General features: G+C 40.1%; 2 protein-coding genes across 3 annotated transcripts; one reads left to right on the top strand and one right to left on the bottom strand.

The window, feature by feature from the left end:
• Positions 1-74,032: 74,032 nt before the first annotated feature.
• RWDD4 (RWD domain containing 4) lies at positions 74,033-90,972 on the bottom strand. Of its 2 annotated transcripts, XM_046648429.1 has the most exons (9): positions 90,767-90,972; positions 87,998-88,078; positions 83,399-83,508; positions 83,163-83,310; positions 81,423-81,540; positions 78,661-78,710; positions 78,523-78,525; positions 75,782-75,853; positions 74,033-75,509 (listed from the first exon to the last, which is right to left on the bottom strand). In XM_046648429.1, exons 1-8 carry the CDS (start codon positions 90,788-90,790, stop codon positions 75,821-75,823), a joined length of 567 nt encoding a protein of 188 aa, XP_046504385.1. In that variant the 5' UTR covers positions 90,791-90,972; the 3' UTR covers positions 74,033-75,509; positions 75,782-75,820. The 2 variants fall into 2 exon arrangements, with proteins under 2 accessions (XP_046504385.1, XP_046504384.1); XM_046648428.1 differs by having other exon boundaries at positions 74,033-75,853; positions 90,767-90,971.
• A 248-nt stretch (positions 90,973-91,220) lies between these two features.
• Positions 91,221-138,641, top strand: TRAPPC11 (trafficking protein particle complex subunit 11). The gene is made up of 30 exons (XM_046648430.1): positions 91,221-91,372; positions 93,786-94,010; positions 96,241-96,410; positions 97,073-97,143; positions 97,959-98,073; positions 102,206-102,305; positions 102,662-102,735; positions 104,510-104,606; positions 106,250-106,383; positions 107,031-107,178; positions 109,073-109,166; positions 109,897-109,976; positions 110,079-110,157; positions 110,236-110,290; positions 110,634-110,779; positions 111,207-111,268; positions 111,384-111,516; positions 112,093-112,223; positions 115,555-115,710; positions 117,192-117,379; positions 117,499-117,647; positions 117,828-117,949; positions 118,479-118,598; positions 122,412-122,477; positions 122,587-122,743; positions 126,949-127,060; positions 130,310-130,401; positions 131,427-131,560; positions 133,013-133,180; positions 136,391-138,641. Exons 2-30 carry the CDS (start codon positions 93,807-93,809, stop codon positions 136,433-136,435), a joined length of 3,402 nt encoding a protein of 1,133 aa, XP_046504386.1. The 5' UTR covers positions 91,221-91,372; positions 93,786-93,806; the 3' UTR covers positions 136,436-138,641.
• Positions 138,642-144,179: the final 5,538 nt, after the last annotated feature.

Below are 144,179 nucleotides of genomic sequence, written 5' to 3'. Positions count from 1 at the left end.
GTGACACCCATCTCAGAGGACGGGGCGACAGGACGGAGAATTTCACAGAAGGCTCATGATCTCTGTTTCTCTGCTTAGGCTCTGCTACAAATAGGCTGCAACCACTAGAGACTGAATATACCTCTGGGCAAAGCAGGTGATCAGTACCAGGATGGAGCTAATGAGTCTAGAGCATTCTACTTACAGTACCATTCTTTCACCATGTTGTCCTTCTCAAATGTTTCCTTCGGAGACAATTTTTATAGTTTTTGTAGAACATATAATGGAGCAGAGAGGTGAGGGAAATTCGAACAAGGGGCCTGACTTAAGCAGGGAGGAGAGAGTCCGGCTCCCAATTCCTTTGGACCCACCACTTGGTTTAGTCCTGTCTCAACCGTCATGTTGCTGCTGTGATGTTAGCTCTCTCAGCCTGATTCCAGTTAAAAAACGGTTGGCCATCCTAAGTGCAGCTCTAGGCAAGTGACATTTACAACTTGTGGTTTCTTCCCTGAACCTTGTTTTCTTCCTGGAGATTTTTTTGGTGTGTCCACTGGAGTTGTTGCTGGATAGTGCTGCCAGGTGGAACCTTGCTAGAAGATAGTAGTGTAGGCGAGGCAAAACTTGACCCCTCCTCTCTTGGAGTCTCCAGCTGGACCTGAGAATTAAATCACCTTGAGACAGATTAACAAGAGTAGAGCGCACAAATTTTCACACGTACGTGGGAGCCCCCAGAGGAAAATGAAGCCCCAAAGAAATAGTTAGAGCCAAATAGTTGTGTGCTAAGTTGGACAAAGAGCAGTAAATTGTGAAAATGTGGCAAGACAAAAGGACTTGAGCTGGGGCAGTTAACCGTGGAGAAATGACTAGGAAGATAAGGGTTAGTTTAACAAGGTTTGTTTGTGTGAATTCCGCTCAGCCTTGACTCCTGTCTCTCGTGATAAGAATGTTCTTTTCCTCCCACGTAGGGAGGACATCTTTCACACGGGAGCTTCATCTCTTGCTTTCAGGAAGAAAAGGAAGGTCAGGGCACCCTTCTTGCATCTGCTGTTTTTCAAGCGCCTTTAACTCAAAATAATCTTCATGCCAAAGTGGCATATTTTGGGGTGGCACAGTACATCGATTCAGTTAAATAAACCCTCTCCATGTGAGTCTTCTATGTGTTTGCAACATGTTAGTACTGAGAGGGAGTAGGAAGGGGCTGCAGAGAAAAATGTCCTTTCAGAGCTTATAACCTGATAGAGCAGATGGACACACACACATCTGTAGAGAAGTAATCAGGTCCACCCGCATCTTCCCATCACCAAAATCACCAAGCTATCTGTGCCTTCAGCTACACTCTCTGTCTCTGTCAGCTCTTATCTTAAGCCGAGCTCTCCACTTGTGTCCTGGTCCGTCTCTTGCCTTGTTAACGACTTGCTTCTTCAAGTATCCTTCTGTTAGCCCTGCCTCATTGCCTTTTGTCTCTGCCATACCGTCTTTCTCAGTCTACAGACCAGTCTGATAGCACACAGCTTTAAAAATAGCTGTACCCCTCACCCACAATGATTCAGTCCTCTCTTCTCAAAACCCCTTCCGGCTATTGTCCCACTTCTCTGCTGCTCTTCTAGCCCTGTGCCTTGGCAGAGTTGTGTGTTGTCTAGTCTCCATTTCCTCTCCTCTCGTTCCTCATCTCTCTGTAGACCAGCTTCCATCCTCAGCACCCCATAGAACTGCTTTTGTCAGTGTTTCCAGTGGTCTTCAGGTTGCCACATTCAATGGGCGCTCTTTGTATTTACCTCACTTGGTCTCTCCGCAGGATTCAATTCAGTTCACCCCCTCTTCTTAAAACAACTGTTTCTCATATTTCTTGATACCAGGATCTTCTGGTTTTTCTTCTACCTTAGGGGATGCTGCCTCTCATTCTTTTCATTTGTTCTTTCTTCTCTGTTTGACCTTTAGATGTCCCGGGGCCCCTTCTTGCACCTGTCTATGCACTCTTCTGTGTGACATCATCCAATTCCAGTGCTTTCAACACCTCTGCATCTCAATGACTCCCAAATCTCTATCTTCAACCCTAACATCTCCATGGAATTCCAGATTTGTATTGATTTGTATTTGTCTAATTGACTCATCCTTTTGATAGTTTTATTAATTCTACTAACAATTAGTGGACATAATAATATTGTGTCCACCAACATTTATTGATCATCTGTATACGTCAGCTACTATTCTAGGTGTGGAGACGATTAGCAACACAAATAAGTAAATTAGGTGGTGTCTCAGAAGCTGGTGAGTCCTTGGAGAAAAATAAAGCTGGGGAGACAGATAGTGAATGTTGAGATGGAGGAGAGGGTATTGCAATTTTAAATGGGATAGTTATGGAATGTCTTACTGAGAGGTGATATTTGAGCAAAGACTTGAAGCAGGGAGGGAGGGAGTCATGTGGATATCTTGGGGAAATAACAATTGAGGTGGAAGGTGCAGGAAGGGTAAAGTAACTGGGGCAGGAGTGTGCCTTTGTGTATTCAAGAAATATTAGGGAGGTCAGTCCAGCTGAAGCAAAGTGAGCAAGGGGAGAGGAGCAGGAGAGAAGGTCAGAGAAGAAATGGAGGAGGTGGAGTGGGAACAGATCCCTTAGAGCCTGCTGGGCGTCAGTAAGGACTGTGGCTTTTATACTGACTGAAATGAAAATCTATCGGCAGTTTTAAGCAGAAGAGTCACAAAATTTGATTTACTTTTTAAAAGATCTCTTTGTCTGCTTCTTTGAGAATAGACTCTAAGGGTCAAAGGGAGAAGAGTTGGGATGCTATTTTAGCAATTTGAATGATGACGGTATCTTGGCCCAAAGTGGTAGCAGTGAAGACGGGGAAAAGTTTCAGATTAGGCATGTATTTTGAAGGTAGAGCCAATAGAATTTGCTGACAGATTGGATATGGGATGTGAAAGAAATAGAAGAGTGAAGGATGATACCAATATCTTTGGCCTAAGCAATTGGAAGGATGAAGTTGCTGTCAATTAGGATAGTGTATATATGTCTGTCTCCTCTGCTTCAAATCTTGCGATGGCATCTCGTTGTCAGCGTCAGTACAATGAAGTCTAACCTCATTATCATGTGTGGTCCCTGTTGCCTTGGACTTCACTTTGTAAGTCTCTTCTGTCACCCTCCAGGATTCAGCCCCTGTGGCTAGATTATGCAAGGAGAACAAAAGGGAGTCTATTTTAACAGTCCCAGCAAAGAAAGAGGGCTTGACCTGGAGCAATAGGGTTGAGGCTGGGTGTAGGGAGTGCGTGTGCAGGTGCACAAATGTTAGAGAAATTTCAGAAAGAGGCGCAAGAGGGTTTGCCCTTGATTTCTGCCTCTAATTTAATTCTTTATGAATCTTGACTTTAGATTACAGATAAGGGAGAATTATATGAAAAGGAAAGGTTGTGAACTTTCATCTCTCAGAAATAAAGAACTGGCTTTCTGTTGATTATTCTAAATCTAGGCACTTGGTCATTGAAAGCCGCCAATTCCGAACAGCCATGTTGGGAGATGTTCATTCTGTGTTCATTTGTTCGTGGACACAGAAACTTGAGGAGGAAAATACAGATGTTAGAGACAAAATGTGGAGAGAATGAAGCAGGCAGGCAGCAATCTATTTCCTCCACGAACTTTCAAATCCTCTAGGTTGTCACTGTTTAGGCTTCATGAGAAATTACCTGGGTAGCAACTATCTATTATTCGGTCAGAGCGGCCGTATAGGAGTTTCCGATCACACAGAAAAAGTGACAAAAACGCATTTTAAATGCTTTAAAAAGATTGCAGTTAGGGTTTGTCTAAAAGGATACAGGAGAAACTAGTATCAGTGCCTCTAGGAAAGGGAGCCAAGGCCTGGAGGTCAGGAGTACGAGCAAGATGTATTTTCATTGCACATCCTTTAATGTATTTTGAATCTTGTATTGTGTTTATATATACCTACTCATACAGAACTAATTTTTGTAAAGTGATAACATTAAAGGGCCAGAAGAAGAAAATCTTATTTACGTTTACTGCAATTTCACATGCAAATTTTAAATATTTTTTCCTGAATGGGGAAATCCTTTAGATTGCTGTATCTGTGCGTGGTCCTGGATGTGGAGTCGGGAGCCCCAGGACTGAGCTCAGCAGTGGATGCCCTTGGAGTTGTCCAGACTTGGGCAGATGCTGGAGCTACTGTGAGTTCCGCTTCTCTCATCTGTCCAATGTGGGATCACACGGGATGACCTCTGTAACCCCTTGCGGCTTGGACATTCCTTGAATGTCTGTCTCTTCATTTCCCAAAATGAAAAAGTATCTTTTGACCTTTCCATCAGCTTTGCCCGTGAAACGGCATCTCAAAGACAGTCCAAGTGCTTGACTTCAGAGCTCCGCTCATTAAGCGCACGAGCATTTCCCACCCATGAAGTTGGTGGATTTGTTGAGCGGCCACAGCTCACGCCTGCAGCCCGCCAGTGATCCACAGGCCTGCACTTGCCAGTCCACATGGATCGAATCTGAATCTGAGTACTACTTCTACTCCCGGGAGCCAACACATATGGAAAATATTAATGCTCCCTTCACATAGAAAATTTTTTTCTTTTTGGAAAAAAAAGATTTTTAAAGACAATTCTAGCTACTGTGCTACAAGAAGAAAAAAAAATCATGTTTCTACATGCCCACAGAGTCATCATATTATCAGATGTAAAGAAAAAAGTGCTTGTTTCAGGGAAGAATAAAAATCAAGTCAGACTTTTTCCTTCGACAGCTACAGTTCTTGGCCCTAACAAACGGAGCCTTCTAGCTCTTTGAAACAAACCCAAGCACATCCATGTCAGCAGCGTCGGCATGTTGTTTCATCTCTGCAGACAGAGCCTGCTGGACTAAACTCAATCTTGGGTTCTTCTCTCCGACCCTGATACAATCTTCCAGTACATTAATTGCAAGCCTTGAATCTGGGCCTGGGTTACCATGAGAACCTGCCTTTGTTGGTCTCAAAAATTTGTGTTAACGTTTTTGCCTCAATATGGCCTTTCATAAGTTCTTAAATGCTGTTGCTGATAGTATGTGGAATGGACAGGAGGGAGAGTTCTTGATAAGGGAAGATCTTTCCAGTGGCCTTTTAAGGCATTTAAATATAGAATTTTTATGTCTGTAAAATCACAGCTAGTTTTTCTGTTTCTTGTTGCCTGAAGTCTAATAGTCTAACAAATGTAGTTAACATATTTTCTTTAACGGTACTTTTAGTTTGTTTTATTATTTTTTTTTTTTTTGCTGAGGAAGATTCGCCTGAGGTAACATCCATTGCCAATCTTTCTCTTTTCGTACGTGAACCACTGCCACAGCATGGCCGCCAACAGATGAGTGGTGTACGTCCACGCCAGAGGAACCGAACCCAGGCCGCCGAAGCCAAGCATGCCAAACTTAACCACTAGGCCAATGGGGCTGGCCCTGTAGTTAACATATTTGGGTAACTGGCCCCTGGGATCTCTTGTGCTGCATGAGGTCAGTTTGTCCTGAGTTAGACATCCTGGGTGGAAGGTTTGGTGTGAAAGGAAAGCATAAGTGAGTATACCCAACCTACTATTGATTGAGTTAATTAGGATAAACCTTTGGAGAGCCCAGTTGAGAAGATTCCCAACAGGCTGGATTTGTTGCAAACAACTTCAGGAATTGGAATTCAATCTTCTTCATTCCCCCCTCCCCTTGGCGCCACTGGGAGAACCATGCTGGCCCCTAGGGTAGGGTGGGTATGGAGAGAGTAGTTCAGAGCTGTGCTGGCTCCTCTCAAAGGCACAGACTAGGCTTACTGGCTGATGAGAGATTGGGGGCAGAGAGAATGGGGCATCTGGGAAAGGAAATTCAAAGTGAAAAATATATTCATATGAGAACACAAACACTCAGTCTACAGCTGGTGCCTTCTTAGTGCCCTTAACAGTGAGACCTCCTTGCGGGCAGTGAGGCTTCTATTGGGACCCTAACTGTTCTGCAATTCCTCTCCTTGGAATCAAAAGAAAGAAAGAAAGAAAAAAATTCCAGTTCTTTCCATCCCTGGGGACTCCATGCTCTGCAGAAGGGACTCCAGAAATCTAGATTTCAGGTGAGATTTATTTTCAGCATTTTTTTTTTTTTTTGCAGGGAAAGAGTTGCCCTGAGCTACTATCTGTTGCCAATCTTCCTCTTTTTCTTTTCTCCCTGAAGCCCCAGTGCATGGTTGTATATCCTAGTTATAAGTCCTTCTAGTTCTTCTCTGTGAGCCACTGACACAGCACGGCTACTGACAGACGGGTGGTGTGGTTCCATGACCAGGAAATGAACCCAGGCCACCGAAGCCATGAGAGTGCAGAACTTTAACCACTAGGCCCTCAGGGCTGGCCCTCTACTTCTTTTTATATACCATCCTAAGAGTGGCTCCTCTCACTTTCAGAGCAGATGAACAGGTCAGTTTTTCCATAGTTCTGATTCTTCAACCATGATAGGGAGCAAAGCCTTGTTTTCAGCATCAAAAGTCATTTTGCTTCTGTGCTAAATTCACTGACGGTGGGCACAGCATGCATTATGAATTATGCACTAATTATATGGCTGACTTCATTATCCTCCTTCTGAAAATATGCAGTCTGTCTCAAACAATTAGCACTTAATTATGTTTCTATATTGTTTCTTAATTGTTCCATATGTTGGCTTTTGACTCCTCAACCAGACTACACACTTCCGGATGGCAGGATCAGAACTTAAATGTCTTTGAACTCCTAACATGGCAATATGTGTCTGTCCTAATTAACACTGTCACTGACAGAGCTGGTGTTTTAAGAAAGAGACGGTAGCCAATCAAAAAGTGGGCAGAGGATATGGACAGACATTTTTCCAAAGAAGATATACAGATGGCCAATAGGCACACGAAAAGATGCTCAACATCACTAATCATCATGGAAATGCAAATCAAAACTACACTTAGATATTATTTTATGCCCATTAGAATAGCTATAATCACCAAGACAAAAAACAACAAATGCTGGAGAGGATGTGGAGAAAAGGGAACCCTCATCCACTGCTGGATGCAAACTGGTGTAGTCACCATGAAAACAGTATAGAGATTTCTCAAAAAATTAAAAATAGAAATACTATATGACCCAGCTATCCCACAACTGGGTATTTATCCAAAGAACTGGAAATCAACAATACGAAGAGACTTATGCACCCCTATGTTCATCGCAGCACTATTCACAATAGTCAAGATGTGGAAGCAAACCAAGTGCCCATCAACTGATGCATGGATAAAGAAAATGTGGTATATATATACAATGGAATACTACTTGGCCATAAAAAAGATGAAGTCGTTCCATTTGCAACCACATGGATGGACCTGGAAGGCATTATGTTAAGTGAAATAAGCCAGATAGAGAAAGACAAACACCATATGATTTCACTCATATGTGGAATATAAACAAACCTAGGGATAAAGAGAACAAATTAGTGGTCAGTGAGGGAAGGGGGATGGAGGGCGGGCACAAGGGGTGAAGGGGTACGCTTATATGGTGTATGACAAACAATAATGTACAACTAAAAGTTCACAATGTTATAAGCTATTAAGACCACAATAGAAAAAAAAAAGAAAGAGATGGTAGCACAAGTATCAACTACTTTAATTCTTTGGGAAAAGGTTGGACATAGCTGAAACTAGGTTTAAAAGAAAAAAGAAGTTTGAAAGACATTTAATGAAATTATAGATCATTCAATTCCCCAGAGAGCAGGGATAGATGTGAAATGACTATTTTTAGTGAGTTAACAACCGACTTTCTTGAGTTCCCGTTATGTCTAGGTCCTGGGTTAAGTGATGAAGAAACAAAGACCAATGGCAGTCTTCACTCTTCAGAAGTTTACAGTCTGGGAAAGAGGAGGAGTGACAGAATTGGAAACAATTACTATAAAATATGAAAGAAGCTATCAGAATTCCATACAAAGTGCTTTGGAATCAGAGAAGGGAGCTGCTTACTGTCCAGGGCAGTCAGGGAAATTAAACATTCAAATAACCTCCAAAAGCACTTGATGGGTTTTGAAGGGAGACTAGGAGTTTGCAAGGTGGAAAATGTGAACACATTCTGGGCAGAGAGAACAAGTGGAATAAGCTCAGAGAGCTGTGCAAGTCTGTGTTTTCTGGGAAACCTAGAGTTGTTCTGAAGGCAAACATCTGGATAAGGTCTTTTGAGGGAGATGGAAGAAATAAGACAAGTCGAGACCTGTGTGTGAGAGTCTCAGGGTTAATCTTGTGGGCGATGGGAATCACTGGAAGTTTTTGAGCAGGGAACTGATGTCAGTAGGTTTGGGTTTGGGGAAATCACTGGCTGTGGACAGGAGGGCAGACTGGAATGGGGGAAACTGGTGGCAGAAAGACCACCTCGAAGGTGATCATGGTAGTTCGATGAGACATTACAAAGGCAGGAAACTAGGCAGTGGAATTGGAGAGGAAGAGAAATGGACTCATTTGAGAGCCATTCAGAAAGCAGAGTGAGAGGAGAGCTGAATGACTAACTGGATGTCAGGAGGTGAGAAGAGGAATGACAGGATCCAGAATCATTTTGAGTTTCTACTTCAAGAGAATGGAGAACAAAGGAAAAGCAGCAGGAGTGGTGTGATTGGGAAAAGAGGTTTCCATTTTGGACTGTAATGAAACGACCTCTTCTCTGACTGTTTGTGATGACTTTAGACACACTATTCCTGTTGAGGCTACAGAAAGCCTCCCCTTTGTGGGGAGGGAGGTGAGGTTTCCCAGAGGAGATCAGGACACGGGGCCCAGTGTCAGCCATCTTGGAAGGAAGACACTTCTCAGCCAAGAAGCTGTAACTCAAATGTGGACCTAAGCTTCTCTTGATTCTAGATTCCAAGAAGCCCTCACCACATAGCTGCAGATTAGGTTGTAAGCAGATTGCAACCTACAAGATCCAGAGAAGGACATAGTTTTTAAACCAAAGAATTTAGTTATCTGTTATCATGTGCTTTTTCCATTTTTCTTATCCTTGAGCAAAGTCTTATAAAAAAATAATCTAGTCATATTGTAGCTGTGCTGCAATGGCTTCAAGAACATAAAAGGAACAGTATTATAGCCCTTCCCTCTTTCGAGCCAGGGAAGAACAGCAACCATATTCAGGGAGAGGACGCTAAGGTGATGATGAAGTTGGGATGAGTGGGGCCTGCAAGGTACAGTGGCCTCTCCCTTGTAGACGTTTTCCTCCACTGCCAATTGAAAAATGAGGCTTTATTTTGCTAAGGTGGACAGATATTTTCCTCAAGGGAGATGTTGTTGTTTGAGATGCCTAGGATGCATCATTCAGAATGTCTACTGGGAAATACCATCTCCTCCCCACTCCTCCCCATACTCATTCATTTATCCTGCCCCAGCTCCACATACAGACAAACTGTCAAATGGGTCTCCAGCCATTTGGGTAAGGGTGTTTGTAGCCTGTTGAGAGAACCCTTATCTAACAATCATACCCAAAAAAGACACCTTCACCCTGATATTGTCTATCTTTTCTTTTCTTTTTTTTTTTAAAGATTGACCCTCAGCTAACATCTGTTGCCAATCTTTTTTTTTTTTCCTTTCTTCTCCCCGAAGCCCCCCAGTACATAGTTGTATATTCCAGCTGTAGGTCCTTCTAGTTCTGCTATTCAGGATGCCACCTCATCATGGCTTCATGAGCCGTGCTAGGTCTGTGCCCAGGATCTGAACCAGCAAAACCCTGGGTCACAGAAGTAGAGTGGGTGAACTTAACCACTCAGCCACAGGGCCAGCCCCTATCTTTCTTAAAATATTATTATTATTTTTTAAAGATTGGCACTTAAGCTAATCTGTTGCCAATCTTTCTTTTTCTTCTTTTTCTTCTCCCCAACGCCCCCCAGTACATAGTTGTATATTCGAGTTTTAGGTCCTTCTAGTTCTGCTCTGTGGGATGCCACCTCAGGACAGCCTGATGAGCAGTGCTAGGTCCCTGCCCACGATCTGAACCAGCAAAACCCTGGGCCACCCAAGCTGAGTGCTTGAACCTAACCACTACGCAACCAGGCCAGCCCCCATCCTAACCGCTTTTAAGGGTACAATTCAGTGTCATTAAGCACATTCACACTGTTGTGCAACCATCACACCATCCACCTCCAGAACTTTTTCATCTTCCCAAACTGAGACTCTGTACCCATTAAACACTGATTTCCTATCTCCCTCCCGGAAGCCCAGCAGCCACCATTCTACTTCCATCACTACGAATGCCTCTCCTCTGGGTTCCTGATAGCAGTGGAATCACACAATATGTGTCCTTTCATAACTGACTTATTTCACTGAGCACAATGTCTTCGAGGTCTATCCGTGCTGTCTCATGTGTCAGACTTTCCTTCCTTTTAAAGACTGAATAACATTCCTTTGTATGCACATACCACATTTTGCTTATCTAAATATCTGTTGGGGGACATTTGGGTTGCTTCCACCTTTTGGCTATTGTGAACAACGCTGCTGTGAACACGGGTACTCCTGTCTATCCATTTTGCCGTGCTTAATTTTTTCTACATAGCATTTGTCGCCACCTGACATATTTATTATTTATTACCTTTCCTTCCCAACGATAATGCAAAATTTTGAGGTCAGGAACTTTGTTTTGTTCACAGCTATATCCACAAAACTCGGAGCAGAGTCTGGCATATGGTTGGTGCTCCATAAATATTTGCTCAGTGAATAGATAAGGGGACTAACAGTCTTGACTCAGCCGGAGTTCCTACACTGAGTTCTATTCTGTTCTGTGGCTGACCTCACTGCTGGGTGGAGGGGGACTTTTAGTTATCTCTAAAATGGGTATCTGTCTTGTGTTAGGCAATATTTGTGAGCCTCCCTACGTGATAGGGAGCAGGCCCAGGGTCATTGTATTTTCTGGCAGAACTCTGGGCAGCCCACTGGAAGGAAAAGCAAATTCCCTGAGTCCAGCTTCTGAGGATTTTCTCTCCGTTTACTTCTGCTGAAGAGTGACGGCTTCGTTTCTTCTGTTACGTTATTTTAAATTAAAAAATAAGTTCCAAGCCAGCCCTGATGGTCTAGTGGTTAAAGTTCCGTGCTGTCATGGCTTCGGTGGCCCTGGTTTGTTTTCCATGTGTGGAACCACACCACCCGTCTGTCAGTTGCCACACTGTGGTGGCAGCTCACATAGAAGAACCAGAAGGACTTACAACTAGAAATACAACCATGCATTGGGGCTTGGGGAGGAAAAAAAAAAGAAGAAAAAAGAGGAAGATTGACAACAGATGTTAGCTCAGAGCAGATCTTTCCCAGCAAAAAATGAAAAATAAATAAATTTCCCCCAAACTCTCATTCAACGACAAAGATATTTTCTCAAAGTATTATGTTAAAGAATGATTAAATGAAATTGTAATGACACAAACTTGAGTTACATCAGCTACCATACTTAAGCAATATTTTGTGTATAAAGTTTCAGTAAAAAGTTCATGTAAATTTCACTCAAAATGATGAGTCATTTTATTCAATTTGAAGGTTATTTTTATGAGTTTATTATAATGAGTCATTTTCAGAAGGCTTTAAATTGGACTCAAAAGAAGTCTGGTTTGTTCAATTTGTTTATTTTTAGTGTTTCATATTTGTCTCCCAGACTCAGTAGGTTTATCAGAACCAGCGACTCCAGGACTGGACATTCTCGTCAAAACGTACCAGCAGGGAGCATTGACAAGGAGGAATTCCCTCGTAGACACTTTCGCCCTTCTTAATGTTCTCGATTGGATTGAGTAAGCGCTAAAATCCCTTCCCCATTTTCCCATAGACGCGCTTCCACTAAGCACTTTATGTTTGTGCTGTGGGTGGGTACATCATAAAGGCTGATGTTTTCCTCACGTATTTCCTTTCACAGGGCTGTAAATTGGTAATTTCTGAAAATCATTAAAGAGGACCGTCTGTGTATTATTATATATTTAAAGATTGCAGTATAGTGTTAGTGACTTGGTGGTGGATAGATTGGAAAAAAAAGATGCTGCTGCTATGCACCCTGCCCAACCCAGTCCTTTATCCTCTACCCCAAAGTCTCGTCAAGGTGGCCGTCTCCACATGACTTGCTCTTTTGTGTCCCAACAAGTGCTCTTCTCCTTGACCTGCAGTAGCTCTTGTGGTCTCCCTACGTCTTAGCCATGCCTTTGTAAACAGCCTCTTTATTAAATTCTCATCAACTCATCGTAATTTTAATGCATCCTCCTTTCTCTTGTTGGGTCTCTGTTTCATCCATGAGGATTAAGGAACCAAAAGGATGTGCCTTCCATAAATCAGACAAGATTCAACTGAAAAGTACCAAATATGCAGACTTTCTCTAAAATATTAGGCAATAAAATAACTAAAAGGTGGAAAGGGTGAGAAAGAAAAAGAGTGGACTGGGGGAAGAGAGAGAAAGAGAGAGGGGAAGGAAAATGAATATTATGAGTCTTGGCTTTTCCAGAGTTTGAGGGATTCTGAACTCTGTGAACTCTTAAACCAAGTGACAGAGGTGAAGGCTGTAGAATACAGAAGAAAGTAGGATGACAGCTGCCATTTAGTGAATGCCTACTGTATGCTAGGTGCCCCTCTGTCTTAGTCTTCTTGGGCTGCCATAACGAAATGCCACAGGCTTGAACAACAGAAATTTACTCTCACATTTCTGGAGGCTGGGAAGTTCAAGATTGACACACTAGCAAGGTAGGTTTCATTCTGAGGCCTCATCTCTTGGCTTGTAGGCAGCCACCATCTTGCCGTGTGCTCACATGGCCTTTCCACAGTGCATGCACTACGCGGAAAGGGAGCAACGAAGCAAGTTCTCTGGTGTCTCTTCCTAGAAGGGCACTAATCCTATTGGATCAGGGCCCCACCCTTATGATCTCATTTAACCTTACTTAATTCCTGAGAAGCTCCATCTCCAAGCACAGCCACACGAGGAGTTAGGGCCTCAACATATGAATTTGGGGGGCACACAAACATTCCGCTTACAACACCTTCTTAGCTTATGTGCTACTACTGCACCCGGAGTGCCATCCCAGGGAACAGGAAAGAAGTTAAGGAGGAAGGTAGGGAAGGAGGACAACCATTACGAAGGTGAGTTACCAAGCTGGCCACTACTTGCTGTCAAACTTGATCCCAGGGACCATTTCCGAGATGTTGAACGATCACTTTCAGAGACACATTCGGGCAGGAAGGGGGAAGAATTTATATGAATTTGTGCCTGTGGGAAGTTGGTAGGACACTATCCAGAGCTGATGGCTACAGTGACAGCTGGGCCTGAGACTCCAGAGACTGGAAGGCCTAGAGATCTGAGGGGCAAGGAGGAGACTTTTGATGCTTTCCACATTAAGTGCTTTCTGTACGTTATCTCCAATCCTCATAGTAACTCTCTGAGTAGACACAGTACTGTGTCCCCCTTTGAGAGATAACTCTAGGTCAGACGAGACCCAGGGACTTGAACAACACCAAGCTCCTCTGTGCCAAGTCTCTTAATTCTCTCAGAATTTCCTCTTGACTTTGGAACCATGATCACCAGCTGCTGTGGCCCCACCCCTTTACAGCGCTGCCACCAGAAACCAGAAAGGAAAAGATTTCTCTTTCTTCCAGTTTGAAAACATCCTAGGGAAGGGCTCTGGCTCTGCTTTCAGTCATATGACTACTCCACGGACCAATCACTGTAGCTGGGGCGAGAGGTCAGCACTGTGATTGGCTACTCTTGGGCCATAAGCTGTGCCCTGTGGTGGGGATCAGGGTGTATCATGAGAGGAAGGCAGCAGACCAAGACACTCAGTGCTTACTACAAGAGCCTCCATTGTTCAATAGCAGTTAGAGAGTGAGGGTCAGAGGTGGGTCTTTTCATTAAGCCTCACTCCTAGAAACAAGGAGCATCCACACACCAAGAAGGAGAACATGAGATCCCCTGTTTACATGAGCATCCAAGGTCACCTCTGTCTCATCCAGGAGGACATTATAGGGAGAATATTTGGCGCTATTTCCCCTTCATCCCTACACATAAGCGATTGCCAAGGTTTGTCAATTCTGCCTCTTAAATGTCTCTTAAACACTCTCTTTTCTTTCTGCTTGCATTGCCACAGCATATTCTGGGTGCTCATCCATTGTTACTTGGTCATTTGCAGTCACCTCTCTTGTCTTGCCCATACTGTGCTGTTACGAGAGTTGCTGTAAAACAAATCTGCTTAAACTATTCTGCTTAGAGGCCTCTGATGACCCACTCTTTCTTCTGTATTCAGTATCAATTCTGTGAAATTTCCCCCAGAAAGAAGAATGGGACAACTTGGCTTTTCTTCCTGAATGCTTGGCTTTTCTTCCTGAATGCTTCCCCTAGCACTTTGTTGTACAAATACTCTTTTATTTATAAGCGCTCTTAGGGTATTTATCATATTTGATTGTGTGTGTTATGTCCCTATTATTTTCTTCCAACAGACTGAAGCCTATTCAAATGGGTAGAGTGAGTTTCTTATTTATTATTACATTCACAGTACTTGTCGTGTAATAAGTATTCAATAACTGTTTGCTGAATAAATACTTACTGTTTAGTCTTTTGCCTTATTCCCTAGTTTCTGAAAAGGGTGAAGAAAGAAATGGGGGAAGAACAACAGAGAGAGGAATGGAGAGTAGAGAAAAAAAATCCAAAGTCACATTTAAGGCCCAGCTCTTGTATCAAATCAATTTTGGAGTGAGATGAGGGTATAAATAAGTCAGTCAACAAAATAATCACATTTCGTATACATAACATATGTTCCCAACACCAGAAGACAATGTGGCCTCTGTTTGTGGTATGTCTCTTGGTTCTAAAACACAACCTCATTGAAATTGAGGCTGTGGATAATACTGATGCTGGAAAAGGTGCTTGAGGGTCACCCCAAGAATACGATGATCAGATGTAGTATATTAAGTCGTGTGGCAATAGTCCTTCAAATTCCCGACAAAGCTCAGTGGAAAACCCCTGACAGATTCTGTGGTAGATGGTTTGATGGTTTGTAAATGTTCACTCCTCCTTTCTACAAAAGAGGATTAGACATCCCTCTTCATTGCCTGGGACTTCGTGGTATCTCCCCATAAACAGGGTTGGTGTGTACTCCCACATCCTGTTGTCAGGTTGGGCCAGTGGAATGTGAGCAGATGGACTTATGCCTTGCCAGCAGAAGCCTTTAATGTGATCGCTTGCTTCAGCATGGACTCTTGCTTCTGCCCTCTGCCGTAGGACGGCACATCCCAGAACAGGATTGCTCCTTCAGCTGAGGTCCCAGATTGAGAAGACATGGAGAGCACACTTGCCACCAACCCACGGCCTGGGAGCAGAACCACAGCCTGGACCTGACTGTACAGACCCACATGCAACAGGAACAAGACATAAAAATGTTTTTCATTGTAAGAAACAGCTTTTTGGAGTCTTTTGTTACTGCAGCAAAGCTGACGACATACAGAAATCAATCAAAATTCTTAAATTGAAACAATCATACTCTTCAATATGAGCCATTAAGCCAAATACTTGTAGAAACAACAGGGAATATATTGAAGAGGGAAAAAAATTCTCTTTGATTTGTGGTAGGAATAGAATCTTCAATTAGACCAAAAAAAAAAAAAAAAACCCAAATACACCCCATGTAGTAGGTTATATTATTATTCCTAATTATTTGCTGCCCTTCCTGAAAAGGATTATACTTCCACACACCACTGACATCAGGCATGGCTATGGGACGTGCTTTGAGCAGTGAAACGTGAATGGAACTGACATACAGCCCTTCTAAACAGAAACTTTGGTGAGGACAACTTGAACTGAAAAGTTTTTCAGGAAGTGGAGACACAGCGAGAGATCTAAACTGTTAATCTGGACTCCCCCTTGTTGAACTTTTGAAGGAGAGGTGTCACCCGTAGGAGGTCTTCTGGCTGGCCATCCAGTGGCCTCACAGGTAGCATTTCCTTCATGATATTCTTGTCTTAGTTGCGCACACCCAGAAACTTCATCTCATTAGCGTGACAGATTGCCTAGCTACGTGGAGAAAATGGCTAACTAACACAATCCACAAAGGCCCCCTGTAAAAATAAAATCATCAGTGTCTTAATATATGAAGTATAACATCCTTTCCAGCACCCCAAATCTTCCTTTCCAGTACAAAGAGCCTGAACTCTTTAACAAGGTATCTGGGAAACCAAAGATGAAATCTCTGGGTAAATGTGGAAAGATGAGGGGAACAGCATTCCAGCATTGGAAAGTCAGAGCACCAAGTGTTTTTATTTTTTAAATTTTATTTATTTTTTTTGAGGAAGATTAGCCCTGACCTAACTGCTGCCAATCCTCCTCTTTTTGCTGAGGAAGATTGGCCCTGAGCTAACATCCGTGCCCATCTTCCTCTACTTTATATGTGGGACACCTACCACAGCATGACGTGCCAAGTGGTGCCATGTCTGCACCCGGGATCCGAACCGGTGAACCCCAGGCTGCCGAAGCGGGAAGGTGCGCACTTAACCGCTATGCCACCGGGCTGGCCCCCAAGCATTTTTAAAGGAAACCACTTGACCACATGTATCTGTCAGGGTCATCAATCTTTCTGCTCTGTAGAGCTAAACTCACTCCCATTCTGCTTCTCAGACTCCACCCTTTTTAGTGTGCCCCATTGTTGAACATTTCTCCCTTCCCAGTGACACTTTTCTTTAGGTGTGTTTATAGCATTAATTGGTTTTCAAGATGCTCCTGGCAGATCTTTTGATTCTCAGTTCAGAGACAGAGTGGAGAAAGGATGGATGTCAGAGCCAGACAGACCTGGGGCCAAATCTTGGCTCTAACACTTACTAGCTGTGTTTCTTAGCCATTATGCATCTATATCTTTAACTATAAAAAATAGGGATAGTAATATCTACATCTCAGGGTTATTGTGAAGATAAAAAGAAATAGGATTCTAACCTGGCTGGTACACAACAAATGTAAGATTCCCTCATTTTCTATTTCTATTAAAACATAATGCAAAATAATCTTTTTTTTTTTTAAAGATTGGCACCTGGGCTAACAACTGTTGCCAATCATTTTCTTTTTTTCTGCTTTATCTCCCCAAACCCCCCCTGCACATGGTTGTGTCTCTGAGTTGCATGTCCTTCTAGTTGTGGGATGTGGGACGCTGCCTCAACGTGGCCTGACGAGCGGTGCCATGTCCGTGCCCAGGATCCGAACCCTGGGCCGCTGCAGCGGAGTGTGCAAACTTAACCACTGGGCCACGGAGCTGGCCCCCGCAAAATAATCTTACAATGAGAATAACAACAATAATAATACTTATTAAGCCCTAGTATGTCACTAGTACTATGCTAGAAACTTTGGTCTTTTGTTAACTATCCTCTGTTGAACTCAAAATTAGCATTTAATTCTCTCTCTTTTCTTCTCTTCTCTGTTGTTCTATTTAAGCCCGAGTTTTCTACAGAAGCTAGAGATGTTCTGCAGCTCAGAAAGCTCTTGATGCCGATGAAAACCTTCATACCCTGTTCCTATCTCGTAGTTACAAAACCTCTTCTCTCCACGCCTGGATTCTTTCTGAAGCACCCTTCCCATTATCTCGCTGCTCTGATCAAGAGTTTATGACGGCTCTTCAGTGTACATCAGATGAGAGATCAACTCTCAACTCCCCAGCCCCGCAGACAGCCCTCCAACCAATGTTTCGTTAGGAGAGTCCAGCTTCTCTTTCTAACCTTCGCCTGAGGTCTCCATCCGGCCCTCTCTGGGCATGAACACACCCACGTCTTGCTACTGATTTCTTTCCTGTAAACTCTGTTTATGCATTTCCTCTGTCTGGAACAAGAATTCTTACCTTATTTCCCTTCACCTAAATCCTACGCTTCCTTTAAGGTCAAATTTGAAGTCCACGAAACCTTCCAAGACTAACCAAACCTCAAACATATAGGATTAATATTTATTTTGCTTTGAAAAAAGTTTTTTTCTGGGTAGAGAGGTTACATCGCCTCATCCACTACAAATTATAATCATTCAAGGGAAAGGAAATTATAGTCTATTACTTTAATGTTTCTCTCCATCTCTGAGCCTAATCAGACCTAGAGGAAACAGTAGGTACTTAATAAGTACAGAAATAAATCACTTATAATGTTATAATAATCAGTAAGCCATGGAACTGTCCACCACGAAAACATCTTGAACACCAGAAGATTTCAACTCAGATCTGTGAGGAAACTTTTGCTTAATTTATATATGGTGTATGTAGTGTTAACTCTGTTTTAAAATTCATGGTTTTGTTTTTTGGGGAGGAAGATTGGCCGTAAGCTAATGTGTGTGCCAATCTTCCTCTATTTTGTATGTGGGACGCTGCTACAGCATGGCTTGACGAGTGGTGCGTAGGTCTGTGCCTGGGCTCTGGGTCCGTGAACCCTGGGCCACCAAAGCAGAGCATGCGAACTTAACCACCACACCACCGGGTCGACCCCTAAAATTCATGCTTTTTTTAAAGCTAGCCTACTCAAGAAGATTCCAGGAATTTGCAGTCAAAATTACATAAAGAATGATTAAAGTGTGGATAGTTTAATAAGAATCATGTAGAGAAAGATGCAGATAATTGTACGGTTTAGTCTCTAGATTGTTGAAGGGTTTCTTTCCTGAATATAATCTTTCTGCCTTTTGGAATCTAACATAATTGCATACATGAATATGCACCTTGCACAAGATAAGAGAATGACATCCAATCAAGATGTTTTTCAGTAACCACTACCATTGTTCTTCATATCTTAAAAAAGCATGCATCAGTGTAAAGAAATTATATATTTTATTTATTTTTTTGAGGAGCTTTCTGATCGGAACCAGTGAACCCCAGGCCGCCGAGAAGCGGAACGTGAGCAGTTAACTGCTGCGCCACCGTGCCAGCCCCTATATAGTTTATTTTTCAATGTAATTATAAAGCACAGTATCCCATAGCACACCTTCTTCTGTGTGCTGACTTGTGTAAATAGATGAAACACTAGTTAATGAACTTCCATAAGAGAGTCAGGAAAACAAGTTAGCTGTGGACTGGAATCTTCCTGGAGCTCATTGTGGGACAAAACCAAGAGGCATGAATAAAATATTCGTTGTTCACACACTTCTGTGAGTTTACAGTATAGAAGTTACAGAAATACAAGCATGTGATCTGAATACTTCTTAGCTCAGGGATCCCTGGACCAGGGTCTAAGGACAACTTTAATTGAGCCCAAGATTTAGCTCTGAGCTTCACAGCAGCCAATGAAGGGTAATGATTTATATGTCTTTTGTCATTTGACATTTAAAAAGCCATCAGTTCTTTAGGAGATGAACTTCTTTCCACTATCAAACTGTGAGAGAAGCTGGTGCTGGGACACTGAACAGCTAAGGCAGGGTTTTTGATGGAGATTCAAAAACATCTGGCCTTTCTTGTCAAGAGACAAGAGCACAATGTGCCAAGAAAATTCTGTAAAACCTTTTGACAAGGAGCTCAAGGAATTTCTTCTATAGAACCTTCTGAGATAGCCATATTAAGAAGAAGTCATTAAGGAGACTGAACTGGGTTATTTGGTTTTGTTTTTTTAGAGCTGAAAATAGGGTGAGTTTCAGGAAGTCAAGTTCGCAAAGCCATTATCTACCTTATCACTTTTTCTAGTTCTTTTTCTTTTGTTCTATTTTGGTTTATTTGTGGATTAAAAAGTAAATCACTTACGTAACATTCTGTTACTATAAATAAGTTAAAATTTTTCGAACACCAGATGCTTCCGTGGTGTTTGCTGCCGGCTGTGGGTTGGGTGTCTATTCCCAGGCTGCTATTCGGTCACAGGGGTGCTCGTAAGGGAGCCCCCTCTCACGTTAACACAAGACACGGGCTTCAGCTGAGGAGAATGCTGGAAGACCATCTTCAGTCTGGGCTGAATTGTTTCTGCAACTGTCTTCTCTTTTCTTCTGGACCCTCACTGTCCCAGTGGAATCTCCCAATCTTATCGTCTCTGTTGCCTCCCAATCTGGGCCACAGGAATGTGCCATTCCACTTTTGAACTCTATCCCAAGCTTGGGCCAAACAATCTTTCTTTGGGTTCCCTGAATATTCATTCATTTGACAATAGTTAATTCAGCATCTTAGCTGTGCTGGACCCTCTTGTAGGTCCTGAGCAGCAGAGATGAATAAGGCAGACTCCTCGGTTCTTTCCCTAATGGAGTTGTCATTTGAGTGGGAAAAGGTACAATAAACACATAAATAGAAAAGATAGTTATTGTTAGTCATAAGTACCATTAAGAGACTGGTTAGTGTTTACAAGAAGAACTTGCAGACATTAAGAGAGAATAAGAAGAAATAATTCTAGAAAACACAAATGACAAGGTATTTACATAGGAAATTTGACAAAGCACAGATTTTTAATCTTAAAATGACCATGCTCCAGCTTCAAAGAGTTGGCACTTTGCCACCAGCCTGTCTTTCTATTATGCTGTCTCTGCCATCTTGGGGTTTAATCCTCAAAAGCTCTTCTAATGCTTGTCTTGTCTCCTAGACTCAACATTTTTCCCTTTTCAAATGTCATTGCCAAAAAGCCTTCAATTTCAAACAAGTCAGTGACCCAGAAAATTACCGAAAGCATTCTCCAGAGGCACCAATCATTGGTATAGTCTCAGAATGTTCAAGTCGAAAATGCTACTTGAGTCATGTCACTACCAAGGACTTGGAAATGAGGGAACCATCAAATGAGGGAGAAATCAAAATTTCCAAGGGATCAGACCAGAGATATGCAAATCTCTTTGATGACAGGCTGGTTAAGAATTCTAATAATACAATGGAAGATGTTTCCTTATCTAAATAATGTGTCACTGTAATATGGAGTTTGTTAGCAGAGAGGGCCAAGAAACAGCAGTCAGAAAAGCTGGCATTGGCAGTGTCATCCATGGACAGGCTGTAGCATCTTCACCTGGCAGGTGTACCCACTAATTAAAAAAAGGAAGGAATCAGGCAATTAAAGCCATGTGTTATTACACATTTGAATCATAACTTCCCTTTCTCTAAATTTATACTCATCAAAAAATATTCTGTGACTTGATTTCCCAAATCCACAGAGAAAACAAGATCTGCATGAACTCTGAGCCCACTTAGTTATATTTCTTATTGAGATGAATAAATTGGAATTTTGATTAATATAATTAAATTCTTCGTCAGTCTTTTCCTGAAGTCTGGTCAAATCTGGAACATTGACCAAATCTAGTTTCTAAGTTCCAAAAAGCCATGGGCTGCACTGGGAATTCATTTGATCATTCATTCATTCAATTGAATATTTTTGGAAGCTTCTTACAGCCCAACCACTGTGCTCAGGAATTTAGCGTTGAGCAAAATAGGTGTAATGCTGACAGTCAGAGAGCTTTTAAGCCAATAGGTACAATAAGATATGACCAGGGTTTCTCGGCATCTGTGTTTAGAAAAAAGAAAAATTTGGAGTCTAGAAGAAATGATTAGGTTCAGGAAGGCTTTCTGCAGTCAACAGTATCTACACGGAGACTGGAATTAGGAGACTGTGCAGTGAATGCGCAGGAAGAAGACAGTGGAGGAAATGAAGGGAAGGAGGAGAGGCAGGGTGCAATGAGAGCAACGGCGAGAAGTTGAGTCCGGCTGGCATTCTTAAATGGTGAGGGGAGGCCAAACAGAGGGGGGAAGAAGGGCTTGGTGATGCCGGTTTAAGGAGTCTGAGCTTTATACTTAGGGTAATAGGGAGCCACTGCATAATTTAGTGATGAACTAGCATGACCAGATTTGCCTTTTGGACAATCTCTGGCCATGCAGCATCTGAACTAGGGAAGAGTGAGGGATGGGAGTGGACAAAACCAGGACAGGGAGGCCAATCTGAAGGCAATTGTTGAATTTGTGCGAGAAACAATGGTGGTCCAAGGTAGAAACAGTCGGATTGAGGGAGAGGCATGTATATGGATTTGAAAGATATTTCAGAGGTAGAACTGAAAGGGCTTGCGGATGGATAAATATGGGCAGATGGGAGAGTTGAGTACCATTTCCAGGTTGCTGGCTTGGGCAGCTGAGTGGATGGTAATGGAACTTCCTGATCTGGATGCTGGTCTTTTATTTAGACTTTTCTCGAACATACACAAAAGGAAAAAGATGTGCACATATGAAGAGAAGGATCATTTCTCAGTAGAGAACATGGAGGAAAGAGCAAAGCTCAAGATGGAAGCGACCAGCCCATTTTAGGACTGATCTAACCTTCCACAGTGAAGCAACTGATAAACTGTTTAGAATGGAAATATCTGGAAAAAGATTATTTGCTGCCTCTCTCCCCAGAACTCAGGACACAGAAACTTCCTAAAAGTGAGAGACTAAATGATCAAATAAATGCTGGTTAAGATATTTTCTTTAATTTTTGCCTTTGTGCCTCTTCATATTCATATTCCTCCCAGAATGCTTGTCTTCAACATTCACCGTCTTCCCTCCTTGTGTATTTCATTCCTTTCTTACCATATCAGCCTTTGGTTGGTCTCACTATGTCCTTTACTGTATGTCTCATACAGTCCTTTTCAAGGTGACATAGCCAGTTTGCTTTTGGACACTCAAATTCTTGGGTTTATTTGATTTTCTGAGTTTGGTTTTGCATACTATCTCCCTAATTGCATCTTAATGACTCCCAGATTCCTCATGAATGATTCAATTCTGCACACTTTAGCTCATCCATCCCCCAGCCCATTTTGCAAGACCATCGTTTGTACGCTATGGTTTTATCTGTGTATCCTCATCAACATTTCAAATAGTAATTCTGAGATTAATATTTTTGGAGGTTTCAATGATTAACTTTTCAGCCACTTTGGTATTTTTTTAAATTATAAAGAAAAAAGAATTAGATTCAGTTATTTTAAATCTTTCTCATGGATTTGAATTTGATATTCAAGAGTTATGAAAGAAAAATAGAGACAATAAAATATGTGTAGAAGAAAACAATTGGTATGATGCCCTTATTAAAGGTAATTATCAAGAAAGAGATTAACATTACTAACAAGCTTTTGGGGGCCTTTCCTTTAGGGATGGGAAAAGGGGCTTTATAACTTAATGATCACCAATCTCAAATGGACTCTCAGCACTGCCTGGATGTCCTAATATGTTTCTCTGGTTTACTCACTCGCTCTCTCTACTCAGTGTCGGTTTTGAAACTTTCTCACTTTCCTCAAATCTCTAATCCTTTCACCTCTCTTCTTCACCTCAGCTTCTTTGAGTAAATTGAAGTCATCAGCCAAGAACTCTCTCAACTTGCTATAAATTAATTACCTGGTACCCGTGTCTCGCCTCTTGTGCTTTCTGTTACATTAGGAGGTGTTCTTCTTTCCTGACTGCGGACCTCCACTCCTACCAATTTTGCAAGAATCCCTTAGCTCTTCTGTGGCTTCAATCTCTCCCTTTCAGCTCGATTCTTAGCATGACACACTCTCTCATCTTAAAACAAAGCAAAAGCAAGCAAAAAACTATGGTTTGATTTGCACTCCCTCCAATAACCACCACACTTCTCTTTTCTCCTTTGCAACCACGCTTTTTTCTAATGAGGAAGATTAGCTCTGAGCTAACATCTGTGCCAGTCTTCCCCTATCTTGTATGTGGGATGCCTCCACAGCATGGCTGATGAGTAGAGCAGGTCCACGCCCAGGATCCAAACCCACAAACCTGGGCCGCCAAAGCAGAGCGCACAGAAGTTTAACTACCCAGCGGCGGGGCCAGCCCCATATAACCACATTTCTTGATAGATGTGTATAGAATTACATTTTCTATCTCCCCACCTCTCATTGCTCAACCCATTCCTATCACATCCATGTAGCTTATGTCAAGGTCTCTGGTGCCCTTGACATCATTCCAGGCTCATTTTACCTGATCGCTGAACAGCATTTGACACAATAGCAATTTATTTTCCTTCTTGAGACTTGCATCCTTTGGTCATTAAATCAGGATTCCTTAGTGCTTTGCCACAAGTTCTGTTCTCATTCCATACTCACCTTGGTAAATCTCAGCTCTGCCAATAGCTTCAATCACTGTCTATACGCTAATGATTCCCAAATTGACATCTCCAAGCTTCTCTTCTCAATTCCAGATCTTGTCTACTTGACTTCTCCATTTGAATGTCTCAAAAGTTTCTCAAGCTCAACATGTCCAAGACTGAATTTGTTGTCTTCCTGCTCAAAGCTGGTCCTTTTCTATCATTCCCCAGCTCAGTGACTGGAACCACCATGCAGATACACAAGCAGGAACCTAAGTGTCATTCCCACCTATCACTTGTCTTCATCTTCCAAATTTAATAAACCCAATTCCACTGATTTAACCTCCTAAACAGATCTTGAGTTTTCCTCCACTGTCACGTGCTAGTCTAAGCAATCTCTAAGGAATTTCAATGAAACCAGGTAGCATGCAGACTTTTTGAGTTCACCCTTTCTCAAAACTATCGTTTTATCCTCAGATTTAGCTAGTACCAGTGGCCGTGGGTTTCCACAGGATCTGATAAACAACAAAGTAATTTCCTGATGACTTTATATTATGAGCAAAACGAAAATTTATAAAACTGCAGTATCTGAGTTCTTGCATTATTCATTGATTACATTTTACTTAAATCGTATTCTTAATAAGGCTGGCATTTGAAAAAATTCAGTGTGTAATTGACTACAATTAATTATTTAGTGGCAAGAGATAAGGATTGTAAAAGATTCAAATAGGCTGAAAATCATACACGGAGCAGATTTTTAAAAAGGGAATGTAACTACAAATAAAACTCGACTGCAAAATCCTATTTTACAGATCTTCAATTTAAAGCTAAGAGAAAAGTAAATACTAAATGAAAACCCCATACAAAGCAGGTTCAAATGAGGAAATACATATTTTCAAAGGGGTCTCCTCAGGCAATGCAGTCACAACACACAATTAGTCTTTTCATATCTCAAAGTACTCTCTTGGAGAGAGGTCATCAAATGGGTAGGAGTAGTTGTAGCATGAAAAAACTCTTTCTTCCAGCAGTACAGCCTGGGTGGCCAAAATCTCTTCACTATCACAACGAATGGCCAACCGTGCGTAACCATAACAACAGCCTCTATAATGGTTAGCAATGTGCTTCTTAGAAAAGGATGTAGTTCAAGGTCAAACTCTACACTTGTGAAGAGGCCTTATCCTGTTCCTCTGCGCAAACTTGTCTTTGAACAGCAGCCAAAATTTGAGGCTCCCTCAACCTTGAGAGTGTCAGCCCAATGGCTCCGCCAGCTTCCCTCCACGGTTCTTGCCAGGACTTCCTGTTTCTGTCCTTTCTTGGCTCCTCCATTTCCTGGAAAGCACTCTGTTGGGGCCAGAGTTGGGATGGCGATCACAGAACCCTGTCACCCAGCCCCTGCATCACTGAGCCTGCTGGATCCTGTGAACGAGGCCTTGACTGGAGCCCTTCTACTCAGAGCTGGGATCAAGCCCACCAGGAGCTGAGGAGGAACGAGATGCTGGGGATCCTTCCAAGTTAGCTTCTATATCCGTGGTCCCTAAACGTGTGTGGTCACACATCCCTATCAGTAAAAATTTTTGAGCATGTACCCCAATATATATTCATTCATAAATTATACATACAACTATATGCTGAAACCTATATATTAAATTTTAATAAAGCTTAACATTTTTCTTTTTCAGAAAAAGTAGATCTAATATTTTCTTCCCTGTCTTCAGTTGACTGTTTTGCATACCTCATAGGTTGCTTACACTGGACTTTGAAGATCATTGCTCTTCACTTTTGCCTGAGTCAACATGCTAAAATACAAATCTATCCAGCTTAAAACCCTTCAACAGCACCACACGGCTTTCAGGATAAAGTCCAAATTCCTTGACACAGGTTTTAAAGTCAGTCTGGCTCGGATTCACCACTTACTGTCCCGTAATTTAGAATCACAGTACTTGCATTCTCTCTACACCATACATTTTTTTCCTTCCAGGACTTTGCACAGACTTTTCCCTCTCTATAGAAATCATTTCTCTCCACACAGTCATCCCTGCTAACTGTTATTTACAGAAAATTCCCTGGGATCTCTTCCTCCACCTCCCGCTTTGTCAGGATTTTGAACCCATGCATGCTTCCCCAACACAATAGAGTTTTTTCTTTACACAACATACATCATAACCAATTGCAATTATTTATTTACTAGTGAGCTTGCTAAAAGTTGGGATGGGTTTTTCATTAAAAGGCTTGGGTTTAACATGGTTAAAAAGGTGAAAAATCTACTGGTTTGAGATGATGCTTCACACCAGCTCAGGGCGGGTATGAAGAGGGCCCAGCCTCCTTCTTTACCAAACAGGTACTAGCTCTGGTCCCGGGAACTGAGGGCCAGGAAGGGTGTTCCTCCTGCGCTCTCTCTGCCATCTTCCTCCTCCAGTGTGTCTGCACCACTGTGGTCTGGTAACAGTGTTTTCCAGATTTCATGATTCTTGGGAAGAAATTAATTTTATGGTAGACCCAGGGCATACATACATATTTGCACATATACATACACACACACATACATAGACACTTATGTATGCACACATATTACTTAAGTATCACATACCACTTTCTTAAGGAGGCCTAACAACCTCTGTCCCATTCTTGAACCCTCTTATGCTGCTTTATTCTTTCCTTTTTCCATCAAACCTTCAGATACACTAAATAGTTGATTTTACTGTGTTTATTTTTATGGTCTGAATTCCTCCCTAGATTAGACTGTAAGCTCCTAGAGAGCAGGATCTTTGTTCACTTATTTATCACAAGTGTCCAAAAGGGGACCGGGCACATTGTCAGCCCTCAATAAATATTTGTTGAGCAAATGAATGAATGAATGAATTGAAATAAATGTTTCATGAAACTAATCTTTACTATGTGAAATACATGCATATATTTTCTCATCTCATCTGTTAAAAAAGCAAACTGACCAAGATCCACTAATGGGTCAAAACCTGAAGTTTCAAAAGCACTGGCCTAGGCTGCTCTCCTAAGGGCCTGTATCAGGGCACCCTGATATGGCCGGAGGGAAAATACCTTATGGGCCAGGAACCTTCTAAGACGATGCTGGCAGAACTTACCAACAGGGGGTGGGTGTGAGGGAGGTCAGCAGCAGCCCCTGCAGAAAACTGTATCCAAGGAGTGTTGGGGTGGTTTAAAATATATCCTTCAATTCTTTGACAGTTCTCCCTTCAAAGGGTGGAGACTAATTTCCCTCTCTTTAAGTGTGGGCCAGGCTTGAGAACTCACTTCTAATGAATAGAGTGTGGTGAAACTAACCATGTGTGGCTTCCAAGACTAGATGTGGTTTTCTCCTTGCTCTCTCTTTTAGACCACTTATTATGGGGGAAGCCAGCTGCCATGTCTTGAGGACAACTCAACCAGACCAATGGAGAGGCCCACAACAGCTATGTGAGTGAGCCATCGTGGAAGCAAATCCTCCAGCCCCAGTCAAGCCTTCAGATGACAGGAGCCCTGGCTGACATCTTGACTGCAACCTCAGGAGAGACCTTGAGCCACAGCCATGCAACCAAACCACTCCCAAATTCCTGACTGCAGAAACTATGAGATGATAGAAGTTTGTTGTTTTAAGCCACTAGGTTTTGTAGGAACTTGTCACACAGAAATCAATAATTAATACAAGTCTAAGCAATTCAAAAAAGCATTCACTCTTATAACACACTTTTTTATCTGGAAAATGAAACAAAATTGTTTTCAGAATACAAACTAAAATGTAAAGCTTGTTAAAATACTCTTTGCTGGCAAAGATTTCAAAAGACCTGATTCAGATTATAGCTGCAGAGAGCTAGAGCCGCTTCTTGTTGTAAAACATTTTTACAGATTTCCAGTTGTTTAAGAGGAATCCATGGCCAACAATCAAGGGAGACTTCTTGCCCTGACAGAAATGCAATTAATTGGCTTTTTTCTTTTTAAAAAGTAAGTGGAAAATTTAGAATACCAAGAAACAGGGATCAATGAAAAGGGTTTTCTCACTATGGTTTCCCCCCTACACTTTCAGACGCAGAAGTTTGGGTTGGGCTCATCATATTCCTCAGTTCATGGCACTTTCATTGTGCTCCATGAAATGTCCACTCTGATTTAACTTGTTTAGTTAACTTCTCGTATCCCCACTCCACTCCCACTTAGTTATCATAGGCGATCATTCTAAAGTGTTTGCTGTGAATCCTTTCACATGAGTAATATTGTTATGGGTGCATTTCTAAAAGTGGCATTATGGTCTAGACTTTCTTCCGTTTCTCACCTTTTTCATTTATTGCTTTCTATTTAGATCTTTCAGTTTTGCTGTGTGCACCTACTCCATCCTACCATTGCTTCCTCATATCTACTTAGCCATTTGCCCAGAGATGGTCACATACATGGTCTCCAGCTCCCTTAAATGCAAGTCCCACTGTAATGAGTATCCTCAGATATATCTCTTCTAGATCTGTGGGAGAATTCTGTAACCAGGACCAGGACTGCTTGATTGTGGGGCATGTGCAAGCTTAATTGGACTAAATGCTGTAGTTTCCTCCAGAATGTCTGTACCATCTACGCTTGTACCAGGAAGTAGTGTGGGAGGATCCCTGCATTCTCCTGTGTCCAGCTATCTAGCTGTCTTCCCATCTGTGGGCATGAATTGATATCTCGTTATTTTATTTATGATTCTAATGAATTTGAGTATTTATCTGCTTGTGAGCTACATAGGTTTTCTCTTTTGTGCATTGTATATTCAAATCCATTACACATTTACCGTTGGGTTTTTTTGTCTTCTTGTTGATTTGCAAGAGTTTCTAAAATAGTCAAGGTATTAATCTAGACTAATATTGCAAATATTTTCTTCTAATTTCTGACCGTTCTGTTAGTTATATTTATGGTGTTCTTTTCTGAATAGAAATCTTTAATTTTGATGTCACCAAATCCATCTATAGCCTTATGGTTTATGCTCTTAGGGATTTGTTTAAGAACTTCTTCCCCATCTCTAGGTCACAAAGATATTCTCCTACCTGTCTTTTGTCACCTGTATAGCTTTTATGCTTTAAATCTAGGGCTTCAATCTACATGGAGTCTACCTTAGTATATGCTCTAAGGTTAGAATCCAATTTCATTTTTCTTCATAGATTCCTTTTCCCTACTATGCAATATACAGCCACACACACTTCTCAGCCCTCTGCTCGTTTCTTTCTTTTTGTCTTAAAAGTCTGGATGCTGAAGGTTCCTTTTGTCTCAGGAGTAGAATAAACAAAGAGAAGTTCATCCGCGGTCAGGCTTAGAGATTATGAACTGGTCTCTGTCTTCCTAAGTGAGCTCCTGACCCTTTTAAAAAATAACTGAGACTAACAACAGTGATGACATCCAATTTGAACTTTTCCTCTCTCATTTGGGACACTGGGAGGAGGGTCCTCTCTATTTTCTAACAGAAGGAGCATGTAAGGCAAGCTGACTTGGGATTACAAAGTAGTAAGCGGGCATGTTTTCTTGTGACTAGTGAAAAAGTTTTGCAGAACCTCTCATACTTTGTACTCCTTCCTTTGTTAGAAGTTACATTAATCAACTTTGGGGAATGAGACAGCCCAGGCCTTGCAACATCATGTTCTTGGAACTTTAGCAACACTTTATCAAGCCCATATTTTCCCTGATGAAGAAAAGAGTCACATATGGCAAATAACCGAGAAGCCCCTAAAAGGGCTTTTCCGTGGATCCCACGGCATGAACTACCTTCACTTTTTCCCATGGAATGGGACTAGATGGGTGCAATACTCTTAAGGTATGGCAGATCCTTGTATTTGGCATTCCCCATGGGAAAATGAAAGAAAGAGGCTAGTGCCTTTTTGTCTTTGCAATATCATGGGACTAGTAAAATAATGTCTTTGGAAAAGTAAAAGGCAACAGGAAAAGAGCAAGACCAAATATGAGATGGATTGACTCCATAAAGGAAGCCACAGGCATGAGTCTACAGGAGCTGAGTAGGGGACAGGACATTGTGGACATCACTCATTCATAGCATCACCAGGAGCTGGAGCCAACTTGACAGCCCATAACAACAATAAACACAGGTAAATGGATGACACTCAATCCATTAATGACAATAGTGCCAAGCAAGCCACTATTCACAAATGTGAAGCAGATGTTTGTATTGAGGTTTTAAAATAATACTGGATAAGATTGTTCCAGTTCAGTTGAATCTTGATAAAAGTGATCTTCACACTAAATTATCTCCCAATTTGCCACAGTCCATTGGGTCCAAGGATGACACTTCTGGTCCTCATGAATTTTACTTAAATATTATATTTTGATATGGGTTAATTTTCTTCAGCCAAAAGGAAAATAAAAAGCTAGTGTTATTACTTAGAGTTTTTGTTGCTTGGTAGGTAGTGGCCCTGAAAGGGCACTGATGGCAACTTGATTAGGTTTAATTTAATTGGCACGCACACTTTCTTGACCGCAACTTGGAATTGCCTGGTCTTTTTGTACTAGCAGGCAATGGTCTGACATGGTACCCCACTGTTCATGCAAGAGAGGTAGATGCCTCTTCCTGAATCTCAGTGAAAACGATTATAGGCATATGAGTGCAGCCTGTAAGACACACTTGTTGGAAACTAGTGGTGTACACACAGGTGCAGACATGGTGGGTGGGGGCGGTAAAAGGAGGAAGTGGTTATAAGTTTAATATAACTAAAAGAGCAAGGATGAACCGACCCCTGTGAGGGTATGTCTGGGTATTGTAACTTTCCAGGCAGAGCTTGATTCTCAGCCAGCGTTTGGGCTCTGTAAATGTTATTAAACCATAAAACTTGCGGAATAATTTTGGTCTGGTTCTCTCTTAAAAATTCTCTAGCTATTACTAAGTCTTTTTCTCCTTAGGACTTACAAATTATATATTTACCATGACCCACATTTGTATGAACAATGCCTGTATGAACAAGTTTCGTCATTTCTGAAGTTATTTATATCCAACGCACAGTCCTCAGATCTAAGAGGAGAAGGTTTTCCTTATGTTTAATGCCGACTAGAGTCCCCACCTCATTGCACTACCTGTAAGACAGAAGTGAACAGGGAAGATTTTAATATTTAATATTTGTTCCTGCCAATAAAAATCCTTAATTTGTGCTCATGCATTGCTGAAGGTTCTCTACTTTATATCTATACAATTTCACCATCAATCATTTAAACTGTGCTGTCCAACATGGTAGCCCATAGACTTATGTGGCTATTGAGCAGTTGTCATGTGGATAGTCCAAATTGAGATGTGCTGAAAGTATAAAATACACACCAGATTTTGAAGACATAGTATTAAAAAAAAGGATGTAAGGGGCTGGCCCCGTGGCCGAGTGGTTGAGTTCGCACGCTCCGCTGCAGGCAGGCCAGTGTTTCGTTGGTTCGAGTCCTGGGCGCGGACATGGCACTCCTCATCGAACCACGCTGGGGCGGCGTCCCACATGCCACAGCTAGATGGACCCACAACAAAGAGTATACAACTATGTACTGGGGGGCTTTGGGGAGAAAAAGGGAAAAAAATTAAAATCTTTAAAAAAAAGAATATAAAATATCTCATTAATAGTTTTTTATATTGATTACACGTAGAAGTAATATTTTGGGTATATTGGATTAAATAAAATATATTATTAGAATGAATTTTACCTATTTCGTTTTACTTTTTCAAATGTGGCTACTAGAAAATTTAAGATTACATTTGCGGCTCCCATATTTCTATGAGATAGCACTGATCTAGAAGCTGGTTTAGGGTCTCTTGGCACCAATTCCTTGCCCAGAGACTTCGGTTAGATCCCTTGATCTCAGCCACGTGGGAGTGAACTCTTTCATGTGGCTTAACCACCTCCCCCAAACATTGGCCAAGTGAGCAACTGGGTGTTAGTAAGGATTAGAGCCAATGACTGGCTTCTCATTACAGCCTCCCCTGGCCTGGGAAGCCAGAAACATGAGGTTATTGGACATGCTGTAAGATATCTACCTTTCTACCAGGCGAGTGGAATTCAATTCCAGGGGCTGTGCATGGAGGAGGCCAAGGCTATTTGTTTTACTCAACTGAAATCATAACTCTAGCTTTGAGCAGAAAATGCCATTATCAGAAGTAACAGGATTAGGGGATCAATAGTGAAAAAAACCAACTAAAAACCTTTTAATTTAATAATTCTAGGTTTAAAATTCCCCATTTGGCTACATGATCGGTATTTCCCGAGTTCTCAGTCATGCCACCTCTTTCGCAGCTTGATCACTGGGAGTTCTCTATACTCTGATTTCCATTTAGTTGGAGGGAATTTTGCTTTACTTTAATCTTCTGGTGGTTTATAGAGTCATGAGTTCCAATTATATTTAAATAAGTGGGTTAGCATCGAATTATCTCCCCAAAGCAATACAAAAGAATAACGTATAGGGAAATTTATGTTTCTTTTTCCCCTCGATTCATTTTTTTCTCTAATAAAACATGTACTTTTAAATTCCAATCTAAATCTCTTCCCTAGGAGAAAAGTTTATTTTATTTTATTATTTAAGTTTTTATTATGGAATCTTTCAAGCGTACACAACAGAGAAGAGAATAGTAGAATGAGTCCCCATCTATACATCACGCAGTTTCAACAATTGCCAAAATATTCCCAATCTTGTGTCATCTATTTCCCCAACATATCTCTTTTCTCCTGAGCATTTTGAAGCGAATCTCAGCCATGTCTCCTGTAAATACCTCAGTGTGCGTGTCTATGTGATTGATTGTTGATAAAGACTTTTTGAAAAACATAACCGCTCTGACATTTATCACTTAAGAAGATTAATTACCATTCCTTAAATAATCGAATATCCATAGCATATTTGAAATGCCCCTTTTATCTTAAAAATTCCTTTTTATGGGTTGTTTGTTTGAATCAGGATCCAACCAAGTATCACAAATTACATTTGGTTGCTGTGTCTCTTCAATCTCCCTTACTCTGTAACAAACTCTTTTCTACATGCTGTGGTGTGTAAGAGGAAAGGAGCCATGTGTCTATAGACTCTCTCACAACCTGTTCTGGCTGTTTCTTTGGGGTATCATTTAATTTGTTCTGCAAACTCCTGTATTTCCTGTAAATTGATAGTTAGACCTAGAGGTCTAAGTGATAGGCTCAGGTTCAATTTTCGGTGAAGAATCCTTCATAGGAGGTGCTGTGTACTTCTTTTGGCATCACATTATGTGGTTATTGTCCCACTTTTGGAAAGGCCAAGATTAGTCAGTATGTGCCAGATACGTCAGACTGATCCCTCGATTAGGTAGTTTCTTACCAACATTTCATCGAACGGTTTGGGACTCCATCAAAGAAGGACCTTTTTCTACTCAGATGATGAGGACAAGCAGGGCCAGTGTTTTTAGCACAGAGCTGCTTGAAGCAGCATAGAGGTACCTACAGGAATATTCTCGGTTCATTCGCCCATTTGCCTGCCTCTGGGGGTGTATACTTGTCAGAGAAGTCCACTTTCCTGTGAGACGATCAACAACATGATTCCAATGTAAGTCCTCACCAGAGGTTTCATAGAATCTATGCGGGAAACTAGGATTTTAATACCGGAAATTAAAGGCAATAGGGTGGTGTGTGTGTATACGTTTGTCTATGTGTGTGTGTGTATGCGTGTGTGCAGGTAAGATTGAAAAAGACTATCTTTTAGCCTGAAATAGTTCTACTGTTTTGAGGTAAATATCCTTTATTTGATGAAACGATCTTTACTGTAGTTCATAATTGGCCACATACAAAGTCGGCAACTTTATTTTCCTGATCTGTGAAATCAGAAAGTCTCAGATAACAGGTTAAGGTGATCCTCAACCGAGGAGGCATATGAGAACCTCAGGGTGTCATGAGCTCCTATTATTTTTCCAAGGGGGGCATAGGGGAAAAAAATGTGAGAAACACTAATCTAAAAGACAAAGGAATCAGCGCAGAGAGCATAAACTTTATTAGATGACATAGGTGACCCTAATTGGCAGTCTTTTCTTTTTCCCTGTAAAGGTCTACTTACTTTCAATAGCCCATTAAAAATAAATGGTCACAATCAGATACCACCTCATTCCCACTAGAATGGCTAAAATGAACATGAAATGATAAGAACTGTTGGACAAATTAGAACTATCATACACTGCTGGTAGGAATGTGGACAAATTGGAACCCTCATACACCAGTGGTAGGAAAGTAAAATGGTACAGCCACTTTGGCAAACAGTCTGGCAGGTCCTCAAAGGGTAAACAGAGTTGCCATATGACCCAGCAATTCCATTACTAGGTATCTACCCAAAAGAACTGAAAACATATGTTTACATAAAAATTTGTACACAAATGTTCATAGCAGGATTATAATAACAGCCAAAAAATTTTAACAACCCAAAGGCCATCAGTTGGTGAATGGATAAATAAAATGTGGTATATCCGTACAATGGAATATTATTTGGTAATAAAAAGAAATGAAGTAGTGATTCATGCTACAACAAGGATGAACTTTGAAAACATTATGCTCAGTGAAAGAAACCAGTCACAAAGGAGCAGATATTATATGATTCAATTTATATGAAACGTCCAGAATAGTCAAATCCATAAAGACGCAAGTAGATTGGTGGTTGCCTAGAGCTGGGGTGAGGGCCGCTAGGAGGCAGGGGTTGGGGAATGACTGGTAATATACATGGAGGTTTTTTGGGGGTGATGAAATGTTCTAAAATTATTTAGTGATAGTTGCACAACTCTGCGCATATATTGAAAACCACTAAGTTATACACATAAATGGGAGAATTATATGGTATGTGAAATATATCTTAATAAAGCTATTATAAAAAAATAAAAACGAGCCTTTTGAATAAGTATTGCTTTGAAGACATGAAATGTTCCACTCATCTACTGTATAGAATCTCAGGGATTAGAGAATTTAAAAGTTAGCAATGATTTTCTAGTCATTCGGTCTTTTTATCTCTTTATTGTCCTCACATTCTTTTTCCATTTTCTATGGAAATGGAAACATTTTAATTTAAATTAACAAGACTGCCCATTTATTAACTAACAATGAAAGTTAAATTTACTAATGTAACTGGTATGAATAAATCCACTAAAAAGATCAAATTAGATTAGAAGGTCATTTAATGAATAAAGGTTTGGAATAAATGGTGTTACATACACCCATTTCCTGAATTAAGAATAGGGAACATAAAATCTCCTAGGGCATAGAGAGAATAGTGAGTTATATTTTAAAGTTTATGACCAGTCTTAGAAAAAAACAGAGGAGAATGAGAACTGTGGACATGAGGAGACAGGGAGACAGAGAAAGAACAAGGGTTGTTGGAATCTTGGAGATCCCAGTGTTAATTGGACCCTAAAATGGTGGAAGGAACATGAGCCTGTGAAAAACAGCTCTCTTAAATTTCTCATCAGAGATAGTATATCGAGAAAGCAGACTGGGCTACTTAAACAACGCTATCTAGTGATGGATAGCATAAGACCATAAGCGTTTTAAACTACAGAAAGTGAGAATTTGAAATGCAGAATATGAAACACCAAGATTTATGTCACGAATTCAAAATGCAGAGGGAGCGCGTGAACAAAAATAGACTTAAAGTGGTTATTCAAAATACCAGACGATTCAGATGGAAAAATAAACACACAGAAGGTTCCAGGCAGGCCCTTCCTGATTTAGGCAGAGCTGGTGCTCATATGACCCTTTTTTTTTTTGAGTTTGTAATAGTTTACATCATTGTGAAACTTCAGTTGTACACTATTACTCATCCATCACCATACATATGTGCCCCTTCACCCCCTGTGCCCACCACCCGGCCCCCTTCCTCTGGTAACCACTGAACTGTTCTCTTTGTCCCTGTGTTTGTTTATCTTCCACATATGAGTGAAATCAACTCATATGACTCTTGACTGTCATGAGGGGAAGCTGGGCAACGGGATGAGGTACAGACACTCTATAGAGAGAACAGAAGGCCCCCTAAAAGGAGCCAGAAACCAAAAAAAAGATCAGAGCATGTTGGCTCTTAACCAATCTTGAATGGCTCATTGTCAGAGCAGCGGAAAATCCCCTTTCCTCCCTTCCTCCCTTTTCCAGCCATTCTTATGGCTGGACGAATAAAATTGACACAAGATCAGATCAACAGGAGAAAACCCCAGTTTCATACGTCCGTATCGGAGACCATAAAGAAATGATGCTCAGAGAGTCAACCAAGCAGGCAGCATATATATCTTTTACACAAAGAAACAATCAACTTTTGAGGAATGACAGGACAAAGAAAGAAACAGATTTGAGGAACATAAATAGTAAGGAATTTCAGCTGAGTTTAGGCTTGAGGTAGTAAATTAGCAAGGTGTGTTTATGCAGGCTGCTGGGCCTTGAGTTCCTCAGCTGTGGTGATAAGGATCAGAGAGAGTACCTGTCACAGCGAGGATTTTCCCCCCACTTTCAGGGGGAACACACAGAAGGGTCAGAATGCCATTTTTGCTTCTCAAGTAACTTTAATTCAAAATAATCAATATGCTATTGTGGTATATTTGGGGGGTGGCTTGCCCTGGGCCCCAGCACCATAGAAGGCCCACGCCCTATTGACCTAGAATTAGGCAAATTTACCTAGAAAATGGAGATTCCTCAGAGATGGTTGGAACTCCAGCTACTTCAAGAAGCAATCTCAAGCGTTGCAATTTCCATTGGAGAAACACAAAGGAAAAAAAAAAAAGAGTGATAAAGACATTCACTAGGCAACGTTCTTAATTTGTGACCTTTTGAGATCATGCTCAAAAGATTTTAAAGCCAAGTTGTGCTTTCATAAGTAAAGGCATACGGTGCCTTTCACTTGTCCCTAAGGCTTAAATGAAATTAAATTTAAGGTCAAAAATTCGCATCGCTTTTTTGTGGACTCCATGAATTAATTTGTTCAAATCTCTTCCACTGTGTTTTTTTCTCAGTTTTATTGAGAAATAATTGCCACACATCCCTGTGTAAGTTTAAGGCATACAGCTCAAAGATTTGATTTACATGTATTGTGAAATGATTACCACAATATGTTCAGCTAACCTCCATCCTCTCATGTAGGTACAATAAAAAGAAAAGAAAGAAAAAAAGGAAAAAGGTCTTTTCTTGTGATGAGAACTCTTAGGAGTTGGCTGGAGGCATGATTTGGAGACCTCTGCCATGTCTCCTGCAGGCTGGTTGGTGACCATTTTGTGCTGCCTCAGAAAGGCCTCTGACGAGTCACAGGGGACTCCATTTAAATTTAACACGCTGCAATTAATTCTCCCAAAAGACTGTGCCTGACAGTTTAAAGAGTGTTATGTAAGAAGATGGAGCTCAATTTGGTGGTGTATCAATTTACAGTCGAGTTAGCATATTTTCACATGAACTGTAAATCTTGCGGATTCCCCGGCTTTCAGCCTGATTTACAAGCTTCAGTTTCTAGGCACACGCCACACTGCGCGAGTCTCCCCTCCCCACAGTGTCGTAACAGCTCTCCGTGGATCCTCAGTTCAGAGCTGGCCAAGACGCCAGGGAAGAACGGTAGTAAAGCCACAGAGCAGGAGGAGCTGGAGAACCAGGCTATTTATAACTTTGCCCTTTCTGATTGTCACGTTCGGTCCTACGAACATGGCCTGCCCCTCAAGTTATTGATCTAAATGACCCAGTTGCACAGTGCAACTCTTCTAATTTTTAGAGTTAACTTATAATTTGTAATAAGCCGTTAATACTTTAAAACCCAAATAAAAGATTTTATAGCTTTATTAAGATATGATTCGTATATCACGCAATCCAGCCTTGTAAAGTCTACAGTTGAACTTTTTTCTCATACATTCACCGTGTTGTGCAACCATCACCACAATCTGACTTTAGAACATTTTCTTCCCTTCTGAAAGGAACCTTGTAGCCATTAGATGTCACTCTCCATTCCCTCCACCCTCTCTAACTCAAGCCCTAAGCAACTGTGAATCTACTTTCTGGCTGTAAGGAGTCGCCTATTCTGGACATTTCATAGAAATGGAATCATACAATATGTGACATTTCACTGAGCATAATATTTTCAAGGTTCATTCATATCATAACATGTATCAGTATTTCATTTATTTTTGTTACCAAATAACTTTCCATTGTGTGGAATGACACATTTTATTTATCCATTCAGCTGATGGACACCCAACACAAAGAATTTATATAAGAAAATATAATGGCTCATATTTAATCATGGAATTCATCTTGGTTATTGTTATACATGCTCTGCAACAATTTCTAAATCCTACTTGAAGTGTAATTTACCTGGAAGTCTGGCTATGAATGATGATATAGAAAATTAATTCTAGAATGTGCAGTGTTCATTGAGGCATTTCTGGATCAGTAGGGCCTTTCCTCTAACATTTGCACACCACACTTCCAACCGTCTCTGATCCTACTTTGCACCTGGGATAAGCATGTTCTAAAGAGCACTGATGCGGGTTTGACAAGCCTGTCAGTGATGCTTCAGCTAGGTCTAGGCAATTTTTACCTGGTGATGCTTCAACAAGGATGTCCTAAATAGCCAGGAACTTCCAGACTATCCAAAACGAAATCCATTCTCTAGGTTCAGGTCTTTCAAATGGCTGCCCTGCTCTGACTCTGGTGAGGGGGGATTTGCATGGAGTCTCAGGCTGCAGAGAGATGCAGGGTCTGAATGGGGCTGTTCCAGATGTGATGACTCATGTCTATAAAGGTCACTCATTTGCAAACATGACCTCAATCAGTTTTTGCAGAGATGTGTAGCTTACCTGCCAATAATCATTTTCATAAATGAGGCTATTTCATTGCCTGAAGATTGGTACTTATAACGTTGGCTGTATCAGCAACAGGAGCAGCTGAATGGCCACGATTATAATCCCCAGGTGAATCGCATTAACTTCTGTATGAAGGAAATGGCACCCTCAAAGCAGTTAGAGGCTGCTTGGATAAATCTGAAGGATTTATGAATAAAATACTGTAGCCTAGGATATAGGGGCAAGGGCAGGGGGCTGAGCAGGAGCTCTCAGACACAGGCAACGAATGCCCTAGAAACTCAAGCCCTACGTTTTCATGCTTGCTCCGCTAATGACATGGTGACACCACTATGTCATGTCTGTTTACTCCACTGGAAATGCAGATGGTATAATAATTGTCAGAATGGTGAACTGAAATAATGTATATAAAAGTGCCTGATGGCCAGCAGGCATTGTATAAACCATTAACTGAATCTGAGAAGAGCAAGATGATTCCAATTTGGCTTATGCCAAATACCAATATAGCAATCTCTGTTTTACAAAATAATTTCTAAGTCCCGATTATTGCCACAGTTTTCACCTGAACAATTTCTGTACCACACAATCATTTAGAGACCCATGAATTTCACTACAAGTTGATACATACAGAACAGTTAGTTCACTTCAATATGGCGCCAAGGATGCATAGTAAACAAAACAGACACAATTCCTGTTTTCAAGAAGCTTATAGTCTCATAAGAGGTCAAGGTACCTACCCTACCATGCATGACTTCTGAGCAAATATTACTTGCAAGTCCCTTGTCTATATAAACAATTTGATATTTAAAAGGTATTACAAAATTCATGGACCTATGTGAGGTATAGTGATTTACTAATGAAGATTTAGAATAATGGTTAAAGAAGAGATATTAATGTATTTGTTTATTGTCCAGTCAGTGTACATAAAAATTCTTCTTTGTGTCTAGGCACCATCTCTTTTGTTCATGTCTAGGAATCATCTCCTTGTGTTCTTTGTTGTCAAATGCCCCGTTCCTGACTACTTTCACATCTCCCAACGTGAGAAAAAGGGAGCAGCACTGTTAGTACTCACAATGCCGCCCATGGCTCTTCAGAATCTGTATGTATTGAAACAACATAGACATTCTGGTCCAGGCAGTTCCCCTCACCGTTATTCAATGCTGGTCACGCCATTACTCACAATGCTGCATCACCTGCTGGGCTGACTGTGAACACTGGCTTCCGATGACTCTCTCAAAGGTTCTTCCTGTGCTTCATTGATGCTGACCACAAATGCAAGTCTTACCCAGAATATGCAGGAAAATGTGAACAATGATTTGTTTTCTGGTCAGGAGGCTTTTCTGTTTGGAATTTTGTAGCTTAAACTAGAACAACTCATTATCCAAACATGTCTTCTCATGCACTCTTTAGACTGTAATTCCTGCATTGTCATAATGTGATCTCTCTGGAAGTTGTCTGTACCCCTACCTTCCAGACCACTGCCACCAGTAGGGAGGATAGAGGAGCCATGGGTAGGAAGAGAAGAGTGGTCCAATTCTTGCAAGGAATGTCAGCCCTTTATATGGTAAAACAGGCAGCATATTGATCAGAAGCACAAGAAGACGCTGATCAGAAGGATCCATTGGATTGGAAGGCCCATTGGCATCGTGGAGTAAGAGCCTTGAAAGCCCATGGGGGAGATAGGCACCACCACTTCTGCAGGACTGCATGGCATGTGTCAGGCAGGAGCCTGTGGAAGAGGTGGGGTGATGCTCTGGATGACAGTGCAGGGAAGGTACACAGGGTGAAGGATGCCTGCCACCACCCCCAGAGGCCCTCAGGTGCTAATGATGGGAGACGGCACCACACTGGGAAATGGGCAAGTGAAAGGCAAGCCTGGCTCCCTGAGTTTGTGACTTGGTTTCACGTAAATGGAATCATATGATATGTGGTCTTTTGTGACTGGCTTCTTTCACTTAGCATGTGGGGTTTAATGCTCTGCATTGCCATCGTGAAATTCTTAATAATTTTATCTTTGAATTTGTGTTTTATAAGTGAATCCTATGGGACAATGGAATATGCACGTGAGCAGCGGAGATATGCCAGGGGCCCAGCCACTGAGCAACTGGCCTGCTGGCCAGACACACACATGTATGCCTTTGGGACAGTCTGACATTCTTGGAGTGCTAAGGTTGCCAGGCCAGGACCTGAGCTCGGATTGGTGGTGATGACAATTGCAGCAGCAGCAGCCACCGCAGAAAAGAGTGGTTCCCTATGGGGGCAGTGCCAGGGCCTGGGCCAGCTTGACCCTCTATCTCCAGAGTCTATCCTTGCAGTGTCTGCACAAATATTAACTCTCTGGCCTGAGCTCCAGGATAGGAACTGCGGGTGCTCAGGCAGTGAAGTTTATCAGTAAATTATTGCAAAAGAAAAACGTGCACACGGGCGTTGCAATAAAGCATATCAGGAAGTTATTATAATTCCAAAAGTGTTTTGGATTTCCAGTTTTTAAAATGCTGGAACATTGCAAAGCAAAGCAAATACCCACAGGCTTGGAAATTAAATTTAAAGGTCATTGCATTCAATGGAAAAGAACACCGCTTTCATAAGAAGCTTCAAATAAACCAGTTATTGATGAGGAAGAAAGATTTAGAATTAAATTTTCCTTGCAATTGGAGATACGATTATAGAATGAATAAACAAGTGTTTTAAGTTATAGGAAAATCATGAAGCCAATTTCAAAAACCTCCACAAGTCAGAGGACATGTCAGAGAAAACTTTAAAATGGCAATGTATAAATATAAGATTTAATTCAGATTTATACAAAATTGATTTGCACGAAGAATTAAATAAATTTTAAAAAAATTATTCTGTGAGAATCATCATCTCTAGATGTACTAACCTTTATATTTCAAAATAATTTATCAGAAATTTATTCCAGGGGCCGGCCCCGTGGCTGAGTGGTTAAGTTCCTGCACTCTGCTTTGGTGGCCCAGGGTTTCACTGGTTCGGATCCTGGGCACGGACATGGCACCACTCATCAGGCCATGCTGAGGTGACGTCCTACACACCACAACTAGAAGGACCCACAACTAAAATATACAACTACGTACTGGGGGGATTTGGGAGAAAAAGTGGAAAGAAAAAAGAAGATTGGCGACAGTTGTTAGCTCAGTGCCAATCTTTAAACAAACAAACAAAAATTTATTCCAGTATTGTCACAGACCGTAAACACTCTTAACAACTCCAGAAGCAGTTTCCTTCTTCTCAAAATTAAAAGTTATTAAAAATTATTTGTGATCTTGCATTTGCCAAGAGTGGCTGATGTTGCTTTCAGTTATGCCAATTGAAAATGAAATTGCTAAAAGTATAATTTTTGATGATCTAATAAATGAGTTTACAGAAAAGCAAGCCAGAAAACTTTTATGTTGTCAATATCACATTTTGAAAGTATCATTATTTATCATATTATCTAAAATTATGACAGACAATGGAATAGTATTCCATGCTACAAAGAAATGAGCTATTAAGCCATGAGAAGATAGGAGGAAATTTAAATGCATATTTACTAAGTGAAAGAAGCCAATCTGAAAAGGCTACATAATACTGTGAACCTAAAACTGCTCTAAAAATAAAGTCTATTTAAAAGAAGGAAAATGGGCAAAAGATCTGGACACCTCATCCAAGAAGATATACAGATGGCAAATAAGCATATAAAAAGATGCTCCACATCATATGTCATTAGGAAATTGCAAATTAAAGCAGCAATGAGATACCACTACACACCTGTCAGAATGGTTAAAATCTAAGAACAGTGACAACACCAGATGTTAGCAAGTACGTGGAGCATCAGGAATGCTCATTCATTGCTGGTGGGAATGCAAAACGGTCCAGCTACTTTGGAAGACAGTTTGGCAGTTTCTTACAAAGCTAAATATACTTATACGATACAGCAAATACATTCCTTGGTATTTACTCAAAGGACTTGGAAACTTATATTCACATACAAATCTGCACATGATGTTTATGCAGCTTTATTCATAATTGCCTAATCTTGGAGGCAACCAAGATGGCCTTCAGCAGGTGAGTAGCTAAATAAACTGTGGTACATCCAGACGAAGGAATATTATTCAGTGTGAAAAAGAGACAAGCTATTGAGCCATGAAAAGGCATGAAGGAACCTTAAATACATATAACTAAGTGAAGGAAGGCAATCTGAAATGGCTGCATACTGTATGTTTCCAAATGCATGACGTTCTGGAAAAGGCAAACCATGAATGCTTAGCATAAAACAGTAGAAGAATCAGTGATGGCCAGGGGTTGTGGGGCGGGAAGGAGGAGTAGGAGGAGCAGAGAGGATTTTTAGGGCAATGAAACCATTCTGTATGACACCATAATGGTGGATACATGTCATTATGCATTCGACAAAACCCATAGAATGTACAGCACCAAGAGTGAACCCTAAGGTAACTGTGGGCTTTGGGTGGTAATGATGTGTCAATGTGGGTTCATCAGTTGTAACAAATGCGCACTCTGGCGCTGGATGTTGATGTTGGGGAGAATATGCATGTTGTCGGGGCAGAGTGTATATGGGAACTCTTTACTTTCTGCTCAATTTTGCTGTGAACCTAAAACTTCTCTTAAAAAAAAATCTATTTTTTTAAAAGCTGGCTAAAAAAACCAAAACAAAAACAAAAACGAACTATGAGACACACAAAAAAGCAAGAAAAAGCAATTTGTTAAGAGATAAAATTATCAAAAGAACCAAATCCAGATATGGCCCAGATGTTGAAACTATCAAATAGTCTTTAAAATAACTATGATTAATACGTTAACGGAACTACTGGATAATGTGGAAAGCATGGATTAATAGATGCGAAATTTTAGCAGAGAGATAGAAACTATGAAAGAGAGTAAAATGAAAATTCTAGAAATAAAAAACTATTTTAGAGATGAAGAATTCCTATAATGAGCTTGTCAGCAGATTGGGAAGAGCTGAGGAAATGATCAATAAATGTGAAGACAGGTTCACAGAGATTATCCAAACTGAAACATAAAGAGAAAAATAAGTGTTTTTCAAGAAGCCTAGAGCAACCAAGAGTATCAAACAACATAATATATGTGAAACTGGAGTCCCAGAAGGAAAGAGAGAGAATAAACAGATAAATATTTATTTATTTATATAATATTTGAAAATTATTTGAAGAGGTAATTGGTGAGAACAAATATTTGAATTGTATTCAATATAAAGTTGAACCAAAAACATATTTGAAGAGATAATTGTTGTCAATTTTCCAAAATCAATCAAAGATAAATCACAGATTCAAGAAACTCAGAGAACTCCAAGTTGAGGGCAAAAATCACTTACGCATTTCATGATAAAATTGCTAAAAACCAAAGATTAAGACAAAATCTCCATGGTGGCCAGAGTAAAGAGAAACATTACATTCTTGTTTTCATTTGCACTTCCCTGATGAACATCTTTGAATATGCTTACTTGCCGTCTGCATGTCTTCTTTGGGGAGGCGTCTGTTAAAGTCTTCAGCCAGTTTTAATTGGTGTTTGCATTCTTATTGTTGAGTTTTAAGAGAACTTTGCATATTTTGAGTAACAGTCATTCACCAAATGGCCTTTTGCAAATATTTTCTCTCAGAGTTTGGCTTGTCTTCTCATTCTCTTGATACTGTCTTTCACAGAGCAAAAGTTTTCAATTTAATCAAGGCCAACTTACTGTTTTCTTTATGGATTGTGCCTTTGGTGTTGTCTCTAAAAAGTGACAGCCATACCCAAGGTCATCTAGGCTTTCGCTTATGTCATCATCTAGAAGTTTTATGGTTTCACATTTTACATTTAGATCCATGATCCATTTTGAATGAATCTTTGTGAATGGCATACGGTCTGCGTCTAGATTCATTTTTTGGCATGGGGATGTCCAGTTGTTCCAGCACCATTTGTTGAAAAGACTATATTCTGACAATTTTCACTAGTTTTCTCATTGCTCTTATAGAAGAAATCATTTTCAGAGGTCTTACTTTGTTATTTTTCTGACGCCGACTCCCAATAAGGAAGCAGTGGGTTGCACATCATCATATTTGCCCCTACTTCACGTTCATGTCAATAATTTTAACATTTTGTATTAGGACAGCTCTGTTTTTTCTGAAGGTTCTGATGAGATCAGTAGCCATGTGTCACCGGCAAACTCAACACATTTGCCACACACATTCGTGAGCAAGCTCTTCAGGTTTCTTTTTGAATCAAAGTTCTCAGTGTTGTAAAGCATCTTGGGACCGCTGTCCTTAAGGGACTAAAACAAATAAATAAAAAACGAAATGACATCTCAGTAGCTTTAATTAATTTTGTTTCATTAGTTCTGCACTTTTCATGCTCTTGCCACATAATTATTTGTAAATTATATTCATAGCTGTTTCTTAATTTGTAGTAATTTTATCACTCAGAGGATAATTGTTAATTATTTTTCCCTGTGGTTAGCAGGGAAGAAAAACAAGGCTTTTAAAAACTGTAAAATTAAATTGGAAACGAATTTCAATCAGTCTCATTCGCCTTTGCTCTGACATTCCAGATGGTGTCCATGGTTTGTATTCATCGTTATGCAAAATGACAGATGTCAGGAAGCAAATATTTTCAGCATATTAATAAGAGCAGTGCACTAGCCCTTCTGTACTAGCAGGTACGGTGCTGAGCAAGAATGCTGAGAACTCTCAGACACAGCAGACAAAAGGCTCATGCAGTGTCTTCAATTGGTTTCATGTCTGGATCAGTAAATGGAAAATCAAAAAACTGAGGCTCTACTCTCTACTCCACCACTTCCTGTGTGACTTTGATTATGTTCCTTCTGGAATGACATAGGGGTATGAAGTGATAAGTAGATTAGTTAGATTAATACGCTGATAATAACAGATCCTGCGTTCAGCATCATAATCAGTGAATTAGGTGGTGCACATGATTTTTAAAATATCTGAAGCTTATTTCTTTAAGCTCTGAAACATCATTTTTGTCAATTTTGAAGGAAATCTCTCTAAAGCTTATAACGTAGGTAATTGCTTTCAAGTGAACGACATGGGACATCATTTCAATTTCATCTTTATATCTCAGCCCATCAGCAGAAAGCTGAGTAGGTGATTTTACTGTGAGACCGAGCATAGAGGCCAAAGAGCATGGGCTGTGAGCCAGGCCCCCAGGGTCTGCAGGCCACGGCTGAGATTTTGAGAACTGATTAAGGACCCTGAGCCATGGCCTTAGGAACCCCAATCCATCTCAAGTAAGATAACAAAAAAGAAATCCACCTCCAGATGTGGCATAGTGAAAATGAAGGACACCAAAGACTCTGGGAAGAATTTAGAGAAAAAAAGGCAGATTCTCTTAAAAGAAGTGGCTTAATTACAGTTGGCTTCTCAACAGCAACCACAGATGCCAGGAGATGGGGCACCGGCATCTTCATTTTGCTGAAAGAAAATAGTCGCCAATATAGAATTCTTACACCTAGTGAAAATACTTTTAAAGAAATGAGAGCAAATAAAATAATCTTCAGACAAACGAAACTGAGAGAGTTCACCACCAACATATCCACACGAGGGGAACTTTGAAAGGATATATTTTAAGCAGAAGCAAAGCAAAGGCAGATGGAAGGGCTGAGATGTAAGAACGAACGCAGAGCAAAGAATACGGTAAAAATGAAGGTTTATCAGTCACAATCAGGAACATAGCAGTGCAGCATACATAACAGAGAACCCCAAATACTCAGTGGCTTGAAACAATAAAGGTTCACTTCTCACACATCCCACATGTCCATTGTGTGTTGGCTGGGGCCTCTGGTAACACTACCTCCTTTCAGGGATGAAGACTGATGGAGCCTCCTCCATCTGGAATGTCTGCTCTGCCTTTTGGAATGGTGCTGGTTGCCAAGGCAGAGAGAAAAGGAAATGGCAAAATGCAGAGTGTCCCTTAATGGCTTCCACTCTGAAGTGACACGGGTTACTAACACTCACATTTCATTGGCCAAAGAAAGTCACATGGTCATGTCTAACCCCAGAGGGTGGGGAAGAGCAATTTTACCATGTGCTGGGAAGGAGGAACATGAGAAATTCTGCCACTGTGGAGGAGTCTGAATGAACACTAACTACTTGAAACCATAACTTGAGAAGTTAAGAAAACAACAGCATAGAATTAAAACACACAATAACAATAATATAAATAGACAGCGGACAAATAAAATTTAAAGCATTAAATTGTATTGTCTGGGAGAGAGTAAGAGTTTGATAAACTTTAGCCTTTGATAATTTAGATATATATCCTGTAATTTCTTGGATAATTGCTAAAAGAATAAACTGTATAACCTCCAAACAAGTAGAGAATGAAAAAAAGAGGGATGGACATGATAAATAATGAAAGGAGAGAAAAATATTTTACTAGCCAGGATTTTTCAGAGAAACAGAACAACTAGGATGTGGCTATAGATAGAAACAGATTTATTATAAGGAACCGGCTCATGAGATTATGGAGACTGGAGAGCCCAAATATGTAATGGGGGCCAGCAGCCTGGAGACTCAGGAGAGCCAATGTGCAGATGAAGTCTGAAAGCAGTCTGCTGGATGATTCTCCCTTACCTGGGAGGGGGTTGGTGTTTTTGTTCTATCTAGGTCTTCCACTGTGTGGATGAGCCCCACCCACATTATGAGGGGCAATCTGCTTTACTCTACCAAATATAATGTTAATCTTATCCAGAAATACCCAGAATGTTTAACCAAATATTGGGGCACGCCCTAGCCCAAGTTGGTTGACATATTAAATTACCCATTGTAAAAATATATGAAATAGATGGGACAAATAGAAAGGTAGATTTAAAGCCAAATATATCAGTAATTACATTACACGTAAATGAACTATACGTTGTAGTGAAAAGTGATGGCTATGGTCCGGAACTCTCTTCCCAACTTGGACACTTCTAAGAAGGCCTGTACCTGTTGGAGGTGACTTAGCATGTTACAGAGGCCTCTGGGCCCAACTTCTCTCCCACATAAGTGAGATTTAGTATGTGGATTTGCAGGTCTAAAAGTCAGAGTGCTGCTCCCTCAGGTCTCTGGAATGTGTTGCTGCATGAGCTATGCTTTCTCAATGCATAACAGCAATGCTTCAGCTCTAGCACCTTATTTTAACTACAATGACTCTCCTACTCCCTGTTCAAACCCTGTTCCTAGTGGAATGAAAAACCGATATGACTGGTTTTCAAATATTTTGTGCCTTGGAAGCATTGATGACAATAGCAGGAATCTCATTCATTAATTTTTATTCATTAATTTTAGCTCCCTCTGCTGTTTCAGCAACACAGATCATTTTAAAAAACCAAAACCAAAAAGCAACACACACACACACACACACCCCTCCTAAGAACTCTTAAAGACAGGCAAAACCCAGAAACTGATTGGGGATTGCTATGGTCTGACCATGCCTGACCCCCAAATACATATGTTTCAATCCTAACTCCCAAGATGATGGTATTCAGAGATGGGGCCTTTGGGAGGTGATTAGGTTATGAGGGCAGAGACCTCATGATGGGGTTAGTGCGCTTATCAAGGAGGCCTCAGAGAGACCCCTCGCCCCTCACATTTGAAGACACAGAGAGAGGGCCCTCACCAGACACCAGATCTGCCAGCACCATGATCTTGGACTTGCAGCCTTCAGAACTGTGAGAAGTAAATTTCTGTTGTTTAGAAGCCACTCAGTCTACGGTATTTTTGTTACAGCAGCCCAAATGGACAAAGACAGGGATGGTAAGGAATATTCCTTAGATTGAGATTTTAAAAAGAAGCACTCTTCGTATGAAAAACAAAGGAAGTTATGGAATATAACTTTTACAAATAGCTACTTTTTTCTTTTATTACTTCTTCCTTTTCATCATAACTAAAAATTATGTTAGTGTCAATAAATATTACCCATCTGATCACAATAATTTATGGCTAAGAGTACTCATTTAATCTTCCACAAATATTTCTGGAATGCCCATTATGCACATGGTGCTGGATGCTAAGGATACAGTGACGAGGAAGACAGTTGTTTTTATAATGCTCTTTTATCTTAGAAATCTGCCAGGCTTTCTCCCTAACGCCTCTCATTGTCATATCCATTCCCTGGATAATAGATGAAATCATTAATGCAGACTAATGCAATTTACTATGGATTTATTTTTAGAAATAAGACTCTCTAAAAGTGTTGGCTCCATCTGATCTTCAAACCATCATTACAGGCAGTAGTGTGCTGCTTAAGAGCACAGACTTGGGCAAGTGGCAAACTTTCTGTGCCTCTGTTTCCTTACATGTATCATTGGGATGACGATAATAATAACACGACCTCATATAAGACTGTTGGAAATAATAAATAAGTTAATGCATGTAAAGAACTTAGAATAGTGCCTGACATATAGAAAACATGAAATAAATGTGAGCTATTATTTTTATTTGTTTGTGAATTAACTAAGCAACTACTATGGCTTTCCTATCCTTATAAACAAGCACACAAATGAAGATTTTCTACTTTGCTAATAGCTTGTTGTTTCCATACCCCTTTTTCATTCTTTTCGACAGCAAATTTTCTGAAAGACATAATTGCTATCTCTGCATCCTCACTGTTGGTCACACCTGAATCCTCTGCACTGTGGATCCTGTCTCTGGTCCTCTTCAGGATCTGTATTTCTAAAAGTCACTAATGTCCCCAAAGTCCAGTAAGAAGTTTCCATAGATTGTCTCCTTCTTGAAGTCTTGGAGGCATTTGACCTCTGACATGTATTGCTTGTGGGGATTCCTTGACACTGTGGTGCAGAGTTCTCCAATCTCTTTGACCCCTTTTCTGTCTCCTGTGCCCTGGCTTTTATCCCAAGAACAAAGATTCTTCAAAGTTCTGCACTCAACTAACTTTTCTTCTTCCTTCTCTATGGTTTCCTTGGGAAACATCATCCATTTTCACAGGGTCAACCATTACCTCTGGGGGAGGGGGCATGGTGTAGAAGCTGAGAGCACCAACAGCCCATTCTCCAGACACCAACTGGGTGTCCAACGATTCAATTCAATTCTGACACTAACTACCCGGAGTTAGTATCAGATTCCACAGATGTGAGGATTGAGTCCCACAGGATTGCTCCCCCATCAGATGCCAGTCCCAAGTCCTACCCACCCCTACTTCTGACCTACCATCTATAAATCAGGGGTTCCAACAACCCCTCTTCAGGTTCAATAATTTGCTAGAACAGTTCACAGAACTCAGAGAAACACTTTGCTTAGGTTTACTGGCTTCCTATGAAGGATACACTCAGAAACAGCCAGGTGGAAGAGACGCCCAGGGCAAGGTGAGGGGATGGGGGGTCCAGAGCTTGCGTGCTCTCTCTGGTGTGCCCCAGCACCTGGGTAAGTTCACCAACGGGGAAGCTCACCAAATCTTGTTGCTCAAGAGTTTTGATAGAGCTTAACCTCCAACCATTCCCACTTCCCAAGCGGGTGGGTGGGGCTGAAAGTTCCAACGTTCAGATAACTTGGTCTTTCCGGTGACCAGCCCATCTTCAGGTTACTAAAGCTCTGCCCTAAATCACCTAATTAGCATAAACTTAGTTGCAATGGAAAGGGGCTCATTATGGCTAACAAAAGACATTCCTATCAGTTAAGAAATTCCAACAGTGTTAGGAGCTGTGTGCCAGGAACAAGGGACAAAGACCAAATATATTTCTTACTCTACCACAGCTCGAGCCAGACTGCCTGGGTTTGAACTCGGGCACCACAATTTACGAGCTGTGTGACTTGAGTGTGTTGTCATCTCCATGTACCCCAGTTTTCTCATCTGTTAAGTGTTCATAATAACAATAGAACCCACCGAACAGATTTGTTGTGAGATTTAAATGACTTAAGAAAAGCACTTAGAACAGTGCCTGGTGCACAGTAAGCAATTTAAAAGTGTTTAATCCTTATTCATTCCCAGGTTCACCCCAAATTCTAACTTGTTTCTTGCCTACAGGTTAAATTCCAAAGGGCATTCGAGGCTATCTATACTGTATTATTCACAGCAAGTAGTTTAGTCAGTGTTAGGGAGAGGTGAGTTTGGTTAGTTGCTAGTGCTATCTAGTGGATTCTGACTCCTAGTGACCCTGTGGACAACAGAGTGCAACCCTGCCTGGCCTTCTTGCGCCATCCTCTCCCCTTCTGGCACTATGTCCGACAGTGTGGTACTGCTATTCATAGGATTTCCACAGCCAATTTCTGGAAGTGGGTGTCAGGTCCTTCTTCCTAGTCTGTCTAGTCCAGAAGCTCCGCTGAAACCTGTCCACCATGAGTGACCCTGCTGATATTTGAAGTATCAGCGGCACAGCTTTCAGCATCACAGCAACACGCAGCTGCCACAGTATGACAACCAACAGATGGGATGTGTGGTTCCCTGACCGGGAAACGGACCCGGGCTGCTTCTGGGGCAATGAGAGCGCTGAGTCTTAACAGCTAGACCTCCAGGTCTGGCTGTGAATTTGGTTAGAGGTGTCCTTTATTCTAAATGAGAACCTTGGGGAGTGTTGGCTCCGTGTGTATGAGTGTGTGTGTATTTATGCAAGTGCATGAATGACATTTGGAGAACTCCACCCTCTGGAATGCAAATATTTCAAAAGAGTTCATCTAGGCTTTCAGTTATAACTATCAGTATGGTAATATATACAAGATGAACAGATAAGTTCCAAACCAAGAGTGAAGAAAAAGAAATCTCCCCAAATCAGAAATTGATGAGTGATTTTTGCCAAGATATTTAAATAAATCATGTCTCTAGTTGTTGGCAGAATGTCAGTATTTCCATTATAAAATGTTGATTCAAAGCCAGATGATACAGGATAGAGTTCACCGTGGTGCATTAAAGCCTTTGAGTTCAAGGGTGCCTGTACCCGGATTCCTTCCAGAGTGTTACACGATTCTTGTTGAAACAGGGATAAACTCTGTTGATTCATTAAACCGATCATGAGATGACAGCACGCAATAAATCCAAAGACAAACTTGTACAGGAAAGTCAGGTTGCAAAAACTAATCCGTCTTGCACACCCACTTGTCTTTCCCTTGTAGCTATTTTTGGGTGCACAAAACAGTTCAATTTATGAGGACTCATAGCATCTTTTTAAGGATCTGCTTGGAATTCACTCCTTCCTGCCAACAAAGTCATATACATCCTCTAAGGCACAGCTCAAGTCACATCTATCAAGAAGCTTCTTCAATAACCTTATTTAGCCCTAGCCCACTATTGCTACTGGCTATTATCATAATCACCTAATGAGATTTTGAAGGAAAAAAAGGCCCAGGCCATATTTGTTGGGATTCTCACTAGGTAAGTCTACAGTGGGGCCCAGTAACCTACAATTTTATAAGTTTCCTAGGGGATTATGATTATCAAATGGAATTAGTGGCCACTGGTCTATCTCAATGACCTGTTACATGACAGAAGCGCAGTAGATGAGGTATGGGAATGTTGAGCCTGCTCGAGACTCTCTTTCTCTGAGAACTTTTCCCTGGTCGACAAGGGGTGGGTCCCGACTAGCATAGTTTTGGTGCCCGGCTTTCTCCTAGGCCATGGTGATTTGACAAAGGGAAGGCATCTGGTATAGGTGGGCCAGATTTTTTTCTCTCACTTTACAGATCTTCCTCAACTTACAATGGGTTTAGGTCCTGATAAACCCATCGCAAGGTGAAAATATCATTGAAGTTGAGAAAGCATTTAATACACCTAACTTATCGAACAAGATAGCTCAGCCTCGCCGACCTTAAACATGCTCAGAACACTTCCATTAACCTACAGTTGGGCAGAGTCATCTAACACAAAGCCTATTTTATAATCAAGTGTTGACTGTCTCATGTAATTGAGTGACTACTGTACTGAAAGTGACAGACAGAATGGTTGTCTGGGGACAGAACGGTTGCGAGTGGATGGGTTGTTCACCCTTGTGATCAAGGGGCTGACCACGAGCTGCAGCTTGTGGCCGCTGCCCAGCCTCACGAGAGAGAATCGTACTGCATATCACCAGCCCAGGAAAAGATCACAAGTCAAAGTTTGAAGCATGGTTTCTACTGAATGAGTATTGTTTTTGCACCACTGTAAAGTCAACAAACTGTAAGTTGAACCATCGTAAGCTGGGGATGGTCTGTATTTAAATTGAGAGACGCTGAGACTGAAAATGCTGGAGCTATAAGACATAGAGGAGGAGATATGGCTCCCACCCTGGTTCCCACTTTTCCTGAGGCCCGTTGTGTTCTGCTTTTCCTTGAATTCTGCAAAACATTCTGTATTCGTTTCCCAGGGCTGCCAAAATAAGCTACCACCAACTGGTAGGCTTAAAACAATAGAAATCTATTCTCTCGCAGTTCTGGAGGCCGGAAGTTTAACACCAAGGTGTCAGCAGGGTTGGTTCCTTCTGGAGGCTCTGAGGGAGAAAACATCCCATGCATCTCTAGCTTCTGGTGGCTGCTGGCAATCCTTGGCTTTCCTTGGCTGGTAGACGCATCATCCCAACTTCTGCCTCCATCTTTACATTGCCCGCTTCCCTGTGTCTCTGTGTCCTCTCCTCTTCTCATTGGACACCACTCATTGGGTTTAGGACCCACTCTAAATCCAGGAAGATTTCATCTCAAGATTCTTAACTAATTACACCTGCAAAGACCCTATTTCCAAATCAGATCACATTCTGAGGCTCTGGGTGGACATCAGTTTGGGGCAGATGCTATTCAACCCACTACACACTCATCTACTTAAGTAAGTAAGAAGTCAAAGACAGTATGCTCACAGTCCCAAAGAGAGACAGGACCTTTCTCCCTCAGCATGTCTATCAGTCTCATAAAGAACTCAGGAGTCAGCTTAGGTCATGTGACCACCCCTGGACCAATCACTGTGTCAAGAGAGGTGGGCATTCTGATTGGCCTGCCTAAGAGACACACTCGCCCCCACTGGGGAAGGGGGTCACGGGATTGACAGCCTCACTAGAGTCACCTGTGATGGAGGAGGCAAAGTCCCAATGGGAAGGAATGCTGGGTAGATCATACGTCTGCTATCTAATTCCAGCCCCTCCATATCACTGAAACTCATTCTGGCTCCAGATTCAAAGGAAAAATAAAAACTTTCATCAACATTTTTATGGTTCATAAAATTTGTAGTAAATCGGCCCCCCAATACTCTCTCCTTCCAGAGGCTTAGCAAGCTTTAGTTACGAGCTTCCTACTGCCTACTCATAAAAGAGAAAATGATTAGGGAAAGGACATAAGCCTTAGTCTCCCAGTCTTTATTCCTAAAAACAACTGACTCTGTCCAAAGAAATGACAGTTATTCATATTGACACGGCACTTGGCACATTCATATCTATTGTCAAAATTGATAAGCACAATAACTCTGGGAGGTAGGCGTGTACTATGATTTCCATCTTAATGATTTGGAAAATTGATGGGCAGAGCATTGAAGTGGTTTGCCTGAAGTCACATGATCAGCTGGTGGCAGAACCAGCATTAGCATCAGATGCCCCTGACTCCTGATGCAGGGCTCTCTGTACTTATTACAATGGCCCGAGTCTGGTACCCGTTGAAAGCTGGGACAGCACTCCAGCGAACACTGCACCTTCCGCTCAACCAGCCTTTCCATGACATGTAAACACTTTTCTGCTGGGAGGTGCTCTCACAAACTTTTGACCTCACAAATACATTTTTTCTTCCCTGGAATGGAAATGTAAAGCTCGGAGGTTTGCGGAGAAATCAATCTTTGCTCTCTCCTGGGAAAGAGGAAAAATAGTTGGGGAGCTTCAATATTTTCTTCTCCTCTAACGAAAGCCCCTCTCTCCTTTGGAACGTTGAGGACTGAGGCGCGAGGGTGATGGGCTTCAATTGTGTCAGGAGGGATTTGTCAGGACTCAGGATGACATCTGTGTGTAGACCGACTCCCTGAGCATATTCGTGTTATATGGCATGAGGTAATGATGTTAACGTTTTCACATCATGATTAGTTCCCAGTGCTTACCCTGACGTATATTTTCCTAGGACCTGGGCAATAACAACAGAAACCAAATGGCATTTCTTCACTTCCTCTGGAACTGCAGGAAACCCAGCCCTCCCCATCATCCCAGACCTCCTGACCAGTTGAGGAAGAACCCAGGAGGAAGGGTGGGTGTGATGGTTAATTTTATGTGTCAGCTTGGTTAGGCCATGGTGTCCAGATATTTGATGCAAAACTGGTCTAGCTGTTGCTGTGAAGGTATTTTCTAGATGACATTAAAATTTAACTCGGTAGATTTTGAGTAAAGCACATAACCTTTCATAATGTGGGTGGGCCTCATCCAATCAGTTGAAGGTTTAAGAGAAAACAGACTGAGGTCCCCTGAAGAAGAAAGAATTCTGCCAGCAGACTGTCTTTGGACTTGAGCTGCAACATCAGCTCTTCGTTGGGCCTCCAGGCTGCTGGCCTGCCCTGCAGATTTTGGATTTGCCAGCCTCCACAACTCAGTGAGGCAATTCCTTAAAATAAATCTCTCTCCGTGTATCTATCTGCAGACCTCCCATTGGTTCTGCTTCTCTGGAGAACCTGACTGATACAGCAAAGGGTGGGGTGCCCTCCTATTCCTAGAGCACGTGCCCGCACACTCTCTTCTGGCTGCAGTGTGACACCTGCCTTTTCCCCCGTCCTGCTCTCACGGCTGCTTTTGCTCCCTGCCACCCCAGATGCATGGGGTCTGCTGTGTCTTCTCCACTGCAGTGCAGGCTGGTCCTGCTGGATATACGGGCCATTCTTACATGTCTCTCTGTCCCCTGCTCTGATATGCTCTGCCCCTTGGCCATCGCCGCTGGTCCTAAACACCACTGAGCAGAGCTGACTTGCCCTTAGTGCTGGAGGGCCTTGAGCATCACAGCTCCCTCAGTTTCACTCTTTCCTCCTCCAGGGCCTTAACACATTCCTAAGGGGAAAACGTGTTCCCCATTTTGCATTGTTTCTAATGACCTTCAGAGGTATCATAAAGGCCTCCTTTTTGAAAAAATTAGTATATTTATGTGTTTAAATAAATCCTCTTTCTAAGAGACAGATATAAAGACCCCATAGTGTGAATTCTCCTTATCATCCAGTGATTTCCTGAACTCTCGTACAGACTTTCTGTCATGTGCCATAGCTTCAATTTTTGATATTCTAATCCTGATGTCAAATTCACCATCGTTTGGAAATTTAAGCATGACATCCTCTATCAGCATCCCAGGATGTTCACATTTAATTAAAAATAACTGAGGAAGACATTGCTTTCATAATGTATTAGTCTATTCTTAACCACTTAGGCATAGAGTAGCTCTAGCCTTTAGGAATAAATGACTTTTATCTTCCCTCTTTTCTGAAAAATCCAGAAATTTTCATGAGCTCCTCTTGGTATTTGAACTCTTTTCCTTTTGGGGGTAACGCTCCATTCTTTTACTGTGTTACTTAACACTTGCCCTTGACAATGACCCAAGAGACCAGCGGGCATCGCAGAGTGAATTTTTTCCTTTGCAGGTGTCACGGTCAGTGTTTATCCTTACCTCCCCTCCCTATCTCTTAAAATCCAATTAAGATGATACACAATGTATTTCCTAAAAGAATAAACCCATAACAGAGCTGGAAAAGAAGAAGGGATGTTATTTGTAAATCATATTTTTGGCAGTGGGAGGAATTTCTGGAAAATTGAAAGCAAGCAGCATCAGATTTATGAAGAAACCGAGGCGGACAGATACACCACTCAACACAGGCAGGCGAGAGGGTTGTCAGCGAGGAAGCCATTCTCCCAAAGGGAGCTCCAGAGAAACTCAAAGCTTAGGATCTATGTAGCAAACAGACTTTAGTTGAAAGTCTGCAGAATAGAAAGACTATCTGTAGATTGCCCTGCCTCTCTGCCACTTAGCAAAAAACCTCCTGCATACTAATAAGAAAAGGATAAACAGTCAAGTAGAAATATGTGTAATAGATACTAATAGTCAAAAGAAATAAAATGGCCTTTAAGTACATGAAAAGATGCTCAAATTCACCAGGAGTCAGATAAATGCAAATGGGAATAGTATACCATATTTTACTCATTTGAAAGCTGACGCTATTCATTTTTTTGAGGAAGATTAGCCCTGAGCCAACATCTGGGGCCAATCCTCCTCTTTTTGCTGAGGAACACTGGCCTTGAGCTAATATCCGTGCTCATCTTCCTCTACTTTATATGTGGGACGCCTACCACAGCATGGCTTGCCAAGAGGCGCCATGTCTGCACCTGGGATCCGGGCTGGTGAACCCCAGGCCGCCGGAGCGGAACGTGTGAACTTAACTGCTGTGCCACTGAGTGGGCCCCAAAAGTTGACACTATTCTGCTTAGGCTAGTGTATGGGTGACCGGGCCCTGAACTCTGTTGATAGGAGTTTAAAGGTTCGATCTTGAGTTAGCAATGTCAGCGTCTAACAGAATGTCACATGTACATAGTCTTTGATACAGCAATTCTTCTAGGACGTTCCTACAGAAATATTGACACACACAGGAAATACAAGAATAGACCATGTAACATTGTTTGCAGTGGCTGAAAATCAGAAATAATCAGTAGGGAAATGGATAAATACATTGTGGTTTATCCACACTATGAAATGATACGTTTAAAAGAACTGACATGAAAAGATCCTTAAGGTACATTGTTAAGTAAAAAATTAAGAAGCAACATGCAGAACGATATCGTTGTATGACCCACTTATATTTTTATAATCCACCAGCCATACAAACATACATTCATACACACATATGTGAATATACACACACATATGTAAATACATAGAGAAGGTGTATTAGTTAGGAATACTTCAGCTGAGAATAACTGAAAACCCGGCCACAGCGATTTCAACAAAAAGGGGCTTATATTTCTCCCATGTCAAGGAGGTAGGCAGTCCAGAGCTGGCGCAGCAGTTCAGAGTGGCCCTCAGGGACCCAGGCTTTTTCCATCGTTTCACTCGCTGCCTTAGAGAGCTGGCTTTCATCCTCACCATCACAGATGGGGCTCCTCTGCCAACCTCATATCTACCTTTCAGGCAGGAAGAAAGATAAGGGTGACAATTCAAGGTGTCACCTATACCAAGAAAGCAAAATTTTCCCACAAATCCTCAGCTTACATCTCGTTGCCCAGAACCGAGTCCCACGCCCACCCCGGACTGCAAAGACATCTGGGTCTCCTACAGGTCTCCACTCTAAACACAACCAGGTTCTGCGGGGAAGGAAGAAAGGGAAGCAGCTATGCGGGTACACAAACTTTCCTAATGCAGAAAGGAGGTGTAAGTGCGTGACCAGGCAGTGTTATCTCCCAGGTTGGGGTTAGGAAATAGATTTCCCTTTTATTTGACATACTTCTTTTGTTGTTGATTTTTAAATAATTTCAAACATATGGAACAGTTTCAAGAATAGTAGAAGAAACTTTCCTAAATCGTCTGTAAGTTGCTGATATGATGCCCCGTTATCCCTGAATTCTTTAGTTTGTGATTCAACAAACAAGAACGTTTTCCTACATGAGCAAAACTAGCACCATCAAATCAGAAAATTAACACGAAGTCTTCCTACTGTCTAATCCACAGATCTCATTCAAGTGCATTCTTCTCTCTATGGTCATATATTGAATTTTCATTGATGCTCTTCCTTGATGTCAACTATTTCAGGGAAAATACAGGTTATTTTTGTTAAAAATGGGTCCTTCAAAGGGCTTGAGCAAACAATGGTGAGAGTCTGTTGGTACAGGCTGGAACTCAGGAGCAGAGGTTGAGCAGACACATGGTCTCTGGTCTCAGCACTCTATGGAGGGACACTCGGGTTGGGCCAGGTTGGAATCATACGGATCTTGACTCCAAGAGAAGGAGTCAAGGCCCCCACCCCCACTCAGTTGCTTTCCCTTTTTATAGAGCAAGCACAAGAGCAGCCTTGCCAACTGGGACACAATGTCTGCTTGGGCATCAGGCAGTCTGAGGTTAGATGGCAGCTGTTCAGGGAGTTGGGTGTCTGGAGCGCCTGTTGCTGGCACCTGTTGACCTTGTGGGCAGTTGCATTCGGGCACAGCCCCACCTGCTGGGGGAGAGGAGTCTCTGGTCCCATGCTCACTGTTGCTAGACAACCTAAGTCTTCAGATCAGACAACGCTGTCCTTCCACAAAGTATGTAGAAAACTCATAAATAAAGCAGAGCTAAGGAAAATTCTGATTGTTGAGGGAACGTAAACCAGGACTTTTTTTTTTTGCCTCCCTCTCTTCTATCATTACTTCCAGAGGTTACTAATTTGAAATAACTTTTAGATGATCTGCACTCATGGTCCCTGCAAGAGAGAACACAGGGATAAATGTCCCATAAGCTGATGCCCTGATGATATTGTCACAGGTTAGGAGTAACCTCAGTGGAGCATGGTGATTTTACAAGCTACTATTTAAATAGTGAGTAATTGCAACTACTCAAGTGTTTTGAGTTCAATAACTCCACAGAATTCTTCAGTTGTTTAATCATGTAAAGCTGCATTTCATCTCGAATATATTTAAATCCGTCCTCTATCAACGCCATAGGAAAGCTTCCTTCTAGCCCTGTGTGCCCAGTATGGTAGCCACTACCACATGCGGTTGTATCAATTAAAATGACAAGGAACTAATTAAAATTAAGAATTTACTTTCTCACTCACGCTAGTCACATTTCAGGTGCTCAACGGTCACATGTTGCTAGCGGCTACGTCATTGGACAACGCAGATATAGAACATTCATATCATCGCAGAAAGTAACACTGGAGAGCATTGCTGACCTTTGCTAGGGAACAAAATCTTGACTTGTCTGCTTTCCAAGTCTTATCAAAAGCCTGTTTAGGAGACGCGATATTTCCAGAAGATTGGTGGCAAGTTGCCCGTTCCTATGGTTTCTGAGTTTTAGCTGCGAATCAGGCAAAACCATCAACAGCGTTTTTGGATCACGTACCTTGGCTCCCTGCAGGACTGCTTTCATTGAGCCATGTTTTGGGACCTTGTCCAAGAACTCATTAAGATATAACCCAGTGAATATTGCTGCGCCAGAAAGTGAAGAATTGCTCAAGTATGACGGGGGACCTGTCAAAAGGGTGCCAGCTTGATGGGGCATTTAGTGGCCAAATCTGGAAGAAATTGAGCAGCAGAATCAATAATGATAAAATGGACTATAGACTAAATCCAGCATGGAAATGAGTTCATACTGATGCGTGGAGGAGAATGTCATACCATAGAAAGCCAATGAATAAATGCAGAAGGAATGACTGAATTAGAACATCATCACTTGGCAGTCTCCATAGTCACAGTCGTTTCAAGCAAGAATCAGCTATAGAAACTATGGGTGAAAGTTGGATATGGAACAATATTTGCATAATACCAAAGCATCTCCTTACAAGACATTTCTTAATTTTAAAGGTAAGAAATACTAACTTCACAGTGGAGAAACCTGGTAAACCCAACCTTAACGAAGTGTCCAAAGTTGACGTCACCAGGAACGGGAAGAGTAGATACCATACACCTGGCGTACACAGCGAGGACACAATACTACTTCTGAGATATTCACGCCAAAAATACATGACCTGAATCTAACCATGAGGAAACATTGGACAAACCAAAATTGAGAGACATTTTACAAATATTTGGCCTGTACTGTTAAAAAATGTCAAGGTCTTGCAAGACAGCCTACAGAAGTGTTCAGATTAAACAGCGAAGAGACTTGATAACAAAATGCAGGTTTGAGCCTAGATTGGATCCTGGAAAAGAAAAAAAATTTTTTTCTTTTGCTCTAAAAGATATTTGAGAAAAATGATAAAATCTGAAAGGGTCTGTATATTAGATAATAGTACTGTATCAATGTTAATTTCCTGATTTTGATCATTGTACTGTGGTTATATAATAGAACGTCCTTGTCCTTGAAAATACACACTGAAGTGTTTAGGAGTAAAGGGGCGTAATGTCCAATGGTTCAGGAATAGTATATATGTATGTATGTCTGTATAAAGGGAGAGAGAAAACGAGAGAGACTGGGGGCAGAGAGAGAATGATAAAATAAATATAGTAAAATAGAACAAATGAAAAATTTGGAGAATCTGGGTGAAGGTATAAGGCACTTCTTTGTACTATTTTTGCCTTCTTTCTGTTGGTCTGAAATTACTTCACAATGGAAATTAATAAAAGAAATAATCCTATGAAACCCATTACTACATTTGTCGTGGGAGGTTTAAACCTCTGTGTCCTTATTGTGAAACTTACTAAGAGAAAATTCTTATAGAGTTGAAAGCTATAAAAGCTTTGACTGCGCCCAAAGACTGTCTAGTTTCTCTCTTTGCCTATTAAAATCTTAACTGTCTTCTTTCTCACTTTGACCTGCAGAAAGCTCCGAGCTAAGTTGCTGGCTAACTATAGCAACTGTACGAGACCCTATAGAAAATTCTCTGTGTTCCATGTATCCCCGTTGGTCATATGCCTCCTGTATTCCCGTAGTCCTGATGCCTGTTTGTTTGTTTGTTTATACTTCATCTGTCACAAATCCTCTGTGGACCAAGGCAGCGCAAACATAACAGCATCGCTACCTTCAGCACCTCTGTATTCCAGGCTCTGTTCTCCACGCTTTTCACCATCTATCTTATTTGATGTACACAAGACCCATCAGGTTGGCTACTGGTACTACTCTGCCCGTTTTACAGATGGGAGACCGGACACAGAGATGTTGAGGAGCACACAGCTCATCAGATTAGGACGTGGGAGAACCCATAGCTGAACCTAGGCTGTCTGTCCCCAAAGCTGGATTTGATGACCCCGTGGAACTGTACTGCTTCTCGAAAGGTGAGAATCAGAGACAGGAAAGGAGGTCATCTCATTTTTGCACAAAGATCCCCTCACCACAGAGTTTAATCTCAGGCAAGAGTTAAACAGTCTTAGAACTAAACGTAAGTCCACATTATATTGTTATATATTTTTTAAAGATTGGCCTTGAGCTAACTTCTGTTGCCAATCTCTTTTTCCTTCTTCTCCCCAAAGCCCCCAAGTACATAGTTGTATATTCTAGTTGTAAGTCCCTCTGGTTGTGTTATGTGGGAGGCGGCTGCCTCAGCATGGCTTGATGAGTGGTGCCAGGTCCATGCCCAGGATCCGAACTGGTGAAACCAGAGCATACCAACTTAACCACTCGGCCATGGGGCAGGCCCCTATCTGGTTACAATTTTAAATTAGTGTACGGAAATATATAATAAGAAAGGGGAAATTTTTGCAAAATGAGTAATTTTCCTGAAATTTTCATATAAATAGTTCAAACCAATTACATTCACTGCTGATGCTCTTATGGATGATAGTGGAGAAGTGGTGGGTCAGGCTAGAAAAAATTGCCAGGGAGTCACAAATATGTCAACAGATGTTAAAGTGGTAGGATGGGTGGTTATATTTTCCTCCTTATTGTTGTTTGGGGAAAAAAGACTGATATAAACTGCAAAATGTATCTATCTGTAAGGCGAGAGACTGGGCAGAGAAATGTAGTCTTGGAGCCAACCGTTAGGACCTGCCAATGATAATTGGAAAAGCAGATGTACTTACTAACCAATCAGCTTGGGACATCTCACCCACCTCCCCCAGGCTGGCCTGGCACATCCGGAGTTCCAGGGGCCTGCAGAGGAGGATGCCTTCCTGGAGTCTGCCTTCCAAGGGCTGGCTAGAGGCACCTGGTTCTCTCCTCTGGAGTGCACTGTCCCCTGTCTCCTGGCTATCACCAAACAAGACTGAGTCCTTCCTGTCAACCCATCTCATAAAGCCCCGTGTTTGCCTTCATAACACTTACCTTAAGTTGTAATTATAAGCAAAAGCACTTCTATTTCACTTTCAACATGAAAGCTTGCACACGTATAAAACAAAGCTCTTCCCAGAACCAAAGAAATGAACACCGGGAAGAGATGGGCTCAGTCACATCCAGGTGACCACTGGTGAGTTTTCCAGTTTTATCACTGAAAGTCCTGTGTCCCAGGAAACTCCGCAGTAGCTTTCCTACTATACTGTTTATGTCTGCTGCAGGATCACTGCTGGTACATACAGGCACCTTTGTGCAAACAGGAGAAGGGGAGCCCTCCACCCCTTTGGCAGACCGACAGGAGAGGGTTTTCCTTCTTCCCCACGGAGGTGGCCTCAAGCCTGGGCAGGCAGCTTGGCGATCAGTGTGTGACGTGGAGTTTTAGCTCCAGTGGAGGCCCTTGGGTGAGACACAAACACACATGATGGCCCTGCTTTGCTGTGACCGCAAACCCATGGCTCAGCGGCCTCACCCACCCCATGGTGAGGTTTATTTGGTCTGTTTTAAAAATATTTTAATTACTAGCATTTAAAATTCAGGAAAGCCGACAAAAAAATACAGATTTGGGGCTTCTCTTTAAAGACCCGGGAGTGCTCCACCTTCCTTCTTCCACAGCAACGACAGCTTGGAAGCAAGCAGTGCTGCTAAGTCGGGGCTCTGCAGGCCGCTGCCCCATCACCCCAAGGGGCCTGGCCTCAGAGGCTGAATAGTTGTCCTTCCTTAATGCTTTGTGTTGTTTTTCCTAAACCGAACCTACCTTATTCACTTTTGTGACGGCCCAGCCCATATAGGCTCTTAAGCATTCAGTCCCTGTTACAATCTGCCTCTCCTTTGACCACGATGTGACACCCAGCAGCGATTTCAAACCCGATAGCCTCTTGGCTTTAAGCCAAAAAGCGGGAGCATCTTTCTGAATCCTGCCAAATCCCACTGTGTACCATTGGCTCTTAGTAGGGCCAGACCAACCCTTTCAACAGCACGTGAAAGTTGCATTTCTGCTCTTCCATTTGTTTGCAATCTCACAGTTTTCATGTCTTAAGGGTTATGGTGGCTTGAAGGGAGGATGATGGATTTATGCTGTGTTTAGATTTGAGGAAGAGTCAGGCTTCCAGGAGGGCTTTGTCCTTGAGCCATATTTTGGGGAAGGTGAGGGAACACAGGAGCTGGGTGAGTATTTCACATTGAGGGGATGGGACAAGGAAGAACAAACTGCTCACAGGGTGAGGAAGAACGAGCTGCCCCAACACCCCTTAGGACTTTTCTGGCAGCATCTTTCTCCCTCTTTGCATAAAGGCTGATGCTATTTGCGATGCACATCTTCTATAATCTGTCAGCCAGAAACATTTGTGGAAATAAAGGCCATCTGTGCTGTCGGCTGAATGTCAAGTTGAAGGGATCTCCCGAGGAATACAGAACAAAACATGAGCTTATTCTAGAGAAGAAAGATCTGATTTTGACCTGTAGGGGCTTTGACACCCCCTGGCCTTCAGTGGACGTCCAGAAGCCAGCGAGGTCAGAGCTCCCCCACAGTATTCCAGCACTCCCAGTACAGCCAGCCTTCTAGTCGGTACAAGTCCTACTGTGTATGCTAATATGTCTCTTCTGCATCAGGGAAGATGCTCGTTTGTCAGCACCATGCAGTGAGCACCCAGTGAAGTGAAATGGCAGATATTCAGAGGTACCAAAAGGCCATCAGTTTGTAATGCTGGAAAGACACACCGGCCTGGGCAAGTAAGAGGCCATCTGGAATGAATGGATCCACTGTAAAGTGGGAATGATCATGGTTCCCATCTACCCCATCTGGAGATGGACAGGCCTGGTGCTTCCTGAGCACTCAATAAAGGTCAGTTATTAAGGAGTGGCTTTGACATGCAGGTAAGAAGAAAGGTGGGGCAGTAAGGTGGAGATGGGTGGGAGTCAGAGAAGGGCTTTCATTTTTCTTGTTTTGAGAGGAGATATTAAGGCTTCTGTTTCTTGGCTGAAGGGAATGACCTGGTAGACACAACCGATGATGCAAGAGAGAAAGGGGTACCTGAAGAAGTCCTCCAGACCGTTAGAGGCAACGGGATTCAGAACCCCAGTGGTGAGGTGGCCTGGGCAAGAATAGAGGTATTTTCTCAGTGCGTCAGGGAACAGCAGTGAATATGGGTATAGTTGTAGCCAGGGTGGGAGTGTGATGGTGGGAAGATAAGTTACTTTAAGCAAGTGGTTTTCTTCCAAACTGAAGAGAAGCATTTAACCAGAGAGTTTACTATGAGTTTTCATGGGGAAAGGCCACATGGAACTTCGGATATGAGCAGGTCAGAGGACGGGGACATGAGGCAGGAACTTTGGCGTTTCACAATAGCACGTGGCTCTGAGAGTCTATGGAACGGAGGAGGGAGAGAGGGAAGGGGGAACACCAGGAGGGAGGCAGGAAACACAGTTCTCACTCCTTGGAGTTCACTTGGGCTGTCTAGGGCAGTGCTGCACATTTTCAGCTAATGAATATTCACCAGGATCTCTTCCTTAAGTGCCCATAGATTGTCTCTTCCTGATCAAAATTGTAAATCCTTGCAGAAACCAAATTCTGTTGAGTTAATCAATGAAGATCAAAAAAGTTAAGAAAAGTGCTGGGGAAGCTGCCTTGGCCCAATGGACAAGAGTCCATGTCGCCAGATATCAACCCAGGCTTGGCCAGATGTGGGCCCGTGGTCGAAGTGGAGATGCCCATCACGCCTTTCCTACTAAAACAGTGTCACTCAGCATTTCTTTCAATAAAAAGTAAAATCACTGAGTATGGAAGAGGGAAATTATTTGAGGGTGAAATTTAGAAGATGGAGAAAGAAATTTTCAACCAATTATCAATTGCTTCAGAAGGACATTCTCCTTTTGCTTACAGACACCACGTGGGTGCCAAAATGGAGCATATTTTTGTTTTTGTTACTGGCTCAACCCAGTAATAAAGTAGGGGTCCTGCCGTAAAGCATGATGCACTTAGAATACTCAGAGGTACAGTTCAGGTGGGAAACAAACTAATTCTACGGCTTACTAAAGAAACAGGAGGCTTAAATAAAATGCGTGATTCTACTCTACATTAGAAGAATAGCAAAATTTTAAAGCAAGAATGCATTTGCTGACAATAAAAGTGGGAGAATCTGTTTCTTGCAGGCTCTCAGACTGAAGTCTGGGACTCTGTGGGATAGGCGTCAGGGATCAGGTGCTCCTGACACGCCCTGGTCATGGATTTCTTAGAATTCACGCCTACTGACTTTCTGCCTTCCTTGGTCCCATCTAAGCGCTGTTCTGGTTAAATACAAGATTATTTGATCAGATTCCACTGAAACCCTCACAAACTCTCAAGCCAAGCAACAATTTAGGATTTAGAAAAGTGGTTTTCAATTTTTTTAAAAATAGAACTCACGGTACACTTTACATCGCAACCCAGTAGGTAAACATACACTGGTTCTAAAACAAGCTGAAAACGTTCAAAAAACACTATCTACTCAGAGAATATATATTGTATTCTGATCTCTTCCACTTTGTTATGTTCTTTAAAAAAAGAAATGCTACTGGAAGCCCACAAAATTGAATTTATTCCTACTAATGGGTTAGGTTGTGAACCAGCTAGAAAAACACAGGTTTTGAAAATGTTTTTTTCTCCATTTTAGTTATCTATATAGTGGAATGATAGCCAAGATTATAAACCGGAAAACATCTGATAATGCTAGTCAGTGATATTCATCTGATTTGAATAACAAAGGTGACAAAGGTATTTATTTCAAAAATAATAATTACTACTTATTGCCTACTCTGTATCCACGACAGTGTTAGGCTCTTTACAAACATGTTCTCTAATCTTCCTAACAATGTTGTAATTCAAGGGACCATTATTCCTGTCGAGGGAAGAACCCTGACCTCACAGAGGACGGCAAGAAGTAAGAAGGTGCCACAGGAGACGACAAAGCAAGCTGATGGACTCACCATCACTCCAGAGTCACTGGAAGTAAACAAGACTCAGCGGACCAGAGTGAGACCATCTGTTACTCTCAGCACAGAAAATGACAGCAGCTCAGTGTGACAGGCCAGTTTCCTCGACCCCACGTCCCATGGGATGGGCCCCAAGGCAGCTCCACACATAATGGGTTGTGCTGTAGCTGAGGAACCCAGGGCCGGCCCCCTTTAGAGCAGGAGGTAAAGGCAGCCCCCGCCTGCTGAGGTGAGCGGGTGCGCGGCTGTCACGCTGCGGTTGCCTGTGGCATCAGCTACACAGACGGCTCGGGGTCAGAGGATGGGGGGGGGCCTTGCAGGTTGGTATTCTCAGCAAGGACATGCGGGGTCCTTGGGCCCGTGGTGGACGCCTCTCCCAACAATTCCCCATTTTATAAGTTGACGTTCTAGAAGCTGAGAGGCATGATTTTCTTTTCTTTTTATTTTTTATTGTGGTCATAATAGCTTATAACATAGTGAAATTTCAGTTGTACATTATTTGTCATACACCATATAAACATGCCCCTTCACCCCGTGCCCACCATCCACCTCCCTCCCTCTGGTAACCACTAATTTATTCTCTTTGTTCCTAAGTTTGTTTATATTCCACAAGTGAAATCATATGGTGTTTGTCTTGCTCTGTCTGGCTTATTTCGCTTAACATGACGGAGAGGTATCATTTTCTTAAATGCACACAAATAACATGGTAGAGCATCCGTTCCAATACATCTGCTTGATTCTGATGAAACGTTCTTTTCACTCTACCACACAGCCTCTGATTGATCCCAGCTCCAACCTGGTGCCTTTCATCAGGAGATACCTAAGGATGCTGATATTGACTAGGGGCAAGTAATTATACAGGACGTTATCCTTGCACACAGACCCTTTCACACACACAAAAATACAGAAGTGGGAACAATTCTACAAGTGGAATTTCCAGACCAAAGGCCTTGGTGACTTTGATAGATATTGCTGAATTGTCTTTCCTAAAGCTTGTATCAATTTACACTCAAAAAACTTTGTAAGAGGGAACCTGCACTCTCACACCTTCAAAGATGGTGTTACCAAACTTTTCAGTCTTCACCAATCTCACAGGAGAGAAATGGAATCTCATTGCAGTTTTAATTTTTCTTATTATGAGAGGGAAGATCTTTTCAAGAGTCACTTATATTTTCCTTTTGTCAAACTGTCACATTCTTTGCTCCTTTTTTATTAAGTTGTTATTTTTCTTGATAATCTCTGAGAGCTTTTCATGTAGATCACACATATATTGAAAGTGATTTTTCTTTCAAAAATTAAATTTTCTTTCAAAAAGAAAAATAAAGTAAGTTTGTTTATCTATGGAAACTTTTTTCCATGCAGAATTTTTTCACTTTTATGTCATCACACTTAGCATTTTCTTTAAGGCTTCAGAGTTTTGTGTCCTACTTAGGGAAGGTTGGCTCATCCTGAAATTGCACATTTAAGAATTTCCGACATTTTCTTTTTACTGTGTGGAAGTTACTAGGGGGTAAAGTGTGAGATAGAAAGGTCTTTTCTGTCCCTAGGTGGCTATCCATTGGTTATCCTAATACCATTTTTATTGAAGAAATTATGTTTTTTACAGAGCTATCATAAACTCCTGCATATATTTAGGTCTATTTCTGGACTCTATTTTATTTTATTGATGGGAGCAGGTGCCAGCACCTCGTCACTTTAATTCTTGTTGCTTGAAATGTTTATTTTTAAAAAACATTTTATTTCTTAATCTTTTAAGTGAGGAACATAATCCCTGAGCTAAAATCTGTGCCCATCTTCCTCTATCTTGTATGTGAGACGCCAACACAGCACAGCTTGATGAGCAGTGTGTGGGTCCACGCCTGGGATCCAAACCCGTGAACCCCAGGCTGCCGAAGTGGAGCACTTGAACTTAACCACTATGCCACCAGGTCACCCCCCCAAAATATGTTTTACTAAGTGGTAGAACGAATCCTGCTTTATTACCCTTCTTTTTCAATATTTTTTCTGGCTACTCTAGCATGCTTAGTTTTCCTTAAGAACTTGAGGGTCAGTTTGTTTTTCTTTTAAAAATCGAGTTGCAATTTCACCGAGATGTTATCTTAAATTTATGGAATAATTTAGGGAGAATTAATATCTCTATCAATTGATTTTTTGCAACTGTTGAGGTAAAAAACTTAAGAGTCATTTTTGATGCATGTCTTTTTCTCCCACACCCTTCGTCTGATCCATTAGCAAATCATGGCAGGAGTTTTTCCAATATATCTCCAGAAACTGATCACTTCTCACCCACTTCCACCTCCCACCCTTGTCCCAGCCATCATCATTTTTCACCCACGTTTCTGCAATAGCTTCCTAGCTGGTCCCTCTGCCTTCCCTCTTGCTTCAGTCTATTTGCAACACAGAAGCCACAATAAACTGTTACAAACAAGTCAGATTGCCTCACTCCTCTGCTCAAAACCCTCCAAACAATGGAATGTCATTCAATCATGAGAAAGAAGGAAATCCTGCCATTTGCGTCAACAGATGGAACTCTAGGGCATTAAGCTCAGTGAAATAAGTCAGACAGAGAAAGACAAATACTGTATGATCTCACTGGTGTGTGGAATCTAAAAAAGCTCACCTCCTAGAAACAGAAAGTAGACTGGTGGCTGCCAGGGGCTCGGGGTGGGGGAATTGAGATGTTGGTCAAAGGGGACAAACTTCCAGCTGTAAGATCAATACGTTCTGGGGATTTAACGTACAGCAAGGTGATTATAGTTAAGAGTGATGTATTACACACTTGAAAGTTGCTAAGAGAGTGGATCCTAAATGTTCTTACCACACACAAAAAAAGTAATTATGTGAGGTGATGGAGGTGTTAACTCATCTCATTGTGGTCACCATTTCGCAAAGTAAATGTATTGAATCATCATGTTGTACACCTTAAACTTACATAATGGTTATGACAATTATGTTGCAACATAATTGGGCAAAGGCCACCAGGCAGGAGCATGGCGGAGTCATAGGAGCTGAGGTCCCAGACAGCAGCAGATCAGAGACCAGGGTCTGCTGGGCCAGCTTAGCTAAAAATTGTTGAAAGCAGCTACCTATGTGGAGTGGGAATTGGGGTAGGAGGGGTGTGGCAGGGAAAAGGATCTTTTTACATTAAGAGCCTTGTAGCACTTTTTGACTTCTAAAACCATATGTATGACTTTGATAAAAATAAAAATTTAATAAGGAATTTAAAAACACTGGCATACAGAAGAAAAAATTAGAAACTAAACGAAAACTTTGACAGATGGCGTTTGTCACCATATAGTGGGAGTTAAGCTTTTAGCAGATGCATGGACATTCTTCTAACCAAACTCCATGATTTCTCAGTTATTGTGAAGATTTTAAATAACTAAGATCCATCAATTTAAAATGTTGTCTTTGAGCGGCCTCTGGAAGGTAAGGAATATTTATGTAGTGTATTCATCATTTATCAAGTGAAATGGAAAACTGACACATTCTAGATTTAGTGATCTTCGGAGAAATAGAACAGAAAAAAGGAGGAAAAGGTTTCAACAGATTTTAATTTCTTTCACTTTCACGTTTAAAAAAAAATCATACTACTGGGTAGAATTTGAAAAAGGTATGAATTTAGAACCCAAAACAGTGAAAAAGAATGTAGGAATTAACAAAGTGTTTGCTTCCACTGAAACCTCAGAGGTGCCACCGCACAAAATTGGGGTTCTTTTGCCCAATGCACATAAAAAAAGCCAATTATTACAGCATCAGCTTTTGGGAAAGGAAAGCAGCTTTACCGTTAGATCGATCTGCAAGGAGAGTGGGGCATATGCTCTCAGATCTGTCTTCCTGATCCAGGGCTTGGGGCACAATTCATGGGATGAGGGCAGGGCAGTCTGAAGAGTGGAGATAGATGACTGGAGGTGAGGAGAGGTGAGGTTATTGATGATCTGCATGAGCATAGTCAAGTTTCTTGCCTCTGCACAGGATGCAGTTCACAAAATGGCGGTGTTACCTTGATCTGAGGATGGAATTTTTAGCTTCTTGATATCAAAGAGGTCACTTACAGAGCATTTGCGCAGGTCCAGTTGATGGGCTGGTGGTCTCAACTGGCCTGAACTGGACAAGGGGTCTCAGTTCCTGAAAAATCACTCAATCTGTTGATAGATGGGGTCAGGTGAACTGGTCCAGGAGGGCCCTTGGTTACAGAGGGATTAACATTTTCCCAGGATACAAGAGTCCAAACCCTGTTATGTCCCTTCACAAATGATTTGGATAGTAAGCGATTCAAAATATCTACTGCCCTCCTCAAAAACAAATATTCAGTTTCACCTTGCAGTGGGAGCAGGAGAATGAAGTGTGAGCACATAAGAGGAGCCTTCAGTCTACACAGTAAGGCTGGTATCTTGTAATTCCACACATTAAATGAGAACCTTTCTCCATATCTTTCTGTACTCTAAACACTGTCATAAGATTAAACTCTTCAAGGTTAACGGGTTTTTTTTGTTTTTTTTTTTTGTGAGAAAGATTGGCCCTGAGCTAACATCTGTTGCCAATCATCCTCTACTTTATATGTGGGACGCCACCACAGCATGGCTTGACAAGCAGTGCGTAGATCCACACCCAGGATCTGAACCTGCGAACCCCTGGCTCTGAAGCAGAGCACACGAACTTAACCACTACACCACCTGGCTGGCCCCTCAAGGTTATATTCTATTTAATTATGAAGCAAAATGTTTTCATCTGCATTGTTCCCCCCTGTGAATCGTTTCCTTTTATAAGTTGCATTCTCTTTTGTTAATGAAAGGAGAAAGAACCAGGCATAGAGATGGCTTGTTGATTAAAATATTAAGAATAGTGTCCCAAGCCTCAGTAAAGGACATATTATAGCTAAAGAGGGCCACAGAGAAACCTGCAGGGTCACTTAAACCTTCCCAGATGCCAGCAGTATCTACTGGGGGAAAGGGGCAGGGGTGGGATGTTTCCTGTCTATTTTATCACTGCCATCAGCTGATCAGCAGACACTTGGTCCTGTCTTAAATGTCCATCAGACATTCAGTCCACACCAGAAGGTCCTTGATATCTGGTCATATTCAGTCCTGTCCAAAACATCCATGGAGACATCTGGTCCACGCAAAATGTCCTTGCTATTTGGTCCTGTCCAAAGCCATTCGGCATGGACCAAATAGGCTCATGGACATTTTGGACAGGACCAAATGTCCTGCAAGGCCATCAGTCTATTAGGACATTTTGGAAATTAGACTTATACAAGAAACTTGGGAAGAAAATGATTCTTCCTCTAGAAATGGTGGAAAAATTGAACTAAATTTCTTATTTTTGGCTCTTATCAGTAAGAAATTAAAACTATTAAGATTATCTATTTATTTACTCAGGCATTGCTCCTACATGATCTCTTCCATTCTTCATATAAGCAAAAATTGTTGTACAAGAATTTTCATTATTACAAATTTACAAAGTCATTAAATTATTACAAATTTACAAAGTCCCACTCTAAATCAAATGTTTTGCTCCTCTCCCATTATTCTATGCAACGTAGCTTTCCTTAGTTGGTCTTTAGGAATAATGCAAAATCAACAATAAATGTTCTTAGCACTTTGAAAGGCACATTTTGTATTTTTAAAAATTACCAGTCTTCACATAAAACTTGTCCCATCTTTTGCATTCTCTGATCAGCAGCTTTCAAACTCTTTCTTCATCATCACTCACTTTAAGAAATAAATTTTATGTAGTACCCACACATACACACCTGAAACTTAAACAAGTTTCATACACACAAAAATATGCTTACAACATGTTGTGTATACACTAGTACTTTCTGTTCAATTCTATTCTCTTCTATTCCTTTAGAAAAATTGCTGGTAAAGACCCTCAATTTCTTCACGAATGGATCATAAACTGCAGTTTGAAAAACACTTTAAGTCATACATCACTTCCTTATTATTCTGCCACATAATTGAAAACAGTGAAATACAGAATTAGATTACCAGGTAACCCCTACCAGATACTGCCTCTTGTTCTGTTTTTTACTCTGTGAAATATTCAATGGCAAAAAAATAAAACAAAGTCTGTTATTACATAGCATGATTTTTAATTTACCTATTTTTTTTAATTAATTTTTTTTTCTTAAAGCTCGGCCCTCAGCTAACATCTGTTGCCAATCTTTTTTCTTCTTCTTCACCCCAAAGCCCCCCAGCACACAGCTGTACATTCTACTTGTGAGTGCTTCTAGTTGTGGCCTGTAGGATGCCACCTCAGCATGGCTTGATGAGCAGTGCCATGTCCACGCCCAGGATCCAAACCAGCGAAACCCTGGGCCGCTGAAGAGGAGCACGTGAACTTAACCACTCAGCCACGGGGCCGGCCCCTATTACTTATTTTTAAAGCTATCACAGATAGCCCTCTGGAAATGCTGGCTGATTCCCTGTCATTACTATTCTCTTCTCAAACAAGGTCCAGGGCAGGCACGTGCATACTATCAAGCAGAGCTTTGCAAAAGCTTGAGTCACCCAACTCCTCTAAAATGTTGGTGCCTGTGGAGAAACAACGCGGGACGACTGAGACTTTCCTGCTACAACAGAGGGGAAATCCAAAATGCAAGTTTAGTGCTGCTTTCATTCCATAGGATATTTATAAACTCCCATTTGTCAAAGTGTACTTGGCAAGCAATGCCTGTCTTCATCTGTAACTTTAATGTCAATTATTTTCTTTTCCATTTTGAGAAGTTCCATTTGATTCTTTTCCAAACCCACTTGATGATTTTTAATAACTTCTGGCTCCTTCCTCAACTTCCTCTTAATCCTTTAGAGTCTGTCCTATCGACATACCTCGGGGCCCTTACTCCCGTTTCTTTTCAGCGGGCTCTGGTAACGCCCTGCTCCGCGTGTCGTGCTTTTCACTGAGGGCATGCATTCCCAGCACTCTATGTGGGGGCTTGAGGTCGGGGTTGAAGGTGGGTTCTTCCAGAGCAGACTTCGGTCATTTCAACCAGTTGTCCAGAGATGCTACCCACTTGGTACCGCTTGAAACTAAATTCCTGGCTTGAGGGTTTTTTAGATCATCTACATGGGGAGGAATTTGGCTGAACTCCAAGGGTGAGGTAACTTGTTCTAAGGTGTCAGGAGAGTACAGGTGTGCATATTTACATTTTACCCCTCCATCCAGAAGCAAAGTTCAAGAGAGGAACTCTTGCTCAGGGTCCTCCCTGGGGGACAGATCTCAGCCTCGTGCATGCTGTATGTGTGTGCGTGTGTGCGTGTGGGTGTGTACGTGTGACTGCTTACCCTGGGTTGACCCTGGACTTCATCTCTTGTCTCCGGGACCCCTTGAAGCTGTGAAAACTAAAGTTGTCCTTAACCTTAAGATTCCAACTTTCATTTAATTTTTTAGACTCTGGGTATTCCTTACCTCTGTGTCAGCTCACTTAAAAAATAGTTTTTAATTCAACATTTTGAACATCTTCTAGGAGGAGGGCACATGTTGTACTATAAGTCTATGCAGTCATAAAACCACCAACTCTGTCAAGTGATTTGAAATAAAACGTAGAAAAATCATGGTGTGCAATTCAGGTTTTATTGCTCATTAATTATGCCATTCTACATAATTTTAAGTAAACAGACTTTGAGAAAATATACCGGGAGTATTAAGCAGATGACGGCAATACTGATGAGGATGTTCAAGAGTTTTACGTAAGGTAGAAAGAGGCACCACTGCTACCATCACCCCCTGAAATGTGTACATTTCATATAAAAAGAGGAAAAACAATTCATTGGCATTTAACTAGCATTATTCTTTGTAATTTACGAACCACAGTAAGCCTAAACAATTTCAGAAGCTTCAGAGCAAAACAAAGAATTTTCTCCCACTGGCAGATATAGTAGTTTGTCTTTTTAAAAACAAAGCAAATAAATCAACACAACACAAACTACACACACAACCCCGAAATAAAAGTTGGCATATTCCAGTGGTCCTGAATTTTAATGTTGCTATCATAAGAGTTCAAGAAATAAAATGTGATTCAGCTTTTGAAAATGAGATTAAGCTTCTTCACTGTAATTATACTTACAATTCGAACGATTTAACTGAAGCCAATGCTAACCCAGTAAAAACCACGGAAACAATTCAAACTACTCTTACACTAAGGAAAGTTCTTGAAAAGTTAAATATTCTTTAAAAACTGAGACCCAAGCTGCACAAGTATAACTTGAGGAACCAACAATCTACCCTTCCAGACACCACAGCAGCAGTTCTAAGTGTTTTTAAAGCTGGGGAGCATAGACAGAAATTACTGTAAATTGCACACACACATCAATAACTTCATGGTAAAACTATGCTAAAAGTCTCCTCTATTAATGTGCTACAGCTCAGCATTTGAAATGCTTCTATACCTACTATTACAAAGATGCTTGGGCTGAGAAATACATTTCGATAACTGAAAAGAAACAAGACTTGAAATGTGGTTTTCTGTTAAACCATTTAGAAGACCTCACTTAACCAAACAACTAAAAATACACAATAGCAGATAAATAGGAATCTATTAAAACCATTGTCTCCAACAATACAAATATTAAATATTAAGGCATCTTTTACTCCCATGTTGGTATATGCAACAAAGAGAAATGTTTTAAATAGGAGCCAGCCCTTCTATTCAAACGCTTTCTAATGTATTTGGCAGATTTGTTTCTATCTTTTCATAGCATACAAACCATTGAAAGCTTTCATGATCCAACACCGTGACCCAAACCAAGAGAAAAGTATAAACAGGTATTTATTTATTAAAGAGAAGCAGTTCACCTTTGAAAAATAAAAAGGAACTACAAAGAATATTATGTATAAAGTTCAAATACCAGTATTTAAATTTCTCTGAAGCAAGTTATGCTTCAGTAATTAAGAGAAAGAATAGCTGAAGACTTCAAGATGAGAAGCCTATCCACACGGCCCATGAGGGGCAGTAACTGTTCACTGTGTTCTGCTCCACTGGGATGAGGGTTTGACAAGGGCTTCAGACTGCTTTTAAAAATATCACGTCCACTAGAATAAAACCATGTAAATTAACATTGATTATTTTTTATTCCCCGTATTTGTCCATTTCCAAAGCCCAACAGGCTTCACGAAGTTTACTAAACGGTAACCTTTTCACCTTTTATTAAGGCAAGTTTGTGAAAATAACTTAATACAACCAATCACTTTATGAACTTTTGGCTTAAAACATTGTTTACTAAGAAACACACCCAAAAAATTGTGTTTTATAAAAAGCCCCCTCAATACCATAAGAGTCATGAAAGATTTTGAACCCAGGTTACTTTTTAAAGGATGCTCTTCCTTTGTCTCAATTCCAAGCGCTAGTCATCATCTTTAGAGCCAGTTTTGCTTAACTATAAAACAAGATAAAAGAAACATTTAACAAGTTTAAGCTATTATATTATGAGTTCATTATTTCCACTTAATATCAAAAGTAAACATTTATAGTTAATAGAACAGACAACCAGCTTCAAGTAACTTCAACCATCTACAGCTTTCACCACACGGAACTACTTTTCGACCTCAGCTCAGCAACTTTAAACAAGATTCTTTACAAATAGAATCTCAACAGAACGAGGGGGGAAGTCCCTTGAAGCTTTCCAAGTTACACAAATTGGAACCAAGATTATACAAAAGATGTCATTTATAAGATGAATGATACCTTCTATTTCTGTTTTATACTACAAATTCTTTTTTGAATTTTTAAAATTTTTAGTTGTGATAAAAAACTAAGACTTATCTTAATCAGACAATTCTTAAAGTCTGGTCTACAATAGGAGTTGGCAAATGAATTGTGGGGGGAGTGCGGGGGCAGGAAGTGCAGACAAAATCCCCAAAGAACACAAAGGTAATTCTGACCAAAATAAAGCCCCAGCCACTAAGAGATCCCCATTGAACCCAAACCCCAAGAACCCCAGAGAATGTGGAAAGCTGTAAAAAGCAGAAAATGTTAAGGGTAGTAGTTCTCAAACATTTTGACCCCAGAATTTCTTCCTGCTCTTAAAAATTGAGAATCCTAAAGAACTTTTTTAAAAAATGTAGGTTATACTTATTACATTTGAAATTAAAACTGAGAAATTTAATTCATGTAAAAATAACAATAAACCCATTATATGATAACCTAATAACACTTTTTAAATAAAAAACTGCTTTTGCTTTTTATTTTTTTTTCCTGAGGAAGATTTGCCCTGAGCTAACATCCATGCCAATCTTCCTCTATTTTATATGTGGGTCACCACCACAGCATGGCCACCAGCAAGTGGTGTAGGTCTGCATCCGGGAACCAAACCCAGGCCGCTGCAGCAGATTGCACTGACCTTAACCACTAGGCCCTGGGCTTGGCCCCGAAAAATTGCATTTTTTGAAACAACAAAAAACTTAATGCAAGAGTAGTGTTGTTTTACATTTTTGCAAATCTCTTTATTATCTAGCTCAGCAGAAGAGAGCTGGATTTTCACAAATCTGCTTCTATAGTAAGGCAGGTATAATGGAAGATAGCTAACAAGAACACAGTACAAGTACTAAGAACAACTGAGTTAATATAAAAATGCACATACTTAGATCCTAAACTTACTACCTTAGAAAATTCAGGAAAACACAAGAATATATAAGCACACATCCTATTGGTGCTCTAATAGAAGAATATTAGTGATGGCATCACCACACTTCATGCGGCCTCTGGTAAACAACACTGGACACTCATGAGAGAAGTAAAAAAGGCAAACAGCACCTTAATATCACGATGCAAATAGTTCAAACTTACAGACCCCCTGAGAGGGCCTCCAGGACGTCCCAGGGTCCAAAGACCACATTTGGACACCACTAGCCTAGGGTAACAGATTCTGAGTCCAAGCTGTGTCTGGGTGGTAACCTCCTTCTTAAAAATATCTTCTCCTATCTCCCAAGATTACTGAATCATTTAAATTTTTCTTTCTTTTATAGCTTGAAATTCTAATTTATATTAACAAGGACTCTCTTAAAAACAAACAGAAACCTAAACTTCTGGAGCTGGGGAAGGAGGAACTCTATCATTTTTGGATTAATCAGATTCTTCTCCCTCCTCCTTTCAGCTGAGATCTGCGGCACTAAAAAGATGCGTTCTCATCCTGAGTTAGGAAACAGCTCATTCTGGAGCATGGAACATTTCAAGGAGAGAACAGACTCAGGCGGACAACATGAAGCAGCCATCAGGCATCAGTGGAGGGGGCCCGCCTGCATGAGAGAACGCCAGAGAAGCTTCACCCATACAGACATCTTGTATATAGCCAGCCTCTTGCCCAGGAAGGTGAGAAGAAATACTGTTTCTTGATTCTGATTGCAGCTCATGGTTCCCTACTCCCAGATAATACTTTTGTACTAGATTTTAGAAGCATGAAGATTATTTTAAACAGTTTCTATAGAATAGGCATTCTCATGGTCTAAAACAGCTGACTTTAAAATAAACTTTAAGAATATACAGCCTGTAAATTACTCAAATTTGTAGGTCGTCACTAAAAGCCTAATCTTTAACTATCCTTGGATCATATTAATTACTTCGCATAGCAGTAGTGGCACTAATTGGTACACAAAACTCATTTCATAAAGTCCTACAAAAAGAATTATCTTACTGTGTTAAATATCAGCTTAATATAGTTGAAACTACAAATATCGCATGAAAAATATTGAGAGAAGTTGGCAAAAATATTCAAAGTGGGAAGTAAACAATTTTAAACAACAAAGACAGAAAATCTTTTCTTGATAATGATGGGAAACTACATCTAGGGTCTGCCCTAAAAAAATACTTAATTTCTACTAAGAAATCAAAGCATTCCTTTCTGTGACTTGTTTTTTCAGTTTCCATATGATCATTAACTTAGAGTCATATTCAAACATGTCCATTCTTAAGATGCACTTACATAAACAATTACACTTTAGTGTAGTTATAACTTACTTCTACAGATTTTCTATTATTTAAAAAAAGAAAAGCTAAAACTGAGGGTGTAGGGGAGAGAAGAATGTGAAGGATATTTCAAAAAATACTTACATGCTGAATGTAAAAAAGGAAACAGACATCCCAGTAAAATCCAAATGTTGAGGGGGAGAAAATGGAAGACATATATTTCGTTATTTGGTGGCGACAGTAAGAACAATTTTTGAAGACGAGAATATAACTAGTATCTACCTTCACCACATCAACCCAGTTCCATCCTCGAGGAAGCTCTCCTTTGTGATCTAGAGGATGAAAATAGTAACTTTATTTCTAAGACCAATCAGTAATCATTTAATTAATTAATATTCTAATATAAAAGATTTTATATACTATTCCACACAAAAAATGGATTAAAAACTTAAATCGCATATGACTAAGTTGGAAAAATAGTCTATCATCATTGTGAATTAAAAGCACTGTTCTCCTGGGGACACTTGCCAAGCATTTCAGCTGTACCCCCGTTTCACATTCCCCTATTTCCATTCAAGACAAAATCTGATATCAAAGAAAAACTATGGAGGTGAGTGGGTGATGCCAGGAAGAGGAGCCAATCAACCCACCAGCTTCACGCACCTGCGCAAAGACTCTACCACTTTACGCAAGGTCACTGCTGGTTTACTGTTTCCTGAGCTAGTGCTTCACACTAGGAAGCGAGGGTCAAGACAAGAGGCCTCATGAACAAATGTCTGGCTTCAAGACTAGGAGGAGGCCTGGTCAACTTATTTATTAACTGCTGTGCTCTGACAAAATAGTCATTATTTAATCTGACACTGTTTAAACAGGGCTTTAATCTCTTAGACGTACTTGAAAACTAGCTCAACTTTTATTTAAGAATTTTAGTTTACAAGTGATATCATTCTTTTAATAGAATACTCAAATTTAAAGAATAGTTTAACACAGTCATGAGCCGCACAATGAATGATGTTTCAGTCAATGAGGAACCACATACACGAACAGTGGTCCCATGAGATTACTCCCATAGAGCCTAGGTGTGTAGTTGGCTGTACCAACTAGGTTTGTGTAAGCGCACTCTGTGATGTTCACACAATGATTAAATCAGCCTAATGAAGCATTTCTCAGAATGCATCCCTGTCGTTAAGCAACAAGAGTGTAAATAAATACAACTAAAAATTTTTCAATTTAAAGTGGCTTGATTTCCTTTATGCTCGATGTATCTATATATCTCTCATTTTATAAAACCTTCAAAATATTCATTCAAAATAAGACCATTAATTTTACAGCATGGGAAACAGAAACTAACCCTGTGATTCTTTTTTTTTTTGAGGAATATTAGCCCTGAGCTAACATCTGCCACCAATCCTCCTCTTTTTGCTGAGGAAGACTGGCACTGAGCTAACATCTGTGCCCATCTTCCTTCCTCTACTTTATATGTGGGATGCCTAGCACAGCATGGCTTGACAAGCGGTGCCATGTCTGCACCCGGGATCCAAACCGGTGCACCCCAGGCCTCTGAAGTGGAACATTCACACTTAACTGCTGCACCACCGGGCCGGCCCCTAACGCCGTGATTCTTATAGCAGAGAAGCAATGTTACTGGAGCTCAATTTTAGATGCGAATAGTTCTTTTCTCCTTCATGCCAATAAGAATCTTATCCCACTGGTTACTGGTTATGAGAGGTATGAGGGCAGATCACCAATTTTGGTAACTTAAAACTTACCCACAGTGCCATCACTGTCCCGTTACAGTTTTATTTAGAATGTAAGCTACAAGTCACAAACTCCTCCAGCATAACTACAGGAAGACAATGACTTTTACACGGGCATCACCAAGAAGACAGGGGTGGGGAGATATTAATGAAAGGGAATGACCGTAGGTCATTATGCGTGAAAGCAACAGGTAACAAACTAACTGACGTAGACGCTAAAACATTCCAAAAAGAGATTAACCAGAATTCTAAAAAACAGACTATAATGGCTGACAATTTACTGCTTCAGCTGTTTATACTTTAATGCTGCCTTGACATTAGGTATAACGCATTCTCAGACTTTTCATTTCACAAACCATTATAATTTCAAAAATGTATTTTGAGGGCCAACACAGGGTTGCTATCTTTTTATTCTGCCACAGATGACATTAAATAAAACACAAAAGACCAAAAAACTATCATTACTTTATAAAAGAAAGGGCACTATTTTAAACCTCCTCACCAAAGCAAAAGGGTCAGTTCTTCTTAATAAAGGGCAATTACATAAATATACAGATGTAAGTATACACACACACACACACACACATGCACTTGTGTATTTGTATAGAAATGTATGTAAGCACACATAGTAATGTCCCCATTTTCCTTAACTGGGAAAAGCTCACAGGCTGGTATCGATTTGCAAATTTTCAGGTGAAATAAAGAAAAGGGATAAACATTATTGGTGACATGAGCTGCAGTTTACAATACTCTTCTAAAGGTCCATATCAGATGACTCTGGTTTAGGACACACAGGAATTCTACTCTTAACTTTCACTGTTGTCAAATAAAGCAATCAACTACAGACAAAAACATTAAATTATTTATTGTGCTAAGATCAATGGTATACCAGACTTCAGCTCAAATGAAAGCTACATTTCAAAAAATTTTCAATAACATACACATCTGCCACAGAGGGAAACAAATAGGACAATCCCAAGCAGGTCAGAGAGGGTAGAGGTAGACCGCGCTTGTATATTATTCTAATGTTCCCCAATCTCAAGACTCATTTATAGTTACTTTGCCACTCAGTTACCTTCTTCTCAAATGGCTGGTTATCTCTGGTGGTGAAGCAGCAGTCAATATTTTCAATATACATCTGAGACCTAAGACAGTCTCTGATCCAAATGTTCCAAGAAGAAAGAGTAGAGAACTAATCTTAAATCTAACTATACTTATTAAGCACCTATATCACACTAAAAAGCAACCCATTTATCTGGGTTACAAAAGAAAAAAAGTAACACAAACCTGTTTTGTCCGCCAGTTTACGTTTCTGGGCTTTTGAAAGTTGTTCTTTTTTGTCTTTTTTCTTACTTGATGGGGCTGTATTAGGAGTTTCAATGGAGATGATATTGCTTATGGATGTCTGGAAAAAAAGAAGTAATTCTTAGACTCATGCCTTAAAACTTATTGAATTACACTAAATATGGCTATATCGTGAAATGAGCTGATAATTTTTAGATCTATGAAGTAGAAAATTCTGTATTATTATATTCATTTATCAGATCAGGTGGCCTTAGCACACTGGTTTCACTCTTCTAAAGGTTCACATCAAAGGACATTCAGTTCAATCATTATAACCAGGTCCCTGAGAAAGAAGATCTGATACCAGCATTATATTGAAGCTCTGATGTTCCAAGCTCATTTTAAAATTCAGTTAATAGTTATTATTTAGAAATTTAAATATGTCTTTAGAAAAATCACCAGTACTTAACTAGAACATCCTGGTTCCCTAAAGAAATGAAGAAAATCTTCATGAATGAAGTAAAATATTTGAATTTGGGTTCATGCAGTCGGAGTTTATGATAGGCAAAATCTAATGTGCTCGGCAGGCACCAAGCACTGCTGTAAAAGTTGTATACATATCACTCATGTGGTCCTTACTACAATCTCATGAGGCAGATGCTGTCACAGTCCTCATTCCAAGATGAAGAAACTGAGCGTAGTGAGACCAAGAAACTTGCCCAAAGTCACACAGTAAGTGGTGATGGGAGGGTTTTCAGGGCCACGTGGTCTGGCCCACAGTCTATGAGCTTGGCTACCACCCTCTACTGCTTCTCCAGCTGCCTCTCGGTGGTCTTGTGTGTTCCCTTGGGAACGTGGAAGCCAGAAGCGCTCAAGCAGAAGACACGGCCTTTGCTGTCGAAAAGCTTGCAGCTCGGTTCACAAGACAAAAACTGACACTGACCACTGAGAAGTCTTTTCATGGATAACTGGTGCAAAGGGGTCTAATACATAGATGCTTAAGGTATTAAAAGATGATCATTTCTGAAAATAATTCTAGAAATAAAACATTTTTTCTTATTTAATAAAGTTCCCTTAAGTTGCAACACCTTCCAATTGAACTGCAGCAAGAGTATTTACAATTAAATAAGCCTCAGGGAGAAAGTAATTTCGCATGTATTTTAGCATTACATGAGAAATTCTCTGAGCTTTATGAAGACACTAAATCAATTTGAAAAAATATTTGGTTCTACAACAGCTCAGTTTTGGTGGGCACATGAAGTATTCAAATCTTATATGAAGGGTAAGATCTAGAGAACAAAATCTTATTTTTAAAGTTAAATAGACACCAAAGAAATCTAAAATTCATTGTTTTTATTTAACTCAGATGTAACTCACTTTAAATCTAACACAAAGTCTCGTTCCAATTTTTTTTTTTTTTTAAAGATTTTATTTTTTCCTTTTTCTCCCCAAAGCCCCCCGGTACATAGTTGTGTATTCTTCGTTGTGGGTTCTTCTAGTTGTGGCATGTGGGATGCTGCCTCAGCGTGGTCTGACGAGCAGTGCCATGTCCGCACCCAGGATTCGAACCAACGAAACACTGGGCCGCCTGCAGCGGAGCGCGCGAACTTAACCACTCGGCCACGGGGCCAGCCCCAGTCTCCTTCCAATTTTTAAAAAATAGTAAAACTAATAAAAATTACTTATTAGCAGAGTAAAACCAAAACAACAAAAAAATCTGGCAGAAACTAATCACACGCTCACTGTGGAATTAACAGGATTGTGATTCTCCATGAACTGCTCCTTATTGTCCTTGGCATATTCAAACAACGTGTAGGTCATAGCGGTCCCGAGGTTAACTTCCACCGCCTCCTGCAGCTTGGCTAATATACTCTGCTTTACAGCTGATGATCTACAACGCACAAGAAATACACTGCTTAGAGAAAAGCGAGAGAGTGTTAAAAAAAAAAACCAAGCAGTGAAAATGAAACACTACTCACATGGTGTTGTTGAAGAACGCGTTCATAGATATAATTGGAGGTGTCTGGGGATATGTTTCCGTCCAGGAAATCTCTATTAAGAAGGCTTTGGGATCACCATTTTCACCTATCTGAAGAAAAGGGAATTCTTAGGCTTGTAAAAAGTGATACAAAGACAGAATATTAAATTATGAATTCTTTCATTTCATTAAAATGATGAATTCTTTCCAACGCTCATGATCAGATCAGAAATGTAATATTTTGAAAAGTTCAGGGTTCAGGCTAAGACTCAGCAGCGGGCGAGGGCAGCATGAACAGTGTGACTTTTAACTCATTCTAGACTGCTGTGACAGCTTTAGTTGATGTCCATGGCGTCTCTCCAACCCGCCCTCCAGCTTTTTCTAGCACCAAGGCGATGTCTTATAGAGTTTTTTCTTTCCTGAAAGCTTTGTGAGGACAAGATAAGACCAACTGTGGGGAAAAGGAATAGAATGAACAAAAATAATAATCTACAAACTTGAAATTCTTCATCTGTGTCTTAAGTTTTCTAATTGCTAAATGATGAAGCATTAAAAACAAGTAAACTGATACGCATTAGCACAATCAATCTTGAGAGACTAGAAAATGAAATGTAAAATTTAGAGAAAAAAAGAAAAGGCAAAAAGATAAGGAAAAGGAATGCCTTAGGCTGGATAGCAACCGCTGAATAATTTTTTTCCTATTTATTTATGTATTTATTGAGGTATAACTGATACATAACATCGTATTAGTTTCAGATGTACAACATGATTCAATAACTGTATATATTATGAAATGATCACCACAGTAAGTCTACTTAACATCTCTGACCATACACAGTTACTAATTTTTTTCTTGTGATCAGATCTCTTAAGATCTACTCTCTTAGCAATCTCCACCTGTGCAATACAGTATTATTAACTACAGTCACCATGTTGTACATTACGTCCTCAGGACTTATATTGTAACTGGAATGTGTACCTTTTGACCTTCACCTGAATAATTTAAAGACGTCTTTTCTATTTTCCTGCTCTCCCTAATTTTTTATTTTGAAAAATTTTAATCTTACAGAAAAACTGGAATAGAACAATGAATACTCATTGACGTCTATCTTATTCACCAAATACCCTTTACTCCATCTACTCTCTCTTTCTTACAGTACAGAATCAAGTCCCCTCCCCCAAAACCTCCTTTGGTTTTTGTTGAACCGTTTGAAAGGACACTGGAGATATCATGAAAAGTCCTCAAATACTTATGGGTAAAGTATCCTAAGAATGAGGACATTCTCCTTTATAACCACAGTATCATTATCACATCCAAGAAATTCAACAGTGATACAAAAACAGTACGTAATTCAGAATCCACAGTAAAAGTTCCCCGTCGTCTCTAAAGTATCCTCTAATAAACCACCTCCTCAGCGCACAAATCCATAATCCAGAGGACCACGGATTACATTTGGTTGTCAAACCTCTCACTCTGCTTTTATTTAGAACAGTCCCCAGCCCTCTCCCCCACCTTTTAAATGTCTTTTCTGACAAAAAGAGTCTAGGCCAGTTGCCTTGCACAATGTCCCCAGGTCAGGACTGACTGTTTCCTCTGGCAGATTCAGTGGTTTGGGTAAGCAGACTACTTGGGTGATGTGGTGTATGATTCCCACATCACCATATGAGGAGGCACACAGAATCTTCTGCAATCATCACTGGCGATACTAAGTTTGATCACTTGGTTAAGGTGATGGTCCCCAAATCCCTTCAACGTTAAAAGCATCTCTTTCATTTTGTAATTAAGAAGTAATCTGTGGGGGTGACACTACAGAACTGTGTAAATATCTTCTTTCTCAACAACTTTTCACCCAAAGGTTTTAGTATTCACTAATGATCCTTGCCTGAAACAATCATTTCATGGATGGTTGAATGGTGATTTTCTAATAAAATTATGGAATGATTCACAAATCTGCATGTCATCCTTGCACAGGGCTACGCTAACCTCCTCTCTAATATTTTTAGTATATCTGCTGCTTTCTTTTGAAATATTTATTTTTAAACAACAGTAATAAAATTTAAAAAATTTTCACCCCAAATTATTACTTGATTCACCTTTATTTTCTGAACACGGAGTTTTTATTCCCATCCCTCACCCTCCATCACACTCCGTACAAACCTAAGGTGAGACTGAGAAATTATGTCAAATAAACTTACAGATCTGTTATATATCACCTATATAAGCTGATTACTGGCATAATGGACGTCACTGGTTTATGCTGTGTTTTAAATACAGAGATAATTAAAAAGTAATAAAAGTTGCTGGCTTTATGCAATCACTAAGTTGGTACTTAAGCTGCGTGTGGAAACAAACTCCACACGCCTCACATGTGCTTGGTATCAAAGACACAGACAGACCATTCCTGTCTTCAAGGGAGACAGACATTTAGAAAACTCACTACCTACACTATGATTAAAAGTTCAAAAGTGACAGAACAAAGGATGAAGAAACGCGGAATGGTCAGTTGTGCTTTGACGTCAGGGGAGAGACAGGAGACACAGCCTAAAATGTCACAGAGAGGCTTGAGTCAGACAGTAAAGGAGACGTAGCATGGATGATGGATGAGAGCGGAGGGGAACAGCAAATGATGTGTCCAAAGGCATGGTATTAAAAAAAATGCAGGGAAGGGCCGGCCCAGTGGCCTAGTGGTTAAGTTTGCACACTATGCCTTGGTGGCCTGGGGTTCGCGGGTTCAGATCCTGGGCGTGGACCTACACATTGCTCATCAAGCCATGCTGCAGCGGTGTGCCACATACAAAAAAAAAAAAACAGAGGAAAACTGGCACAGATGTTAGTTCAGGGCAAATCTTCCTCAAGGAAAAAGAGGAAGACTGGCAACAGATGTTAGCTCAGGGCCAGCTGACCTCACCAAAAAGAAAACAAAAACAAAAACAAAAAATGCAAGAAAATATTTAACAAGCTATTCTACCTTGTTATGGATGGCAGTGGCTGGGAAAGTTCAGAGAGGCAGTTTGACTCGAACAGAAGGGCCTTGAGTGTCAAGCTAATGAATTTAATCCCCATTCTACAACCAAGAGAAATAACTAATCACGTGTTTCAGAGGACTAACTAGTAGTCTGTGGGAGGACTAATGGTGAAGTGTAAGCAGGAAGCTGAAGAAAGAACTAAGAGGGGAAAATCATTCTGGAGGCTACTAAACTAGTCTGCACCGGAACCGAGGGGGTCCAACGAGGACACAGCCAGAATGTACCCCAGGTCCTTTGACTTTCAACACACTGTTTCCAAACCTCACCTTTTTCTCTCCTCAAATCCATCTCCATCCTATAGGACACACAGGTCCTACAACATTCTGTATACTGTGCTCAAGAAATACCTGCTGTTGTTAATACACACATTTAGGAGAGTACAGGGGAATCCTCAATGCCCATTTGCTAAGGGGAGCGTGGGAGAAACTGGGAAAGTCTGGCGAGGCAGCAGGATTCAAAGAGAAGGGCCTAGGACTTAACTCCACTGTTAACTTTGGCCATTACAAGTCTCTTTGTTGTTACATACATGGAACGGTGTAAAAGTGTTGAGTTTGAACGGGAATTGAGAAGAGAGAAGCAGAGAGGAGAGTACCTAAAAGAAGTAACTACAAAGAATTTATTTCCTGCGACAGCCTATAATAATCACCTATAAGGATAACTTCTCATATAATTTATTTTAAATGGTGATAATGTTAGTAACTGTAAATCTTTGTGGTTTTGGTTTTTTTTTTTTTTTGGTGAGGAAGATTGGCTGTGAGCTAATATCTGTTGCCAATCTTCCTCTTTTTGCTTGAGGAAGATTGTCGCTGAGCTAACATCTGTGACAATCTTCCTCTATTTTATGTCAAGCCACAGCGTGGCTTGACAAGCAGTGCTAGGTCCGCGCCTAGGATCTGAATCTGCAAACCCTGGCCACTGAAGCAGAACATGCAAACTTAACTATGATGCCATTGGGCTGGCCCCAATAACTGTAAATCTTTTACAAAAGAACTTTCCCATACCACTATTACTTCTAATCATTTGGATAAATGGTTCATATTATTTACTTACAAAATAAAATACTGTTTCATGTTGAAAACCAAGTTATGAGCAACTTTCATTTTAAAGAAAAATCGACATTTCACTTATATAAAAAACATTCACACACATTGACAACTTTTCTTGACTATATCATAGGGCAGTAAAAAGAACAGCAGACTTGGAACAGAGACCTGGATTTTAATCCTAATATAAATCAGCATCAGCTGTGTGAGCTTAGGAAATTACGATTCAGAGAAGTTCTCTTAAGATTAGAAGGTAACACCATATAATTTCTAAGGTTTCTTCCATTTCTAACATTTTATAATTGTTACAATAAAAACAAGTTTTATCCTAGTTTTTAAAAGTTGAGTTAAGTTTTCAAAAGTTACAAATAATTGATGTCACAGTGGTGAGTTTTCATTTCTATTCTTCAGAATATCCAAAGACATAATAAATTTAAACCACTAAATTTAGAAAACAAAATCAGCATTATTAGCAACCTTTAATGTTTCCTAGAAAAGTAGCAAGTACTCCCATTCACGCCATGTCTTACCCTATATTGAAATGAAACTGGACTTAATTCCCGGAAACTCTCATCTCCTTCATAAATAGAACGTAATGCTTCCAGTTCCATCTGAAATAAATGAATCAAATGCGTTTTGTTTAGTGGTATAAACGGCGTAGAAACAGAGGGTCTTTAGTTTCTGATTCAAGCCCACTCTACTACATAAAACTTGGCTAACACACATGGCCTTTGATGTTTACAACATACTTGCATATATTAACATGTTGCAATATTAATACTTACTTTAAAACCATGTGCCAGGCACTGCTAAGCACGTTAAGTGTATTATCTCACTTAATTCCTACATCAATCCTGTGAAGAAGCTATTACTTTCTCCTTCTTACCAGGAAGGAAAATAAGATTTAGTTTAGAGCAACTCTGGAGCACGTGCCCTTCATCATTCTGCTGAGGAACAGCGCGGGAGAAAGAGCGTGGAACTGGGAGATAAGAAATAGGAAGCACAATCATTCCCCATTGTTTACATGTGCTATTTACATTTGTAATCCTTCCCACAGAAGGATACAAAACTTGAAAAAATTCTTAAGGACAACAAAAAGAACTTTAAAAAAATGATAGCTAGACAAAGGCTGACAAGGATCTACCCAAGATGGGAAAAACGACTGTGAGAGAAAATGTCACCAGTAATCCCTGCCTGGAAATACTTCTTAGAACTCTGTGGGCTTGCCCATGAGAAGACCCAATCACTGCCGTGATTTCTGACCAATTCGTGAGGAGAGAAGCAAAGACAGACTGCACTTGGGTATATATCTTACCTTTCAAAAAGATGCCTGCCATGAATTCTGCACACTAAGGATGAGTGAGTTGATCTACATGGACAAAGTTTTAGAAGAGATCATTAAAGGAAGAGTTTGTGAGGACCTGGGAGAGTAAGGAGGAGTCCCTAAGACGTGGCAAGCATATGAAGCACACGACATCTATACACGCCTTCTTAGAGAGGGTAACCTGAGTGATATGTTAGGGAAAGACACAAAGCGGCTGCCTTGATTTCAGCGGGGACCACACGTCTGTCTTCCCACCTTCACAGAAAAAAACACAGGAATTCAAACCGCATTCAAGAATAACTGAGAAGACTAGATAAGAACAACCTTACTCAAAATATAGCGGTACTCTTTCTGTCCTTAATCCTTGCCCATATTTTAAGTAATGGCTTGGACAGGGACAAAAATTGAAGGCAGGCTGACCAAATTTCTGGATGACAGTTTGATGGGACAGTGAGTTATGCTGGTGGCAGACTAAGAATTCAGAAAGTCCCTGAAAAACAATCTAACCAGATGAAACTTTTCAGGGTAGGCAGAACCTGTCCTTAGATACCTAAATACACAAGTAAAGCAGGAAATGCTTTGCGTAAAGCGCTTAAAGTGTTTTAGTTGACGGTAAACTCTGTGATGCCACAATTCTAAAATAAGATACAAATAAACTTATAACCTGTCCACAGACACATGATTCCAGGAGAGGGAAAGAACTAAAAAGACTGGACATATGAAGAAAGGTAAATGGAGAACAGGAAGTCAGGAAAACTGTCTTCAAAGATCTGAAAATCAGCCCTGTGGAAGAAGAATGGAATTTTACCGTTAAAACAGAGAGCCCTGGGCCCCACGGCAGGAATTCTGATTCTGTAAATCTGAGGTAGAGCTTGGGCATCTGTTTTTCTTAGAAGCACCCAATTGGTTCTAAGGCTGTGGTCCACGGCGCCAAGCTTTGAGAACCGTTACATGACATGCTCCAGGCTTCACAGTAAGAACTGTTCACGCCTTGGCTTAGAAACTCGTCTGGCAAGAATATTTTAGAAGGGATTCAAATATCAACTAGCTTGTTGGCCTTTGGCTCTTTTAAAGGTAACTTCCAGTTCAGACATTCCACTACATTTATCTTGCAAAAGTGCTAGCTTCCAAACAATATATTCTAAATGAAGATAACTACTACTTATCTAGGAGACTGGATTCTAGTCCTGATTTCTCCCACAAACTCACCGTGCAGCCCTGGGACAATGGCTGCACCTTTGCAGACCCTTCTCCTCATCTGCCCACATTACAAAATTAGAAGGGTCCCCCAGAGATGACCCGAGGCATCCCCTCCAACTGTACTACATGATTTAACGTCAAAGTCGCATTTCACGAGAAAATAATCTGAGCATAAACCATACAATTCAGGTGAGATATATATATATATATATATGCTCAACACAGACTTCACAGCCACCAGACAACTACCAGATGGATAAATGATTCCACCAAACAATGTGGCTAGAAACCGGCGACACCAGTGTCATTATTTTCCCCCACCAGAAATTTAACCCACTCAATTCATTCTTTCTCTACCAGCCAACAGACTTTAAAATTTAAAGGTGATCAGATTCCAAACAGCATAACTCAGTGCACAAGCGCTCACAACACACGGATTTAAGGCGAGCCAAGTGCACCGGGTCGCGGACCAAGGACACTCATCCTTGTTATTAAGGAGACCTGGGGCGACCCCGGGGTTTGCAAAACGGAAAACTGCCGGGGCAGAGGAGGCCAGGGCCCCACCACCCGTTCACGCGGGCCTGGCCTCTCCGCGCAGGACCGCGGGGAACTCGGGGCCCCCCAGCCGGGCTCTGTCGGCTACAGGGACGAGGGCACATGCGGGCCCGCCCGCCCCGGCGCCGGGTCACTCCCGGGCCTCGGGGGGTCATCGCCCTCCCTCGGCGCTGCGCACTGCGCCTGCGCGGGGACCGGGGCGCCCAGTCGGGGGACTCACCTCCTGGTCCTCGTTGGCACTCATCGTGCCGGACGTGGGGAGCCTCCCGGGCGGACGGCGTTCGCGACCACGAAGGGCCCCGAGGCTGGGGCGTCCCCCTTCCGCGCCCTCGGCTCGGGAAGCACACCCTTCGCACAGCCGACGAGAGTCACGCGCACCCCGGCCTTCAGGCCGCGCGAAGCTGCTGGCGGGGACTGTGGGCGGGTAGCCGGAGGCCGCGGCAGGTGGGGCGCCGGCGCGTCTGGGGAGAGGCGGGGCGGCCGCGGCAGAGGCTCCGCCTCCTCCCGCTCCTCGCTTCTCCTATTGGCTCCTTCCCTCTCGGCCCCTGGCTCCTCCTCCTCTAGGAAATACAGCGTCGTCCTGACGTTTTGCGGAGCCGCGTAAAGTTCCGAGACAGCGATTGGTGTAGCGCGCTGTCACTCAGGCCCAGAAAGTGCTTCCTGTGCGTGCCGCAGGTGGGCTCGGAGAAGTCTTGCTGGCTGGAACCTGCTCTGGGGCGGTGGCGGTGGGGACGGCCCCAGCGTTCTGTGACAGCCCTGCCTGCTTCCCCTCGTCCTCTCCCGGCTTGCGGCGACCGGCCACAGCTGCAGCGGGCCCGGGGCCTGGGTGAGTGCAGGCCCGGAAAGCTGCGGGACCAGGCGAGACCGCCGGGGGAGAGAGCTAGCTCCTAACAATGCCGGCGTGGGGGGCCTGCCTTTTCCTTCAGTGTCAGCGGGTGCAATCCTGGCTTTTCTATTTTAGCCCCTAAAGGAAAAGATGCACGTATTTCTAGGGCCTCTAGGTTTAAAAGGGGAGGGGGAGGAGGATAGCGTCTGCCTTTAGGGCTGCAGCGTTGTTTCTCAGCCCTTCCTCGTTGGAGCTACCATCTCGGAATACTGCGACCACTTTTCCTAAATCAGGTTATCGCTTCGCATCCTCAACATCTGCTTTTTTTTTTTTTTCCACCGAACTGTCATTCCTCTTTTGATCGTCTTGTAGTCGAACTTCTCTGAATCTCATCCTTGGTGGCCTTGTGTCCTGCACCGTGAACTTCCGTTAATTAAAAGTTAGTGACCGCATTTTTTACCTGTCACTTTGATGAGGTCAGCTTTCTTTGCGGTGTGTCATCCTTCCCGAGTTGTTAGCTTCCACGCCAGCCTCCAGATTGCATCCCTCGCACTACATGATCTCCCATCCGGAGTGTTCACTCACAGCTTCTGCACCTCCTCCCACGTCGTGGGATGGTTAGTTGCTTCCTTGGCTTCTTCCAAGAGATCTGGAAATTTCTCCTCCAGGCTGTCCTGGAGATCCGCACAGCCTCTCCACCTATCCTTGGCCCATGTTCTTCTCATTCCCATCCCTTTGGTATAGAATAAGCACGACCATTTCAAGTGCCAAAGCTTTTAAGGTAGAATGTGGTAAGAATTTCTGGTACAACTTTCACATAGTAATTTTTTGGGTCAGAATTACAGTCGTTTAGAGCTGTGCTGTCCAGTATGGTAGCCGCTAGCCGTATGTGGCTGTTGAGCATTTAAAATAGGCTGCCCAAATTGAAATGTGTTGTGAGTGTACCATACACACCAGATCTTGAAGACTTAGTACAAAAAAAATGTATAATATCTTGGTCACTTTTATATTAATGTTGAAATATTTGGGGCATATTGGTTAAATAGAATATTATTAAAATTAATTCCACCTGCTTTGTATTTTTTTAATGTGACTGGTAGAAAATTTTGAATTATTTATGTGGTTCATATTATATTTCTCTTGGACAAAACTGTGATTTAGAGCTTTGTAAGTCATTTCTAGTTCCCCTTGGTTCCACTGCATATTCAAAGACCCAGCTAATTCTCTTGAGCCACTGGGGTTATTAAGAGAAATGGACCTCTAGGGCTATGATCTAGACTTTTTGGTTTCAAGCAAAGGTAGCCATATTGTGTTTTGACCATCTCTTTTTTATTTTCACTCGAAAATTCTCTATAGCTAAATTATTTCTTCCTCTAAACATATAGTCCTCTGCCCTCGTAGCTTCATCCTCTCCTAAAAATGTTGGTTTCAATAATTCTAAAACTTCTCTCTATTGTAGACATTTATCATTTCTGGTCAGCTTTCCAATCACGTATTCAGTACCAGTTATTCCTTCAGTACTAAAATGTGAGAAACCTAATCGTCTTTGTTAAATTAACCTTTCAGTTAAAAATATTTGGTTATCAAGTCGTGGCGTATGTGTGCCTAACTTTTCACACAAATTGTATTTGAGGCCTGTGAAATATACTAGTGAAGATCAGCTTTTAAAAGAACCTCATGATACATGTTTTTGGAAATGAGAAATTATTTTGAAAATATAATGATAATTTTTTTGGAATAAACACATTTTTATATAATTGCTTTTCTGAAGTTCGTGCATACTTGGGTTTATTATAGACTGATTCTCAGCTAAAGGACACAATAGAAACCTGTCTTCCTAGAGGTTTCCATTCATTATTAGATAGATTTTCCTTTAAATAGTACATTTTATATTAATTGTGGGGAAATGAGAAAACATAGCTATTCAGATAATTAGAATGTTATTTTAGTAATATCCTAGGAATTTAGAAATTAGATGTTAGCAATTATAAAGAAATTAGAGATAGTTGTACTTTGTTTTATGTGTGAGTCAATAATTATTTTTCTTTATAGCTGAAATAGGTCATGAGACCTATTTTAATTTGATCACCGTCCTGCTTTCTTGTTCTGCTCATCCCAGAGTTCTGTGTGCGTTTTGAGATGTTACTGAAAATACTGATTTGTTTTAAAGTAGACTGCAACCTTTGTAATATGAAACATTTTTAAAAAAATATAATACCGATAGCTATTAAATTTTAATAGGTCAATTTAGGAATTAAAGTTTTCCCTTTTGCTGTCTTCTTTTGTATTTGCTCAAAAGTTTGCAAAGTCTTTTGCCTTTTTGTAATGTTTTTTAAATGGTGGAGCTTCATATATTAGATGTGGATATGGGCTTTTAAAAAATTAATTATGACTATTAACATTTGTATTGCAGATTTTTTGACACGCCTCGGACATGAGCCCCACACAGTGGGACTTCCCTGTGGAATTATGTTGTCGGCCTATGGCTTTTGTTACTCTTACGGGCCTGGACGTAGTTTATAATGCTGTCCATCGAGCCGTCTGGGATGCTTTCTGTGCCAATCGGAGGGCTGATCGGGTACCAATTTCTTTCAAGGTGCTCCCAGGAGACCATGAGTATCCCAAATGTAGACCCAAGGTAATGACGTTATGATCGCATAGGGGCTCTCCTCTCTCTCTCTCCCTCTGTGTGTGTATATCTTGGTTTTTTTTGAGGAAGATTAGCCTTGAGCTAACTACTGCCAATCCTCCTCTTTTTGCTGAGGAAGCCTGGCCCTGAGCTAACATCTGTGCCCGTCTTCCTCTACTTTATATGTGGGACGCCTACCACAGCATGGCTTGATAAGCAGTACGTGGGTCCACACCCGGGATCCAAGCTGGCGAACCCGGGGCCACCGAAGGAGAACATGTGAATTTAACTGCTGCGCCACCAGAGCAGCCCCTGTATATCTTTTTTATTCTTATTGTCTGTGCTAGAAAACCCCTGAGTTTATCAAGGCAATGGTTACAGTGATGTATAAAGAAAACCCTAGGCTTTTTCCTGTATGGAATACCCTACAGGTATCTTTAATAATAGTTGTTATTTAACTTTCTATCCTATGAGCCTAGGTTTTTCTTTTTGCATTTCTTTAAAATACCCCAACTCTCTGTAAAGACCTCTTTAGAAAGAAGGTCTCACTTCCCCATTCATCATTACCAGTATCATTATAGAATCCGTGGTCTTTACAGTTTGGTTCAATTTCACACACGTTTTTTGCTTTGTGTTAGGTCCCTGGAACTAAGCAATAGGCTGGTGATAGAAATTTAAATAAGACATGCTCTCTGTCCTTGGGGAGTTCTACATATCAGAGTGGAATAAGAAAAGGTATTAAGTTCAAAACTGACTTTTAGGGTGAACATCATTGTAGAGACTCTGATTTACCTAGAAAAATGATAATTATAATGATGATGATAATAATAGCTGCTAATATGTATGTAGTTCTATGTCGGTTTACTTTTTTAAGAAAGTTATGTATAGTGGTTAATTTGTTATTTATCATAATCTTGCGAGGTTGGTCTGAAAGTCAGTTAAGAAGACATGTTGATTGAAATAAACTGCCCACCCACCTTTTTTTTTTCTTTTCCTGCCCTAGAGCAGTGTTTTTGAGACTCATCTCTGGACCATGTATATCATCCTCACCTAGAGTGTTTATTGCAAATGTAAATGCCAGGCCTCCTCAGTTAGACTCTACTAGGTGGGCCCTGTGGATTTGGTCACCAGCTGATGCTTGTGTGTTTGAGAACCACACACTGGAGACGGTTGCATATACCCCGCTGTAGAAGCTGTGAGCTCTCTCTGAAATTGTGCAAGATATAGCATTCCTGGCCCTTACGCATTTTTTTAATGTGGTGTTTGTGTCCTGGAAGGCTTGTGGCCCAGCAGAGCTCATCCCCTTTCTCCTTGATGAATTCTCCAATTCAGGAGCTTTTCATTTTCCTATTCCTGGTTCCTTCCAGAGTCCTCAAGATTTTTGTGTCAGGATTCCTTACTATCCTTGTCCTTCCTCACTTGAGATAGACGTTGGCCCAACATGAGCTGAAGTAGTATGAGTCAGTACAGGTGCTTTGGAAGTAATTTGAGATTTCCACTGGGTTCTTTAGGGGAGATGCATGTACCACATCCCCTTCCTGTGATGTGACACTTAGTGCTGACCCCTGGTGACTGCTGTTATGCTTCTATATTTAAGAATTGTCAGGCCGGCCCTGTGGCCTAGCGGTTAAGTTTGGCATGCTCCGCTTCGACAGCCTGGGTCTGCAGGTTGGGATCCCAGGCATGGACTTAGACTACTCGTCAGCCATGCTGTGGTGGTATCCCACGTACCAAATAGAGGAAGATTGGCAGAGATGTTAGCTCAGGGCTAATCTTCCTCAGCAAAAAAAACCCCACCATTTTTTCTTTCATCCACAAGTAAGGTGAAATGCCATCCTGGCAGTATACATTTCAAACAAATGAAGCCATATTGGGTTTTAGATTTTATTTGAGTGGCTTTTACAATAACAGAAACTGGAATGGTGAGGACTATCAGTAGAATTTACCTGGAAAAGGGCTGTTTACTTCCAGGGTATTTGAGAGCCTTGCCATCATTAGAAATGCTTTGGCTTTGGTTGTTCTTTAAATGGAAGTTGTAGTGGCTCTAGGGTTGAGATTCTACCTCACATACTTGCTGTCTCGTTTGATCTCTGTAAGCCTGAATGTCCTCATCTTAAAAATGTGTCATATGTGTATTGCGTGAGATAAATGCATTTAAAGTGCCTGTCCCTCAATAACAGATGGTTTCTGCTGCTGTTCTTATCAAATAACTCTTTTCCCCGTTTGCCAATGTTTGCAGAGAACGTCCTATGAGTGGTACATTCCTAAAGGCATCTTAAAGACAGGTTGGATGAATAAACATCTGAATCTGGTGCCAGCCCTGGTGGTCGTGTTCTATGAGCTGGACTGGGATGAGCCTCAGTGGAAAGAAAAGCAGTCCGAGTGCGCTACCAGAGTGGAAATAGTCAGGTATGGGCTCTCCACTCATCAGACTGACCGGGGAGGTTGCACATGTCTGCTGTTTACTAACATTTGTGAAGGCGTCTATGTCCTGTTTAGACTGCATTAGTCATTTGGGGATTGCTGACCTCCAGGGAAACTTGTTCACTTCCTAACAGGTAGCATTAGTATTAGCTTATGTAGTGCTAAGGTATGTGAAGAAATTTAGAAGACAGATTAGTCCAAATTTCCAAGTGCCTTTTCTTGCATTTATAGTATGTTTTTGGAGGTGTAGTAATTTTCTCCTTACTCTCGTGAACCTCTTGCTTTATCACCACTTCAGTTTTGAAATACTTCATTCTTTTGGATCACTGCTCTGTAACGTACCACTGTAAAGAAGTAAGTTGTGTTGTAACTCTTACGTAAAGCTATAGATTAAACTTTGCTTTTAACGCAGATGTTGTAAGGATTAGAAGCTTGATGTGAGATTATACTTCTAAAATTTAAATCATTGTGGCATGTATGTTTCTTTGTATGCAGGAAAAGATTTCCTCTAATCTTGGGGTTTTTTAGTTGAAATTTGTCTTTCTTTGATTGAATTATTGAGCTTGAATTTAAGTGAAGTTCCGAATGCATTTTTTTTTAAACAATTTAATTATTTAATTAATTTTATTATTCTTTTTCCATTGCAGGCAAAGTTTACAAGGGAGAAACACAAAAGTTGCAGTGGTTCTGATTCAGAAGAAAACGCCTTTGCCCCCAGGTATCAAAAGGTTGATTAATGATGAATTAATTACTTTATACTTCCAATTCTGTTATCAGGAGGCATAGTTTTTAATGGTAAAATCTTTTATGTGTTTTCAGTTATGGGAAAGATGGTTTTTTAACTTTAAAAAGTACCGATAATGCGTGCATAAATGCTTACTGTAAGAAATTAAAAATTGTAAGGAGTGCAAATCTTGTTACGTTTTCCTCCCCAGGTTCTACTTACTTCACCATGTAGGCACATAGCAATTGACAAAACAGTTACTCTCTTCATTTTTTTAAAAAGGAATGTTATTTGCTTATTGGAGATTTATTTGAAATTATATTCCTTACATAATATTTATTTCTTAATTTGCAGTAGGGCAAAGGAAAATACTATAGGATTTCTAATTTTCTTTAAGAGAAGATCTTAGTTTCAAATGCTTATTTCTTCTACCTTCTCAGACTTTGAGAGGCCAAAATATTTTTTTTTTCTATGTTGAAACATCCTAGTTTGGAAACCACTTTTGTGTATTATTGCTTCCATTTTTAGTTATGGTTTTTGAAATAGTTATGTGGTGTATCTGTTGGCATTACTTGGCCTGTCTATCTTGGCTCAGTAGGAAATTCCACAGTGTTTTCCTAATGGATATGTACTGTGTAGCTTCTAAGAACCCCGTAGAACTCCCAAGGATGCCTGGGGTCCTACTTGTATGGGGAAAAGTGGTTTGGGGTTTTATTCTTAATTACATTGTTCGCGTTTGGGGAAACATTCACTTAGAGAAATACATTAATTATTTTATTTCTCTTCATCTTTGTGGGGTTTGGCGACAGGAGAAGATGTCATTGCTTCAGAAAGGGCTGCAGCTTTATGCAATGCGTGCGAACTCTCAGGAAAGTCTTTGTTTGTGCTGCCCCACACTGACCACCTTGTGGGTTATATTATAAGGTAAATAAAGGTCTTCAAAAAAATTTTTTTAAATTGTTCATTAAGCATTGAGAAACTGGTAACCTAGACCTATTTGTTAAAAAAAGAAAGTACACGTTCATGGGAAAAAAATTAAATGGTACAGAGGATGTAAGGTAAAAATAAAAGTCCTCTTTGTCAACTCCTTAACCTTCTCCAAGTCCTTGAGGTAGCCACTATCAACAATTCATTTGCTTCCTAAAAATGTCTTTTTATCTAAAAATAAATGTAATCATACAACATGTACTGAACTGCCACTTGGCATTACCTCATTGACACAATATGGACATCTAGATCAACTTCATTTTTTAAAAAATACTTCTGTGTTTTTCCATTGTGCTTTTCAGTAACTCCCCCGTGTCCTTTTGTGACATACTGGTCCTTTTATATGACAGTGGCTCCATTTCTGGCCTCTATTTTGCTCCCCTTTTGATATGTTGATGTATATATTTAAATAATTTTTAAGAAGCATCTGAGGCCCACCATACCTTAGATATCTTTGCAAAGCCTTTGTATATAAAGGAATATTACGTGAGGACACAACATTATCTCACAAAATATGTGACCATTATCCATTGTTTTCTAGCATTTAGTATTGCAGAGGAGTTTCATAGTATTAAATTAATGGCTAGGATGTATTTAGATGTGAATATTTTCATTGATCTTAACTATAAAATGGTTTTCCTTTTCATTCTGCGTGTGTCCTTCTTAAACTCAAGAACAGTTTAGTTTATCTTTGATTATTGCTTCTCTGGCATCTGTTCCTGTCTCTCAGAAGCAAACTTGTGAAAATGAAGTACTACAGGAAGTTTTATGGCGTTCTCATTGCTATCTAAGTGACAGGGCTTCTAAGAAAGAGAATAAATTCAGAAGGAGAAAGCATGAAAAGGCAACAGAGTCAGATGAGAAGATGAACTGCAAGAAAAGTTAGCAAAATAAATCTCCACACTGGAAACAAGAAAGTCAAGTCAGTAGTGCTAAGGATAAAGTGGAAGTGGAAGGCAGAGGAAAGGGGTCCTGAGTTTGACTTTTAAATGCGAGCGTGTGACCCTGAGAGGCACAGAGAGGAGAGGGGCGTTTCCAGAGGGCTGGCAGCACATGCTGACTGCTGGTTCTTCCCCCGAGGCTTGTCCCAGGCTCCCCACTGGCCTTTCAGTACCTCTCTGTGCATTGGACAATTCGGCCTTGTACTTGGCACTTCAGTGTTTCCCAGTTCTCACTCTGTTCTTGTCACTGTGCTTTCATGCTCGCTCCTGCCTTCCAGCTCCCCTTTTCTGGGCTCTCTTAACTTTTAAGGCTTAGTTCACACGCAGCCTTCTTTACTTGTCCCCTGTCCTATAACTTACTCCAGTGATTCGTTACTGGGGTGAGGTCTCCCTCCAGGAAACGTTTGGTAATGCCTGGAGATGTTTATGATTGCCGCGACTGAGGCGTCCTGTGCTGGCATCTAGTGGGTAGAGGCCGGGGATGCCGCTGCACATCTGCAGTGCACGGGAAAGCCCACTCAACAATCACCTGGTCCAAAACATCGATAGTGTTTTGGAGTGCGGAGCTTGACACACCCTGCCTTAGCTCTTAGCGAGGCTCAGTTCAGCTGTCGTGGCTAAGATATGCGTCTTCAGACTCTAAAAAGGGTGTCTGAGTGACGTGCTGCTGCAGCGGTAGCAGAAAATGGAGTCCACGTGATCTTTGTGTGAATTTTGCTAAGATGAATACCATGTATTTTCTGATAAACCTCTGGAGTAAGGAGCTGCTCGTAATCAAAATTTTAATCTAAAAGACCTGGTAGGATAAATTCTATTTTAAGGCAGGTCAAATAATAAATTTAAAATGCAGATGTCTCTGTGTGTATTTTTATGTGTGTATATATATGTATGCATGTGTGTGTCTTGAAGTCGAATTGGTTCCTGCCTTCATGGAGGAACTAATTTAGTTGGTGAGATGGAAACATCCATGTTAAATACCCGAGCATGCGAGTGTAGGATCTGTGGTGGAGTGTGTAAGTCCTGTAGGATTTCAGAGAACGTGTGCTGGATGTGGCCCGGGCAGGCTTTAAAGAACAGGAGGGACAGCACTTGTGCTGTGAGGTTTAGGTCAGTGGGAAGGAAGTAGTAGTTATTTGGGGCAGAGGAACATCATGAAAAGAGTGTGGATATTTAAAATTCAGCTAGTTTAAATCTCTAAACGAGAAGACTGAGTTGGTTGGATTTTCTCTTGTAGGATTCAAAGTCAAACTCAAGGTCTGCTTCCCTGAGAAAGCGTTCTTAATTGTTTGATGTCACCTTAAAAGTATAATTTTGGAATATCTACTAAAAGAATTGATCTTTTCACTAACCTCGTCCTATCTTGACTAAATCTGTCATTTATTCATTTATGTCCTTTTGAACTGGCTGTATTTTTTTTTCTCCAAAAAACCCACCCTCAAATAGTATAGAAGTATATGGATTAAAAAGTTAGTCTTACAACTCTTATCCTATATCCAGGGATATCTCTATAACTGTGTGATCTGTTATATTAGAAGAGAGGGAAGGATTTGGTTTGACATAACAAGTTTACAGGAAATAATGCTTGCTCTCATTTCTCTGTATTAACTAAGAGGTATTTTATCTCTGAGTGCACATCCAACTTGAAAACTAAAAGCAAGGTTATCTTTCATCTTTACTGACATAATCTAGGTTAGTAATACAGATTTCTCTGTTGAGAAGATTTTTTTTTTTTAATCATTTAGGATAACCTATAGACATTTCTGGCTGCCATAGATTAGACATCCCAGTCTAATTATTTTCATATTTTAAAAATTTAAAAGCTTTAGCTTTGAAAGTAGAAAATCTTAACCTGAAAAATCAAATTAAAAGTATAATACCTAGGGGCCGGCCTGGTGTGCAGTGGTTAAGTTCGCACGTTCTGGTTCGGCCGCCCAGGGTTTGCCGGTTCAGATCCCAGGTGCAGACATGCCACCACTTGGCAAGCCATGCTGTGGTAGGCGTCCCACATATAAAGCAGAGGAAGATGAGCACGGATGTTAGCTCAGGGCCAGTCTTCCTCAGCAAAAAGAGAAGGATTGGCAGCAGATGTTAGCTCAGGACTAATCTTCCTCAAAAAAAAAAGAAAAAGAAAAAAATACAATACCTAATTTAAAAGTTTTTGACTTATCCATTTTTTCCTTTTTTTTTCACGTGTTTTCCTTAGATGTGTTTAAACCCTTTGAATACAATTTCAAAATTCTGTTTTGTTCTGAGGAGGAAAAACCTTGAAGTTCAACCCTTATCTGACTATGAATTCAGCTTTTTTTCCTGCCCTAGGCAGATACTTCGGATATGTACTTCATTTCACAAAAGGAGCTTTCAGTTGCTTACCCATCTCTGGTCAGATTTTCTTTGTTCTTCTGTAGTCTCAAAGTTATGGCAGGAAGCAGACTTAAACCATACAAATGTTATTTCACCCCATTTGCCAGTTCTCATTTTTGGTCCTTTTCCCATTAATTTTCTTATCCTTTAAACTCTAAATTAAAACCACAAAAAGTAGTCAAATCTAATTGATTGGATATCTGTTTCTTTCAGACTTCTTATAAAATTATAAAATAATAGAGGTGGGGGCTGGCCCCACGGCTGAGTGGTTAAGTTTGCGCGCTCCACTTCGGCGGCCCAGGGTTTTGCTGTTTCGTATCCTGGGCACAGACATGGCACCGCTCGTTAGGCCACGCTGAGGCGGTGACCCACATGCCACAACTAGAAGGACCCACAGCTAAAATACACAACTATGTACTGGGGGGTTTTGGGGAGAAAAAGGGGAAAAAATCTTTAACACAAAACAATAATAGAGGAGGAAGTAATATAGAGACTACCTAGTTTTTACAAATTACAAAAAAAGTGATTTTTATCAGTTATTTCTTGGATTGTAAATAATTGGAAATGGCTCTTGGGAGGTCTTACGTTTAGATTTTTAATCTGGAAATTCAGGTTATATTTTGCTTCCGTTTTTAGCTTAATCATGAAGTGAACTAGACCTTATCTCCGTTGGCATTTTACTTTCAGGTCTTACAAATAAGATTCTTGAAAACAGTTTGGTTTAAAATAACTTCAGTGTTTGAATGTTGGTGTTTCTTTTTTAACAGGTTAGAAAATGCCTTTTATGAACATGCACAGACTTATTACTACACTGAGATCAGAAGAGTGAAATCTCATAAGGAATTTTTGAATAAAACAACACACCAGGTACGTGTTTTTTCCTAATGAAGGAGACAATAGAAGCATTCTAGAGAGATTATTCATCATGGATTATTTTTGAGGAGATTATTAAATATCTTTCATACTTTGATGTTTTTAAAAGGCTTTTGTACTTTTAAAGTTATTTTTAAAGCTTTTAAGAACTAATCTGTCTTTGTGCTCTTTGCCCTTAAAGTTCTTAAAGATAGATACAGCCTTCTTAACTATATTTGTTTGTTGGAATAATTCTTGAACTTTAATTTTGAATATTTTCCTTCATACTTTTATGTCTCCTTTTAATAAACATTATTATAATTTTTAAGAGGATATATGTAATAATGGTGTTTTTTAAATTCTTTTTTTAGCTTTTATTTGTTAGACATCAGTTCAAGATAGCTTTCTTCAGTGAGTTGAAACAAGATACACAAAATGCTCTGAAGTAAGTTTCTAACAGTTGCCGAACTAAATTTTTTTTATCTTTATGTTAACAATAATATATTAATGGCAATTTCTAAATCTCAACCAAACTTTAATTTTAAAATGTTTATCTTGCTTAGATTCAGGTATGTAATAATCACTTTAATTTGTCTAGAGGTGAATGGAATATAATATTTTGGGATTTTTAAAAAAACTTCCATTTTACTATCAGAAATAAACTTCATAGTGTCATAAAGATTTCTGGTCCAATTAAATTTCATGATCTAAAGAAACATAATATTAAAATTTTTCCCATCCTATTGCCTACTACTTACTTGTATATTCAGTAAAATCCTTATGTTAAGACTGATTTCCAAAGTTAAATATACATTAAACATTATCTAAATCAGACTATGAATGTCGTAAGGTGTGTAGTGCACTTATTCAGTTCAACTATGGTTTTATTTTTAATTTAGTTTTTTTGGTTGATAATGCCTGTCATAGCATCATTTTTCATTCAAAGGCTCTACTTAGAGCTTTGAAGAGTAGTTGCATATGTGTGGGCAGTGGTCAAGCATTTAATTCTTTTGCTTTTACTAAGCATATAACATGATCTCTTTCTGGCTTTCACTCAGCTTTTGAAGATTGACAGTGGCAGTGTAACAAGTGGGTAAAAAACATCTATCCAGTCATGAGCCCATATAACAACGTTGTGATCAATGACAGACCGCATATATTACAGCAGTCTCCTAAGATTAGTCCCATATAGCCTAGGTGTGTAGTAGGCTGTGCCATCTAGCTTTGTCCAAGTACACTCTGTGATGTTCACACAATGACAAAATTGCCTAATGCATTTCTCAGAACATTTCCCCAGTGTTAAGCGACGCGTAACTGTATATCCTAAAATTGAGAAGAGGCTAAGTGTACAGGGGAGAAAAATAGAGAAATAAATAAAAATAAATCCATTATTCAGAGGAATATTGCAGAAACCTCTTCTGTTTTGTTATTGAGATGTTAAGCACCAAATTATGTTCTCTAAATCTTAACAACTTCATATAATTATAGCTGGCTTTAATGTTGTTCATTTTTTATCCATGGTATTAGTTAAAACCTTCAATTCCACTTCAGTTCAAAAGTAAAACTGGAAAGAAAAATTTTACCCAGAGAAGTTAGAAGTTAGGAATTTTCTTTGGAGAAGACAGATTTTCTCATTACCTCCCATCTCTAGGGTAGGCCTCCTTCTGGGCTGCCCTTTCTCACACCATTGTCTCCATCAGCACTAGCCACCCTGAGGACATTTCCCCTCGCCAGCCTATACCCGAGACCAGTGATACCCACTTAACTTGTAGAGATCCTTGATAGAAAAGCTGTTGACCTGTACTGTCTTGTCTTTTTTGTTAATAGAATTTCTATTTGAGAAGCTTGTAATGGTGCTTTTAAAAAATACTTATTTTTTTCAACAGAATGCTAATTTTTAATGTAATTCTGGATGATTGTCCACTTTACTTTCATTTTTGAACTTGCTTTCTATCAATTATTAACAGATGTTAATGACAGAACAACATACATGTGATGGCTCTATTAGTGAAAAGTCATTGATTACTTCCACACATTATTAATCAATATATCATTTTCCAAGAAATCAGAGATTAATATGTATATGTTATTATTGAGCTGTCGAGTGCAAAGAAATCTTGAGTAAATATTGTCTGTTACTTCTAATAATTTTTTCTCAGGAATCTTTTCTTAAAATTAATTTATGTCATAATTAACCACCTTCCCCATGTTTATATTAGGAATTATAGGACCGCCTATAATCTGGTACATGAATTGAGAGCCCATGAAACAAATATTCTGGAAATTAAGACTATGGCAGGATTTATAAACTACAAGGTAATAGTTCTATTCCAAATAAAGAAATCTGTCCTTAAATGTTAGATTGTCTTAAAAATTTGAAAATCAAAGTTAGTTACTTGTTCTGAAAAGTGAATATTTGATTAATTATGCTCTCCTCTTTTATGTCCTGTGTCTCCAGGAGCGCCCTGGTTCTTAGGAGCCTAATTGTAATGCTTAGTTTTGAGTATGGGTCCTGAGTTCTCATTTAGAGCAGTTTTACTTTTGGAAAACTCTTTGAGGAGGGTCTTTTGTTTATTTGTAAGTGGGAGCGGGAGGGAGTGAGAAGAAAGCTGCCTTTATTATTGAATTTTAAAAGATGCAACGTATTAGAACTATGTAAGCCGTCCTTGGTTTAACGACACAGCCATGGAAAAGGTGTATCTGTTTGCCTTAGGGGAAACTTTTAGCTGTTATTTGAGCATTTTAAGATTGTATATGGTAGAAATAGATGCCCCCAGAGCACAAGTGGGGGCTGTTTGTTTTGCATTTAATGTTGCACACTCATCTTTTAAAGATAGCTGGCACTGGGTTGGTGACGTGAAGGTGAACAGTTTAATTCGCTGTGTGAGTGTAACTGGTCCAGCTTCTACAGAGAACATGTTTGTAATGACCATGCAGACTTACAGTGCATGTCCCCTTTGACCAGCTGTTCCGTTTCAGAAAACATACCTGACATATGTGCTCAGACTTGCAGATCACATATGTAAGGATGTTTATTGCATCTTGTAATAGGAAAAGACTGGAAACAACCCGGCAATAAGTGACTGGTTAATATAAATTACAACTCCAAACAGTGGAATTTTATATAACTGTTAAGAATGAGGCAGCTTCATATATTAATATGGAATGATATCTAAGATATAATGTTAGGTGAACAAACAAGGCAGCATATTTCGTGAGACGCTATTTCTATAAAATAATAGCGTATGTATAAATGCACACACACGCTTGTCTGCGCGTAGAGTATTTCATGAGACGTACCGGGAGCTGTTGCCTCTGGAAAGGGAAATTGGACAGCTGAGGGACAGGTGGAGGAGAGACTTGACTTCATATATTCCTTTGTAACTAAAAAATAAAAGTAAAACTAGCAATAAGCATGTGGAAATAAATTTAGGCTTTATTTCTTCTATTTTTCCTTTTACCTTGTATTCACATGGATTGTTACTGTTTTGAAATAGCGTTTCAGACAAAAAGTTCTCAAGAATGTTTGTAATCCTTGTTTGATCTGGAGGCTGCTCTGGTCTAAGTGTGCTACAGAAAATCTTGAGCTTTCTGGAAATTCTAAAACTGAAGGTTAATCTGTCCTGTCTCAGTGCCCTGTCAGAGAGATTTTATTTTTGCCCATCTTTATGTTCTTTACTGGGTATGACATTTTTTTGTTCTAGACTTTTGAAAAGCTTTCCGAAGGTATAGAAGAGATTCAGTATAAATTCTGAATACTTTCATTTATCAAAGGGACATAACCTCTGGTTGTAGCATAACCATTCTGATAGAGAAAATCAGTTCTATTGCAAAGAACTTCAAGAAGGAAATTCTGTAGTCTTTTTAAAGTTAGTCTCAGATTTTACATATTTTTAAATGGCTATGCCTTTTGACTTTGATTTTCCTCTTTACTGTGGGGCTGATGTTACATTTTGCAGATCTGTAGGCTGTGTTTTCAGCACAACACCCCATTAGATGCAATTGCTCAGTTCCGGAAACACGTCGACTTGTGTAAGAAAAAAATCGGAAGTGCAGAGTTGTCTTTTGAGCATGCTGCATGGATGGCTAAACAGTATGTTTTAAGTTGTACTTTTACAATGTTTTTAAAGAAATACTTGGGATATGAAGGAATGGAATTAGTCTGGATTTTGATTGTAAATTGAAGTAAGATTTTTGTCAGTAAGTAGATTTTTAATGATGTAGCATAAGCATGTTTCCAGTAATAGAAGTTGATTCATATAGTTCCTTACTGGAAATCAGTTAATCATGGTACCATCTCTTTCATTCAACGTATATTTATTGAATTTCCACCATGTGTCTAGGTACAGAGAATATGGCAGTAAACAAAACAAAATTCCGTTGACATGGACCATGCTGTTTGAGACTGATGTTTAAAAATTGATAAAATGAAATTGTTCCCAGAAACGTGGGTGTATTTGAGTGGTGGGAACTGTGTTGACATCTACTTTGATGGTATGTTTATGAAGACTTGTTAGCACAGAAGAGTTGACTTAAATACAGAATTTATCTGTAATCTACACTTAGTCTGTATTGGTAGTTAAAAGAAATCCCAGCAATTTAAAGTTCATCAGTACCATTATTTTAATACAGTCTCCTGAGGTTATGGTTCCAGGGCGAATAATTATTAGAAGTGAGCTTCTTTTGCCTTCCTTTTTATTTTTCATTCTTTTTTTTATTTGTTGCTCTTTTTCCTTTAAGATTCCAGGCCTTTGGAGATTTATTTGATGAAGCTATTAAGTTAGGGTTGACGGCTATTCAAACTCAGAATCCTGGTTTCTATTACCAGCAGGCAGCGTACTATGCCCAGGAGCGGAAGCAGCTTGCAAAAACCCTCTGCAGCCACGAAGTAAGTTACTGACTCCTGTATTATCTGGCATTTAGGAGATTTATTAATCTTCCCTTGAAAGAAGATAAGACTGATTGGTCTCGATAATTTTTCCAAGCCTTTGAATATAATCAGTTTTTTCTTTTATATTTTCAGGAATTATGATTATTTTCAGTTTTAGCCTGAGTCCTCCATTTTCACCAGTGAATTAAGCAGAAGTTTTTTTTTGAAGAACTTTTACGATTGGCAATAAGTTAGTGCTTTAGACAGGAGAAACTTGCTGTAGAGTAAAAGCCGCAGTTTAGTCCCTGCGCACTGTGAATCCGCTCTTTTGTTTGTGTGCTGACTGCTGTGGGAGTTTGGACCCTGGAGGAACGGGCTTTGTTGTGACCCACCGGAGAGCACGCCTTTGGACTTTGTCCTCTTCCTGGGGTTTTCTTCTGTGGAAAACTCTGTGTGAGGCATAGTGTTAATTGCATAGTTTCTTAAACTTGACATTTCATTTTGCCTTTCTCTTGGATAATTATTGTCAGATATCAGCTTCCTCATAAGCACCTTTAAAATAAGAACATGGTGTGTGTGTGTGTGTGTGTATGTGTCTCTATATAAACATTTATATTCATATAGTTATATCAGTTTATTTTCACTTAAAATCTGCAGTTTTCTTCTCCTAAGAGAGGTAAATATTATCAACAGTACTACTTTAAAAACTATTCCAAAAACAGAGTCTGCATATTAGTACTTTAAATGTATTGTTTTTTTTCCCTTAGATTGTGATATAACTAGACTATTTTCTGCCATTATTTATTTATGATTTATAACTTCATTGCATGTTTTATATTTTAAAAGTTTGGCATATTGTAGTTTGAACATGGTGTTTTAAAAGTAATTAAAACTGGGTTTTATAAGGATATGAGGAAACAGGCATTAACAAATGTCTTTGACTGGAATGTAAAATAATATTTCCTTCAAATAATAGTTTGAGAAGCCTTAAAATCACGCATATCTTTGACCCTTAGTTTTATTTTCAGGAAGCCTAAGGCAGATAAGAGATCCTAAGAGATGAATACTAAGATTTATTTATAAAGTTCTGACAGATTTATTAATTGTAATATAAAATACAAATAAGATGAACAACTGTAGGGAATTTATTAAAATGTAGAACAGCTGGCAGCCATGAAAAATAGTATTTAGTGATATGGTGAAATGTGTAGACTATATTTACATGAAAAAGGCAGATTGAAAAATTATTCCAATTGATAATGAATAAATGTTAGCATGCAAACTCTGGAAGAATAATGTGTACATTGTTAACAGTGGTAGTAGGTTTATAGGTAATTTAAATCTTTATCTTTTTCAATTTGGATGTTTTCTGCATTTTTTTACCAATGTACTTGTGTTACATTTTGGTTTTAGAGGGAAAAAGTTACAAAAAAGAAAAATAAAGTGGTGTGAATTTGTAAATTCTGGTGCCAAAAAAGTCCCTACCCCCAATACCAAGTGATAAAGAAGGAAAATAGTGTTTTCTTTTTAAAACTCCTTATAACATTATTTTCATTTGCACAAAAAGCACTTATACATATGGATTCATCAAGCGTAATGTGTGATATGTTTTTTCTGGTTTGTTATAGCAAAGATAAAAAGGAAATGTAAACAAGTTGGTTACTATGAAATCATTTGTCAGAATCAGTTTGATTTATTCAATTTGATTTTTATGAGATTACTTAAATATTAAACGAAACATTTTTAGTTTAACTTTTGTGAAAATTTAATTGATGTTAAAATATTCACAGCTTTGATATCTGAACGTGTGTTTGGTATTTGTATTTATGAAAACTTTTTTGTTCTATTACAGATTGAGGGAGAGTTGGTTTGTGATGGCAGCTCTTATTTAGGGTTGTGTTTTGATTTACAGGCCTCTGTAACGTATCCCAATCCTGATCCCTTAGAAACGCAGACAGGCCTTCTCGACTTTTACGGACAAAGATCATGGCGACAAGGAATACTAAGTAAATAGTTTTTCCTTCCTCCATTTTCTCTGAACCTCAAACAGCAAAGGTTGCGATCATAGTTTTTCCATTAGCTGCAGTAGGCATAACAAACTGAGGTAAAAATGTGTGCTTTTAAACATTTTTTAATGATTTTCAGTTCTTTAGTTTTTGGAATGTTTTGTTTGTATCACTACATCTTCGAATAATTTATAATTAAACATGCAGATGTGATTAAAACATTTGGACATCTGTTGTCTTAAATGACACAATTAATAGGCTACTCTGGTCTATTTAAATATTTTAATTCCAGTTAACTTTAACGATTTACCATATTTGACATTGTAAAACAGCATTAACTGGTATCACTGTGAAAACAATGTCTCTGTATCTTTTCTGTTTTTTATACATACTTAATTTGAGCAGTTTCTGTGGCAATTGAACCTTAAGCATTAAGAAATTATTGACTTTAATATCCAGGAAGTATACTCTATTTAGAGAATGATACTGTTCTTCAGGTGGTTGATTCCAGTCGGCAAAAGAATGTTGAACTCAGTAATGTTCTTTTCAGAACAGAGATCACAGAGAAGTTTCCATGCTAATAAGGCTGTCTTGAAAATTCTAGAATGTTTAAGGATCTTAAGTACATTATATTAAGTAAAGGATTCAAGGAGTGTACATGTCCCATGTTCATGTGAAGGATTTGTATTAAATGAGCTCTTTAAAATGGGGTGCGTCTTGTCTTACGCAGGTTTTGATCTTTCTGATCCTGAAAAAGAGAAAGTGGGCATTCTTGCCATTCAGCTGAAGGAGAGAAGTGTTGTTCACTCTGTAAGTTTTTTTCCCCCGATATAAGCTATTTTTTTTACCATATTCAAGGAAAACGTGAGATTATTTTTATCGTAATGTTTCGCATTTTACCTTTTCTAACAGGAAATAATAATAACTCTTCTGAGCAATGCTGTTGCACAATTTAAGAAGTATAAATGTCCCAGAATGAAAAGTCATCTAAGTATGTATCCGTCCATGCCACAATTTCATGCAGCTTTGAATAATTTTAAATTATGTACTTATCTTTTTTTCTTTATAGTGGTTCAAATGGGAGAGGAATATTATTATGCAAAGGATTATACCAAAGCTTTGAAGTAAGTCCTATTCACTATTTAGTTTTATAAGTATTCTGATTACCTTACAGCAAAATTAGAATAGAAATTTGTATTGAAGATTTATTATTTTCATATTTATTTCTACTTCTATTAAACTCCATTTCTGCGATTCTTTTTTCCTAGTACTATCTGCTGGTCCACTCATTTTCAAAGTCTTAGGAAACCTCAAATTTGGCTAACTGTGAAAATACCTGTTAAACTATTTCAGTAAGATTTTCTGAAGTTTAAGCAAAATGAGTAAAGCACTTCATTTTCTGCGAGAACTCTTCAGACCCTTTCTTGTGAAGCTGTGTCAGTGTGTGTCTCGTTTGTCCTCTCTGAGGTTGCTGGATTACGTGCTGTGTGATTATCGGAGTGAGGGCTGGTGGAGCCTACTCACATCCATACTGACGACGGCTCTGAAGTGCTCCTACCTCATGGCCCAGTTAAAAGATTACGTTACCTATTCCCTCGAACTCCTTGGAAGAGGTAACCTCGTGTTCTTCAGTGCACTTCTGAATCTTTAAAATTATTTAGCATCTTTAAGCTTCTTAAAACGGAAAGAATCCTTCCGTCTCAATGTTGGGGTAGTACTTTTACTATGTGGGAGGCACTTTTCCGAGTGATAAGATTTGTACTTTCACTGAGCTTGTTATAGTTGAGGAGAACGAAGTTCTCCTGCCTTACTTTTTAAAATATAGCATAAATGACTTTTCACATAGAGTTCAAGTGCAAGTATATAAAGTGTTGGGGCTTTTAGAAAGCTGTGCTAGCTGTAAATGTTCTGGAATCATGCTTAGCCATCTTAGAAGAGATACTTATTCTACGATATTTTAGTACCTTAAATGGGGTAGTGGACTTACTTTACTTGCCTGTCTTAACAGTTTTGGTTTTTTTCCTTCTTCTTTCGTGTTAGCTTCAACTCTGAAAGATGACCAGAAATCTCGGATAGAAAAGAACCTCATAAATGTTTTAATGGTCGGTAGGAATTCTTTATATAAAATATGTTCTGGGGATGTGTATACCCAGATCTGTGTCTAGATATTGTTTTTTATAACTAGCTGAACGAGTCTTTAACTCTGTGTTGGTGCAGAATGAAAGTCCTGATCCTGAACCGGACTGTGATATCTTGGCTGTGAAAACGGCCCAGAAGCTGTGGGCAGACCGAGTGTCTCTGGCCGGCAGCAATGTTGTCACAATAGGAGTACAGGACTTTGTGCCGTTTGGTGGGTAGCCATCTACAATATTATTTCACAGAAATCATCCTTATTTCTGCAAAATGAAGACATGCAGAATAATAAATATGGAAGTCAGAGAACACTTTCAAAGTACAGTCATTTTATAGATATTTTTTTTTCCTCCCCATTGACTTATAAAGATGGTCAAAATTTTAAATACTTAGTTTGCATCTTAAAATTTACTTTGTTCCTTTGTAGTTCAGATGTTATATGAAATCCATTTGAACAGTCATTTAAAAGCTTTATGCTTTAATGTCTAGGCAGGTAGTTTGAAATAAATTGAAGCGAAGTGATTCTTTTTCCTTTAAAATCCTAGACCAGTTACATTTCAGGAGCAACTATGTTTTTAAAATTAAAGATGGTTTTAGAACTGTAGTTTATTCAAATTTTGTTTGTTTTTTGAAAGTGAGCTGCATTTGTGTCTGTTGAAATGCTTCATGTGTGGAAGTCAGTCAGAATGGCCAGTGTCGATGTGTTGTTTCTGGAGAGTGAACGTGGATCAGAGTCGTGTGTGGGTCTAGAGAGCCTGGTCATGTGACTCAGCCCTTCTTGTTTTTCTTCTAGTTCAATGCAAAGCCAAGTTCCACGCCCCGAGTTTTCACGTTGATGTTCCTGTGCACTTCGATATTTATCTGAAGGCTGATTGTCCACATCCCATTAGGTTTTCTAAGCTCTGTGTCAGCTTTAATAATCAGGTACTGGTACCTTTTCATGTGTTTTTACCATGTTTGTAGCTTTCATTAAATTCGATAAAATGAACTTAGTGAATTATAGTTCCAAATGGTTTCATAGTAACAAATGGGCTTTCTTAAAGTCTATTTAAAAATAAATGTCCTTGTATTTCTCAACTTCTGTATTAGCAATTCAAATTTTATACTTTTCCTAGTCTAATTTTTGTTTTCACTCCATGCTTATGAAATCTAAGAACTGTCTATATATTTTTTACAATGTATAACTTGAATTCCAAATAAGACATATTCAGAATGAATATAATCTAGTTTTCAAAATCATTTGTTTTATATTCTAACATTGGTATTAGTTCTTTATTCTAAAACTATTATATATTTGATGTTAAATTGAAGTGGAAGAGGTGGATAGAAAGTGAAAAGTCAGCCTGTAAATGTGCGCCCCTCCACTGTCACTCCCCAGAGGTTATCACTATTAACTTCTTGAGTAGTCTTGATGTTTTCTGTGCATGCATGTGTAAGCAACTTTTTTCCTGCAGAATTGGGATCATACTATATGTCCTCCATTTGAACATTTTTGTAGTGTGATATAGTATAGTCAAGTAATTGATTACATTCCAGCTGTTTGCCTTAGAAGCTCACTTAATAGATGCTTATCTTCCAATCCCCCAGAAAGTATATTGAGCCTTTAACCAGTAAGCATTTATTGAGAGTTACAATATTCTTAGCATCACGGCAAACCTGAAACAGTTTAGCATATGTTAACCCCATGAAAATATGAGCATTTTTGGGACGAGGGCCAGAACTAACTTACAGATTGCCCTAGTACGTAATGAGGACTAAGTTATGTGGTGTAGGCTAGAAATACAGTTATAGTTGGCATGCCAAGAAGAGGGAGGAAGTTTCAAGAATGAAGATGAAATTAAGATGGGTATAAAAAGGGGAGAGGGGGAGGACCTGTCTGGCAGTGAGAAAACGCTGACTGGAAGCAGGAGTGCACCTTCTGTGTTTATGGGCAAGTGAAGACACAGCCCATAGGGCAGAGGGTTCTGGGGGGAGGGGGAAGTCAGCGGGCTAGCTTTAAGGAACTTCAAGTTAGGCTAGTAAGTAAAAGTCTTTAAGATTTATTTATTTATTCATGTTCTGTCTATCTATCTGTTTATTTATTGGATGATGGTAAAGAGTGTTATCTGTTTTAATAGTTTTTTTGGCTCATGGGAACTGAGAAATGTCCCTGTGGTAGAATTGGTTAGATGAACCTGAGTCACGTGAAGATTAGTAAGTTTTATTCAACTTCAAACCATGACCCAAGGATTTCTTCTCATTTGTTTGTGAATTTTAAATCATGAGCATGAAATTTATGTTTAAGGAACTTTAGTTGCAAAATAGAGGGAAAGAAATGATAGAACGGAAACAACTGGAGGCTCTTTGTATGAATCCAGATGCAGAAGTGTGAGGGTTTGGATAACGGTGCGTGGTAGGGAGATAAAGGTATACAAGAGGCATCTAAAAATAGGTGAGCCTGGATTGCTGAGTGTATATGGAGGACAAAGAATGGGGATAGGGTCAATAAAGGACAGGGGCTTTTGTTTTTCAGGTCAAAAACTATTTAGTTTGTTTCTTCAGCTTTATAGAGATAGGACATACCACACTGTGTAAGTTTAAAGTGTAAAACATGATGATTTGATGCACATGAATTGCAAAATGATTACCACTGTACGGTTAGTTAACACATGCAGCACCTCACATAATTACCTTTTGTTTTCTTGTGTGGTGAGAACATTTAGGATCTACTCTCTCGGCAACTTTCAAGTATATAATACAGTATTGTTAATTATAGTCAGCATGCTGTACCAGATCTCCAGAACTTGCTTGTCTTATCGCTGGAAGTTTGTGCCTTTTGACCAACATCTCCTCATTTCTCCCACCTCTTGGCAACCACCATTCTCCTCTCTGTTTCTGTGAGTTATAGATTCCACACATAAGTGAGATGACACAGTATTAGGACAGGAGCTTTTGTACGTGCTATTTCTTGTGCTTGGATTGGTCTTCCCTCCTCTCTTTTATCCATTTAATACCTCCTCGTGCCTTAAAACTCTTAGAAGCCTTGCTTCCTCAGGGACATCTCCCTGACCTGCACAACCCATTGACCTTGCCAGGCTTGCATAACCCTTCATACTGCTTGTCACAGCTGGGGTTTCACCTTTGTCCGTGTGATTATTTGGTAAATTACTTGTTTTCCTTACTAGAACGTAAGCTCCATGAGGACAGCTAATTTTTTTGCTCCCTCCAGAAATATTCTAAATTTGGAATTAGAAGGTCAATGTAGAGACTCTTAATTTACTTTTCCCATTATATCCTACTATTCCATTTCTTTCTCTCTTTTTTTTTTTAACCAGCATAGACTACTTCTATGATTAAATACTAATAAAAATGTTAAAATGTGGAGCAATTAGTTTTTAAAGTTAGATTATATTCTGAATATGTGTTATTTGAAATTCGACACAGAGCACAAGAAAAATAGTGAGTACTTAGGTTTCATAAGCATGGAATAGAAATGAAAATTAGAGGGAAAGTATAAAACTTAACTATATCAGAATTTTCTGTGAAGATAATTCATCTGCTGGCATAGAAGATGGCTCTTGGAAAGTTCTTCATATTTGTTGAATGGATGAGAATGGTGATTTCATAGATATTTACGTGAAAGCTGTCTCCGTTTAGTCATCTGGAAGGAGTGTGCTCTCTGGGAGGGTAGATATACCTCCGCTTTGGGACTTGCTGAACTTGAAGTGGTAGTGGCATTATCCTCTAGACACTTGTGGATATGAGCTTTTAGTTAGGGAAATAGGACAGAATGAAAAGTTCTTACGTGGAAAATATTAGCCCAGAGGTGCAGAATATATAGAAATGGATAAACTTTGCAAATAAGTGAACATAAAGAGAAAAGGACTGAAAGCCAAGGAGTGAAACTTGTAGACCCTCTGAATTAAGGGGACAAGAAGAAGGAAAAAAGACCGTTGAGGGAAAACTAGGAAGCAACGGAGGAGGAGGAGAAACAGGAGATCTTACAGTGTCACAGGAGCCAAGTAAAGAAGGCTTTTTAAGAAAAGGAGATGAGACACAGTAGTGTCCAGTGCAACAAAGAATGAATCTTTGTTTCTCTCTCCAGGAAAGGGATATCTGCATGTCTTCAGAAATCAGCTTGTGTGTAGTGAATTATCTTTATCTTGTGGCAGTATAAGTGCCTCCATTTGGCATAAAATACTTCTTTTTGTTAATAACCCTTCGACATCAAATGTCGTAGCTTATAAACTGTGGCCTTTGCTGACCTCTTTTTCAGGAATATAACCAGTTTTGTGTCATCGAAGAAGCTTCCAAAGCGAGTGAAGTTTTAGAAAATTTGACTCAGGGAAAGATGTGCTTAGTTCCTGGTAAAACAAGGAAGTTTTTATTTAAATTTGTTGCAAAAACTGAAGATGTGGGAAAGAAAATTGAGGTTAGTTATGAAATTTGTTTAAAAAATGTTTTAAATGATAACATAATATATACATGTGTCAGAAAAAATTTCAGATAATACAGAAGTGTATTAAGTAAAAAATTAAAATCTTTCCCTTGGACTTCCCAAGAGAAATCATTCATAGTAGTTTGGTAGGTTTCCTTTCCTTGAGAATATACCATACATAGTATTTAGTAGTTGGCTTTTTTCACTTAATAGAGTATATCAGACATCATTTCCTGCTAGTATATAAGACCAACCTCATTTTTTAATAGCCACATGATCAGTTAAGGCATTTTAAACAAAATATATATATTATATGATGTAGCAATTATGTTTTGTGTAATATGACGTAAGTCAGACTAAAGATGTGTGTCATTTTGATGGTTAAACATTGCTGATTGCATATTTTTAAAGAAAAAAATGAAGATATATATTTTAAAGGATTCATTTGATATAGATGATTAAAATGCCTTTCAAAAATATATGATGAAAGTAATATTTTTATTGATGATAAACTCTGGAGCCAGATTACGTGGGTTTAAATTCCAACTCTTAAGCTTATTAGCTTGTGGCCCTGGTCAGTTAGTTGACCTCTTTGTGTCTCAGTTTATTCATCTGGAAAATGGGAATAATCATAGTACCTACGTCTTAATGTTTCATGAGGATTAAATCATTTAGTTAGTGTAGATTGCCTGGAATAGTGATTGGTACGTAGTAAGAACTCCTTAAGTGCTTGTTTTCCATGGCTTGAATGGGAACATTGGCTGATCTAAACTTAGGACCATTTCTAAGACAGAAACAGAAGACTATACTACCAATATTCCAGTAGCAATTTCTGTGAATCTGTTGATTTTATTATTAAGCAATAGCTAGAGTTTTTGTGTATTCATTTTTTAAAAATTTTTCATGATTTTGACTAAATCCTTAACTACATGTTTTATTTTTTACAAGGTACCTAAGGAAGCCTACCAGATGTAAATCATAATTAATAATGTTATTTTGGGTACATTTGTTAATGGATTTACATGAAAGGAACATTTATTCAATTAGCAGAGATTTTCATTCCTAATGCTATAGATGTCTTCAGGAAAAATATGGTGGAATTAGGAATTAGGTTATGAGTATGTTTACGGTTATCAAAACATTCATTTATTTCACTCAGCAACCACTAATTGGACATGTGTTACGTCGGGCACTGTGCCAGGTGCTAAAATCATAGCAGTGCTGCGCAGTCAGCATCTTAGCTAGAAAGTCAGGTTGTTCTCTCTGTTTAAAGGCAAAGTAGAAACCCAGCTTATTATTGGCCAATGTCACAGCTCATCGATGGTCAGGCTAAGACTAACAGTGGGTGTTCGGACTTCTGTCACACCACTGCCCCTCGATGAACTCCGTAGACCAGCAGTCTGTGGTGGAATTTGTTGAGGGGATGGTGACGAACAAGTATGAGGTGGCCTTTCTGACAGATGTCCCTCTTTCAGATTACTTCCGTGGATCTGGTTCTGGGCAGTGAGACGGGAAGATGCGTGGTTTTAAACTGGCAGGGAGGAGGAGGAGACGCTGCCTCCTCCCAAGAAGCCTTGCAGGCCTCGCGGTCTTTCAAAAGACGGCCAAAGCTGCCAGCCAGCGAGCTGCACTGGGACAGCATAGTCATTCAGGCCAGCACAATGTAAGTGGCCCTGCCAGGCAGCTTGTGAAGGGTCTTATTACTTCTTTTAAAGACTTTGTTCGAATAATTTGTTTTTTAAAAAAGGTCAGTGACTTAGCTGAGGTTTTTTTTTTCCAAAGGATCATTTCCAGAGTTCCAAACATTTCTGTCCATCTGCGGCACGACCCTCCCGCCCTGACTAATGAAATGTATTGTTTGGTTGTGACTGTTCAGTCCCACGAAAAGACCGAAATCAGAGATGTGAAGCTCACCGCTGGTTTAAAACCTGGTAAACATTCCTCTTTAAGATTTGATCAGTGTTAAGCAACATGAAACAAGCTTCAGCGGTGTCAACTATGGGAAGTTTGCTTAATAGACGGTTATGATATAGTGCTCTTTATGCAGTATTAATTGTTAGGATAATGTTTGAATTCTCTATATCTTAAAACGCCAATGTGAACACTTTTAGGCCAGGATGCCAATTTAACTCAGAAGACTCAGGTGACCCTCCGTGGAACAGAACTGTGCGATGAGTCCTACCCAGCTTTACTCACTGACATTCCTGTCGGAGACCTACGCCCAGGGGAGCAGGTGAACTTGGCCAACTCTGACTGAGAGGAAATCAATTTCACATGTAGTTTTAAATATGTAGTGAGTTTTACACAGTTTTAGAGCATTTTAATAGCATATCCTGAGACTAAAAAAGTCATTTAACTATTTATTGCACATTTTATACACGTTACGTATTTTAATATGTAAAATGTCTTAAGCAGTTGTTACACAAGGGGTTTTAGAACAAATGACTTTAATGTGGAGAATTAGTTGCCTGGGAAAATAACTAAATAGCACTAAGTTTGTAACTTTCTGAAATAACCTTTCAGTCTACTTTTATTTCTGAACCAAACGCCAGGAATTCTCGGGAAGTCGAGAATGATAAGAAAAGATGGAGTAGTAGTAATCCCACTCTTAGCTGTGGCAGGAACAGCCTGTAAAAAGCGTCCCAAGAATTTAGCCAACTGGTACAGTAAACTTTGAAAGGTGGAGACATTATCCTAGAATGTATATCAGGAGGAAATCTCCATAGTATTAATTAAATTAAAATACTTTTATTTTGTTACAGCTGGAAAAAATGCTATATGTTCGCTGTGGAACAGTGGGTTCGAGAATGTTTCTCGTGTATGTCTCTTACCTGATCAATACAACTATTGAAGAAAAGGAAATTGTTTGCAAGTGTCACAAGGTATCTTTTTCATAGCTACTTCAGGAAGCATCCTATGTGGAGTATTCCGTATTTTGTATTATTTTAGTTTCCCTATAAAATAAGCAGCTTAAGGTGCTTATAGTCTTTTACAAATTTTAATTACATATTGGTTGATTTTTTAGTCATTTTTATTTACTATAAACGAGATAATATGGCATTCATTGCTCAAACATTAGAAAGTTGGCCTACATAGCTTTTCATATAGAGAATCAACAGATTTGAGATCTCATACAAAAAAGTCTTGTGCCTCTAAATGTTTGTAAAATGACACATTAGATAAAATCTGTAAGTTGGCTTATTTGCAGAAGGTATTAGAGGAAGGGAGATCTCCCTTTATGAAATATTTTTTTCTATTCAAAAACGAAAATCATTTTTGGTAAGGGCACATGGCAGAGAGCGAAAACAGGAGAGCTGCCGTATCACCTGACAGCTCAGAGGCACCTGCGGTCACTGATGTATTTCTTCTTGGTCTCTTCTATTTATAGAGATGGGGGGCATGTTTTTATATAGATTTAACCATACTGTGCTTTATCCGCTTTTATTGATGGAATGTTGTGATATTTAGTATCTTCTTGGTCCTGGCAGCAAGGCTGTCTCAGCCTTTTCTTAGGAACTGGGTCCTCAGCCCAGCAGAGAAGGTCCAGCGGTCTGGGGATTTGTGGTTTGGTTACTGCACAGAGTCTGGGCCGTGGGCTATCTATAAGTCACTGAGAGGCAAAAGCATCCTAAGAGTTACAAGTCTTTCCCGAGTGGGAGGGAGGAAGGCACGTAATCTGATCTCACCTAGCCTGATGTGATGACAAGAACCCTAGATGGTGAGTTGGGAGGAAAGGGTGCCAGCCCCAGCGCTACCTCCTAACTTGTGACTGGCCATGTAACTTCTTGTGGCCTCAATTTCCTCACGTACAAATAAGAACTTTAAAGTTCTGGGCAGCTTTAGAGTCCTAAGCCTTGGATGTCATTTCTCCTGGTGATGGAAGTTTACGGTAGACTTAGAATGTCCCTCTTTGAAATAATAGTTTACTACCTGGTAGCTGACCTGGAATCAAGCGAAAACAGTGTGCTGCTGTCTTGAAGCAGGGTTCTCTTCTCTTCAAGACATGACATCATTGAGGTACGTGCCACTTTTTTAGAGAAGGATCTATTTATTTTTCTATCAGCCAGTCCATCCCCAAGACGTGCTTTTACGGGACACTCATTCTGAAGGATTGAAATAGATGTTACACAAAAAAGAATTGATCGGGCACATATGTCTGGAAAATACTGGGGAAAAAGGTGTTAAACAGCTCTTGTTACTTCAGGACTTAGCACAGCACTTAATTTTCTAATGTGTATTGAGAATCTTTGCAAAAGGCTATAGTGATTATCTTTCAAAGTTATTTTACCAAGAAGCACCTTTCTCATAGAAGTCTTATAGGTCCTAGTCTTATTTGGAAGACGCTTTTTGAAATTTAAACGTAAATTCTTTTTCCTTCACTGATTAAGTCTCATTTTTACTTATATGTGAGTCTGCTGTGTAGGCCATGTAGAGATTAAAAGTAGGCCACATCTGAGACCTGAAACCATAAGGCTTCTGGAAGAAAATGTAGGCAGTACACTCTTTGACATCAGTATTAAAAGGATCTTTTCGGACACCATGCCTTCTCAGAAAAGGGAAACAATAGAAAGAATAAACAAATGGGACTTCATGAGATTAAAGAGCTTGTTCAAGGCAAATGAAAACAGGATTGAAACAAAAAAACAACCCACTAACTGGGAAAAAATATTTGCAAATCATATATCTGACAAAGGCTTAATATCCTTAATATATAAAGAACTCTCGCAACTCAACCACAAAACATCAAACAACCCAATCAAAAAATGGGCTGGAGACATGAACAGACATTTCTCCAAAGAAGATATACTGATGGCCAATAGGCACATGAAAAGATGCTCATCATCGCTGATCATCAGGGAAATGCAAATCAAAACTACACTAAGATATCACCTTACACCCGTTAGAATGACAAAAATATCTAAAACTAATAGCAGCAAATGTTGGAGAGGTTGCGGAGAAAAAGGAACCCTCATACACTGCTGGTGGGAATGCAAACTGGTGCAGCCACTATGGAAAACAGTATGGAGATTCCTCAAAAAACTAAAAATAGAACTACCATACGATCCAGCCATCCCACTACTGGGTATTTATCCAAAGAGCCTGAAGTCAGCAATCCCAAAAGTCCTGTGCACCCCAATGTTTATTGCAGCGCTGTTCACAATAGCCAAGACGTGGAAGCAACCTAAGTGCCCATCAACAGACGAATGGATAAAGAAGATGTGGTACATATATACAATGGAATACTACTCAGCTGCAAAACAGAACAAAATCATTCCATTTGCAATAACATGGATAGACCTTGAGAGAATTATGTTAAGTGAAATAAGCCAGCGAGAGAAAGATAATCTGTGTATGACTCCACTCATATGAGGAATTTAAAACTATGGACCAAGAACAGTTTAGTGGATACCAGGGGAAAGGTGGGGTGGGGGGTGGGCACAAAGGGTGAAGTGGTGCACCTACAACATGACTGACAAACATTATTGTACAATTGAAATTTCACAAGATTGTAACCTATCAATAACTCAATAAAAAAAAAAAAATAGGCCACATCTGAACGAATCACTCAGTTGCTTCTTCCTTTCGTTGATCTTTTCTCTGGGAAATGTTGAGGCCCTAGGCTTTAGACCCCTGGAGCTATGGCACGCTTTTTTCCAACTGCTAAAATGAGTAAGAATGTTGTGTATCCTACCTATTAAACTTTGTTTAAAAGTGAGTTTAATGATCTTGAGGAAGGAAATAATTTGAAACATATAATAAACATTATTTAGGTATTTCACTAAGTGCTTTGTGTACATTATCTCATTTAATTACCATAGCACAGAAAATATAACTTTCCCGAGGTCACTTCACTATGTCCAGGGTCTACACAGCTAGTAAGTATGTATCCTGCCAGGACTAAAATCCAGATCTATCTGGTATTACAGCCTGAGTTTTTAACCAATGTGACATTTTTTAAAAGTTTCTTACCAATAAGGTGGCTTGTTTGTTTCCAAAGATATAATAGCCCCGTTGTTTTTGAGTCCCATTGTTTTGGAGAGGAGATGTAGCATGTGAATTAAGAGTACAGGCTCCAGGGTGAGACTCGGTCCAGTTTCTACCCTTGTCACTTACTAGCTATGTCACCACTCATATTAAAATGGCAGTAATAGTAGCATCTGTTTCCTTGAGTTCTTATGAGCATCACAGGATACATGTATAGTGATTGTAACACTGTGTCGCATTCCATTATTATCATCATTACTATTACTGTTATTTTAGTCATCGAGTCAAACTGAGGTAAAGAACTTGGACAGAAAGAAGGCCCAGATGCTAGGTGTGACACCACTAGCTTTGTGGCTGAAGGCCAGCCGCTTCCCCTTCCTTCACTTCCAGTTCCTCTTCTGTAAAATGCTGACAGTGCCTGCCCTGCCCACTTTCACTAGATCCTGAGATAAATAATGTATAAGAAAGCACTTTGCAGTGGGAACTGTTACAAAACCCTAAGATAATTTACTAGAAATAGTAGTCTAGTCTCTCTACATGGACTTTTACAGATATCATGCAGGGGAAGGACCCTAGCTTCCTGATATATAAACTGCGATTATTTATTGGTCAGTAAAAGGTTGTGCTTTATATGCCTTCTGTTTCTAAAGCTTCACCTATGGTTGAGATTTATAAATGCCATTGAAAGTATCCTTTAAATTCTCTTGCAGGATGAAACTGTAACAATAGAAACCGTCTTTCCATTTGACGTTGCAGTTAAATTTGTTTCGACAAAGGTATGTCCCTGTGAAGCATGTTGGAAATCACTTAGGTGATAGAAATTAACAGAAAAAATAAAATGGGTTGATGCAGCTCTTGATGGCCTTCTGTCTTCATTTGTGACAGTTTGAGCACCTGGAAAGGGTCTATGCTGACATCCCCTTTCTGCTGATGACGGACCTTTTAAGTGCCTCTCCCTGGGCGCTCACTATTGTGTCCAGTGAGCTGCAGCTGGCTCCTTCTATGACCGCAGTGGACCAGCTGGAGTCCCAGCTGGACAAAGGTGAGAATGCGCATCATCCCGCTTGATTAGCAGAAGTCCCTTCTGGGCGCGCGTGTGTGTGTGTGTGTGTGTGGCTAGCAGTGTAAGAGCTTTTTGCTAAGGGAGGGAACTTGCGACTTATGCTCACAAAAGAAAACACGTTTAGAATTAAGATAGACTGAACATCATTTACGATTTACCGGAGTAGGTTAGATCTTATTTCAAAAGATCAGATTTTTGCTATTATCAGGAAGTTGCTCTGTGAAAAATGTACTTGAAAATAAAATAGTATTTTTTATATTTGGATTTTTTATAGATTGTTTTTTCTTATTAATTTTTAATTAAGGTTTACTATTGTCTATAATTTGAACTGGGAAATTATGTTTACTAAAGAAACTTCGGAAAAAATAGAAAAGTAGATGATAAGTTTTGTAAATCATCCAGCTGAAACTGTTTCTAGAAGAGATTCAAACCCAGGATGTTACCTTTCTGGTTCCATGTCTTTTGGGCTTGTGTGCTTCTGGAGCTGTTAGAGGGAATAAAAATTACTTTGAATGTTAACGCAAGCAAAATTGTCCTCAACTATATTATAAGGGTGAATATTGTGAGAAAAAAAATCATGATATAGTCTTAAAACCAAATATAAATGAGTTGTTTTATTTACTCTCTTTATCTACTACTTGACTTCAGTGTCACAAGTCATAGTTGATTTGCAATACAGATTAAAATTAGATGAGTAGCTACCAGAAGTCCAACATATTTTTGCATCTGGCCTGTAGGTAAGTTTCAATATCTATCGATAAATAATCAATTGATGTTTATTGAGTGCTTCCCTGTAAGTACCATGCAAGGCTCTCAAGAAGACACCAAAAAGAACAGGCAGTCTCCATATTCACTTCTGTGCATTTTAGAAAACTCATAAAGGAGGTACCATTTTCCTTTGGAATAATAGAGTTTTTGCCCAAGATCTTGGCATCAAATCTTCACATAAGATTAATAGATAAAAATCATGTATGTCCTTAAACATCTCTATTTAAGTGCTAAAAATATGTACCACATTCTGTAAAGTAATAATAATAAAAAACGTAGTTTGCTTTCAGAATGCCCTCATAAGCTTTGTTTTTCTCTCTCTGGAAACGTGCTTTTCTCTTGTGGTTTGGAAATCACAGTCTCTGGTTCTGCTTTGTTCCTCTGTCCTCTCCTTCCTTTTCTCCTCACTGTGCTCACGTGGAATAATCGTGAGCTTTAGAGTCAGACTGAACTAGATTCAATGCTCATTCCTGCCTCTTGCTCTTTCGTTATGTTGGACGGTTCATTTTAGCACTTCTCAGGGTTAAAGAAGATAATATACATGAAATACCTTAGCCCAGTGCTTTTCCCCTAACAGCTCAGTACAAGCTGGGTATTTGTCCATTCTTCACTGATTCCTTTTCTTACCCCTTAAATGTTGGTCCTTTCGAAGATCCTGACTTTGGTCTCTTTCTTTTTCTACAAGATTTCCACTGCCATGCAACCTTAGGCTGCCTGCATTCGCTCGTCGAGTTAGAGGAGTCACTGTACGCTTAATCCAAGCTAGAAACCACGGGGAAAACTAGACTCCTTCGGGCAGGCCCCATGGCTGAGTGGTTCAAGTTCTGCATGCTCCACTTCAGCAGCCCTGGGTCTGTGGGTTTGGATCCCGGGCGCAGACCTACTCCACTCATCAGCCATGCTGTGGAGGCACCCCACATACAAGGTAGAGGAAGATGGGCACAGATGTTAGCTCAGGGCTAATCTTCAAGCAAAAAAAAAGGATTGGCACCGGATGTTAGCTCAGGGCAAATCTTCTTTACACACACAGACAGCAACTAGACTCCTTCTGTACACCCACATCCGCCCAGCACCAACTTCTCCCTCCTCCACAGCTCTTGAATCCAGCTTCTCATCTCTGTGCTCACTGCCGTCCTCACCATTTCTCACCCGGCCTTTAGAAGCAGTCTCTTTACTGGTCTCCTGCTTACCATTCTCTCCCCTAGTCTGCCTTTCACACTGCTGCCAGAGTTTGAGTCCTCAAAAAACTATTCCAAACTTGTTGTTCCTACTTAAAAAACTTCCAGGACATTACAGACCCTTCCCAGTCAGGCTCAGCTTACCTTTCCAGCTTCTTCCACACCAGCCTCTCTACCAGCCTCTCTACTTCCCTTTGCTGTGTCCCAGACTTCAACCAAACCAGATTTTCCACATTCAGCAAACATTGCCCACATCTGTTTTGAACATATTATTACTTGTGTCCAAAACCCTCTCCTTATTCTCTTCAACCTGTTGACCTCTTGTTTGCTCCTTAGGGCTCAGGTAAGCTTTGGCTTTCTGATCCTCCTAGCAAGACGAAGGGTTACTCTTGCTTCTTGACTGCCATGGTCCCTTGTACATCATGCATCCTTCTATTGTAACACTTATCCCATTGTGTTGTAATTGCTCATTTATAGATGTGGCTCCCCTGCCAAACTTGTGCTCCTTTAGAGCTGGCACTGTGACTTCCTTATCTTTGTATTGCCAGCCACATAGTAGCTGGGTAATAAGTGTTTAGTGTCTGTTGAATCTCCCATTACTAGTTTCCTATTGCTGCTGTAACAAATTACCACAAAGTTAGTGGCTTAAAACAATACAGATTTATTATCTGAAAGTCCTGGAGGTCAAAAGGCCTAAAATCAAGGTGTTTGCAGGGCTGCATTCTTTCTAAGCTCTAGAGAAATCCATTACTTTGCCTTTTCCAACTTCTAGAGGCCTCTTGGATTCCTTGGCTCATGGCTCCTTCCTCCATCTTCAAAACCAGCAGTATAGCATCTTCAAATGTCTCTTTCTCTGACCTCTGCTTCCGTTGTCACATCTTCTCAGACTCCCTCCTGCCTCTCTCTTTCCCTTATATAACCTTTGTCATTAGATTGGGCCCAACTGGATAATCCAGTACAATCTTATTTGAAGACCCCTGTCTTAGTCACATCTGTAAAGTCCTTTTTGCCCTGTAAGGTAACATACACAGCTTTTCTGGAAATTAGGATGTGGATATCTTGGTGGGGGAGGCAACATTATTCTGTCTGCCACCTCCAAGAACACCAGCACTGATGCATTATAAAATTTGTGTTTGACACAGTAAAAATAACAACTTTCCTAGGTCATAAATTTGACCCTACTGTTGTTAATAACATTAATTAGTTGTTAATAAACATTGTGATCATTTTGGTTAACTTCTTAGAAATAGGGCACACTTCACGGGGAATTTAATGTGAATGTCCCAGGTATTAAAAAAGCTATCTTAAGAGGTTTGAGTTGATGTGTGTTGTACTTCCTGGGCTACAATATCATTTCCTAGTCCTTAAAAATTACTTAAAAGTAATTAATTAAAGATTAACCCAGCTTTTTTCCCTTTTGCTTCTGATATCTACTCACAATCATAACCATTAATTTATCACAACCTTCTTCATGGAAAACCGTGAAAACAATTACTTAATGGTTCAGGACTTTGTTGTTGTTATTTGAAAGTTTCACTCTTAGGTTTGTTAAAATTGGCTTTAGATAGGTGCTGTTGCCAGCTTGCATTTAAAGGAGTGACACTGCAGGTCCTCAGTGCTGAAGGTAGGGGAGGCTTGGTTAAATGAGCATCTGTCATGTCATCAGGAGTTTACTGTGAAGTTGGCAAGAGGAAAGCACCCTTGCACAGGAGGTAAGTAGCCACATTAGGCAATAATGAGACCGTAGGTGGTGTATTCTGTTTCAGTGGGATCAGTAATTTGCGTTTATTCAGAGAAAGCCTAGTTTTCTGGAATGACATTTTGAGTACCTTAACAGGTAGCTAAAATTTTCTCTTTTCTTTTTCCCTACCATGAAATGTTTCCTTTAGAGAGATGAAATAATTTGGAGAAAGAAAAATAATCACCACAGGGTATTATTCTGACTCCAGACTGCTCCCTTTCCTTAGTTCCTATAGGGACCTGTCACAGACATACTGATGCCTCACTGTTTTTATTATTCTATTATAATGGAATATTGATAGATTAGAAAAACACTGGATAGGGACTTTGTGACCTTGAAAACGTCATTTAACATCTCTGAGTCTTACTTTCCAAGTCTCTATAAATAATGTATAATGGATAAGGTGTTCTTTTTCTGTTATATTACTTGGAGGTAAAACTCTGTTTCATAGATGAAATCCTCGCATAAGGATATAAAGACTCTTTCTTGTGTTGTAGTTGTCTTACAGACTGGAGAGAGCGCTAGTGAATGCTTTTGTCTTCGGTGCCCATCTGTTGGAAATGTTGAAGGTGGAGTAGCAACTGGGCATTATATTATCTCCTGGAAGAGGTAAAATTTTATCAGCCTATCTTTTTTTCATTAATTGTGCTATTCTGATGCCTTTGTTATTTCATTGTCATTTAATAGTTGAGAGCTTCTGTCAGACCTAGAGAGCAGACTAGAAGTCACAGGCTATCACTGACCATTTGTCAAAAGACAAAGATTAGAAAGGATAATTAAACTTTGCTTTGTGTTTGTCACAATTTGTGACCTTTATACTGATGAAATTTTAGACAAACTAATTCTGATGATAGAACCATTAAAAACATTAGGAGAAGGGCTGGCCCCGTGGCCGAGTGGTTAAGTTCGCATGCTCCGCTGCAGGCAGCCCATGTTTCGTTGGTTCGAGTCCTGGGCGCGGACATGGCACTGCTCATCAAACCACGCTGCGGCAGCATCCCACATGCCACAACTAGAAGGACACACAACGAAGAATATACAACTATGTACCAGGGGGCTTTGGGGAGAAAAAGGAAAAAATAAAATCTTTAAAAAAAAATAAAAATAAAAACATTAGGAGAAACTACCCTTATTTATAGTCAATAATATTGTCTGCATAGAAAACCCAAGGGAATCAACAAATTATTAGGATTTCAAGAATTTCAACAAGGTTGCTGGATATAACATCATTATACAAAAGTCAATTGGATTTCTACATATCAGTAATAAACCTGTAGGCAGTGTACTTTTAAAATAGATATAAATGATAAAAATAGGTATCATTTGCATAACAACAAAAATTATAAGAAGCATAGGAATATATCAAACAGAAGAAGTACCTTACCTTTCTGGAGAAAGTTCTGAGACTTTAAATATTAAAGGAAGACCTAAATAAATGGGAGAGAGACAAAATGGTCTTGGGTAGGATTTGGATAAGATGTAATATTATAAATTGTTCTATCAATTCAGGGCCATTTCCTTCAAAGTCTCGACAGCTTGTTTTGTTTTGTTTTTGTGGAACTTGACACTCTTGATTCTAAAATTTATATGGAAAAGCAAACAGTCAGAAATCGTCAAGATACTCCAGAAGAAGAACTGGGCGAGCGTTCTTGCTCTTCTGCATTCCAAGCCCTACTGTGAAGCTACAGTAGCCGTCACTGTGGTATTGGCTCGGCTTGTGTAAATGAGCCAGTGGAACAGAGGAGTGTCTGGAAATAGATCCGTAGGTCCAAACACAGGGAAATTATATTTTACAGAGGTAGCATTGTAGATGTTTATAATCATATAAAACCATTGTTTTATAAGTGATGGTGAACAATTGGGTATCCTTTTGGGAAAAAATTGGATCTCTACCTTACACTCTATATAAAAATTGATCCCAGGTATATTAAAGTTCTAATTTTAAAAAGCAAATATTTATTACCTTTAGTAGAAAAATAAGAGAATCGCTTTATAACTTTGGAGTAGGGAAGAATTTCTTTAAATAAGACACAAAACGTATTAGCTACTAAAATCGATGAATTTGATTTCTTAAAATCAAGTTTCTAGTTCATAAAAAACACCATAAAGAAAGTGAAAAGATGATGCAAACTGGGAAAAGCTGTTTGCAACATGTAAAACTGACGAAAGATTAAAATTCATATCAAGAACTTTTACAGATCATAAGAAAAACACAAGTCTGCTAACAGAAAGTTGAACAAAATGCCTGAGTAGGCAGTGTGAGTGGAACAGAAGCAGCCAGCTGGCCAGTAAACATAGGGAGAGAAGGTCAACCTTACTAGTAATCTGAGATTCAGACGTACTCCCACTAGTTTGGAAAAATACAAAGGTTTAACAATGCAAAGTTTTTCAAGAGGTGGAGTATAAATTAGAACAATTGATTTGGAAATCCGTTCGGCAGTACCAGGTACAGTTGAAGATGCCTATCCCTTTCAGTCCTAGAAAAGGTCTCAAACGTGTCACCCAGGATCCACGTATAGGAATCTTCATAGCAGCACTGGTTCTCATAGTAAAGAGTTAGAAGCAAACTAGCTGTCCACCAACAGGAAAATGATCAATCGTGATGCATTCCTACAATGGAATACTATATATCAGTGAAAATGAATGAACCAGAGCTGCACCTATCAACCTCTTAATATTAAGTGAACAAAACAACTACAGATGTTCACAATATGAACAAATTGCATGTGTGTAATATTGGAAAATATTTAAAACATACCGTGTGTTTCTTAGGGCTACATAGATAATTTGGAAAGGTGTAAAGAAATACATAGGAATGATGGATACCAAAGTCAGGAGAGTAGTTACTTCTAGAGGGGAGTGGAGGGAGATGCAAGCAGGAAGGGGTAGGGTACATGAGAAGATTCAGCTATTTTATGTGTTTTTAGGCTGGGAGGTAGGTACATGATACTTCATATGTTGTTTTCTTGATATGGCTCAATTTCATAAATTTTAAAACAGTGAATAAGATTAAAATGAGAAAGGAGAAGTATGTAATTGTATTTTTAAAAAACTAACTTGTATTTATTTTCCCCATTTCTGAATTTACCATAATGATGTTTAGTTTAATTGATATGTTTATAGGCATGAAAACAGCGTTTTGAAGGCCCTGCTTAATTTTTCCATCACGTGACTGTAATACTGTAAAGACATTTCTTAACGATGAGGAGTCAGATGCTTTGCCTGTACTTTTGCTCTGTAGTAGTTTGCACGTGGTGTCAGCTGTTCCACCTCTAGATGCAGACTCTTCCTCAGGGCTTTCCTTGGCGGTCAGCTCTCTCTGTGGACCCTGTAGTCCCTACCCTGACTGTAATAGAGGGAAACACATGTGCCAGTTCCAGAAGCTTGCTCACTTCAGCTCAGGGATGTTGCAATGCCACTACGTTTGTGGACAGTAAGATATTTTTAGTTCTTCAGCGTCTACTGTGTACTTAAGAGTGTACTTATAACAGTGCACTTGGAAGTGGTCTGGTGCTCATCTGGGGACTGTCCTCAGTGTGACAAGGTGTTTGTGTCATAATAGGAATCACCACACTACCACTTACATTGAGTTGATCTGCGTTCTGGCACAGTTCCTCACTTCACTGGGACCAGCCAGCAGCCTGGGATTAGAACCGCTTGTTACTTAGAAATATTCAAAACAAAAGTGGGATTCTAAAAGCTCTTCACAAAACTACTTCTATTAATCAAGTTTTAGAAGATGGATAAATAATTTGTATTTCCTTTGAAACTAGTTGGTGCATTTGCATGTTCCCTGTTTTTAATTTATTAACTTCTCACATAAAATGTGAATTTAAAAGATGCCCTTTTCTGCCATAGGACTTCAGCCATGGAAAACATCCCTGTCATCAGTACTGTCATCACTCTGCCACATGTGATTGTAGAAAATATCCCTCTGCATGTGAACGCAGGTACCACCATTCAGATTTTATTTAATTAAAAGAATCCAGTAAGGATATTTATTTTAGCTTCTAAGATTTACAAAAAAATTTTTATTATGAAAAATGCCCAACATTTACAAAAGTAGATTATGATCAGTTTTGTGTCATCTCTACCTCCACACACTTCCTCCTACCCCTATTATTTGGAACCAAATACCAGATAGTATTTCATCTGTAAATACTGGAGTATGCATCTTTAATATTAGTGGTTATTTTTCTAAACATAATCACAATACTGTTATCAAGACTTAAAAAATTAGTAATAATTTCTTAGTATTATCAAATTCCAGTGTTGAAATTTCCCTAGTTGACTCTGAATGTTCTTTGGTTTGTTTTAAGGTCTACACTGCAGTTGATGGATGTCTCATACTTGTGAAATCTATAGGCAGCCAGACTCCCTATGTCCCCACTCCACTGCCACCCTCCCATCACCTCCTCCACCACCGCCCCCTCCCCCTGTCTTCCTTGCTGTTTATTTGTTGAAGAGAGTGAGTCATTAGTGCTGTAGAGCCTCCTGCATCTGGATTTTGCTCCTTGCATTGTATCAGTGTTAAGTGTTTCTCTGTCCCTATAAATTGGTAGTGAGGCTTGATCAGATTCAGGTTCAAGTTTTTGGCAAGAATACTTCATAGTTAATGCTGTGTCCTCCCATCAAGAGGCACATAATGTCCGTCATTCCTTCTTTAACCATCAGTGATATGTAGGGAAATCTTTTGTAGATTTTTAAAATTGTTCTTAAAATATAATTCAGCTCCTGATAGCTAAGACCTTTTCTAAGTCAATCCACTCCAGAAGGAGATTTTGATTCTTCTTAGCCTGTTTCATCGTAGTCCCATGGCTGTTGTCCAATCAAAGGATTTTCTTATTTAGCAAGAGTGCAGTAGTAGTATTAATTTAAATAACCCCATGTCTATTGAATGAGATTCATTTACGAAATGAACCCATGAATGGTGAGGTATTTTTTTAACCAAGAGAAATGTCATCTTTCTCTGCAGATCTGCCGTCGTTTGGGCGTGTCAGAGAATCCTTACCTGTGAGGTATCACCTGCAGAATAAGACTAACTTAGTGCAAGATGTGGAGGTTTCTGTGGAGCCCAGCGATGCCTTCATGTTCTCAGGCCTTAAACAGGTAAGGGCATAGCTCGTTCGGTTGCTCGTGGAGACGTAGAAGTGTGGCCAGGAAATGGAGAGCTGTCCTTTTAGTTTTTACAAATGAACTGATCCCTATTATTTTGGTGAACCCTGTTATTTTGATAGTAGTGAATTTTTAGTCACTTTTAAAGATTAAGTACCATTTGCTATAGAGGTGGATTAAATGGGCAACCGTTTTCACATCGAGGCACACGTATAGGTTCTTTCTCCATATAAAACAAGAGTTCACAAGTCCTTGGCCTATAAGAGAATTCCTGAAAATTTTAGGTTTCTCTTTTGTTACTAATGAGTTTATTTGTGTGTGTCTTTTGAGGCCTGGAGGCGTGACGACCCATATTAAGAGCCTAATTCTCTTCTGAACTCTCAGAGAAATCTTTTAGAGATCTTGATCGTGTATACAATTTACTTATCTTTGGTACGTTTAGATGCAATTTTGTATCTACACATGAAAATAAATTATTCAGGTATTTTGATTCATCCATTCAAATCAGAGGTGGAAAAGTTCATCAGATTTTTGAGGGGAACATACGCTCTCAGGCACAACCACGTTTCAGTGAGAACACTGTCCTCCACCTTTGAAGTGATAACAGAGACGGCCTCAATAGTCAGTAAATAACTTCTTATTAGCAAGGACACTTAGAGGAACAGGCATGTCGTAACACTTAGAAGTATCTGCCCTGGCTAGTCATCTGTGCTGTGCATATTCTGAGTGCTGTGTTGTCACATGCAAAACAGAATTATATATGAAGTATACTGTAAGTGCAGACACTGATTTAAATTTAGAATTTATATTAAGTTCAATATTAGCTATGCTGTGTTGGTACGCACACGCGTAGATTATCTTTGACGCATCATACCTGTATGTACTCATTTGCAAATGAGTATGCTTTTCTTGTGTGTCTTGATCTTTTTCACATATTGACTTATAAATAATTAGATAATGTAAGATACCCAAATCTCACCAGCTTGTGTTCTTTTCTAAAGTTTTGTTAAAATTTTCCAAACACCTTTTTTTCCCCCTGAAGTTACTTGCCTTACCACAAAGGTGAAATCCCCAAAAGAAAACACCAGCATCAACTAGTTTCTCTTATGTTGACACAGTGTTTACAAAGATACTTTTCTACAAATTATCCCGTAACATATTGTGACTCAAGTCTGCCTAGTCTAAGACACCTCTGTCTGGTGTTCTCATTTTGAGAAACTGAGAAATCACGCGCATATTTTTTATATGTTTGTTATCTGATGGTCCTAGCCTCATACTGATTCAGCCCTACATTTTGGCATCTATCTGGAAGACAGAACAGGAGAGAGAGAATATTTCATGAGAAAGATTTGGGTGTTTGCGCATTTGTAAATAATCTAGGGGTAACAACACATAGATTTGGCAAGTCTGTATATTTGATGATCTTTCTTTCTCTTTATGACTTAGATTCGATTACGTATTCTGCCTGGCACAGAACAGGAAATGTTGTATAATTTCTATCCGCTAATGGCTGGATACCAGCAGCTGCCATCGCTCAACATCAACTTGCTGAGATTTCCTAACTTCACCAATCAGCTGCTCAGGCGCTTTATACCCACCAGTATTTTTGTAAAGGTGAGGCTTAGCAGTGTTCTGCCCTTCAAATGCACTGTTTGGAAAATGAACAAAAGAAGACATTTGTTCATGCAAACTTCAGTGTACAATATTTTGAGACTAACAGTCATAGTTTTTACTTATATCATATGAATTTGGCAACACTGCTATTCATTTCTATAAAATTACTATTATTTTATAGAATCTAATTACAAAAATTTTTATTCCCTTAGGTAAATAATGATTTTATCCTTATAGTAGCCTTAAACATGTTTTATCTTTGACTTAGTAAAATATGTTTTAAAATTGTAGTTAGTTTGTAACTAGTGTTTAATCAAAATGGATTAACTTTTTAAATATGATCCCTGAACTCTCCTAATTCTCTTAACTGTGTAACGCTGGATCTGGGTCTTTTCTGAAAATGATCATCTGTCAGAAACCATCCTCTGGTTTGATGTTTTGATTTTTCACAGTGATACAGTTTCCAGGTTCTTGCAGTAACAGAGCGTGTAGGGCGGTCGTGGTGTGAGAGTGAACCGGGCCGCACGTGTGCTTCGTTTAGTCCAGCGCCTCGCTCCGAGGAAGCCACTCTCAGTGCCTAAGATGAAGGCTGTCCCTCCAGAGAGCTCTGGTCTCCCTCACTAACTCAGATATGCGTGAACATAAGTGAACCCCCGCGCCCTCTTTTTATTTTAAATTTATGCCCCCTTTTGGAATGGCAAGTTACGTTGCTTACTGTTTCCTTTTTTGTGCCTGTCTTATTCAAGTTTTGGGGAACTGACCCTTTTTTATGTAATGTAGGATTTGGTAAATTGTCATTAGTTTGTGTTAATGTATTCCTTTTTTTCTTTTTAAAAGATTGGCACCTGAGCCAACATCCGTTGCCAATCTTCTTTTTTTCCTTCTCCCCATAGCCCCCGAGTACACACTTGTACACTCTAGCTGTAGGTCCTTCTGCTTGTGCTGTGTGGGACAGCGCCTCAGCATGGCCTGATGAGCGGTGCCATGTCCACACCTAGGATCCTAACCAGCAAAACCAGGGCCTCCGGAGTGGAGCACGTGAACTTAACCACTCGGCCACGGGGCTGGCCCTATATTCTTCACAATCTTCCTAGCTTTTATCTTTCCAGACTTATACAACTTTTTTTGCATCTGCAAAAAAGTCGTTTTATTAACTCTTCTAAGCTCCTGTACACCATACTTGTAAACTGTAAAGGAAAAATCTCAGAATTTTAGTCTCCTGACCGGCGTGGGGAGCGGGGGTGATGTCCTTTCAGCTGTGTGACCTGAAGTTAGTCGGCCCTAAACTCAGAGGTGCGGCTTTGATTAGGGTGAGAGTGTGGGTCAGCGTACGGACGTGGTCAGTCTAGCTGTGCAGACGTGGCTTGTTTGAGATGTAGAGTCGATCGTCGAGAAATCAGGATTTCCGTGCCATCGATTACTCTCTCTCATTCCTTTCCCTGTGGGGCTCAGTACCCCCAAACCTGACCTCAGCTCATGCTAGTTCAGTATCCGATTTTCCTTCACAGCAAACCTCTTCTGGGTAGTGTTTAAATCCATGAAGAAAGGTTCCAGAAAAAGAAACATTCATAAGTTTTACCGTAATTAACAGGCCCTTTTCTAACTGCCCTGATCTTTTCTCTGAATACAGCTACCACTTTGTAGTAACTTGACACTGCCCAAAAAGTTGACTGGATTCCTCAGAGCCAGCTCCTTTGTCAGTTGGGGAAACTTACACTTAAATCGTTTACCTGTCACACTAAGGACAGTGAATGAGGCTCACCCTTTTCCTACTTAGTGAACAATCACTCACTAAAACTTTATAGCCCAGCACACCTTTATTAGACCCTAATGCTGTGCTGTTCCTGTATGATCGCCACTAGCCATGTGTGCATATTGAGATTGAAATTAAAATCTAACTTAATTTAACAATTAGTTACGCAGTCACACTAGCCACCCTTCAGGTGCTCAACAGCTACATGTGACTAGTGGCTGCCGTATTGGACAGCACTGACATAGATTTTGTTGGACATGCTGCCCTAGACCAAGGTTGGATCAATATTTTCTTCCTTTGAACAACAGATCTCAGTTTTCTAATTGCCTGATGTACTTGTCTTCTGCCCTGTTTGTATGGTTCTGTGGGGTAAGGAGTCAACCAGGTTGAGCCGTTATTCTGTTTCTAAAATAGAACATTCTCCATCAGTACTAAAAAATTACATCAAGTTTAAAAAACTTTCATTTATTCCATTCCTTCCTTGAATGTCAGAGACCTAACTTACATATGCATGCCGGCATGCACGCATGGCTACATACATGCACGCACGCGTGCATGCATAAAGCCACACAGCAACAGCACTAAAGCTGGAGCTCCCTTCACTGCCAGGGAATCCTGCCGGAATCCTTACGCCTAACGCATGGCAAATGGCTTTTGGTGGTAAAGTGTAACACTGTTCTGTTTCATGTCCTGAACCACTGTCTCTCTCTTGCTTTTTCCACAGAGGTCTGCTAATGTATATCTCTATAATAAAACTATTTGCAAGAATTTAACTTTTTTAGCTGCTCGATGGTTCTCTGGCGTGTTGCTGACCTGTCAGAAATTTTACCCTAAGGACAATTATGAGAGCTTTTAGTCATTCTTAGCCTTTACTCTTCTGCTGTGATGTTTTGAGTGTTATCCCTCAGTGACCTTAGAGAAAGGGAAAGTTTTGCCTTTGTCTGCTGCCTCTGTCCCTGAGGCCTTTCGTCATTCTGAATCGCCTCTTCTCAAACAGGAGACTGGAGGCCTTGAGTCCCAGGAACTTGTGTTCTCAGCTCAGGTTTGTGGCCTGCTCAAGGCTGGAGACACCTGAGCAAGAGAGAAAACACTTGATCATTCAGCAGGAGTGGTGATAGGTTCCCTTTCACGTGCGCCGGGGATAGATTGACAGTAGCTGCTGGAACACAAGGTTAAGAGGGAAGTCCTGAGTGACCTGGGTTCAGCAGGTGGGGGTGCGGGATCAGCTGGTGTCGCAGGGAACAGGACAGCACCTAGGCTGTGGGGTTGCCACCCCCAGGTTCAAGTGCAGAAAGAGGCGGGGTGCAGGAAGGAGAGGAACACATTTGATTTTGATGCTGGCACACATTTACTCTGCTTTTGTGAAACAGTTCCAAGAATTTCAAAATCTTTTCAATTAGTAGAGCTTTTGTTGTCATTATTATTTTGTAAACCCGTTTTATTTTCCCATTTTAAAGCCACAGGGTCGACTGATGGATGACACCTCCATTGCCGCTGCGTGATGGGCAAGACCAGCCCTTGGCGGTTCTTCCAGAGAAGCCGAGAGAGCTGTGTACGTTTCTTATTGTGAACTGTAGCTTTGATCATGGTAAAAGTTAATCTTTTCTATTTTTTAATGGATGTTATACCAACTGTTCAGAGGAACTCGTGCTTAAAATATTAGGAAAATCTATCCTCTCTTATAGTTTCACTAATAAATATTTGAAATCTGTCAGTGTGACATGAAAGGATGTCAGATCACTGTTATTGTTGATCATTTTACGAATAGTCAGTTAGTCGGTGATTTGCATGTGCAATATCAGAGGATGATTAAGCATCTCAACTGGGACTGGACACGGAGAGGAAAAGCTGCCCAGGGAAGTTCTCACCCCCCGTGTCTCCTTCAGACTCGGCCAAACTTCCTCGTAAAGGCAATGTGTGCTCAGAATACATCACAACGACTTGTAAGCAACTGTATGACTGATACAGAAAACTTCCAGAAGGTTCTAATTAAAGCAATTTAAGTTGTCTAAAAAGTATCTGTGCTTACCGTCAAAACATGTCACATAGGTTCAGCTCAGAGCCAAAATGGGGATCATTTGTGAAGCAGGTTTCTCTTTGTAAGTGTGTTAACGAGATCTTCACCTGCAAGGTTCTGGTTGCAAGGACTTGACTATAAGCATAATTTCCTACACTAAAAGTTTTTGAAAGAGATGCAAGGTCTAAAGAAGGGCTTTTAGTTGTGCTGTGCAGTTTCAAAAGAACTATTTAAAACTCTTGAAAATTCTTGTAAATAAAAATCATACTATGAAAATTTTCTTTGTTCAAATATCTTAATTTAAAACTACTTTATTTCCTGGAAAATTTTATTATTTAAAGCTGTAGGAGTTGTAAAAAGGAAATAGTCATGTAAATAAATGTTCTCTTTCAAATATGCTTGTATCTATCTTTTATTTGTCTTGAGCTCGTTTGATTTCTGCCTCATGAAACAGCTCTTACTAAGGACACTGTTGCATGAGGTGTCGTGGAGAGCGTAAGATTGAACGCTGGGAGATCTGTGTTCGAGAACTGGCTCTGCTAGCCTGTGGGGAGACTTGGGCAATGCAGTGGACCATCTTGTGGGGACATGAGTTCCCTGTTACCACGACTTCTCACGTGGGGCCGTGGGAGCTTGTCTCTGCAGCCAGCTTGTCTCGGATCAAATCCCGGCGCTGCTGCAGCCAGCTAGGTGACTTCGGTCGGGTTGGTCACCATCTGTGTATCTGGTGTTCTTAATCTACAAGATGTAGACTATGATAGTATCTATCTCAGAGGTTTTGTCATGAGGATGATAAAAATTAACACATGAGCAGAGCTTGAAACCATGCCTGACCCACAGGATGCTCTGCCAGCAACGTCTGTATCATCATCCCCTTTGATGGGAGGGCTGAAGGGGATATGCTTGCGTCTACTGGAGAGTCTGTGTTGTCAGAATGTGTTGATACATTTTACATATGCAGTACGTGAGCATATATATATATATGCATGTGTGTGTATACATGTAAATATATAATACTGTAAACGAAAGTTTCATGAAATACTACTCACCATCTGTATATGCTTATATTTTATATCCTACTCTGTTTTGTTAAATAATATCCCTGGTGTAACCTTCTCTGTTGATTGCATGACCCACTAATGGATGTAACCTGCAGTTTGAAAAATTCAAGGTCCCTTTGAATTCTAAGGTGGTCTGATGCTTATGTAATGAAGCTCTCCCTCGGTAACACTGCCACTGTCAGACACAAAGTCTGTGTAGAACTAATGAGTCACTGACACACACTTCACAATTCTTACCATGATGTCAGTGTGACTTGTGTAAGTGCGTCTGCGACTGTAAATACACCAAGTAAATAGGTCTGTGCTTTTCCTTGATGTTTCTTAGAGCTGGCGACAGAGTCATCCTTTCCCAACCAGGAATGCTCCCATATTATTAATTCTCCTGTGAATGTATTCTATTTACTTATTTTTGAATTCAAAAATACATGAAATCATGATTTTCCATGGGTCCAGAAATCAGCTGTCACAGTGTTGCGGGATCTGTTGATTGACTGGTGTTACAAGTGTCCTGCCTCTGTGCCATCAGCCACAGTCTTTCTCCCTCGTGAAAACTGTACCTTGTTACCACTTGGTTCTCAGTATTGCTCTCTACCAGTTCAGTGTTATACGCCATTCAGGGCTGTAAACCTTCAAATAAAGCATTGTCAGTTTGGGGGAGATGTGTGTCAAAGTGTGATTCCTGTCCCGTGAAGGTAAGCACCGGTGGGCAATCAGTGTCGAGTGTCACCAAGAGGATGAGGATGACAAAGTGTTTGGGAGAAAAAAAATCCTTAATTTGCTTAATTTTGTGTTTTTATGATCCTAAAAGTTCAACTTACAATTTCAACTCAGCTTTCCCGATAAAGTCTTAGGTTCCTTATCCTTGAAATCTTCTTTAAGAGGTTGTAGGGAGCATGACTCTTACACTGAATTTTTCTTAAAGTCTTTTGCATTACTTGAAGGAAACATTCTTTACTTTTGTTTTAATTCAGTCATTTCTTTCACAGCCCGTGTTTATCTCCGCCCAGACTATAAAAAGACTTCCAGTTGGTACTGTCCCTGATAATGGCTGTTGAGGATTCTGAGTTGTAATTTCCGTGTTGGCATTGCAGTGAGAGAGAGGGAGTGCTTCTAAGGAAAAAACACAGCAAGTGGAAAAGTTAAGCTCACGCTTTTAATGGGGAGGGTCCATGCAGTCCCAGCAAATACTTCTGAAGCCCCCGCTCTTGACGTAAAACCCCAGAAAAGGAACCTAAAGGAATGTAAAAAATACTTAGAGATGGGTTGTACTGTTTCACAGTAGAGTGAATATAAATAGTCGCGACTGTAATTTTCAACAAGCAGTTATATGCAACATCAGAGACTGTTAAATGAATACATGATACCTAGGAGAAATGTGCACTTTGTCTTGTCCTCTCCCTTTTTTTATGCCATAAATCCTCCGCAAATAAAGCACTAGGAATGATGCTAAGAATCATTGATCCTATGCATTAAGATATATAAGAAAACAAATTCATGTTTGATTTTATTCTCCCAATATTCTTAAGTATCTTCTTTTACACTTACGGTTTTGTTTCTAAACATTTCTAGCAAGTGATACTCATGCCATCTTTTGGTGAACTCCATAACCATCTTCCTTTTATTTTAGCAAACAATGCCATTTTCAATCTACTAAAGAGCTGGATAAAATTCCCTAAATAAGTATAAAACCCCATGTTTTCATGAAAGAGAAAAGAAATTCATTGTTTAGTTATATTCAGCTTCTCTTCAAAGATCAGATTTGTGAGAAATTTTCCCTTCCACTCAATTTACTTAAGCCTGAGAACAGAAGAGAAAGTGATCACAGGCTGCATTGTTTCTGCTTCTGAAACATGCTTTACTGCAGAGGGAGGGAGGGCCAAAGTCAGAATGGCCAATCCCTCCTGCATTTCAGGGGATCTACACCATGCGAATTATAGCCTGAGTGATTTTTATATATATATATATATATATATATATATGAGGTGTGGTGGTTTTTTTTTTTTTTTGATGAGGAAGATTGGCCCTGAGCTAACACCTGTTGCCAATCTTCCTCTTTTTTTTTCTCCCCAAAGCCCCAGCACATAGCTGTATATCCTAGATGTATCAAGCAATTTTTTAATTCTATTTTCTCCCCAATTATTGAAAGAATGTAAAACTCATAGCAACCTTGAAGTTGATTTTTCATATATGAAATATATTGTTATCCAGGAGGTGCCACCATGCATGGCAAATGGGAACTTGCAGATATTCTCTCTATTAGGTTGGTCAGCATTTCTAAACTATTTCTCATTGATAATCGCCAACATTTATTGAGTGCTACAATGTGCCACACGGTTGGGTTCTACCTCATTCAACACTCCCAGAGCCCCATGTGGTGTAGGTGCTGTTACTATCTCTATGTTAAAGACGTGGAAACCGAGGCACAGAGAACCGATGTTCTGGTTGTCACTGCAAAATGAGCCATCCCAGCACTTAATGCTTAAAATGACAGTCATCATATCTCATGGTTTTAGGGGTCAGGAATTCAGGAAGGGCGTGGCTGTGCAGTCCTGGCTTGGGCTCGCTCATGCGCTTGTTGGCCGCCGGTAGCTGGAGTTAGAACAATGGGGATTGTGAGAACCAGGGAACTGAAGCGGCGTGGGGCTGGCATGGCCTCTCCATTTAGTCTTGGGATCCTTCCCTGTGATCCTGGGCTTCCTCACAGCATGGCGGTCTCAGGGCAATCAGGCTGCTTACCTGGCAGCACGGAGCTCCAGGTGAGTGTTCCAGCCTGCAAGGTGGAAGCTGTGTTGCCTCTAGGACCTCGCCTTGAATGTCACATAACATCGCTTCCACCATGGTCCCAAGCCCACCCCGAGTTAAGGGGAGGGACCATAAACTCCGCCTCTCGATGGGGAATTGGCCACATCCTAGAACATGCAGGACACGAGATAGGACGGCAGCCGTCTGGAAAATGCAACCTGCCGTACCCAAGGACAGCAAGTCGGGGAAGAGCTGGGACTGAAACCCTGGCGCTCTGCTGCACGGCCCCCATTCTAATCCTCAGCGCTCGGTCCTAAGTAAACGAGTCTTTGGCAAATACGGACTTGATGACTGAGGCGTTATGCTTTCCGTGAATTAAGACTGTAAGTCGACAGCAGTAAATCTGTTGCCCTTGATTACACGTTGAATTCCAAGTGTTTGAACACCTCCCGTGGGCCAGTTTCTGTGCTGGTCGTTAACGCCATCAAGGCTCCTATTCCTGAAGACCAGGGGTCCAGCAGTAGACTGACACGGACACAGATTCCACTACAAAGTGATAAAGGCAGTGGAAGTGGATATAAAACCGGCGAACTGGTGGGATGTCTGGGATTTGCTTTAAAATGCTCCAGAAAACAAAACAATATAGAGGAAGGTTAGCAACAGAAGTTAACTCAGGGCGAATCTTCCTCAGCAAAAAGGGGGAAAAAAAAAACCAGGTCCAGGAGAGACAGATGAAACAAGCTTTGAAAAATGTTGGTAATTGTTAAAGGTGGGGAAAGGGTGCCTGGGGGTTCAATTCACTCTACTTCTGGATATGCCTGAAAATTTCCATAATAAACATAATTAATAAAAGAAAGGAACCACAGTTGAAGTGATTATAGAGTGTAAGCAGCAGCGAGGAAGGGCTTCCTGCAGGAGTGACGTTAGAGTTGTTTTCATATTCATAATCAAGTTATTCCATGTTTTTCTTGTGTGGGAATGCATTTCCATCATCCTTGAATAGATAATAGTATGTGGGCTAAGTTTTGGAGGACATGTAAAAGTTTGTAAAATAAACAAATCTAAGAAGAGCTTTCCAGGTGGCCTCCACTCCTGCTGGCACCACGGCACGCCCAGCGCTTGTAGCACAGACAGACGCGTCTACTGTGGCGTAAAGCTGGCATCGTTTTCCTACCCGTGAGGTTCCTTTTCAGTGCTAAGAGAATTAGGGGAGGGAATGAAATGCGCTTAAAGCTTAAAGAATGCTTGCTGCTGTCACCACGGCTGCTTCTGTAGGGCAAGGATTTTTCTGTTGGAATTCGAGGATTTTTGGATGAAGCTTGTCTCTGCTTTAGCTTTATAAGGCTCAACGGACTGAAAAACGGTAGTCTGAAAAATGTTGGATCTTAGTTGATAATCAACAGCCATTGTCTCAGCAAAGCACTGAATCCCAAATGCCAAATTTAACAGGAAAAAGTAAGAAGCCTTATATTCAAGAGGAAATATTGAATTATTTAAACAGATGACTGAGGAGCTCTATCGTGATTTTTTTTTTTAGTGAGGAAGATTGGCCCTGAGCTAACATCTGTTGCCAGTCTTCCTCTTTTTGCTTGAGAAAGATTGTTGCTGAGGCAACATCTGTGTCAATCTTCCTCTATTTTGTATGTCGCCATGGCATGGATTGATGAGCGGTGTGTCAGTCCACACCCAGGCTGAACCAACAAACCCAGGCTGCCAAAGTGGACACACAAACATAACCACTATGCCACCAGGCCAGCCTCGACAGCTTATGGTTTTTATCAGAGGTGTTAGTGACCACCAGTTGCTCAGACTACAGTATTTTCTCCACTTCTGCTTGCCACGTTTATTTCATTTTGTTTTTTTATCATGAAAATTTCCAAACATACACAAAAGCAGAGACTATAACACACTTCTCTGCCTGTATTCAGCTTTAACAGCCGTTAATACTTGACCGCCTACCATCTATTCTTGTCTTATATAATTTCACCCATAAATAAAAGGACTTTAAAAAAAAATAACCACGATGCATTATTGCATCTAAAAAATTACTAATAATTCCTTAAGATTGCCTAATACACAATATATATTCAATTTTCCCTAATTGACTAAGCAGTCCTTTTTTTTTTTTTGAGGAAGATTAGCCCTGAGGTAACATCTGCTGCCAATCCTCCTCTTTTTGCTGAGGAAGACTGGCCCTGAGCTAACATCCGTGCCCATCTTCCCCTACTTTATAGGTGGGACGCCTACCACAGCATGGCTTGACAAGCTGTGCCTTGTCTGTACCTGGGATCGGAACCAGTGAACCCGGGGCCACCAAAGCAGAATGTGCGCACTTAACTGCTGCGCCACCCGGCCAGCCCCAAGCAGTCCTTTTACAGTTGGTTTGAATCAGCATCCAGACAAGGTCCATTACGTCTCAAGTCTTTTTTAAGTTTCATTTAATGCAGAATAGTCGTTTCTCCCTTTATCCCTTATCATCGAAGTGTTGAAGAAATGGAGGCAGTTGTCATGTAAAAGACACACTCTGCTGTTGGCTGATTGCCGTTGAATTTGCTTCTCCATCCCCGGTGCTTCCTGTGGCCGGGGAGTTAGAATTGAAAGCTCGCTTGATTCCCTTCCCCCCTTCCTTGTTTGTGAGCATCTCTCATAGATGATGGGCTGCACAGCCTGTTGCCACATACAGTGTCCGCTTGCCTCCCTTTCAGTCGTGATAAGATGGATCAGTGGGTTTAGAGTATGGCAGCCTAACCCTTTATTACCAGGCCCAGCTAAACATCCATCAGTGGCAACTGTCTGAATCAGTTACTAAGTCTGCACTTAGAAGCTGCAAAATGTAATTTTAAAATGCTGTTCTGCACTTATTGGCTGGAATTATTCTGTATAGAAACTTTTTTTCCTCATCTGCGCAGTCTGTTTATTTACCCTGAAATATAGTTCCTATAGGAAAGAGAATTTTTAATAACTGAATTCACTCTCTTTGTAATTTTCAGAGGAACAAGTTGGTGCCTTCTTGGTGCCTTCACTCTCTCTAATGTTATTCAAGAGCTTTGGCTTTTGTTTTGGTTTGTTTCTCTTTGATTCTTTTCTCCCTTTTCTTACGAAATCATGTAAATGAGAAGTCCAGGCGACAGGAATGTCAGGTTGGTGTGATGACTCTGTGACATTTTTGGTGGCAGCTGTCATCTTCTCTGAAGGTGACCAGGCCCTCCATCTGCCTTCATCCGAACAGAGAGGGACTCATGCCCACCCCCACCTGTTGAAAGCTGCTGCTTTGAAAAACAGTTGACGAGGAACCTTCAGCTGGAAGAATGAAATCAACAAGACGACTTCTACAAACCCATCGGTCGTTCACTCCTGCACTCCTTCACCAACCACACACTTAAAATCAAAGTTACAGATGTTCCAAAGGATGCCCTTGGGAAATTA

This window comes from Equus quagga, chromosome 22 (assembly GCF_021613505.1).
Source record: "Equus quagga isolate Etosha38 chromosome 22, UCLA_HA_Equagga_1.0, whole genome shotgun sequence".
NCBI lineage: Eukaryota > Metazoa > Chordata > Mammalia > Perissodactyla > Equidae > Equus > Equus quagga.
This window is presented reverse-complemented; position numbering and strand designations above follow the sequence as displayed.

Bases quoted from the DNA above. Each gene is read 5' to 3' on its own strand.
- RWDD4 (XM_046648429.1), bottom strand. From the start codon at position 90,790: ATGAGTGCCAACGAGGACCAGGAG. The intron at 88,079-90,766 runs GTGAGTCCCCCG...CATTTATTTCAG, and splicing joins GTGCCAACGAGGACCAGGAG to ATGGAACTGGAAGCATTACG. The intron at 78,711-81,422 runs GTTTGTGTTACT...TTCATCCTCTAG, and splicing joins TAAACTGGCGGACAAAACAG to ATCACAAAGGAGAGCTTCCT.
- TRAPPC11 (XM_046648430.1), top strand. From the start codon at position 93,807: ATGAGCCCCACACAGTGGGACTTCCCTGTGGAATTATGTTGTCGGCCT. The intron at 102,306-102,661 runs GTACGTGTTTTT...TTCTTTTTTTAG, and splicing joins TGAATAAAACAACACACCAG to CTTTTATTTGTTAGACATCA. The intron at 122,744-126,948 runs GTGAGAATGCGC...CTTGTGTTGTAG, and splicing joins GGAGTCCCAGCTGGACAAAG to TTGTCTTACAGACTGGAGAG.